Source organism: Liolophura sinensis, chromosome 8 (genome assembly GCF_032854445.1).
Source record: "Liolophura sinensis isolate JHLJ2023 chromosome 8, CUHK_Ljap_v2, whole genome shotgun sequence".
In the NCBI taxonomy this organism is placed as follows: domain Eukaryota; kingdom Metazoa; phylum Mollusca; class Polyplacophora; order Chitonida; family Chitonidae; genus Liolophura; species Liolophura sinensis.
This window is the reverse complement of record NC_088302.1, coordinates 51238336-51343978: the sequence shown is the minus strand read 5'-3', so window position 1 is coordinate 51343978 and position 105643 is coordinate 51238336. Positions and strand designations below refer to the sequence as shown.

Below are 105643 nucleotides of genomic sequence, written 5' to 3'. Positions count from 1 at the left end.
TGTACTAAAGGTGTAGAGTTACTTGGTTTACTGATTTACTATGGCGTACTGCAAGTGTAGAGTTGATTTACTGATTTACTATGGCGTACTAAAGGTGTACAGTTGCTTGATTTACTGATTTACCATGGCGTACTTAAGGCGTAGAGTTGCTTGATTTACTGAATTACTATGGCGTACTAAAGGTGTGGAGTTGCGTGATTTACTGATTTACCATGACGTACTACAGGTGCAGAGTTGCTTGATTTACTGATTTACTATGGCGTTCTACAGGTGTAGGGTTGCTTGATTTACTGATTTACTATGGTGTACTAAAGGTGTAGAGTTACTTGGTTTACTGATTTACTATGGCGCACTACAAGTGTAGAGTTGATTTACTGATTTACTATGACGTATTAAAGGTGTGGAGTTGCTTGATTTACTGATTTACTATGGCGTACTAAAGGTGTAGAGTTGCGTGATTTACTGATTTACCATGGCGTTCTACAGGTGTAGAGTTGCTTGATTTACTGATTTACCATGGCGTACTAAAGGTGCAGAGTTGCTTGATTTACTGATTTACCATGGCGTACTACAGGTGTAGATTTGCTTGATTTACTGATTTACCATGGCGTTTTAAAGGTGTAGAGTTGCTTGATTTATTAAATTTACTATGGTGTACTAAAGGTGTAGAGTTACTTGGTTTACTGATTTACTATGGCGTACTGCAAGTGTAGAGTTGATTTACTGATTTACTATGGCGTACTAAAGGTGTACAGTTGCTTGATTTACTGATTTACCATGGCGTACTTAAGGCGTAGAGTTGCTTGATTTACTGAATTACTATGGCGTACTAAAGGTGTGGAGTTGCGTGATTTACTGATTTACCATGACGTACTACAGGTGCAGAGTTGCTTGATTTACTGATTTACTATGGCGTTCTACAGGTGTAGGGTTGCTTGATTTACTGATTTACTATGGTGTACTAAAGGTGTAGAGTTACTTGGTTTACTGATTTACTATGGCGCACTACAAGTGTAGAGTTGATTTACTGATTTACTATGACGTATTAAAGGTGTGGAGTTGCTTGATTTACTGATTTACTATGGCGTACTAAAGGTGTAGAGTTGCGTGATTTACTGATTTACCATGGCGTTCTACAGGTGTAGAGTTGCTTGATTTACTGATTTACCATGGCGTACTAAAGGCGTAGAGTTGCTTGATTTACTGATTTACTATGGCGTACTAAAGGCGTAGAGTTGCTTGATTTACTGATTTACTATGGCGTACTAAAGGTGCAGAGTTGCTTGATTTACTGATTCATCACTTCATACAAACTTTAACGTAGGTTTTAGTATTACTTCAACCATATGTTGTCCATGTCTTCTTTAAGCAGCTAGAACAGCTCCAACATATAGCCGTGCACACGATAGTGGCATGCACAGACGCATCATATTTATGAACATTCCCGTTACCCTGACATCAGTATGATTTATTTGATTGATTGGTGTTTTACGCCTTACTCGAGAATATTTCACTTAATATGCGACGGCAGCCAACATGATGGTGGGAGTGCATCAGTATGTTCTTTGTATATGTATGTGTGCTTGGAATTTTACGTCGTATTTCACTACAAGGCGAGCCCATGCCGCCACTGGAGTGTCATGCCGAATACAAGAAACATGCCAGTGAAATTATCCCGACACCTGGCCAACCATGTGCTGCGTCCTTACTCTCAACTCCCAGTGTTGAGCGCAAAGCGAGGAAGCATCAAGTTCGACATCTTTGTGAAACTGGGCCCTTGTGTTTCGATTTTTGTACAGGTACATGGCAAGTGAGCCACATTATACAAACTGACTGGGTAATGTAAAGCCTACTAAAGTAATTAAACGAACAATGATTATAGGTGATAGTGCACTGAATAGGGTAACAGGAAATATACACGTCCGTTTGTGGTTATATATGACAGCATGAGCCAGGTAAAGATGAACTGAATAGGGTAAAATTTCCCTAAGAGGATAACAGTTATTAAATAGATGCTATTAGCAAAGTTGTAATGATCATCTAAACCCCGCTTGCTGGTAACTTGATTGTGTGACGGTAACAGGACCTGGATAACGGAGTTCAGGCAAGGGTAACCGGAATGGAGGTAATTGTGAACTGAATTTGGGTAATGCGAACTGGATTACATGGACATGACGCGCAATCAACGGGTGTGAATAGAGTAACATGAAATAAGCAAACCCAAAAATAACCAGGTAATAAGACTGATACAAACCACGTAACGTCCTATAAATAAGACTTCTTCTTATGTGAGCAAATCAAAAGATTAGCTATGAGATCACCACAAATTCTCATCTTGGTGGGGATATTTTGTCAAACTGAGTTTTGTACAGTGTTTCACACTCTACCGTGACTAACAACAGTTGTAAAAGGCAAAGACGAAATTTTGAGTGTTCATTATCTTGTCGCGTTAAAAGCTGAAGTGTCACTATAGCTCACCAGACATTCTAAAACTTTATCATTGGTGCTGTTATTCCTGACAGTGCATTCAGATTCAGCTTACTTATTCGTCCGTTGCTTGACGTATATTTTTCAATTATGCGATGGCGTTCGATTTCTTGCGTGTAGGAAACCGGAGTGCACGGCAAACAGTTATGTACACCTTACCGATTGAAGACAACAGGTTTCCAACGAACGTAAGACACACACCAGTGTTGTTGACCGCTTATCGTCACCACGGCCAAAGTAGTAGCGAGGGCGGGGGAATCTTGAAATTCCTCTCTCCAGGACCGGATCTGGACCGCCACCTCGCGCGCCCTACCTAATCAGTGAAAGGCAAGCGCATCAAACCACTGCATCACACAACCCATTTTCATGTGGCTTCAACAAAAACCCCAACGCTAATTGTTAGTAAAATCTGCAAGTACCTAATGAACAACTCAAACATTTCAACGGAGTTGGCTTAATAGGAGATATATTTAGTTGGCTTTAATTAGGTATACATCAATAAATAAATGATATGGAAATACGTATTATTACAAGAGTGTGAGTACACCACCCGTGATAGGCATATCAGTAGTATGAAGACACATAGTTAACGAAAAGGTAACAAAAACATACACTTCATTAACACCATTTAACAGTCGGCAACCAAACACGTGTAATGATGAGTACTACAGGACGGAGTTTCATATATTCAATACGAATCAAAATCAACAGTTTGTCAAATAACGGTACTTTTAAAGGTATTTTTTGGACGGAACAAAATATTCAGCTGTAAAAAAAGTGTAATGACTTCATCAGATACATAATATTACGTGGCAATATTAAAGTTACACGTATGACTAGGAATAATAGAACAAACCCAAATCAACAGTATAGGAGTATTCACAAAGGTGATAACACTGAAAACATAGCAGCTCTGCTAACAAGTTTGATTTGATTCTGAGGTATATCTATATATGCAATAATACCCACGAGTAAGTATGCATAAGTAAATTCTGAAGAAATACAAATTATATATGTAAAATAACAATTAATGCACACGCATAAAAATGGCTAAATCGTGTGACATATACTGAAAGTAGGCCTTGTATACATACACTAAAAAAAAAAACTGCGTAGTATCCATTATACATCAGTAACACCGATGACTGCATTAGTTAGATAATAGATACTGCACGATAAATGCCGCATTGCGAGTAATAAAATATACTATGCATAATTTTTATTTTGTGGAATACTACTTCTTGTATAAGCCATGGGACTGTAGAAGAAAGTCACGAAAAACTGATAATGTAATTAAGCTGAATTGTCATTACAAACGATGTCCACAAATACTGATTCTTATTATTTTTTTCACATCACTTTCGGGGGTTTTGGAATATGTGAATAAATTTGTTTTCTAGTAATTCAGATTGTTTTAAAAGAATAGAAAGACTTGTTTGGGAAGCACCAGCTAAAACAAATTAAAAAAGAAATATATAAAAACATAAACGAAAATATCTAAGGAAAACAATAAAAAGGAATGACAGTATTTGTGGACAAAGATTGTAATGGCTATACAGTTGAAGCAAATCTGAAAACAATGCTTAGATGATGGAACATAATCTGTATTTGAAACCTGGCCAGCCAAAATGTTTAATCCCAGAATGTAACAATTCAGTGAAAACAAGATTATAGCCATCCTTCACAATACTATCATAGTGTGGAAGTCTTATTTCATACTTATGGTCAATAATACAAGTGAGCTGAATGTGGAAGTAAATGTGGAAGATCTGTAAATGGTGCACTCATAATCATACCTCGTAGCTGTAAATCAATACCATAATATACTGGCAGATACTGAATGTATCATCTTTGTCTCCATGGTATACACCTCTTAGCTTTTTTCTGGTCTTCCACTAGCCAATTTATTACTGTTCTTACTTTCAGTTGCATATACAAATGTGGCCAGACAGGAATATATAAATACAGGTGGCAAATAATTATTCACATCCATAAGATGATATTTCAAGTCTGTGACCACGCATGCATAAAAGCATGGATATCAAAAAGGTGTACACCTCTGAAGCTATAACTAAATAAAAAACCTAATGCATGTAGAAAACAAAATATAGCACTCAACCAAACGAAATATACTAAACAAATTTATCACAGAGAAGAACAGATGACAGTTACCAGAAATGTGTAAATCATAGTTCAGCCACTGCCTTTAGCTGCACAGTTTAACACAACATGGCATTTTGATCACAGACTGCTGATGACTTGAACATTGACCAAGGTTAGAATGTCACATTTGACACTGCTTGACATATTCTGTTGAGACTTCTTACCACTGTTGGACAACTCCAAACATCGATCAAAGTTAGAATATCACCACTGATCTTCTTACTACTGTTGGACAGCCAAAGTTAGAATGTCACCAGGCTTAAATGTATGCACTCATTCATTACCAATATTATTTGTCTGCTTTGTCAACAGTGTAATTATTTAAGGTCTAACAACTGAGAATATCTGTTTTTGTACAAGCTGCAATTGCATAAACCATTTGAAGCATTAGGGTACAAGTAAAGAAATCTTCCTACATGTGCTGACAGTTTTATACTTTACCTTCATCATAAATAACATCTAATAATATTGAATACATAACGACATGTAGTTGTCAACTTGGATTTTTTCACATCAGAGGTGATTTTTACAAACCTGGTCAAATCTGCAGGCATAGATAACATGTTCCAATCCCAATCAGATTGCAAACATAACAAAGTCAGTGTATATATATATATATATATATATATATATATATATATATATATATATATATATGATACAGGTACAAAGAAAAGAGTAAGAGAGCCCACATAACAACTGAAGTCGACGTACATGTAAAACAGGAATTAGTGCATGGCTAAAGGCAATGTACATATATATATTACAGTTACAAAGAAATGGAAAGGAACAGATTTAGCATTTATGTACATCAAATCTACAACTTTGCACTTTGAAGTAAAACATACTGTAAACATGATGAAAATGATGTGATCAACCTGTCCAATTTAATACTGTTTTATTGTTTTAGATCAATAGAGAGGTACTAACTGGATAGCTACTAAACCCAAAAGGTGAGCTTAACACTCATAAAACATCAGGGCGTGCTCTGTGTTCTGTTTGTCATTTTTAGATGCAGGTAACTGTATAATTGCTGACCAGTGATTGCTTGCTCAATTGCAATTTCCCATGTACACTGAGAATAGGAGTATGGTGCCTTCTTAGAGGAAGTTCACTTATATGATCAGATAATATATACATGTAGCTGTAACGAAATCCAAAACATGGTATGTAGTCTTATGTCCTTGAACATAGAGGTATTCTTCTTACAATAAAGACATTACATGAACTGGGGATACATGTAGAAAATTTAGCCATTATCCCGTGCGCTGCCTTAACTCCACAAAACACAAGAAAAACGTGCGTGATTCCATATAGCTGTCTAACTAAAACTGTCAGTCTCAATTCCGTTTGTCAGCTCTAGGATAAAGTTCCAGTCATCACATATTCTATGTACTCTTTGCACAACAAATTTACCACAACAGTAGTGGATCAATGGTTATCCGTTCTAAGTAACCTTTCTATGACAAGTTGAAGTCTGTTTGCATGAGTACATTCACACCCATAATGATGGCCGCTGTCGTGTATGTGAAATATTCTTGAGTATGGCGTAAAACAACAATCAAACAAATAAATAAATCGTGTATACAGGTATTTCTGTTTTAATATGTGTACATGTAAACAGTATGAACAGGATGACTGATGGAATATGTGTATTTGTCTATGTGTTTAAGTGAAGATGATCATCTTTTCCTGTCCCTCCTGTAGCTCCTTTAATCTACAGGAAACCTAGAATATTTTGGCTTGCTTGATATTGCTGACAGTACGCATGGGAACGTCCCTAGGGGAATGGTCTTGTTCACAAGACGGGGGCCGAGCCCAGGGTGGTGATGGAGTGGTACGATCCGTGCCTGGGGGTGGTGGAGACTCCATACAAACATTCTCAACGCCGTCATCTTCCCTTACGGGGTAACTGGATGAGCTGGTTTTCTCAAGGTTTGGCAACAAATGAGGATGCGGCTTCAGAGTTGAACCAGCCAAAATATGCGTTGGAGCTATTTGTATAGGTTGTAGTCTTCCAGCCTGAAAAAGAAGAGACACTATCATCTTTTGGCACATGTCACTCAACGACAGAAGTTAGGACAAACAAATGGTTTGAATATGAGCTATTCAAAATAACCAGTACACATTAGTAACATGAAATTGGATGCCTTGATCATCCATGTTAACTGCAGGCTTTAGGTGATATTATAGTAAGTCAATAGCCTGGTAATTTCCCTAACATCAGCAGTGAAAAAGCCGAGCTTTCTAGGTTTACACCACCTGCTAAATTGCATGTGGCTATTAAAAGCTGTCATTTTCACAAACATCAACTGAAGCAGAAATAAAGATATCACCTTGGAGAATTTCCAAGTACTCCAGGCATTGCTGAAACGCCATGAGAGCAATTACCTTTCTAAGTGGAGCAACAGTTCATGCATTCAAATACATATCCCAATAAACAATGGAAATAATTATCTCCCCTTCCACGTGCAGGATAGGATTAGCCTGTTAACACGCAACTTGGGATGCTAGCTATGTGTAGCTGTACCTTGACATCAGAGACAAGCAAAATTCTCAGGTGACACAATGAACTCAATATCACTGGACCAGTCACAGCATTAACATCTGACTAGCACCTTGTACGTTCACATCAGGACTCATGTTCTCAACACCTGTGTCTGTGGTGAATAAAGGTGTGTTTTGACAAACAATACATGGCTTTAATAATATAAAGTGATTGGTATTTTTTAACACAGATTGTCACATGAATCGAACAGCATGCATGAAGACAGTACAACAACCCACACAGAGTACTGCAGTAACAAGAGAATGAGAGAAATCGGGCCAAACCAGACATGCTAATGAAGAAAATATCCACACAATATCATTCTTTGTGCAGGTAACTCATGAGTGGTATACACAGTGAGTGAAGTGTGTCCCAGTACAATGTATGGTGTTTTCCAGTGTGTTGACATTCATTTACAGACTCGAAGTAAAAACCTACCTAGACCTATTTTCTGTGAGTAATGATTTCCCAGCAGCTTCAGACAAAAAGAGGAACATTCTCATGACAGCACAGGGACAAAACATGAACTTATACAAATGCTCATGAATGAATTTCCCTGAGACAATTTATATATGCACATCAACCTACATTTACAGTCTTGTGGTGAGGAGTTCTGCCATGGCCATGTATGTTTTTCATCATTGTGCCACGTTTACACACCAGTCAGCATTACGCCACAACCATATTTACCATCCATTTCAATGCACAAATATTTTCTACACAATAATCAGGCGTGTTCCATCACATGTGTAACAGAGCTTGGCAATGTCCCATGCTATTATATTAAATGCAATTAGATTCAAAAGCAAAAAGATGTTTCTAAATGCTAGTGCCACTTGTTCACATCAACCTATCTGATCACCTATCTGATCCCAGTTAACAGAAGGAGACTTTGTCACACAAGGAGGGGAGCATTCCCAGGTATACGCATGCTGTATGTCTATTTTGGAAATATTCCTAATATGGGTCCTTGATGCCACTTGATGACAAACTTGATGAAAAATCTATATCAAAGTTTTCTGCATTTCAGGCAAGAGGCCATATCGCAGATTTTGGCAAAAATCCATATTTGCTACATATCAAATCAAATTTTCTGTATTTACCAAGAATAGCTCAAGTTGCCTTTCAGAAAACAGACTTCCACCTGTACTATGTATTGTGTTAAAATTATTCTTACGTTTGAAAAAGTCATAATGACACCTAAATTCTAAATTTTTGGAACTTTAGTACTGATTTGAGCCATAACAGGTAAAAAGATGGATGTTTTGTGATAAATATTTATTTGCACCATTCTAAATTAACAGCAAAAATCTGACTGAATTTACGCAGATAAACTTTTTGCTAAACTCTCCAATAAAGACTCTTCAAATCAAGATATGCAGAAGTTTTTACCCAGCCACTTTCTTAAGAATTTGAAGTGGGGAAAAAAGGCCAAAAGAAAACAAAAAAGACAGTTTTACCTTATCCACAGGGGTTTGTGTTAGTTTTCTGAGAGACATCTGTTGTGTGTCTGTGTGAGATCCTCCATGAGGGTACATTCCACGCCCAGCTCCACCCCCGGACAACCCATCAGGTCCATATCCCTCACCGGTGTCCATCATATCCAAATCTCTGTGGGACAGGCGTGATACGCTCTGCTGGCCACGAGGTGGGGAGAACTTTCCTGATGCCACCGAGTCAGGCTGGAGCACCTATCACATTCAGTACATGTACATATTACACCAGTAATACAGGAACCAGATATTTACTTTATACACAGTCACAGTTATCGGCCACAACTTTTTCAAAGAAAAAATTACGGTATTTTTTAAAACTTTGACATCTGGCCCAATATAGAGCAGAATATGTGTCTACTCTAAAACTGAAGATGTCAACTCACACTGACTAGTTTCTTCTTTTTCTTCTTCTTGCCCAGGGTGTAGATAGCTGTGTTGGTTGAGGAGGGGGTTATGGCAGGTGTCCACTCTCCAGCATAAGAATCACCATATTTCCTGAGGGAAACCAAAAAATATTTGGAATGAATGAATGCTTGGGGTTTTATGTCAGACTTTTCCAGTCATATGGCGTCATTACTTGTGTGTACATATACTGTGTCTCCTTGTGGCAGGGCAAGTTCATGGCGCTAAAGTGCTGCCGCCACTGCAATATCATGCAGAAGACACCAGACACCAGACCAGTCACATTATATTTGACACTGGGCCAACCAGTCCTGTCTCCTTGCTCTAACCTCTCAGTGGTGAGCGCCATTCAAGGCAGCCACAAGTACCATTTTTATAATCTTTCCTATAACCTGACCTGGGTTTGATCCCAGGTCTCCCAATTTCAAGGCAGATGGCTCTAACCATTTGGCCACAGAAGCAGTCCTCAATTACTTGATGTGACAAGGTTGTGTGTAAATTCTCTAAGCTGTTCAACTGCCCACTTTTGTGTAATAATTTATGCTAAATTGGCCCACGCTTTAAAACTACACTTTGCGAAGTGCCGATATCCTTCAATTTTAAAAGAAATACCAGAAATATTGTACAAGCAAGCCCATCAGCACATCAAGTATAAAGCAGGTTATTAACTGGGTACAAAAATGAAAACAAAACCTGTACTATATTGTTTCACAAAGAAGGTATGTTGGATCATGGCTTCTTGTCTGACTCTTTTATTAATACACATTCATCTCCTCACTGCAGACAATCTTACAAGGTTTTCCTTTGCTGATACTGAGCGGCATGTAGTAGAATGGTCGAAAGTGGCCTACCTCATGGATGAGTTGGATACATCAGCATGGTGATGTCTGTGAGGGGCGAGAGAAGCGTCACTGTTCTGCTGACCACACTTCAGAGACCTCAGTGAAACAGGAGTTGCGCCTAGACACTTACTACCAGGCAATGCTAACAGATCTGCAAAGTAACATTTTACAATGCACATTATCACATGCATATAGATACAGCTACCTTATAAAACTTACACACATCCTTTCATGGAAAAATAAGGAGACAGTTGCCTTCATCTGCTTCTATCAGCGGGGTGAATGTCAAGCTGATGCAAGCATAGTTTTGGGGAAATAGGTCAATATTTACATAAATGTATCTGCTTATAGCGGACAATGTAATCTCTTTATATCTTGATTTATTTTTCAAGATCTTTTGTGCTCTCTTAACATTCATTACTACTATGAACCAAAACCCCCCCCAAAAAAACTTTCTATAGAAGAACTGACTGAATACTGAAGCTACTGAATTTTAACTGAAGCAGTGAAAGGTACATGTAAATACTGAGGAGATTTAAACTGCTTTCACAAATTCCAGCCTGAGTGACTGGCCAATGATCTTGCCAGATCAGCAGGATTATAGAGAAATTGCAGCAAAGCCATTTGTACCTTGTCCCACCATGACATATGTATATAACCACAAACGAAGCACCGCTTTCTTATGCTTTAACTTTATTTTAACGTCCATCCACCTCAGTTGATGCAAGTTCTGCCTGGTTTATAGACATCACATCAACTGAGAACTCTACAAAGTGTGTTTAGTTATAAAATACATGATGCATACAAAGTACATACACAATTAGCTTGACAAGATTATTAACACTGCTGTGCTATTAGTGTGTTAGCCCGCAATGAAATGGTTAGGAAGCAATACCTGGAGAAGCTGGGCTGGTTGATCGAGCAAGGCTAGAGTCTGAGGAGAAAAGAGAAGCATATTCTACCGTTACTACTACAACTACTCATACAGTTAAATGTACTAGAAATCTTCAACCTTTTCAACCACTAAAGATCTGTTTTCACAGGAATTTATGCATACAATTATTATGAAAATGACACTAAAATAATTTGCTTATGACATTAGAGATGTAAGCTTCAACAATCTGCGCAAATTATTTCTCTACATCCTGTGGTTTTCTCGGAGTGTTTCAAAACATTGCTCGCAGAGGTGGTTGACAAGGCTGAACAATTTAGGTACATGTGTGAGCTACAGTAACATGCACATGATACAAATCTGGAGTGAATTTGGAAAACACGAACAGGAACCCTGGTCACAATTTATAATGTCACTGTCAACCTAATTTTGTCATATCAAAAATTCTCCCTGTAGCATAACAGTTGAAATATTTAATCAACTGCTTCACTGAAATGTCACACCAAAGATGGCAGACATGACACCTGATCAAGACACAGCTAGTACACACACCTGAAAGGAAACTTGGCCTATGCTCTCACATGCGTGTACAAATTTTGTTAATTTTGTTGTTTGGCTTGACCGGCTCTGGGATTGAACCCAAATCTGCAACTTATGAGGCACTCACCTCAACTACAGTGGTGAAGAAATGGTGAATTTATGCTTCAAGAACACTATATTTATAACGTGAATGTTAACACCTGGCATTTCAGACGCAGACTCATCTGACTTACTGCTTCACTTAACATAACACAGGTAACATTACAGCATGGAATCTCTAATAAGTCATTGGGAACCAACTATAGGCCTTGAGTAAGTCCACACTTCATCAAAGTTTACATGTACATAAAATAGACTCCAAAGAAAATAAAAAGAAAGTTTCAAAGAGATAAAATTCTACGTCTCATTTAATCCATTAGTAGGGAGTAGATTAAGTCAAATGACAGAAGTAAGTAAGAAAGCATTTGTTTTAATCTGGATATTAAGGACGCAATCACAAACGCAATTTTATCTTGATGAGACACATCCTAGCATGTAATAAGTGTAACCAGGGACAACTTTCACCCCAGAATTGGTGGGTTCAGGTTACCATAGTAGTGGCTCCTGGCTCTCCTCTCCCGAGCTATACGTTGGCTGGTGTACACACCCTGCCCCCAGTCCTGCATCCCTACCCTTGGGGTACCATCTGCACCCAGCTGCAGCTGAAAAAGCAAGAGTATCAACATCAAGATCCAAGCATGTTGCAACCAGGCTAACTGAGTGAGTACAAAAACAGGAAGCTCAACAAGTCCTTGAAAAAAAGTAAGAGAAAGTGAAAATTCATTCATTTACCAAATCACCCAGTCACCAGAAGGTAATCATTTCAAGATTTCTTGGTTGATTTTATGAATTGTAATCTGGAACAATCTTTTTCTTTTTTAGTATTTATTTATTATTTTGATTGGGTTTTAGTGATTAACAAGCAAATATTTCATACAATGAAGGCCAGAGTTTGGGCAGAATAAAAAAAAAAAACACAAGCCATAAGTTTAAAACTATTTTGGCAAACTCTTTGTATAACAAATATTGAGATTTGAAATCAGTACTTCTAATGGATGAATATAAATTTAATTTTCCCAAGCACTTCCTTTTCTCACACATGGAGGCCTGATTTCTTCATTCCAAACTGTAAGTCAAAGTTAACAACAACTGAAGTATTCTTCACACTCTAAATTATGCTCACTAATATGCTTTATTATAGAATGGAAGATGAACCTTGGCATCTGAGAGCCTGTCTGCCAAGGACTTGATGGGAGCGGACCCTTCTCGGCTCTTCTTACGGCTTAATACTGTGTTCTTTATTCTCTGTAGTTCGCCCTGGGTTGATGAATCCAGAAACTGAAACCAACCCATCACACTACAATACATGTATGTGTATAAATTCAATGAAGTCAATTAAGTAAGAAGGTGAGAATTTAGCAGAACAGCATATATACACAGGTCACGTCTCTTGTTTGCTTCATAATAGTTTGTACCTTTCAAAAAAAAAAAATAACACTGACTGATAAATTGGCTGATCGATTGATGGTCAGCACCATGATCTAGAATTTTTTACATAAACCATAATGGCAGTCAGATTTGTGGCACTCATTTATTTACTTGATCAGTGTTTCCCACTGTATTCAAGAATATTTCTTTTATGCAAAGGCAGCCAGCATTATGGTGGCAGAAAACTGGACAGGGACTGGTGAAAACCAACGACCATCTGCAGACTGCTGACATACCTTCTTAAGTACGATCTGAGAGGAAGCTGGCATGGGCTAGACCTGAACTCACTGTGACCACATTGAGGAGAGGTTCTTGAGTCAGGGTGCTGTGAAAAAAATTCCCTTGAGGATAAACACTGAACTATTTGTTAAAAACAAGCAACACAACTCACCTTTCCTGATGTTCTCTTTTCTGTTGCTAAATTGGACTGTATTTGTGTGCCACCCTGTGTTTGTGGCTGACTAGATGTGGAAACTGACTTAACACAACTGTTTGATTGCCAGGAGATATCTCTGTCACGGGGAGTAACTACCGTACTGCCAGCACCAGTTTCTGAACGAAAATCGTCAAAGTGTGAAACACTGTCTTTCTTTTTCAGATATTTGGAGTCTGATGTAGCAGGTATAGGAGTCGGCACCCTTTCAGCATATGTACATGGTTCAGTATCATCACACTCCTGCCTCGCACACTCACTGTTTACATGATTATAATCTGTCCTGGGACTCGAGTTATCTATCACTTTTTTATTCCGGAAATCTGAAAATGTTGTGTGATGCCGATTGTCTATCACACATAGTGAAGCTTTGGCATCTTTGTTTGAAGAGTCTGTGGTTAGCCTGCTAAGTTCCCCTCTGTTTCCATCATTTTGAATTGGTTCTTGCTGTTGCCACTCCTCAGTTCTGTGGTCTTGGCACAGATTTCTGTTGCTACCAGTATAACTGCTCACATTCTTTGCTACTATAATATCATTGTCCCCTGTGTCAACAGGCCCACTGTCTTGTATGTTCTTGTACAATGCCGTGTTCTGCTGGGACTTGATGTACTTGCTCTGGATTTGCAGTTTTCCAACACCGTAGCCATTCTCCTGTCCGTCATGTTTACTATTGCTGATCTGATGGGAATCTGTTGAGAATGAGCTTTCCCGTTTGTTGCCAGTACCATTCACCCCTGCATACTTGTGTGTCAGCTTTGTGACAGTGTCAGACCTGCAGGAACAATAACACTCATTAATTACTTGCAGTAAGTGAGATACCCTATTTCAGTAATAAAATCTTCATTTGTCGACAAACCACCAAAAGCCTGACAACTGCTGACATATCCTTTTAAAATTACATTGAACACTCATAGTCGAACAGGGATTCATAGTCCAAGTTTTCTAATAGGTCCAAATTTTTACAACCGGAAACTCAAAACTGAGTTCTATTTTTCTGGACAGATTGACTTAAGAGGTATTTTAAATGCCGACTTTAACCTGGTATTGAGCTTAATTCCACTTTGGCGACCAGGAATTTTGTGAACAAGTATACATGAAATATATATATGTAAAGTTTAATTTCATTTTGGGGTTCGTTTCTGATCATGATTTTACTGTTGGTACGCAAATACTTTTACAAGTATATTATCCTGATCAGAGATTTACATTGCATAATAAACAGTTATTAAACATGGTAATGCATGTTCAGTTGTTGGTTGTTATATTAAAGGAAAGAGAAAAACTACCAAACATTATATTAAAAGTAAACATGTGCAAAATACAGAGATGAGGCTTATCCTGCTCAAACTACAGGTACATAATGAAAGGGTTACAAACCCTGCACGTGTCATCAAAAATAAACAACATATGCAAAAGCAAACAGTGGGCAAATCCTGATCAGAGATGCATGTATAATTATAATACAAAAGTTATAAACAATCCATGTTCAGTAGTCAACTGTTATATTAAACAAAAAAGCACTAGAAAATCTACAGCACTGGTGCACTGTAAGGCTATGTCGTAAGTGCCCAAGGGAGCCTCACCTCAGATCACTGAATAGCTTTGACCTAATTTACATTGCCTGTAAAGCACTTATTCTTTAAGACGGGTCAGAACTTGGAGGTCACATGACCACTCTTTTGTGTCTAAAACAAAATGGCTGCCCAATGTTAAAGCATTGGGGAAAAGGTCACTTTTTGCCAGTTCCCTAGAAACCAGTAAGGCCTAGTTGTACATCATGAATGCTCTTCAGAAATACTCAAGCTATCTGGAAAGTTGAAAATTTCACAAATTCGAAGGATACAAGATTGCTGACAGCGATTCAAGCTGTTTGTCACTAAGGAGATCACATGGTCTCTAGCCTCCGTCTATCAGAATACTTCAGAAAGTGAGGAGCCAAGATCATGTTGTGCTGTATGAAAGTTTAAGTTATAAGCTCTGTCATTATATATGAACTTCCCTGTGTGGATTTGGAAAATGTACAGGTCTGCCCTTTCAAGTGCCTCTACTACTGTTTTCACATCGCAACAATGTATCAGTAAAAGGACACACTTCCTACCCACCAAAGTTTCTTGGCATTATTGGGTTGGTGACTGTCAATGACAGCTCAGGAATTCATGCCAATTACATGATCCCGGACACACTTTTGACCAGAGAAAATTATCCTTGCACCTGACCAACCTTTTTGCTAAATATGGGATGCCCCAAACAGTACATCTCTAGCACCAAAACAAGGGGCTCAAGTGGGGGCCTCAAGCTGGGAAGAACATATTGTTTGACGCCAACTTGAAAAGGGGTCACTCTTGAGGATTTTTTGATGACGTAAGTTTGAGGCAAAACCTTCTGTCTTGAGCCAGTTACTTAAAATTTTACATGAATCAGGTTCAATTTGTCATGATGATTCTTGGCCCACAGAGATATACACCTTTCCATCACCAAACTAATTAAAATCACAGATAGTAAATTCACAGCGTAATTCAGTAATTGATTCAAACAGCTGCCTGCTCCCTATCTAAAACCGATACATATGCAAGCTTTTCACTGTTACACACACAGTATTTTGCCCTGTACGTTGTGGATTTTTTGATACAAACAACATCACATATCATACGCTCAGCAGACACGGCTCTGTGCTTCTACTGAGTTACACAGGTCAACACACAGGTTTAATGAAGCAGCTCGATTCACCTCATTCTGCTGGACTGACCATAAAGTTGCTGACCACAGATGGTTATGTGATTAGTATTTTGTGTTAAGAGGATGCTTGATATCAAATCTTCTGTGATGGCAGTCCGTCTTTGAACACTGTAAGGGGGGAAAAGCAACACGGTTTGAGACCATTTGCTCAACTGTGTCGGCACAATTAGGCCGTCTTTTTTTGGTATCTTGGTCGTGAAAATCACGGCTGATTACTTCTGCTTGTCACCAGTCAAGCCATTGACGATCGAAATCAAACGATACACACATATGATTCGAATACAATTCAGTTTTTAGGCAAATATTTGAGTATTTGTATACGAATAACACAGAATGGAGTTTTTTTTACCCCAGTACTCAGTTTTTGAATGAATTTAACCACTGAATACCAGGGTTCAAAATCGACGTGTAAATCCCTGAACATTGTATTTCGTGGATGGTGTGGTCAAAGTTTTGTTGAACTGCCGTATTTTCAGTTGTGCTGTTTTGCACTCCAACACTTTTTTATATATCTAATAATAACTGAGGGTAAGTGACACCCAAAATGTCTGTATCTAAAGCTGCCTCTTTCTGCACTTTTACTTGTTCATTTCATTATGGTTATTGAAGGTTATCTCAATGATAATATGATGGCTATAGAAAACTGGATCAAGCCCTGAAAAAACACTGCCTTCACTATCAAGCTGACAACCTCCTCTCTTGAATCTGCAGTTCAACACATGGTCAAACTGATCAAGGGCTGATCTGCCTATACAGGTACAGACAGTTTTACGTTCTGTCAACTGTCACCTTTGTCATGAACACCTGGCACTGATGTATTACACAGAACTGGTTAAGTATTTGTCAAACATTCTGACACAAGCCTCACACCAAAACCATGTCAGGAATTACTGTCAACAGGAAAATCTGTGAGTTAAATACTTCAAACTACTTATCCCACATCAGCAATATTCTGCAGCACATGTTACCTGTTTTCTGTATCTGTGATGTCACTCTTCCGCTTTTTGTTGGATAACTGTGAGCTAAAGAGTTTCACAGGCACACGAGAGTTCTTCAACAGGAGACTTTCTGTCTGGAAAGCTGTGTGCTGAAGACAGTCCTCTACACTCAGTCTATCTTCTGGCTCTAGCATAAGAGTTTTCTGAAACATATATATCAGTCACATTGTCAGGAAGGAAAAAAAAAAGAAAGCAGCATGAATATGTTCAAAAATAAAGAAAAGGCAGATTGCACAATGATATGCTCTGTGAGCATTGTCATCTATGGCATGTGAACTGGGGATATTAAAGTACTGACTACACCTTGGGAGAGCTTTATACAGACAGCGAGGTCTACATTCTTGCTGTCCATCAATCCACTTTTCTGTATGAAAGTTAATCCTTAGCCAGCACTTGTTCATTTAAGGCTGTATGAATTTCTGCATTTCACTGAAGAGCAAATCTAATATAGTACTCTTTAAGTCAAGGCATCAACGCGTAAATATAAAAGGATTCACAAGCTTTCGATGCACATGCCGGGATCACTATTAAGTGATACTGCCACTTGACAATGATACTGTCATGTGGATGCTGTCACTTGATAATGATCCTGCCATGTGGATGCTGATCCTGTCATGTGGATGCTGTTGCTAGATAATGATCCTGCCATGTGGATGCTGTCACTTGATAATGATTCTGCCATGTGGATGCTGTCACTTGATAATGATCCTGCCATGTGGATGCTGTCACTTGATAAAGATCCTGTCATGTGGATGCTGTCACTAGATAATGATAATGTCATGTGGATGCTGTCACTTGATAATGATCCTGCCATGTGGATGCTGTCACTTGATAATGATCCTGTCATGTGGATGCTGTCACTTGATAATGACCCTGCTATGTGGATGCTGTCACTTGATAATGATCCTGCCATGTGGATGCTGTCACTTGATAATGATCCTGCCATGTGGATGCTGTCACTTGATAATGATCCTGCCATGTGGATGCTGTCACTTGATAATGATCCTGCCATGTGGATGCTGTCACTTGATAATGATCCTGCCATGTGGATGCTGTCACTTGATAATGATCCTGCCATGTGGATCATGCATCACTTGATCCCGGCATGTGGATCGAAAGCTTGTGAAAACTTTTGCATTGTGTGGGCAAGCCTTGACTTCATTATTATTATTGAACCCATGTACAACTATGAGTCCTAAACAGTATATAATAATACTTTTTATTGATTCTTTCAAAGCAACGTTTCTTATTAAATGTGTATTCTTAATACCTTACTGAAAATCAAAAAGTGTTGAATCCTTCAATTTTTTTGCTACATGAATAAGTTTATTAAATAAAACAGTGATGTAACAGGTGGATCCACACCTGAAGTCAGAGTCAGGATCCTTAGATCCACACATGATTTTAACTGTGGAAAGTTTAGCAAACAAATACCCCAACATTCATGTACAATAAATCTGAAATTTGATCCAAAAATACATGTACACTGAAACAACGATTCAAGAAAATAAGAGAAAAATTGATGACAGCATACACAGTCAGTCTCTTAATAACATGTTACAATGTACTGAGGACAAACTCGCATTTTGATAGATCTTAAACTGATACTACTCAAAACTGGCCTAATAAAATTCCAAAACCAAATAAAGTATATTATCATATTTTAATAAAGCTTCTGTCCATATTCTTTTTACAAATCAAGAGAACAACTCGGAAGAAATGAAGGAATCTCAAGTTCAACTGGATCTTCCTTTTCAACTAGCGGAGCATGTTAATAGGTGAAAGTGTATCTTTGTGACGTCAATGGAAAGAAGGGTGGTTGATAATTAATGAGGGGGCAATGCTGATGTGTTCATTAGGGTTGGCTTGGTGCAAGCTGATCTCACCTGCATGAAGTCAATCAGCACACTTGAGAGAATCCCCTGATAGCGACGCTTCAACAATTGAGGACTGGTCACTGCAGGAAACTGAAACCAGGGGAACTAAACAATAAACAACCATAGCTTGCAACACTGCATCTGCGCTGTGGAAACAATACAATCACAACTTTACCTGTACGTATAAAAACCATAAGTATATTAACACCTGTACTGATTAACATCTAAAACAAAAGTAAATATGAGCTGACAACCATTTCACCTGTGTACCTTATCACACATCTCAGGCCAATCAGACTAAGAAGTGTTGGAATTTATCCAACAAAGATACAGTGATACACACTTTACAAACATATCCAAATTACTCTTTTCGCACCAACAGAAATTTTCAGATCTTTTCTTGTCAAAATTTTGTCAAAAACTGTTTGTATTTTATGATTTGACATTGTTGCATTATCCGATTAAGGAGAATGTCTTTCACAAGAATTCAAAGAAGAAATATCCAGTTTGTACAGTTTAATTATAAAGTAATGATTTATTCACGAACAAACCCTGAGTCCAGAAAATCTCTGGTTTCCGTAGAACATGTCCATCTGTTTAGGCGGTAGTGGCCCCAGAACTTTCTGAATACAGTATAACTGGTCTATCTCACTCTCCCCTGGAAACAAGGGCTGGCCATCACTCAATTCTCCCAGGATACAGCCAATAGACCATATGTCTACAGCCTTGCCATATGCTCCACTGAAACATCACACATGTGCAATACATATTTACCCTAAGTACTCACTATGCACTCCCTAACAATAGAATACACTGTAAACTGCTCTATTGTGCAAAAGTGCACTCTCTTAGATTGCACATTACACCCTCATATCCACAACCTAACCTTCCGTACACTCTTCTACACTGAACATTACACCCTCATATCCACAACCTAATCTTCTGTACACTCTTCTACACTGAACATTACACCCTCATATCCACAACCTAACCTTCCGTACACTCTCCTACACTGTACATCACACCCTCATATCCACAGCATAGCCTTCTGTACACTCTCCTACACTGAACATTACACCCTCATATCCACAGCCTAACCTTCTGTACACTCTCCTACACTGTACATTACACCCTCATATCCACAGCCTAATCTTCTGTACACTCTCCTACACTGTACATCACACCCTCATATCCACAGCATAGCCTTCTGTACACTCTCCTGCACTGCACATTACACCCTCATGTCCACAGCCTAACCTTCTTTCACTCTCCTACACTGTACATTACACCCTCATACCCACAGTCTAACCTTCTGTACACTATCCCATATTGTACACTACACCCCGATAACAGCCCACCCTTTTGTATGCTCTCTTATATACTGTACCTTACACCCTTATGTTCACACCCCACACTTCTGCACACTTTAATATATCGTACATTACACCCTGATATCAACAGCCTACCATCTATGCATTCCCTTACATTACACCAATACCCACAGACCACCCCTCTGTACACTCTCCTACATTGTACATTACACCAGGATATCCACATCCCATCCTTCTATCCAATTTCCTATGTCATATAATTAAACTCTCAAATGCACAGCCCACCATTCAATACACCCTCTTACACTGTACCCTACACCCCGATATCCACAGCCCATCTTTCTATACTCTCTCTTACATCGTACATTACAACTTAACATCCACAGCCCACCATTCTCTACTCTCCTATACTGTATATTACACCCTGATAACCGTAGCCCAACCTTCTATACACTCTCCTGTATTGTACAATACACCCTGAGATCCACTGGCTACTACTATATACACTCTCCTACATTGTAAATTCCCATGATCACAATCTGATACCCACAGCCACCCATGATATACATCTTCCAAAATTCTTCATACTCTCCTATACTATACACTGCACCCTGATAATCACTGCCTAGCCTACTCCACTTGCTCCTGCACTGTACACTTACATCCTGACTGCCTGACCAATAGAAGCTCAATACCCTGTATCCATGTATTACACACAAACATACTCTGTTCTCATTCATCCCTCAACACTGTAAATTCAACATGTCCACAGCCCCTCTATACACTCTGCCACACTCCAGCTTACACTTGGATGCAAAGGTGGACTTACCCTAGGAGTAATTCTGGAGATCTATACCATCTTGTGGCCACATAATCTGTATACACAGCACACTCCCCATTGGTCAGGCTACGGGCAAACCCTGCGAAGTACCAAGCCATACAGGCACATGGATGATATGTAAGAGAAGATGTGACAACATGGGATGATCAATAGACTGGTTCAATACTGGCAGTTTGCTGTAGTGCAAACATTTTATGCAATCTCAAACCAGGCATCTAAATTGTGCTATACTACATAAACAGTCAAACCTGTTCTATGCGGCCATTGAAGGGAGATGTAAAAAGTGGCCGTATACGACAGTTGGCCACACAAGACAGGTTGTGAAGACCAAGCCAAATCACAACTGAATTAAGTTTCAGGAAATCTACACATGTACACAGTACACTTATAAATAATTGTTAAAACACTAATCTGTTCTGCTATATACATTTCATAGAAATACAACAATTGTAGTGAAATAATAACTCAATAATTTCAAGTTTTGTGGGGTAGACCTATGGACCTCACGCATTCAACAGGCGCTTACAGAAAGAGTTTCAGGTCAAGGCACGCATGACAGGAGAACTTTCTTCCCATCACTGTCACACTCTAGAAAGCCATGTGCCAGTTTGACCTATGACATGACTATTCTAACAAATTTTTGGACTGTAAATGGCAGAGTGCTGAGATGCTCGAAAATCCAGTCAATCATATTTGCCATTACCCATAAAACAACGAAAACAACAAAATGTATCAGTGAAGGAAGATTAATTTCTCTGTGTGTTCAGTACAGGCATTATTTTGGTAACGCGAAATGAAAACACAACACCATTTCCCTGCAAAGATAATGGTCAAGCAAGTCAAATAATTTGTTAAAGAAACCATTCATAGCAGGAACCACAGGAGGTCAGATTATATCGGAGTTTGCCTGCTATTTAGGGCATTCATAGCTCAGACCTCAGCATGGAGCTAATCCACTGCAGCAATGGATTTCCAGAGTGTCCGGACTATAGCCAGTTGGGCCTCATTAAAGAATAATAGACTTCACTGCCATTCACCAATAATGATCACACTTCACTTGTCATCACAAAGTGGCGGGTTGTAACTTTTAATCACTATTGATTAAATAAATAGATTAAATTATTGGTCGCCATTTTGAAATTTTCGAATATCCAACGCGCAATCATCATTACTGTTGAAAGTCTTGACTGCTCAGGACAGGCTGATACAGAATTTGGTCGCAAAATATATTATCTGCTGTTGGACAGGTATGACTTTATATTACAGGTTGTTTAACATGGAAAATTGTTTGGCCGCCGCAGAGAGTGGCCGTTTACGGCAGATGGATGCTGTTTACAGGTGGCCGTAGGTACAGGTTTGACTATAAATTTAAAACATATAAAAACACGCCCAGCAAAACATTCCACACAAATGTTATTTTATTTTTTTGAACTACTAAATATAAATATTCAATGCTTACCAAAATCACATAGTTTCAGAACACCGTTTTTGCTAATGAGTAAGTTTTCTGGCTTGATGTCTGAAAGATTAAAATAAATAAATTATTTTTAGGAATTCATTTAACTGATTTGTAAAAATTAATTTGTACAGTTCTATTCTCTAAAAATAAAAATAGTTGAACACACACACTCATACAACAGGGATAATAATACTAAGTTTCCTACAGACATATATGTAGTTGCATTAAACAGGAAAACGTCAGGCAACATTAGGCTGATGCATGTAACTGATGTTCCTCACACAAAGGTACAACGCTGAACAGTGGATTCCGTAACTAAATTTAACAGAAGATGGTACCTTGACAATCCCTACATACAACATGCTGAAGAAAAAGAATGCAGTTGTACATGTAGTTGTTGCTCTTGTATGTACATTTTGCAATATCAAACTGAGATAAAGTCATACTGAGGTTTGTATTACTGCAAAGATAGTGTTTAGATAAGTGTTTATTTGATAATCTGAAGTCTGACCTTCCTATACCACTTATGAACTATGAAGGGGCATCCCTCTAGGAAACAACTGCTCTGTGCCTCATATTGTTGAAGTTTAATTAAATAAATAAAATGTACAAAAAAGGTTGCCAACTTTAACAATGACTGTAGTTCACAGCGCAAACTATATCTCTCATTAGTCAGTTACAACAGCAAAAAGTGAGCACAAGACCAATGACATACATATAGCAAGGATGTAAAAGGTTGCTACAGTGCATGTGGCAATACTTGTTAAAACATGAAACCAATCGTGATACTGTCAGTTCTATACTAAGGTAATTCTTCAACCTTTTCGCATGTTTGCAAGGTGTTCATTTAAGTATATTCTGAGAACATTACTCTGTGTAAACTGACAAAACTATACTTTCCCTGAAGCCCTGAAATTGATCAACCCAACTAACATAGATTTGTCTCAAAAATCGAAGTGAAACGGTGCCTAAATCACGCTGAAAGTTGCTTTTTCATACACGAAAAGGTTAAAGAATTAAGGTAAAAGCATTGCATGAGAGAAAAGTGGCAGCTGTTTGAACAAGGTTTGAAAAACTAGTTTAATTTGACACAAAAGAAGTTTATGTACCTGTATATCCATTATGAAAACTTTACATGTAAGGCTTTTCCAAATTAATCAATTATCAGTACGTGTAGTAATTAACTAACCTCCGAAAAAGGAAGAGCATGATATCCTGATGGTTTTAACCACTAGGCCTAACATGTAATTGCTGTTAAAAAAAGCAATCCACCATCATCTCAGGGGAAATGAAACAGAGTGCAAAATCAATGAAACAAATCACTATCAATTACAAGGAGAGCATTTCACAAGGCAGAAGAGTATCTGGGTAGAACAGAGCAAACTCATGTAGGAAATCTCTTCAATGGTTTCTGCTTTGTGAGCACTTACAGCCAAATTTGTCGGAAGAAGTCCCATTATCAGTTCATAGCACATTACACATTTTAACATTCCAGCCGCATAATCGATCACGGCTACTTCTCATTCAACTGAACCATCTCTCTAAATTAATTATACATGCTAAGCTCTCCATCAGTTCAGGCCTATTTGAGAGCTTCCTGATAAAGAGAACACAAACTCGGTTTGAGCGTTTAATCATATTATTGCTCAAATATAAAAAAATAATACCACAAGTAAATTGTACTGAAATTTGAAGTTGACCATACATGCATGCACATACTACATATCTAAACTCATGGACAGATTTGGACCTAAAGTAGTGTGGTAATTTTTAATTCTAATTTTTATCACTGTAGACATAGTCCTAATATTTTAACATTTCTACAACCATAAAAAAGTTTAATGGGAGCGCTCAAAATATTATTCATTTTTTCCACGTCGATTAAGAGTCCAAAAGATAACATAAGCCAACCTCTTAACATTTCCTTCAGAACTTTTTGTGCTCTATAATGAAATGATACAGGACAGAACTCTGCCTGTAAAAATGTCACTCTTTCTTTACAAAATGTTTTGCTTGAATTCCCACAGATTAAGTAGCAGAGATTTGGCACAAGTGTTTTCTTCAAGAAATTGGCTTGTCCATTTTATGTGCCCAAAAATATCAAATAATTAATGTACCTTAATCTATTAGCCATTTTGTAAATTATGACATATTTCAAGACATTACTACTGTATATCACACTTTGTTTAATTTGCGGAGCACAATTACAGAGGTTACACAGAGCAAAAATGGATATACAGATGTAACATAAAGGTGTCCTCTTAGATGCAAAGGAGTTGTGATTGGTTGGAAACTGAGTGAATTCATCAATCTACAAATTGACATGGACAGAAATGTGCACCTGTATATATTTTCTATCCTGGGAACATAATGAGTGTATGTGACTGTAGGCCATACAAACTTTTCTATTATTTATTTATTTATTTGACTGGTGTTCTATGCAATACTCAAGAATATTTCACTTCAACAGCGGCCAGCATTATGGTGGGAGAAAACCTGGTAGAGCCGTGAACTCTTGTATTAGAAGGACTAGTATTAATACCATTCCGTACTCCTGCACACTACTCTTACTGCCTCCTGTATATATCCACCATAACTCCAATGACCAGAAGTACACATACATACGCCAGAGTTCAATATTGGCAGGTATTGACAGGATGAACAAAGCGTAGAGTACAACAGGCATGCCTATGCCTGCAATACAACACTATGGCTGAGAGGGTGTGTAACTGTACATGTTGCTAATAAACAGGCCATCTAACAAAAGGAGTGTTAATAATCTTGGCATGAAGATACCATGTCAATCTCCGGAAAAGGCCTACAACAAGCATGTGAGACAATGGAGGAAACATAGAAATCTCCTTTTTGAATTTGTATTCTGATTAGAATTTTATATGTGCACTATTAAGGAACATTTCATTGCTCTGATGGTGGAAAGATTCACATTATTTCTGACAACACTCATATACAGGCCATACTGAAGTGTGATACGATTTTCTTTCATTAATCTATCCAAAATGCACTGATCAATAACAACCTTTTTCCTACCAATTTCTTTTGGATATACACTGCTCCCTCGAATTTACAAAGGATCGACTTACCGCGAAATTAATGTAAATTTGGAATATGACAAATAAAAACTGTGATGAGAATCATAATCCTACAATTCCTGGGTAAACAATGAGACATACTCAAGGGAGTCTAGGAACAAAAGTGATTTTAGCTGAATTGCTTCCCTTCACGCTTGTTGGGTGCTATGAAAGGCCTCCACATATGATGCTGCTGTTGACTCCAAGTTGTTTACTTTTATTTTCTTAAACGTAAAGCTTCAATGATGAAATACACCAGTTTCACACTTGTTTAGGTAATTTGGTGACACGACATTTTGTGCATAATTATGAACTCTCCTGGAATATGGCGTTGTCCATTTGGTGCATTTTAATAGTTTACAGTACATTTACGAATGGTGGAGAGAGTTCGTCAGCGCAGAAAAAAAATGTGAATCTCCTCAATGGTTATGTTTCTTTTAAATCGCCATGAGGTTTGTTAGCCTGTCTGAGCAGTGGGAAATTGGTTGAAAAACATTATCAATCTGTTCATCTGTTATGTAAATAAAAACTGAAATATATGTATTGTGGAATAACCTTTTCTTGACCTACGAAGACAGATTTGGTGACATCAGTCCAGCCATGTAACAATGTGTCTCCGCCATCTTTGTTTTCTTGCACATTGTCAAGACAGATTAAAGTTTGTTCTCTTCAAAATATACTATTCCATAAAAAAGTAAAGAATTCTTGGCATACTCTTGCCATGCAGGTCTAAAGTTCACCGTTCTTGAAGATAACAGACTTTCGATTCGTGAATAAAGCAATGGTAAATAACTTTACATGTGATAATGTTCCATTATTTCAAAACTCCATTGTGAGAATGCGAGAATTTTTATAACTCAGTCAACACAAGTACCTGAAATTCTTATGTACATTTTGTATCATACCGTACAACTGTCCTCAGTCATTCTGATTTGATTTTGCGCAGATTCGATTTATAACACAAAACGAATCTTTTGGGTCCGGATGAGCACGTCATTTCGAGGAAGCAGCATATCACATGTATGTGTCACACTGCACAGTTTACAAGATTACGAATCTTTCAATAGAAGGCACATGCACATGTCTATATTCCTGAATTTATCCCCTAATCGATCCTGGCTTTCAAACAGTCAAATTGTCTGTACTTTTACAGTATCTTTTACTGCATCTACTATCAAACGTCATTTCATGAATAGCACATATCAAGGGCATATCTTTGCTTAGAAGCTGTACTAAACCGTGTACCATTTACATGCCATTTTCCACCAAAGTGTCATTTTAACAGCCCTGTATGTATCACTAGTATACCACATACTCACACAATACATTTAATTATTTGGTCAGCATTTTATGCTGTACATGAAAACCACCTGTCAGAAAGGTTTCCCCTCATACAAGGGTATCTAACTACACATAGTTTTCTTACCTCTGTGTATGATATCATTAACATGGCACCAGTGTATGGCCTTACACAGCTGATAGGTAAAGTTACGAGCCTTCTCCACAGGTACGCCATTAGGTAACTCCTCCAGCATCTCTAGCATGTTCTGAGGAATGACAGGAATACAGTCAATTAAGAATACACAGTTAGGCTTATAACTATAATTCTGATCCATTAGACACCTTTAATGTGTACATAATAAATGGTATCATTGAGTATAAACATCTCGCACCCCCTCACATTAACCTGAAACTGGTTTAAGAAAAAAAGGAATCAAACAGAAATTGTATCTTGACAAGTGCTGAATGTAAATCTCTTTGTGATAGTGTCAGCTTCAGCACAAGGCCAATGAAAAAAAGCCAACTCCTTTCTGCTCACCCTTTCAACATATTCAAAGACGAGGTAAAGCTTTCCTCTCCGCCTGAATGCCTCCTTTAACTCCACAATATTCTCCTGCTTGAGAGCCCTCAGCATCTTTAGCTCTCTCAGGGTGGTTCTTCTGGTGTCTTCATTATCTGCCACATCAAGTAAACTCCACAGTGTCACAGACAGACAAATACTTTATAAATACAAACACTTAACTGATGGTTTGACAATCTCCACTCACTTGTGTAGGTTGGTACATGCATATATTTATGTTTAACAAGAACAAATGTAGCACTGAATTTCATAATTTTCACTCATTATGACAAAAGACAGCCTCACAGTTGTAGTCTTGCTTTCCTAAATATATGATGTACATGTGTAAGATTTACTACAGGAGTCATTCATAAATCTCAGACAAGGGAAGCCAGAAATCTTTTTGTTTTTTACTTTACTGTGTTGACATACAAAATACAAGTACATCCAAATGGCTATTCTCCCTGGCTCAGTCTACTACAGTGTTGCTCTCAATACAGCTGACATTGTCACATATTGGAATTAAACAAATTGCCATTTACATGTAATGCAGATGTAACGTAAAGGTATATATTGAAGTTTATTGAATACATACACGTACTTCTTCATATCCTGAGACTTATTTATTTAATTGATGTTTTATCGTCTGAACAGGTAAATCATATTATCTGTGAGGGTTTGTACTTATCAGATCAATCCAATGCAGATTATTCATATAGCCTCAGCATCCAATCACTCAAATACTCCACATCTTTCGTACATGTAAGTCACTCAAGTCCATAATCCTATATTTGGTGAACCTGTGCATGTATACTACATGCAGGCACTTATCTGTTGTGTGAGACCTAATCATTTTACATGCAACATTGTTCAGCTCAATTTCATACATCCAGTAGAAATACATACATACACATCTGCAAACATGCTATCAACCTACCTTCAGAATCTTTAAACTTCTTGATAGCAACAGTCTCTCCTGATTCCTAAAGTATATACAAAACGGGGTTATCAAAATAAACACGGAAATACTTGTAGCTCGGAGAAAGAGTGGTTTTCTAATCTAAATGAAGTTGCAGTGTGTGGAAACAAGTTTTTCTCATACCGCCTACTGTGTAGACTAATTGTTATTTACAAATATTTGTCGAATTTTACTTATTTTTCCAGGTCTTACTTTTTCTCATGTATTTGTTGCTGACACAAGTGAAGGAAGATTTCTTTCATAAAGCAACTGCATGATTTTGGGCAAGAAATAAGCTTTTTCATTTCATTCCGACATATTCCATATAAGACATTAATGTCAAATACGTGTGCATGATAAAACGGTCATTTCTGACCATTTAATCCCACTACACCCAAAAAAAAAAAAAATCATAATTAAAAAAAAACAAAAACAGAAAGACAAAATGTCAGTTTGATTTCTTCATTTCCGCAAATCATACTGTGCTAATTCTGAGCTTAACGTCCATCAGCAAGCATGTTGACCCCTTGGTGACATAACAGACTCACAAAGAATGCACACTCTGTAAATTCATGTATATACTACAGATACCATACAGTCATATGCTAAGTAGGCTTTCAGGTACGTACATGTTCAAAGATATAATTCTTACTTGGGCTAGAATGGGGTCAGCAGCGTAATCATTCTTTAATGGTATTTCTTAGCCAACATGTCTGTACATGCTAAATACCTACAAATTCTCCATACCACGAAGGAAAAGCTAGAATGGCACTTATAAAAACAGCTGGAGATCAAGGATAAAGTACTGAATTTTAAAACTATTTTGTGTAACAGGTCACTCACGCCAGTATTTATGTCGTCACAATGAAAATCTACCCTGAAGGCTTTTGTGAATGACCAGTGTTGCAGGTCAATAGAACTGTTTAGTAATCTGTCCGTGCAGATCCAGTTAATCAGTGTCTAAGTCACTTAAACCTAAGGCTATGTGACAGGTTTATTGCTCCTAAAAAGCAAACGTGTTTAGAGACTGACAGAGATCAGTCACAAATGGCATGGCTTATACCAAAGCTACATTATACACCCATTAGTACCCTCATGACCATGGCATACTTATTCTTACAAAACAACAATATGTGCAGCAGGATACAAAAAGAGAATTGGTAGATAGTAGATGAACCTTATCATTCCATGATAGCCAATCAGGCACCTACATGTAAATGGTGGGGGGAGGGGGGGTTCAGTGCTAGACCCGTTACGTTGCCATGGTTGTTCTGTTTACCTAATGCTATGGGAGCTTAATGTGAAAACAGAACCCTAATGTCTAACAATTAAAGCTGTGTAATGTGCCACTATATCATGCATTCCCTACAATTTCATGACACAACAATTAATGCCTACAATTTATTTTCACAAATGTTATCATAATGCATTTTCCTTTGTTACTAAAGTTAGAAGTATGTTATCTCCACTAAAAATACATGAAGAGTCGCAAAAAAATTTACATGAAATCTTCACCTTCAACAGCCCAAAAATATGTGTCATTCACTTTCATCAAAAGTACAATTATTTCCTTAAATTGAATTCTTTTACATTTCCACATGTACACGTAGGCCATCGGGTGCAATACTAGTGTACACAGGCACTTTTATGTACTAAAGTTGGCAAATTTTTGCCTTCCATGGTATTTCATTACAAACACTGCCACAAGCAAAGTATTTTCACGGACAAAGAAAGGAATTACATGTGTACCTTATGTCGACATCTGAGAACAACTCCATAAGCACCTGAAACATTAAAAAACAATATTTGCCTTCTTGTAGAATGCTTCTCAAAAACATACAACATATATAATTCATCTGCTTTAAGTGAATGTTTTAAAGACGAAAGGATACAAGAAACTCATGTTTTGTATCGGGGGGGGGGGGGGAGGGGAGGATGGGGGGTAAGAATGACTTTTATCTACAGCCTTCCAAAGGTGTAACATGCAGTCGTGACATCAATGGTGACAGCTGTCAAAACAACTTTGTGGGGAGTAGTTTGCCGTAGATGTCAATTCAGAAATGTCACTGACAACATAAGCATAAAACCAAGGGGTACTTTTGCTAGATAAAATACGCAAAAAAAAAAAAAAAGAATTTTTTCCTCCCATTTCTATAGCAGTTTTTTTTTTAGTTTAACAAATAAGCATAATCTGTATTTAGAGTTGTTTTTCATTTATCCTTTAATTGCTATAATATATTTATGTACACATGTACATGTATGCGACATCTTTTATACAGATAAAAATGAGAGGTACAAAATATACAATACAAAGATACATGTGTGTACCAAAAAGAGTTTACAACAAAACTATGTTTCTCAAAAAAAACAAAATCAGAAAGTATACATCCATCTTAATACTATGTATAACAGTTACCTGCATATGATCAGCTGAAGATCATCAAAATATATTTATCTGATCGTTCCTTAATGCCATACCCAATCATTTTTAGCTTTATACGCCGACAGAAAGCTTTATGGATAGAGGAATCAATCTTTGGCAAGTTTAATGATAACCTTTCACACATGTGGCATACAGATATGCCCACCATGCATGTAATAACAAAATATAAGTGATCAATGTCTGACTATGTAAACAGCCACAAGTATTGAGAGCAAGGAAATCTTCAAATTCACTGTCGAAAGCCTGCTTTGAACCCACAACCTACATATATGTGTCGTTGCCACTGAAAGACAAGCACTGCTTTCAAACACTGAAATCATTAAAAAAACAACCTAAATATATGAATATTAAAAATCACGTTTCACAGAAATGCATGTTAAAATGTTTGACCAAAATTTTACATGAAACTTCACTGTTCATAATAAGACACTGTGAATTTGTTAGACCTGGTATACAAATCTGACATGGCAGGCAATATATCAATATGATATAAATATGTAAAGCATTAAGCCTGTTGTCTGGCAGGTGCAGTGTTATGACAGGTGGATGAAAAAAACAATGGATCAATGGATTAAACACCCACTCCGTTAATTAGCTGTTTATTAGCTTTGCAAACACTGGACTACAACCATGGAAACAATTAAATATTTATGTCCAAGATATCCAACCTAATTTTCAACATATTGCCTCAACTCTCGTCTTGTAACACCAGGCCAGATTCAAAATAAGTTCACTGTACCACATGTTATTCCACTTGATTGATAAGAGTTCTTTAATGTAAGAATAAATGCCCACTCACACAGTTAAAGGCAACAAGATTAAAGCCAAAACATACCCAGAATACTGTATTTCATCTAAAGTTCACCATTATTCAAATGACACATTTTATCTGAATTTGACTGATTCATCCCCCTATAGGCACACTTAAGAGTATTTCCTGAAATTTGATTAAATTTCTTATCGGATAAACAAAAAATTTTCTTATCAGAAACACCAAAAATTATCATTTTAAGTCCTATATATTCACCCCAAAGTTGATTTTTATACACCAAACTTTAGGTGAAATACTTTACATAAAATCTGCCAGAACCTAATTAACTTATTAAAAGAGGATACATCCGAATCTGTACGTACGCTTTAAACATTTATGACAAAACTGAAAATAATTAACCTTTTACCTTAATATTAATACTGTTATCTGATTCAGGTTACATATTTTATTTAGAGGGTGGTCTACAGCAACATTTGTTGTATCATTTACTTTCACATTTATGTGCATAAAGGGTGCAAGTCTTATTAGCATTCTACGTCTATACGTCTCAGCAATGCAGAACTTAATTTGTTCAGATTTCGGAGATAAGAAATACATACATCAGACACTCACCTTCACCAACAACCCCTAAAATTTCGTACTTGTTCATCACATATCAATATTACCAGTTGTGGAGTCTTTAGAACCCTACAAACAAAACGAGCAACAAATCTTTACTATCATGACTGAAGGCTAGACGTTCTGAGTCATTGACAATCTGACAGGCACAACAATAATTGAAGAGCTGTAGACTACCAAATTGAAGTGAGTGTTCCTGCAACATCACAAAAACTGCTGATACCGAGGTTAAATTTCAGTACATATATAGCTTGACTTACCGTGTAACAGTCATCAACTCGGCTGAAGTGTTTCTGTAAACTTCCTAAAGCGTTTATGCTGTTCAACTTCGGTAGGCCAACAACAACGGCGTGTGCCCTGGGCGAGTTGTAACACAGTGCGATCAACACCTTCAGTTACGTCCTGCAAAACTTATTCACTTGGACGAAACACATGGCTAAAGATATGAAATATGGATCGCCATTATTTTCCTCAAAATGCCTGGCTATCTATTGCTAAATTTTTCCAGAGAGCCCTCATGACAAGCGTACATTCCACTTCAAAGGACAACAAGCAACTCAAAGCGCCGCCATGAATTTTCCTTGCCAACATACCCACAATGCTTCGAGACCCAAGCTCGCGTGCCGTGACGTCGAGAAGGGGCGTGCCCTGAGCGGATACGCTGCCCAGGTGGCCAAAAAACTCACTCGCCTCAAACCCTTGCTGACTTTGAAGTTCTGGAATCTCCATATTCCTAAAGTATGAAGTTGACTTAAAAGAACAGTCACGAAATGAAAGTATATGGACATGTAGCCTTAATAATAGGCAAAAATTGTTCAATCTTCGCAGTGAGGTAGTACCGGTAGAGCACTTTCAGTAGCCAGATTTACATATATATGGCCATATACAGTGCCATAAAACAGTGAAATATATATACCCGGTATATGTATAGGTTAAGTGAATCACACCTGATCAATATTTCAATTCTGCTAGCTGTGAAGATCAGTACTAGGGTGATGTACACAATATGCTCTGAATAGTTACTATCACGTGGCTTGTGCCAGCAGGAGTGCGAATCAACCAATGAATATGTACAGCCCAACCATATTTCTTGAATAAGTTTTTCTTCACGCTAATTATTTACATATTAGGCCTATATGTATAATTTTTCTTACCCATAGCTTATCTATCTTATATTGAAATTTACATGATAATTAAGAATTAACAATGTCTCATGCAAACAAAACTAGTAAATACTGATAAATTTTTTTAAAAGTTAGCCCATCCCTGATTTTCAGCTTCTCACAAAGGAAATATATTTCTTTATGTAATGATAGGACCTACTGAAAATAAATCAAATACATGAAAAACAGTTGTACATATGACAGAAAATTTGATAAGCTATTTCTCTTATAAATCGATTTTAATGCTGTTTTCTAGACTACTTTATTTACAGGTTCACAAAAAGTACTGGTAAAGGTGGATAAATCAAGGGAAATCACAACACCTTTCTGGTACCTGGAGAGGTCACCACACCTGTCTGGGACAGGTCACCACACCTGTCTGGTACCTGGATATGTCACCACACGTCTGGTACCTTGAAACGTCACCACACCTGCCTGGTACCTGGAGAGGTCACCACACCTGTCTGGTACCTGGATATATGTCACTATACATGTCTGGTACCTGGAGAGGTCACCACACCTATCTGGTACCTGGAGAGATCACTATACCTGTCTGGTACCTTGAAAGGTCACCACACCTGCCTGGTACCTGGAGAAGCTGCCACACCTGTCTAGTAACTGGAGAGACCACCACAACTGTCTGGTACCAGGAGAGGCCAACAAACCCGTCTGGTACTTGGAGAGGTCACTACACCTGTCAAATACCAGGAGAAGTCACCACATCTGTCTGGTACCTGGAGAGGTCACCACACCTGGCAGGTACCAAGAGATGTCACTACACCTGACAGGTACCTGGAGAAGTCACAGCACCTGTGAGGTACATGGAGAAGTCACCACACCTGCCAAGCACCATAAGCCACCACACCTTATGAGTGCCTGGAGAAGTCACTACACCTGTCATGCACCATGAGAAGTCAGTACATCTGTCAGGTACCAGGAGAAGTTACAACAACTGCAAGGTACCAGGAGAATTCACTACACCTGACAGGTACCAGGCGAATTCACTACACCTGAAAGGTGCCAGGAGAAATCACTACACCTGTCTGGTACCAGGAGAAGGCACATCCATCAGATACCTGGAGAAGTCACAACATCTGTCAGGTACCAGGAGAATTCACCAGACCTGAGAGGCACCAGAAGTCACCGCACCTGTCAAGTACAAGGAGAAGTCACAACATCTGTCAAATACCAAAAGTCACCACACCTTATGAGTACCTGGAAAGATCACCACACCTGTCAAGTACCAGGAGAAGTCACTACACCTTGCAGGTACCAGGAGAAATCACATTTGCCATGTTCCTAGAGAAGTCACTACATTTGTCAGGTACCAGGAGAAGTCACAGCATCTGTCAGGTACCAGGAGAAGTCACTACACCTGTCAGGTATAAGAAGTCACTACACTTGACATGTACCAGAAGTCCCTACACCTGACAGGTACCTGGAGAAGTCACAACATCTGTCAGTTACCAGGAGAAGTCACTATACCTGACAGGTACCAGGAGAAGTCAATACAACTGACAGGTACCAGGAGAAGTCACCACACCTGACAGGTACCAGGAGAAATCACTACTCCTGGAGAGGTTACCACACCTGTCAAATACCAGAAGAAGCCACTACACCTGTCAAGTACTAGGAGAAGTCACCACACCAGAAAGGTACCAGGTGAATTCACTACACCTGTATGGTACCTGGAGAGGTCACCACACCTGCCTGGTACCAGGAGAAGTACTCACCCCTGACAGGTACCAGGAGAAGTCACTGTACCTGTCAAGTACCAGGAGAGGTCACTACACCTGACCGGTACCAGGAGAAGTTACCACACCTGACAGGTACTGGGAGAAGTCACTACACCTGAAAGATACCAGGAGAAGTCACTACACCTGTCTGGAACCTGTAGAGGTCACCACATTTGTCAAGTACCAGGAGAGGTCACCACACTGACAGGTACCAGGAGAAGTCACTGCACCTGAAAGATACAAGAAGAAGTCACTGCACCTGTCTGGAACCTGTAGAGGTCACCACACCTGTCAAGTACCAGGAGAGGTCACCACACCTGACAGGTACCAGGAGAAGTCACTGCACCTGGTGTCTGGTTCCAGGATTTGTCCCCACACCTATCTGGTACCTGAAGAGGTCACCACACTTGCCAAGTACCATAAGAGGTCACCACACCTGACAGGCAACAGCAGAAGTCACCTCACCTGTGAAGTACCAGGAGACGTCACCACACCTGTCTGGTTCCTGGAGAGGTCACCACACCTGGCAGGCAGCAGGAGAAGTCACCGCACCTGTCTGGTACCAGGAGAAGTCACCACACCTGTCTGGTACCTGGGGAGGTCACAACATCTGACAGGGATCAGGAGAACTCACACCTGTCAGGTACCTGGAGAAGTCACTACACCTGACAGGTACCAGGAGAACTCACACCTGTCAGATACCTGGAGAAGTCACCCCACCTGTCTGGTACTAGGAGAAGTCACCAGACCTGAGAGGCACCAAAAGTCAATAGTCAAAAGTTAAGCACCAGAAGTCACCACCCCTGACCAGTACCTGCCTAACAACAAGACACCATTTCCACGCAGGCTTGGCATTACTGAAAAACAACCTGACTAGAGCCAGTCTTGTAAATACTGAGTTTTAAATAAACTTCAAGACATACAAAGCCTTGAATAAAGGCATTTGTGGGAAAAGAATGAATTCATTTAAAACATCTGCTGGCATGTAAGGCAAGAAAAACAAAACACAGCTGTCCATTTCTACACATACATATTTTATTTTTACATTGTTAATGACAATAGGTTACAGAGGTATGATGCTGTTAACAATGATAGATTATGAAAATACATCATATTTGTCATCTGGTTTAACAATCTCTGATCACTATGAAGACAATACAATGATATTACAGTAACAGTTAATCCACCCATAGATTATTTCGCTCAAAGTCTTTTGAAAACTATTATTTACACAATGTGTACAAAGCATTAATTGCATGTACTGACATTGGGAGAGCATGGGAGGTTATAGAATTGATATTTAATGCTCAGAAGTCCTCGGAAAACAGTCCTTTTCAGAAACTCTTGTAATATATACTTTATTAAAACTGTTTTAAACACAATTACCTGACTTATGTGTATCTATTTACCATGTTCACAAAGCAAATGAACTTAAAAGTTAAATACATATGGAATGAGTTACAAATTGATCCCATTGGTACTGAAATGAATTATGCCGAAAGGGCAAATAATGGTGTCCCACTTAAACGTAACTGTACCTAAGTAAAGGAAATAAGCCCTGTTACAATGCTGGCATATACTAATATTGAAGTAAATTATCCACTCAAAATGTCTTGCACATGTACATGTGTACACGTAAATGATGTGCCTTCTTTGTTTGACTGGATTTTAAGTCTTGCTGAGGGTTTTCCTACACCAGTATAATATTTGCAATGCTGACATATTGTTATGTCTATGTTGCAACTTGTGTGTGTCACAAGGTTACAACCTGTGTGTCACAAGGTTACAACCTGTGTGTCACAAGGTTACAACCTGTGTGTCACAAGGTTACAACCGTGTCACAAGGTTACAACCTGTGAGTGTCACAAGGTTACAACCTGTGCAGTTCACCAAGTTACAACCTGTGCGTGTCACCAAGTTACAACCTGTGCGTGTCACCAAGTTACAGCATATGTGTGTCACAAGGTTACAACCTGTCAACAAGTTACAACCTATGCGTGTAACCAAGTTACAACCTATGCGTGTAACCAAGTTACAACCTGTGTGTGTCACAAGGTTACAAGCTTTGTGTGTCGTCAAGTTACAACCTGTGCGTGTGGTCAAGTTACAACCTATGTGTCACCATGTTACAACCTGTGTTAATCACAAAGTTATAAACTGTGTTAATCACAAAGTTACAACCTGTGTTAGACACAAAGTTATAACCTGTGTTAGACACAAAGTTACAACCTGTGTTAGACACAAAGCTATAAACTGTGTTAGACACAAAGTTATAACCTGTGTTAAACACAAAGTTACAACCCGTGTTAGACACAAAGTTACAACCCGTGTTAGACACAAAGTTATAATCTGTGTTAGACACAAAGTTACAAACTGTGTTAGACACAAAGTTACAAACTGTGTTAGACACAAAGTTACAAACTGTGTTCCTCATAATAAATGGGATGAAGGGAGGGCTCTCAGCCAGGAAAATGAATCTGTGTAATCTGTGTTTCACCTAATCAGGTGAAGTAATGGCATGGTCAGAACATGTGTGAAATGAGAAAATCTGGAGTAAGTGAAGACATCAACCAACCTGGTGTGTTTCAATAATAGAAAACAACAAATGTGCAATTTCATGAATAGCCTTCGGTCACTAATGCATGAATGCATCTAATTACAGACACAGAAGTAAACCTTCAGGTACAATCAGGTACATGTATGTGCGCAACCAAGGCACATATGAAATGGATCTGTGTATAATTGCAAGACACCTGCAAGTTTTAAACTATCGTCTTGTGAGACAAGTTTTGATTCTACTTTTTTTTTTCAGCAATGTAGGATGCTTAGGAGTTTTGACTTAAAAAAAACAAAAAAAAACAATTAACCCCAGTTAATAAAGCACATTTCAAAAGCACATCCAAAAAACTGAAGATAATGTTAAAAACAAACAACACTTTTTTTTTAAATAACCAGGCATTAGCCCTCATGGCAACTTAAGGAAATCTTAGATTTTAGACAATAAAACATGTGATTCCTTTTATGAATTAAATCTTTTCAAGGCACGTGTAGAAAATATACATTTCATGTAATCCTTTAGTAAAATACCATACATCCATTTCATGCTATCACAGAATTAGTTGCTGAAAATATGCATCTTGTTTGGCACTGAACAATACATCATATTACAGCAAGAGAATGCTTGAAATTCATATTTGATTTTTACCAATCTGATGAAAAGTTACCATACAAGAAAGCGACGCTAATCTAAAATACATGCTTAAACACCATGTACAGTTTTAAGTCAATTGTTTATCTAACACTGTTGTTAACAAATATAAAGCCTGTTTGCATAAAAACTGAGGCAGCAATAGTTCACCTACATATACATGCACTCGTTAAAAGATTACAAGGTTCTTAAAAAATGTACCACATACGTACCTTTTTAGCAATGGCCATGAGATAAGAAAAATATCGCACCAAAACGCATTATTAAAATTAGTACATGAAGATGTGTTCAACTTTTTGTAAACTTTCAAAAATTATAATAAATATTCCGACTGTATATTGTCTCTGATAACCTGTAAATATTGGAAAACACTGGATTTTGGTTAAAGTAAACTTAGCTACATACATTTGTATCATTAGGCGAATCATAAATCTGAACTAATATAGCCTCGTGTTAACCATAAAATTTACACTTTTATAGTTTCCCATTAAAAATTACAGTATTCATATTTTGATACTTTTTGTGTCTCTTTCTAGAACTGCTTAAATCTACTGAAGAGAATCCCCATCAACGCTCATCTATGTCTATGCAGGCCATATACTTGAACTAAAGTGCTGATCAAATCAAGGAAAACACACAGTACTCAGCGCTGTACAAAAATAATAAACCTAAAGGACATGGGTTGAAAAGGCTGTAAATCGTCTGGAACAAGGTTGTCATGTATGCAACAATCAGACACTTGACCTCAACATTCCGGCAACACCTACAGTAATGTGTACGGGGAAAATGATGGGTGTACATTTAATTGGTCTTTAAGACACCAAATTCTGACAAAATTAACATTGGAGAGGCACAGACAAATGGAAAAATATGGCTCTCTGATTTCAAAATGTGTCTAACTCTATGCCTAGCAAGTTTCACAGTCCTTATGTCTACATTACAGCAACACCTTGTGTCGGTGATAGCAGTAAACCACATTTTCATGAATATTACTGTTTTATAACCAAATTTAAATCTCAGGGAAACTGTCCACGGTTGTATATAGCTGACAAGGAAATTCATAAATAAAATGCTTTCCTTTGAACAGATCACTGTTTAAAACTTTATTTATCCATTTACTTAATTGTTGTTTTATGATGTACTGTGTAAAACTTTATTAACACACCACTAAGCACCAAAGACATTCCATTTACTAAGTAATGCTTTACTAAGGCAGATCAAGTTAAAGTGCAACAGATAACTGAAGTTAACACAACATGAACAATTCAAGTTAAAATGCATACTAAGAGACAGTTAAGTTACTCAATACTGGGGTGTTTTTCTTGTACATGTCTATGTAGAACAATTTAAAGTCATTCAAAAGTATATAACACAGTAACTTTGGCAAATCAACAATACCACATAGAAATGAAACACTTCTTTTGCAGTGAGTGGTTATAACTTGTACAGAACACATCTTTTTTCAGTTTTCCTCTAGTCTGTGTCATGCAGGCATTGGCACACTGGAAGTTACTTGAAACTATTACATTTGGTCTCAATAAAAAATCAGAGTGATTTTCGCAATCCAAAATGTTTATTTTTCTGCCTCTAAGTAAAAAGCATTGATGAAATAGTGTACTTAGCTATTTTATATTTAGAAGAATCATAACTTTCATAACAACCACAGACTAAGAGGCTAAATTTAAGTAACCCGGATAGTTGGCAGCTATACACCAATAGGCCAGACCATGATCACATGCCATCAACTGGGCTAGTCATGCCATCAACTGGGCTAGTCATGCCATCAACTGGGCCAACATGGCAACAATGGACCCCTGAAGGCAACAACGAGATCAGTCATGCCCACAATGGAACCCACATGCCAACAACAGGGCCAGTCATGTCAACAATAGAACCCACATACCAACAATGGGACCAGTCATGCCAACAATGGAACCCACATGCCAACAATGAACCCCTCATGGCAACAACGAGATCAGTTATGCCCACAATGGAACCCACATGCCAACAACAGGGCCAGTCATGTCAACAATAGAACCCACATACCAACAACGGGACCAGTCATGCCAACAATGGAACCCACATTGCAACAATGAACCCCTCATGGCAACAGCAGGACCAGTCATGCAATCAATGGGACCCTCATGCCATCAACAGGAGAAGTCTTGCCAACAATGGAACCCACGTGCCAACAACAGGGCCAGTCATGCCAACAATGGAACCCACATGCCAACAATGAACCCCTCATGGCAACAACAGGGCCAGTCATGCCAACAATTGAACACACATGGCAACAATGAACCCCTCATGGCAACAATGAACCCCTCATGGCAACAATGAACCCCTCATGACAACAACGGGACTAGTCATGGCAACAACGGGACCCTCATGCCATCACCGGGACCAGTCATGGCAACAATGGAACCTCCATGGCAATAATTTGGCTCTCATGCCAGCAATGGGACCCTCGTGCCAACAATAGAACTCACATGCCAACACTGGGACCACTCATGCCAACAACGACTCATGCTTATGCTAACAATGTGACCCTCATGCCATCTTCCTTTTAATACACTTAAAAAATTTTAACGTTGAAAAATCTGCAATCAAACTTGACACCTCAAGGGAAAGGATAATTAATTAACAGAGTAAATGTACACCTGCGGGTATAATTGCCAGTGTAAATAACAGCTTTTAAATACTGTAGCAGGGTGTTAGACACTAATATGATTAACTGATCTCTGTAAAGGAGTTGCATGTGTACTTCACTATCTGACCACTGATCTATAGTCATTACCAGTAAGCTGGACGGGTGAACCCTCAGTCAGCAGTAGGTGTAACCCAGTGCCCAAGGGTGATGAGAAAGGCAAAGAGATCTACCTGTCCTGGTTAATCAGCTGATTAGACTGTTTACCCAGGAGGGAGTTGATAATCACCCAATAAACTATGCTGGCTGGTTTTTCAAACAGGGTCTTGTCATGGGACTTCATCATGGAATTTATCCTACCAAAACACAATTTGTTTCATATTTTTTGTGAAGTACTAGCACTGGGGGGTATACTAAAAAAACATATGTTGACATTGAACAAAGAAATTATCAAATGGCCAAAACTGGCTGTTAATATCTGAAAATGTAATTATTAAAAGAGATAAAGTAGAATATGAAAATAATAGTTAAACACAGTCTGTTGTAAACTGGCAACAAAGGCTCAAACAAACTTGCTACACGACTACTTTAGCCTGTACGTGTACACTGTAACTCATCAAATCTGTACATCAGGTTTTTTTCTTCTGGCTATTTCCGTACCACAGTAATTCAATGTGATAATATGGATCAATATGATTAGATCAACACTTCTGATTTGTTCCAGCCTTCAGCTTCTGTAAAACCATGCTCTGTCAACAAGAATATACAAAACGGCAAAAAGCAACAAACATTCCTTTACACTACAGCTTTGAGATTTACACCCTAGCAGGGACAGACAGATTTTTAAAGTGTTTTCATTTAATGGGCCAAAGTATTCGGTCTAAGGTACTCTATTGTTAAGTACATGCTTTCTGTGTGTTTTGAACCATTCTATCTGTTGTTCGGTATTCTATCTGTTGTTCAGTATTCCATCTGTTGTTCAGCATTCCATCTGATGTTCAGTTTTTATTTTGTTGCTTAAGACAGTAGTTAACTGTCACTAGTAACCAACATTTAAAGAACAAATTTTCAAACACACACTTTACCCTGCACAGACACATCTCTGTCAAGTACATGACTTCCATACTATCATACAAAGAAAAACAATAAAAACAAACCAATTATAAACTGATGTGTCATTTTCGTTAAACTTAACTTTAGGATGCAAAGCCTTAGTTTATTAAAAAGAACTATATCTTTATTAGGAAAACAAATAGTTGCTGAAATCAAGTTGTGAAGAATCACTTAGCTGCACACTTATCAAACTAAGACCAGCAAGTTTTACAAGAGGAAAAATGGTTCGTACATTTACTTGAAAAGAAATGAAAAAAACAAAAACCCATAACATACCTGTCTGCATTACATGTGCAAGTTACATGTACAGCAAAAATAATGTTACTAAATTTGCTGACAAATGCTCAGATTTGGTTTCTTCGTGTTATGTGGAAAAGAGATAGTAAATTAAAAATATGGTTTATCATCCACCTTTGATTTTGGTGAACACCAGCTTTTCAGTTTCTTTCTTTCAATCTGTGTGTAGCTGGCTGGGTAACATGTGGCATCTCATGACGGAGACTTGACAGCCCTTGTTCATACGAGGCCAGATATTCATTTACAATTTAACCAAATGTCACAGTGTATAACAGTCATATTTCATCTCCGTGTAACACAGACTTTTACAGTCCTCAAGCTGTGACAGTCCCGTTTCATCTGAGAACAATGCACACAAGACCACGCACCTGTCTTAACAGTCTGTGAGTGGCACTTGTGGCATCATTTCCGCAGCATGGCCTTCTACATATGACAATCCTCACTCTTTCAAAATGAATGAATGAATGAATGAAGGCCAGGGGTTTTACGTCATACTTCTCACTCTTTCAGTTCAGTGTTATACAATTAGTTTCACTCACGAATCATCAAAAATCTTTCAGACAGCAGTATTTCTGCATGTTCTCAGCAATACTTCACCTACACAGGTACTTATTGGAGAATTGCCCCTATCATGTATGAACAGAGCTACAAGCACAGGTATACATGTACATAATAGGGTCCCACAGAGTTTAACTCTGTTACTCCAGTTTGGGCTATATATTCCCTCCTGTCAAAAAAGTCAATTTACACCTGGCATAAAGTATACAAAAAGGAGCATGGAAGCTCTTGCCCTAATTCCACATATAACAAGCCCAGGGTGTGTATTGGGCACAACAGGGTTAAGAATGAGCATCGGGCAAGCTCATCTGTCCTTTGGACACCTAACATACACCTTAACATTTCACTGTTAAGATCCTCAACTGGACATTTAATTTGTCCTCTGAATGTAAATTTATACCTGTTAACAGGTACAAGGGGTCAGATGCTGGAGTCACACACTTGGACATACCAATGTTATACACACAGACTAGACACAGTGCTGGGAAGCGGCTGGAGCTTTTATATACATATACACAGCATTGCATGCTCCTCTCCTCAGAGACACACCCACTTTTCTTACAGACTAGATGTCCAATAATACAGAAACACACAAAGACATTCCAGTGTGTAGTTAACTAGAATAATCGCCACTGTCACTGAGTTTTAATAATTTCATCTCAAGGTTAATGAACGCTGGTCGGCCATCGGCATCCTGATAAAGAAAAAAGAAAATTAATCATACAGCCAAAAAAAAAAAAAAAATCAAAATTTAATACTTACATGTATATGTAGGTATATGAAAAATGAAGGTTGTCATGGCCTTGATACTTACTCTGTTATACAGACATGAGCGTTAGAGTTCAATTCATGCATAAAAATGATTTCATAAAGGTGAGGGGAAAAAGAAGACAAAAATACTTCAAGGTTAATTTCTTCAGAAGCTCAAAAAGACTCCGCTTTTATCAAAAACAATTTAGAACATTAATAGCATAAATATAATCCCAACAGAAAACACCAAAGAAATCATTAAAACATTATCACTGGTGAAATTGTGGGAAAGTCATTCATCTCCAGTGTACCCACCTTATCATATCACTAAAAGATCGTCCTGCAGATCTTTAGTGCACCCACCTTATTCCAGCATCAACCTGTACACGAGATCTTTAACGTACCCACCTTATTCTAGCATCAACTTGTACACGAGATCTTTAGTGTAGGCTACCCACCTTATTCCAGCATCAACCTGTACACAAGATCTTTAGTGCACCTTCCTTTTTCCAGCACCAACACGTACACAAGATCTTTAGTGCACCCACCTTATTTCAGCATCCACCTGTACACAAGATCTTAAGTGCACCTACCCTTATTCCAGCATCAACCTGTACATGAGATCTTTGGTGTATCTACCTTATTCCAGCACCAACCTGTACACAAGATCTTTAGTGCACCCACCTTATTTCAGCATCCACCTGTACACAAGATCTTCAGTGCACCTACCTAATTCCAGCATCAACCTGTACATGAGATCTTTTTTGTATCTACCTTATTCCAGCATCAACCTATACAGAAGATCTTTAGTGTACCTTATTCCAGCACTCCAGCATCACCCTGTACACAGAATCAGGGCAGTCACGCGGCCGTTTCAATCTCTTCCCACGATTCACTACATAATCAACAACGTCAGCATTTGGCATGTTATCATAGGGCATCTCAGCCCCACTGAAGATCTCCCACATCAGCACACCTGCAGTTAAGTAACACACATCATAAGTTTCAAAACTTTTTCAACTAAAAGACTAAGGAACACCTGGTCAAAATTCTTATTGAATGTGTTATTTTTAAATTACCTTAAAATACAGTGTACATGCTTTATATTGTTTCCTCCTCTTAATACAATAATTCTTCAACCTTGTCAACGGACTCTGTAACCAATATTTTGAAACATTCTGAGAGAACTATGGGGTGCAGAGAAATAACTTGCACAGTTTCATGAAGCTTGCATCTTTAATGACACAGACAAATCATTTTTAGCATTATCTTCACAACAACTGTATGCATAAATTCCAATGAAAAGAGCGCTTCAGTGGTTGAAAAGGTTGAAGATTTACAGTAGTATTATGATAGTATTTTAAATGTTTGCAGTATATGTAAAGCCATTATGGATTAAAACAGAAGAAAGCATCTGCTAAATATTTTAATATTGAGGTCTATTTTCAATAATTTGCTACCCATGGGGTCTTTTAAAATTCAACCAAGGTTGAAGAGTATCATGAGTAAATGTATAATATAAAACAGTCTCTAGATTGAATTGGCTATTAAGCTTACCGAATGCCCACACATCAGATTTACTGCTGAACTTGGTATAACTGAGAACCTCTGGGGGTGCCCACTTCACAGGGAACTTCGTGCCATTAGAGCTCACATACTCATCATCCAACACAAATCTGAAACGAACAATACACTCATTTATTTATTTCATTGGTGTTTTGTCTCATACTTAAAAATGTTTTACTCACACAACAACTGTTGTATTAAATGCCTCAACTAGGCAGAGATACAGTTTGGGTCATAAAAATATTAGATGTACCAAGTAAAGCTTTACTGATACCAGATTTCTTAAGGAAAGGATATTCCAAATACCTGAGTGTTAGCATCTATTCAATTCTATATAAAAAATGTTGAAGCACCAAAATTCTTCAGCAGTCAGTTTGAAGTGCTGGTTTTCCTCGCTATAAACTGTGCAGCAGTTTGTTTGAAGTGATGGTTTCCTGACTTTATGCCATGCAGCAGTTAGTTTGAAGTGCTGGTTTTCCTGCCTCTACTGAGTGCATACATTTTTGGGGAAATTCAAAGAAAAGGCTAAACAATTTAATACATTGTACAACAAAAGATTTTCTACTTTCTCTCCCAAGAATGCTAGTACAATTCAAATTCCTGGAGTTCACTTGATTTTTCTGGGGACAAGTCTTGGGCATGTAGAGTATGTGTGATCTATGGTCGCTCTGTTCCTGGCTGCAGCCAACATACCTGGCCAGTCCAAAGTCGGCCACCTTGATGACCCCTTCCTGACCCACAAGACAGTTCCTGGCAGCCAAGTCACGGTGGATCACATTCTTCCTCTCTAGGTATGACATCCCTTTACAGATCTGAAGGCACATATCTAACAGGCGACCAGGCTTGTTTAACATGTTTCTGTGTCGCTTCAGGTAGGAATGCAACGAACCTGTCAAGGAGAAAGAAAAGAAATTTGGAAACCATACTTGAAAGGCCACCAAAGATACATTCGTTTACCCAACTCCTACCTGTTTGAAATGATGTGGACAAAAGGGTAGAAAATAACCAAGGCCCTTAGGACTTGATATGATGAATCTACATCTCAATATCTCTTCTTTGTTTTTTTTTTGTTTTTTTTTTTGCTAGGACCTCACAACTTCACTTCCATGATGGCATTATACAGTTAGCCAACTACCTGTCCACCCATTCATTTCAACAGGTCAAAATAGAAAACTGGTATTATTTAGACACCTTGTTTTCACCACTTTTAACATGGAAGAAATAGGAGAAAATGAAATATGGACACCCTGCTATAAGAAAATGGCTTCAAAAAGGGTCTTTACACCTTCTTTCACATTTCTGGCTAACCCCCTGGATGGCATAATGCTGGACTTCAACTCCCAGCAATATCTTATACCATGAAACTACCAAATCATGATCAGATGGCAGGCATGTGGAATTTGCAGGCATGTTACACTACAACAATAAAGTAACTTAAATGAACGCGCAGATTCCCTTTACTGGCTTTGTAAATACAGATACTTTAAGCAATAATCCAAACCTTTGTTACCTATGCTAGATGTACCAGTGCTTTTTTACTTTGTGAATGACAAACAAAGCGGTGTATAGCGGAAACGTTTTCTCTAAGGTTCAAACCATGGTGCAAAATTCTTTTTATTTCTTGAAATATATTTACCCTTTCTGTGATTCCATCCTTACACCAAAAATAATTTAGTTTTCATTGCTTGAAACATCTGAAAATTGTGCCGCAAAGTTTCTCATGAAATGGAAATAATATTTTGAAGTACACGTGTAAATGCACTTGTTTTCACTTGAAGCCGCACAAAAAATGTTTCCACTCTGTCAAGATTTTTTACAAATGTAATAAAACATACGAATGTAATAAAACATACGATAAAACATGTAAAAGTAATAATTATATAAACATGGAAGTAGGAAGTCATCAAACCCTTTCTGAACTGGTCCCAAAAGGTGTAAATATTTTCTTCACAGCAAAACATGCAAGTCAGCACACACACAACCCGTTTATTTTTCCAACCGAAATGACTGGTTCATAAAACGTTTCTCATTTGTACATGAACTTCTCATTTACCTGGAGTTTATTTAAAGAGCCCAATGTACAACTGGACTGATAAGTTTTCAATGGTTTAGAAAAAGTAACCACACAGCTTTACAATACAATCATTCATTGATATCTCAGTTAATACAGCAGAGACAGCCACGAAGGGCGTGAACTGTAAAATTTCGTTCATAGATTGTCAATCAAATTTGAAGCTTCTTACAGAAGTGATTTGATTGGATGGAATGTTCTTGTCAACTGAGTGATCGACTCAGTTGACCACGCCAACCAAATGTTCTACCCTTGGAACTTGACTTACGAAATGGCAACATGAAAAAATATAAAGTTTTCTTACTGGCCAATGCAGTATTTTGACTGGCAGTTGTTCTCGGTCAGATTATTTAGATCAACAAAGTTTTACTGTACTTTTAAGACAGTTCAAGAGAACATGCGTGTGAAATCTGTCACTTAAGACCATTCACTGGGCTGCACATGGCTGAAATCATAATTATAAAAAATAACAGACAACAGTCCGGACAGCATCAGCTTGATGGGCATGTACCCGTTAAAACTTCCATGCAGACAGGGTGGAGGAATTGGGGGATACACGATCGTATTGTAAGATCTGGAAACTTCAAAGTGCTTCCAATATTGAAAAAGGAGTTGGCAGGATGTACAACTCCATATCAGTATGCCTTGGCTATTTTAAAGTTCTTACAACGTTTCTGTCTCCTACTTTACAGCAAGTGCTTTTAAGTTGTCAATCAAAGTTTATGAGCTGAACTTGTTGAATGTCTTATCTACAGAAATAGGTTGCTTTGTAATGTTCAAATCACGTGTAAATTAAAGTTTCAGTGTTTCAGTTGTCTGGATCCATCCTCCTTCCCGCGCCATCTAATCGCATAATTAGCAAAACACAATCCAGCTACACAGGTTAGAGCATTAAAAGTTATAGTGAAATATTCTAGCAAAATAGGGTCAATAAACAACAGGAATTTATTCCACTACGACAATTCTGACATCAGTCAAAATTTAAAACCTTGACAAAATACTTAGATTTCGGTACTGAAAATCTGAAATTATGACACATTTGTCTCATAATAGCACTTATAAGGTGGTCACCTTGTTAATATCTAGGGCCTAAATAGAAGCTTTAAAACTGAACTTCAAATTTAGACCAGAGAGTTGAAAATTGCCTTGTGGAATTACACATTGCACTAATACAAATGACTGACCGTGGGACATGAATTCTGTGATGATCATGAGCGGCCTCTTCCGTGTGCTCACACCGTACAACTGCACCAGGTTAGGATGCTGTAACTGTCTGTAACATAATTCAATCACCTATATGTACAACACAGAAACCAACAATTACATGTCTTTTCACTACATTCATGATATTCATAAAACAAAAAACTTTTCTGGCTTCTTTGCAGTTTTCAAAAAGACATTTACTTATATTAGAATCTTAAGATAAACATTTTGATTTTACCAAAAATGACAAATAATGAAGTGAAATCTTTGCCAGGGTGAACGGAGTTGCACTAAGAAAGCCTGACAGGCCAGCCAAATTTTTTTTGGCTTGAATAATTTTGGTCATATTATATCTTGGAAAATTTAAAGATTTTAAGATTTGTTTTTCAGTATTCTCTTAAATACCCAAAAATTATTTCCCGCAAACATATTTTTGGAGAAAATCCATGAAAATAAATTGCAGTGAATCATAAGCACTTTACCGTAATGAGTCATGAAAGTGAAATAAGGGGCAATAAGTCATGAAGAACTGGCAGATTATCTCCCTTTTGTCTCGGCTGATTCTAACATCACACGTCACACCATTCTCGTGTGTGTATGCAGCACTTACTTCATTGTCTTGGCCTCATCGATGAAGTTCTCCTCGGACATTGTTCCTTCCCTCATCAGTTTAACAGCCACTTGATGGCTTCGTTTCCAGACCGCTCTGTGCACACTCTGTGGAGAATTCAGTGCATTAAAAATTTAAATATAATGATCTACTTGATCCCAGATTTTGATCGTGACAAAGTTAATCATTTTACCTGACAGATCTATTGATCTAAAAGTGTTTTATGCTTTCTTTGGAAGGCAGCATGATGTTTTTTACTGAAATATTTTACTGACATGTTTACATTGCACAAAACTACTATTCCAACAATAGAAATACTTACGCCAAAATGACCAGATCCCAGAAGATCCAAGATTTCTAGTTCTGATGGATCAACTTCCCATTTGTCTGAAGAACAAAATTTCACATATCCATCAATAATATGCACAACTGCATCATGTCAGGCAAATCAAACAAAACAAGCAGACTGAAAGTCTTCAGCTGAAATCAAATTTAGCTCAGCAGAAAAGAGAAATCCCACTTTGCTAACCTTAACATGCATGTAAAATGCCCCCTGTGTTAGACAAAGCTTTACGTTCATGTAGTAGACCTACACGGAACTCAAGGATTATAGTTACTTCATAAAAACAAAAAATATGAATACAAATGGTAATCTGGAGTGTTTGACTTACCATGGCCTAAACCAGCTGTTGCTGGAAGATTTTTGGTATGTTTTGGCGAATATCGTGTTCTTTGAGCCAAACCTGTGCAAATCGTAAAAAGTTTTGTAACCTGCAAAATTGCTTGACCCTGTACAACAAAACATCAGTCAGAACAGGCTTTCCGTCATATTTATACTGGCATTAAATTTAACCAGAAGGCTGTAAGGTTTCAAGTAACTATGACTTCACACGTGTATTTTAAACTTATATTCACAAATAACTGTCTTTATTTTACATTCCAGTAATACTCTAAATGACAATAAAGCAGTCTCAAATATTGTTTTTTTTTTCTACTGTTGTTCACTAGTACCATATCTAATCATCAGCTTTTTTTCTGGAGGCTTCTAGAAAGCATCATCAGTCTTAAAGGAACTACCAATATATATATTTACTTAATGTGCCAATAAGTGACTGTTGCTCTTCATACACTTACCTCCAGCATTTCTGCTATGGTAAAACACAAGGTCTGGTATGGTGCTAAATAAATGTTTGTCCGCTATAAAGTATTTCCCATCTGATTTCTTGATGTGGTAATGTCTAACTAAAATTCCTCTGCAAATAATACAGAAAATCTGCATGATAAGGAATAAAAAATCTCACACATACACGAAGATTATACTGGGATGTAAATTCTCTGTTGTCTCCACAGTGACAAGTTTAATACTTTTGTAAAGTCTACAAAGGTAGAAAAACAAGCCAAAGCTGTAAATATCTCTGAGCAGCCATAGTGTCATGAGGGTTTACCTGTAATTAGATATTGCCATTAGCCAATGAACAGGAAAGATTCCAGGATATCCCCTTACGTCACTGATCTGGTTTGAATTTCATATAATTACCTCCCACCATAAGTGAAATATTCCTCAGTACCGCGTAAAACACCAATCACAAAAATAAATAAATATTACATGTATGTGAGTGAGTGAGTGAGTGCATGGGGTTTAACGTCATACTTCACAATATTTCAGTCATACGATGACGAAGGAGTCCTTAGAGTGCATGTACATGTAATGTGTCTTCTTGTTGCAGGACAAATTTCCACCCCTCTTTTATCGAGTGCTGCTTCACTGAGACAACTTATCAAAGGCAAGAAAGCCTTCCCACCCGAGCCACTATACTGATACGGGTCAACCAGTCGTTGCACTATCCCCTTAACGCTGAATGACAAGCAAGGAAGCTATAACTTCCCCTTTTAAGGTCTTAGGAGTGACCTGACCCAAGACTGACCCTGGATCTACTGCCCCCTGAAGCAGACGCTCAACCAGCTGACTCATCGGGGCCGGAACTACTGTGTGAGACAGTGAAGGTTTCAGAACTCTTTACATGACCTGCTTGTGACGGGATACCATGGTAATGTTTAATGCCATGACTAAAAAGGGTTTCATGTCATGTTACATGAAGTATAACAGATGACGTTAGACAACAACAAGTGCAAATTAGCTGCAACATCCTCCAATCTGTCGCTACTCCATGTTAAAAGGTACAGTTCTGTAGGATGTCAAATTTCACTGACTGAGATATACAGATCAACTTTAATACAGAGCTTAAAGCTACTGGGCAAGCTTGACTTTATTCTTCAACAAACATCAGTCAGACATGTAAGATAACACCACAAACTTACGGTTCCCCAGTGAAGAGTGAGAGAGTGTAGAGCCCGGGCTGGGACACTGAATCTCGTATAAGGAAGACCCCTATTCTGCCATCTTTCCTCAGTATTTCCTCGCAGCGACTACGTGACATGTCCGACTGGTACCATCTACACAGCAGAACAAAAACCATTTTAGGTCCAAAAAGTCACTCGCTCACAAATGACAGGACACGTTTTGGTTTGTTTCTTAAGTTTTATAGACAGGAATAAGTTGATTTTTAAAATGAAATTTTACAAATTGTAACACACCTTTGCATGTACATGTAAAATAAGACAATAACCATAATATCTTGTTCCTTTTTGATTAAGTAAAATCAATATAATGTGCACATTTAAACAACAAAAATACACACATCTCTGGACATTGTCTGACTGATGAAGAAACACAATATGTAGCTATAAATATTGTTGTAAAAACAGAGGTTATTATCATGGAACCCAACATATCCACTTGATATATAACATCAAAAAAGCAAAGGTTTGGCTCACGCCTATTTTCTTTAGCACTAAAATATTACCATCCATTGACCTGTGAAGTGATCTTTAGATTCCATCTTAACACAAAGAAACCAAATTCTGCTGTACACAACATACATGTTGTCCAAGACAACCATTTTGGGCCAGTTTCATGAAGCATACTTAGTATATTAAGTAGGCCTTGGCTAAGTGCACTTTATATTTCTACAACATACCTTGTGGTGATAGTTCAGGGCTTACTTAACTAACGCGCTTCACGAATCTCGCCCTGGGGACATTTAGAGTATTACTGGCAAACATTTTATCAATGAATCAGTGTGAACCCATACATGTACATGTACTTACTCATGTGTTTGTAAGTCATTTTTTTGCTTGACATAATTTGAGGGTATATATCCAGTCTTCCTGGAAGCAAAAGTAATCATATTAGTACCTGTATATTTAAATAACTGTTTAGTGTATGTTATTTATTTATTTATTTGATTGGTGTTTTACACCATACATAAGAATATTTCAATTATTCACTGAGGCCAGTCAGCATTATGGTCTCCCCAGGCAGAACCCAGGGGAGACCCATGACCATCCACAGGTTGCTGTCAGACCTTCCCACTTACTGCTGGAGAGGAAGCCAGCATGAGCTGGATTTGAACTCACACAAACTGCATTGGTGGGAGGCTCAAGGGTCATTGCGCTGCGATGGCATGCTAGCCCCCTTGGCCACAGTGTGCTGTATGTGTAGTCAAGCATTACAACAAACTAGGTATATCGCCTTGACCATTTAAGGAACAACATGTATGGTAGGGTATAGAGACAGGAATGGTGCACTGCACAATGTCGGCAAAAGCTACATGTACCACACCTGAGTAATTCTTCCTCAGTGTACGTACGTTCCCCAAAGCTTGGGTGCTTGAATGGTTACAAAGTTGGTTATTCTGGAAATGTCAACTCAATCATATATGACACTATTCTTGTTTTCCACTGATATTTTACTTCATTTTTAATGCTTAATTTGAAAATGATCAATCATACAAAGCCAACCCTAAAGACTGTTCACAATGTAAACTGTGTGACGTGCTCATGGAAGAGTGCAGCCTGGATGCTGAATACTTACCCAGTCAGCACATCCTTAGCTAGCCACCAATGCTCATTGGAGTCATCTAATATCTCATACTCTCTGTCCTGTGACAACAACACATTTTGGTACAAACAAAAAGTACATTGTAAACATATCACGCAAATATTTCAGCCAAACCCAATCAGACAGCTGTATGTAACTTCATCAAACTAAATGCTTGCACAGTTTTAGACATCAACACAACCATACCAATGTTGAGAACATATTTCAAAAGCAGTCACATGGTCAAATGAGGTACCATAGGGCCACCCAAATGACCCCAAAAAAAATGCATAAATGTACATGTACTTCTTCGTGTTCAGCTGACATATACTCTGAAGCAGAACAATATTCTTGTAATAAACCATTTGGGTTTTAATAAAACATAAATAAAAAGGAAACAGAGAGACACAGACAGACGGGATTACTTGTAACAGACAAGAACTTACCTTCTTGAGTTGTAAATCTCCTTGTTCTAATCCTGCAAAGTCGTAAATGGCAACAAAGAGCTTAATATCAGATTTGTTGGATGGCTTTGAACTTGGTAACTGAGGGGCAACAGTTGCGGAGCCATTCTCGCCAGGATAGGGAGAGGAGGGTGTTCCCTGTGCCGGCATATCTGCATCTGTCAAAAACAAAAACATCATGACTTTTCTACTCACAAGTAAACATATACAATCAGGAAAGAGAAGTATCTTTAAAGATTGCACAATGAACTGTGATTAAAAAGGTGTTTTGCACTTTTGAAAAGTAGGAGGAAACTGCATCCTTGACAGTACAGAGCTGAGAAATTAATTAATGGCAATTTGGATAACAAACAGTTTTAGATGAGCATCTTCATTCTTAAATGAATTTTCACACACAAAATTGTTTGACATCAGCATAAAGCATGGAATGAAATTTGGTTAAAGTAAATCTACATACTTTTCACATCAATGATGTTAGATTGAGAAAGGCTGTCTGAACAATGAAGGTGTGTGAACAAAACTTGCACAACAAAGCATGGATGTCAAACAACAACAGCTAGCATGTGTCCTCCACTATAGAGTTGCAGGGGGACATACTAAAGTAAACAGTATGGTACAGTAAGTTGCCTGTCCAGTTGTTTCAACAAAAATATCAGGTATTCATCCCTTAGAAAAAAAAATGTTACAATTAAATCAAATGTCGTGTAATTTTCATCAACAGTAGAAAAAGAATACAACAGTAAATAAAGGAAGACTGTTTAAAAAAGGACAAAGACTTAAAAAAATCATCCAGGCATATAGATGACTTGTATACTGTATAGTGGTAATTGCAGGGCAATAGTCAGCAAACAATACAACTTGGCTGATAGCATCTCAGCCTACCGAAAAACACAAATATTAGGCGTCCAATACACAAAGGTAGAAATCAAAGAGTAGGTCTATCACAACCTACTTGTGAATACGACAGTGTAGGCAAACCTGCAATGGAGTGAAGCATCAACATAAATGTCAGACAATATTTATTAATTACTGGTCACTTGAGACAGTGCAGAGCTAAGAATGCCGAGTCTGAGTCATTCTTCAACACTCTCAAAAATGCTAACACTGATTACACAGGTGACGATTATAGAAGTGAATACTCTGATGTTGCCTGAAAAAATTAGGTAAATTCCTTGAGTCTGAAGTGAGCAATAAAACACTGTGTACAGCTTACTTGACTGTTGTTCAGTATCTAAGGTAAGGTGTGTATTACACTGTGTACAGCCTACTGGACTGTTGTTCAGTATCTAAGGTACGGTGTGCATTACACTGTGTACAGCCTACTGGACTGTTGTTCAGTATCTAAGGTAAGGTGTGTATTACACTGTGTACATTCTACTGGACTGTTGTTCAGTATCTAAGGTAAGGTGTGTATTACACTGTGCACAGCCCACTGGACTGTTGTTCAGTATCTAAGGTAAGATATGTAGTACATTGTGCACAGCTTACCTGACTATTTTTGAGTATCTAAGGTGAGGGAGGCCTTACACTGAGGGATATATTACACTGCGTACAGCTTACCTGACTGTTCTTCAGTATCTAAGGTAAGGTGTGTATTACACTGTGTACAGCCTACTGGACTGTTGTTCAGTATCTAAGGTAAGATATGTAGTACATTGTGCACAGCTTACCTGACTATTTTTGAGTATCTAAGGTGAGGGAGGCATTACACTGAGGGATGTATTACACTGCGTACAGCTTACCTGGCTGTTTTTCAGTATCTAAGGTAAAGTGTGTATTACACTGTGTACAGCCTACTGGACTGCTGTTCAGTATCTAAGGTAAGGTGTGTATTACACTGTGTACAGCCTACTGGACTGTTGTTCAGTATCTAAGGTAAGGTGTGTATTACACTGTGTACAGCCTACTGGACAGTTGTTCAGTATCTAAGGTAAGGTGTGTATTACACTGTGTACAGCCTACTGGACTGTTGTTCAGTATCTAAGGTAAGGTGTGTATTACACTGTGTACAGCCTACTGGACTGTTGTTCAGTATCTAAGGTAAGGTGTGTATTACACTGTGTACAGCCTACTGGACTGTTGTTCAGTATCTAAGGTAAGGTGTGTATTACACTGTGTACAGCCCACTGGACTGTTGTTCAGTATCTAAGGTAAGATATGTAGTACATTGTGCACAGCTTACCTGACTATTTTTGAGTATCTAAGGTGAGGGAGGCATTACACTGAGGATGTATTACACTGTGTACAGCTTACCTGACTGTTTTTCAGTATCTAAGGTAAGGTGTGTATTACACTGTGTACATTCTACTGGACTGTTGTTCAGTATCTAAGGTACGGTGTGCATTACACTGTGTACAGCCTACTGGACTGTTGTTCAGTATCTAAGGTAAGATATGTAGTACATTGTGCACAGCTTACCTGACTATTTTTGAGTATCTAAGGTGAGGGAGGCATTACACTGAGGATGTATTACACTGCGTACAGCTTACCTGACTGTTTTTCAGTATCTAAGGTAAGGTGTGTATTACACTGTGTACAGCCCACTGGACTTGTTCAGTATCTAAGGTAAGATATGTAGTACATTGTGCACAGCTTATCTGACTATTTTTGAGTATCTAAGGTGAGGGAGGCATTACACTGAGGGTGTATTACACTGCGTACAGCTTTCCTGACTGCTTTTCAGTATCTAAGGTAAGGTGTGTATTACACTGTGTACAGCCTACTGGACTGTTGTTCAGTATCTAAGGTACGGTGTGCATTACACTGTGTACAGCCTACTGGACTGTTGTTCAGTATCTAAGGTGAGGGAGGCATTACACTGAGGATGTATTACACTGCGTACAGCTTACCTGACTGTTGTTCAGTATCTAAGGTAAGGTGTATGTACACTGTACAGCTTACCTGACTATTTTTCAGTATCTATGGTAAGGGGTGTATTACATTGTGTACAGATTACTTGACTATTTTTCAGTATATAGAGGTGAGGATGTATTACACTGTGTACAGCTTACCTGACTGTTGGTTGTTCAGTAGTTCAGGTGAGGGATGTATTACGATGCATACAGCTTACTTGACTATTTTTTAATATCTAAGGTTTTTTTTTTTTTTTTTTTGATTGGTGTTTTACGCCGTACTCAAGAATATTTCACTTATACGACGGCGGCCAGCATTATGGTGGGTGGAAACCGGGCACAGCCCCGGGGAAACCCACGACCATCCGCAGGTTGCTGGCAGACCTTCCCACTTACGGCCGGAGAGGAAGCCAGCATGAGCTGGACTTGAACTCACAGCGACCGCATTGGTGAGAGGCTCCTGGGTCATTACGCTGCGCTAGCGCGCTAACCGACTGAGCCACGGAGGCCCCCAATATCTAAGGTGAGGAGTGTATTACACTGTGTACAGCTTACCTGACTCCTGGTTGTTCAGTAGTCCAGGTGAGGGATGTACTACACTGTGTGCAGCTTACCTGACTGTTGTTCAGTATTTCACGTGAGGGATGTATTGCACTGTGTACAGCTTACCGGACTATTTATTAATATCTAAGGTGAGGAATGTATAACATTGTGTTTAGCTTATCTCACTGTTATTCAGTATTTCAGGTGAGGGGTGTATAACACTGTGTACAGCTAACCTGACTGTTGTTCAGAAGTTCAGGTGAGGGATGTATTACATTGTATACAGCTTACCTGACTGTTGTTCAGTATTTCAGGCAAGGGATGTATTACATTGTATACAGCTTACCTGACTGTTGTTCAGTATTTCAGGCAAGGGATGTATTACACTGTGTGCAGCTTACCTGACTGTTGCTCAGTGTCTAAAGGTGAGGGATGTATTAACTGTGTGCACATCTTACCTGAATTTCGTTCAGTATCGAAGATAAATTGCGTACAGCCTTCTGCCTCTCTGCCTTCCCTACCACAGCAGCTGAACTTTCCCGTAGCTTTGGTCCAAGCTCCAGTATGATAGTGAGTGTGATAGACACACCCTCTCTTCACACACTCTGGAAACAAAATGCACAAAGATGTTACCACGCACTAAAAGGAGGCTATTAATTCAGATAGAAGATATTTTCATCAGTACCCCAGAACCCTATATGCATGCATTATATTTATTTTCTTATCTGACTGCTATTTTATGCCATACTCAAGAATATTTCACATATATATAATAGCGACTAGCATTATCTATGGTGGGACAAAACCGAGCAGGGCCCGGGTGAAGGCAGCATTATACTGAATGGTGAAAAGCTTGACTGCTGTTCACTACAATATTTGAGAATATTTCATTTAAATGATATTTTTAAGTCAGTGCTATTGGTGGATTAAATCACAAATCTACGGCAAGTTACTGATGAACTTTGCCACACATGCTGTACAGAGGTATATAAACCATACTGGTAAAAGAAAAAAAGTTGTGGTCTTTAACGGATGTAAGACTGTGTAAATGCATGACCCTAGGAGCATCACTGGGCACTTAATGTTACCAAGGGGGCATGAACAGTATTAGGAGCTGGGAATCCACGTGCAGAAATTCCCTGTCCAAGGCTGGGATCATTAAAATAGAGTTCTATACTGTGAGCCCAGGCAGCTACAAATAACATATGTAGGTGTAGAAAGTTTGGTGTCCACTCAGAAGTCATATGCATATGTAATCAGCACAATACTCTGATTAATACTTAAATACAGATTTGAATTAATACCAAACAATGCAGTACATGCATTATTTATTTATTTATCTTATTGGTGGTTTACACTCTATTAAAGAATACAAATTACATAACACCAAATCCTATATTTACATGCACGTCAGAGGAATGTTTGGATTTACTTCAACAAGCAGTCTTAAAACCTTGCAGTCCACAATACTCTTTCTACTGCCGAGCTGCATTTCTACATTTGACATTCTCCTACAAGTCATCTAGGGTCTAGTTAGACTATCACTAAAATAGTGCAGATGGCAATTAGGCAATGTGTGAGTCAAGCAATATAATAAATGTCATTCTGTTTGTATTTGTGGGTATATGTTAAATGGCAAACAGATATAACTGCCTTTGACATTTCTACATTCATGCAACCTGACTTTGACATTTTCAACCCCGCTTTCTAAAATCACTTTGCCACCATCTCATTGTCCTTTCAAGTCCCACAAATCCATGCAATTAAAATAATAAAATCATAAATCATTTTTTTTCATACATGAAGATAAATTTCTGCATGCAGCCTCATGGTACATAATATATATATGTAATGGCTTAAATAATATACCACTCTGATAACATTCAAGCCTTTGATATAATGTTTTAATAGATTACATTGCAAATGAAATAAACATGAATACAACTAGACAATTTATTGCGTGAATTTCGTAAAGACATACATTAAGTTGAAACATATATGCAGACCCATACCTTTGTTTAATGCTTTAATCCACTCATCTTTCTCCAACTTTGTGTTAGCTATTATATACAACACCCTGGTCTCTGGCCCTTCTTTATACACCACCTGAAACACCCCAAAAATACAGTTATACACCTGTATATACAACACACTGGTCTCTGGCCCTTCTTTATACAACACCTGAAACACCCCAAACATACAGTTATACACCTGTATATACAACACCCTGGTCTCTGGCCCTTCCTTATACACCACCTGAAATACCCCCAAAATACAGTTCTACACCTATATATACAACACCCTAGTCTCTGGCCCTTCTTTATACACCACCTGAAATACCCCCCCAAAACATTTATACACCTGTATATACAACACACTGGTCTCTGGCCTTTCTTTATACACAATCTGAAATACCCTCAAAATACAGTTATACATCTGTACATACAACACCCGAAAATACCCCCAAAATACAGTTCTGCACCTGTATATACACCACCTGAAAATACATCCAAAATACAGTTCTACAACTGTACATACACCACCTGAATACACCCCCAAGATACAGTTCTACACCTGTGCATACACCCCCTGAAAATACCCCCAAAATACAGTTCTACACCTGTACATACACCCCCTGAAAATACCCCCAAAACACAGTTTTACACCTGTATATACACCACCTGAAAATACCCCCAAAATACAGTTCTACACCTGTATATACACCACCTGTATATACACCACCTGAAAATACCCCCAAGATACAGTTCTACACCTGTACATACACCACCTAAAAATACCCCCAAAATACACTCACTCATACACCTGTATATACAGCACCCTGGTCTCTGGCCCTTCTTTATACACCACCTGAAATACCCCCAAAATACAGTTCTGCACCTGTATATACAACACAATGGTGTCTGACCCTTCTTCATACACCACCTGAAATACCCCAAAATACACTCATACACCTGTATATACAGCACCCTGGTCTCTGGCCTTTCTTTATACACCACCTGAAATACCCCCTAAATACAGTTCTACACCTATATATACAACACAATGGTGTCTGGCCCTTCTTCATACACCACCAGAAATACCCTAAAAATAGAGTTATACACCTGTATATACAACACAATGGTGTCTGGCCTTTCTTCATACATCACCTTAAATACCACCAAAATACAGTCATACACCTGTAAATACATATGCCCTGGTGCCTGGCCCTTCTTTACACACCAGAAATTAAGTACCCAAAATAACTTTGTTGGGAAAAAGCTTGAACTGGGGGGTGCTAAGCTAATCCTGCATTACAAGTAAGTTCATCGATGTCATTTCGGAATATTCCTAAGCCTTGATGGAAAACATGCATAAACTAGAGAGGTTATTAAGAAATGTAAAATATGCCTTCAAAATGAAAAAGAAAATTGTACACTGTTTAGGCCTATTTTCCTGTAGTTTCCTTAATACTATTATCTTTGTTTTGTAGTACCAAGCCATGTTGTATCCTTTAGATAATTATGTGAACCTAAACTACTGGCAAGAACATGTTGGATAAATTTGTTCTATAACTTGTACATGTTCCAGAACATTTTGAATGGTGTTTTGAGTGGTGTTTTGAGTGGTGTTAATCAAACAGACAGCATCAAATGTAAAAAAATCCCTGTCCAAGGCTGGGATCATTAATATATAGCTCTACAATACTATGAGTTGTGTCATACAGTCAGCACAATTCATATCACCATATACATGCATCTGAATGCTGGTTTTTTTAACTGTTGTTCTTGTCTAACATTGCACTCAAGATGTGTTCACTGTCAAAAACCTAGAGGTTTATTTGAAAAAATGAGCCATTTTTTTCACAACTAACATTAGAGGGTAAAAATATAAGCACAAATATGGCAGATGTACATGTGAATGGGTTATGTGGGTAATTTACAAGCACTTTATTTTTTTCCTGATAAAGCCAATATTTATTGCTGACATAGACAGACCTCTCCAATTAACTGTTCGCATGAATAAACTTGTGTGTCATACGAACATGCATGTGGTAAAAATGCATGTATGGTGAATGAATACACCAAACAATTACATTTTAAACAAGTACACTCCAACAACAACAGATAGAGTGACATGCTAGTATTTCCCTATGATGTTTCTAATAATCACACAGAACAGCAACTTTTATAATGATTCATGCACAAGCAAATCCAGTCCTGTTATATCACCTTACTTCAGCAATATTCATCCTCACCTAAAAAACAAGACAGTTCCTGTAAGAGCTTAATGGACAAAGGTCATCACGTGGCATGACGATTTTGTCCAATAAAAGGCAAAATCATCATAACAAAAAGTCTCTGCTTGAAACAGATTTCCACTTTTTTTAGCAGATATTTAAACATGTTTAAACATTTTGATTCCATGCAAATAACGGGAAAAACAAACTTGATAAAATGTACCACACAAAGCTGACTTTAAACAACACTGCTATTCAATCCGTTAGCAAATAAATGTATATATAAATATATATAAATTCAACTTCTAATGGACAATTACTTCATAAGACACTGAAACTGGCCATGTGTGTTTAATAAAAGAAAACAAAATTACTCAGTATGTCCTTGACCATTACAGCTGTTAATTTATAATATGTCACGTAGCTATCAGACATATCAGAGGATGAAAAAGTGTGTTTCCGTGTACCTAGAGACAGGTGACTGGCTGTGGAAGACTTTGATGTCTGATTTACCTGGAACACGTTATCCTTATTGTCAAGAGCTTTATCCTCAACATCTGCTACCACTTTGATCTGGTTCAGATGCACAAAGCCTTTCTCCTTCAAATTCTGAAATAGATTAAACATACGTTACTCAACTTGCAATGAGAAAAGGTCACACAGATCTAGGACACTCAAAGCTCTACCAGATATTTACAGCAACAAGTACATGAAATATGGGTGGAGGAAACCTGAGGAATTGGAGTAAACCACTGACATTTAGAGAGAAACTAATGAACTTTTCCTTGTGACACACAGATTTTAATAAGCAGAGTAAGCTCAAAGAGTTCATCATATCTGCAGAAGGCAAGTAACATTATATGAACTTCATGTATGGTCACTTGTTGGAACAGTCTTGTATGTGCTGTAGTCTACAATTTGCCACAAAGAGGCATCCATAACAAAAGCATAAAATCTTAAAGATTCCCTCTTCAAGGCAGCAAATGAATGAAAATCATGTGTATCCTACTCATTTAAGATTCTTAAAAACAACCCACCATACTCCATCCCATCAACATTTTGATATGATCGAATTTGCATCTATATGTACTTGAGAATATTTGAGACGTGTCCCGTACAGACTGATATCACTGTACTTAGTTCACCACTCAGTTGACCACCCAGGTCATATAATTTCATCTCTAAAATTAAATAATAAACATTTCACCTGACTCTGACCAAAAATTCTGGTTTTGATTGGTTAGTAAAACTCACAAGAGGAACATGTATATTCACGTATCCTGCAACTGATGTCATACATGCATCTGTTGACTAGGTTATCTCCCTTTGTTTAACTCTGGTGCCCTGAGGCGATTCACCAGCTAGACCATCAGCCTTTTGTACTGAACTGATAGGTCTTTTGCAAGATAGCTTCATGATGCTATTACTATTTGACAGGATATAACATGGTGTCAGTAATTCTGGTATTGGGCTTGGCTTATGCCTCATACAATATCACAATATGAGGGTTACTCACACTATATATTTCCGTATCACTGAGAAACAGCGTAACTATAATACTACAAGTACAAGTAGTGCTCAAGCCAACCCACTTTCAGTTTCATGTACCAACAATGAATTAATACATGTACATCAGTACTTCAAAGAAAGTGTATGTATGTGTGTGTATACAGTATGTATGTATCTGCGGGTTTAAAGTTGTACTTAACAATTTTACAGCCATATGATGACAAAAAGTCATTAGGTGTGTGTACATATATGGTGTCCTCTTGCGGCAGGGTGAGTACTTGCTGCCAAAGTGCTGCTACCACTGAAGTATCATGCTGAAAATACAAGAAATGACATCCCACCCAGTCACCTATTGACACCAATCATGTTTCCTTGCTCTAACCTCACAGTGCAGTGTGCCATGCGAGGCAGCAGCAAGTACCATTTTTAATGTCTTTGGTATGACCTGACCCAGGTTTGATCCCAGGGCCTATCGACTTTTAGGCAGACACTTTAACCATTAGGCCACTAAAGCAGTCTTCAAAGCAAGCGTGTATGTGCTTTAAATGTTTCTAGGGTCCATGTTTCAAGTTTAACATGGGGTGATTAGTCCACATTAAAGATGTCTTAAATCTTAATACCAGTCACACCTTGATGCATTAAAGTAAAAGAAGCTAAAATATGATAAGGATAATCGTACAGACAACTAAAAACTATGTGTAAAAATACTTTCATTTATTTTTTTAGATTTTTTGAAGAGTGTTGAAAGGCATTCGAATATCTGAATTCTATGGTGGGCTTTGTGACACCATACTGACAGTACCTAGAAACTCTGACGTCACATCACCCTTTTTCCTGATGTTCACCAGAAGGAAGGAATTTCTGTGAACATTATTTCAGTAATCTTTTAGTCATAGATAAAAAGAGTTATTCCAACACTGGTGATCAGAGTTGGAAAATCTTCCTGTGACATCAGAGTTCCTAAATTCTAATGGTATGGCCCTTAAAGCCCACATCAGAATTCAAAAGTTTGAGCACCTTTATTTCTCTTCGAAAAAACTTAAAAAAAATATGTGAAAGTATATTTATGCATATTAGTTTTTAAGTGGTCTATGAAGTGATGGCTACTTTGATTTTTAGAAATTTTTTCCTTTATACAAGATGACAGTATATGTCTACATTTGATTAGTCCATAAAACATCAATATCAGACTTAATGCTCACACAGGTAGTTACAAGATCTGGACACTTGTACATTAACAAACAAATACATGTCCATGTCATGCATCAATCCACAAACAAGGCATTATCACTGTGTTTATATGTTTTTATACACTTTTCAACAAATAGTGCAGGGATATAATGGGAACTTAATGCAAAGTAGATTTTAGAATAACTATGCTCACAAATTATGAAGTTAACAGTGCTTCTAATATTGTACTTATCCAAAATGATTATAGATACACACCAACTTCTCCTGCCGTCCATTGCTGAGTCCCATATTTCAAAAACTCTACTGAAGTACTGTACTGAGGATACTTGTTATGTCCAGACTGGACATGTACATGTAAGGTCTACAGCTGACCTTACTGCCAAGTTAGGCTTTAGATTTTGACAAATCCACAGCAGTTCTACACACAAGTACATGTGCCTACTCACACATACACTAGTCTGCATAAAGACTCAATTAATATTTTAATCATTTCACCACACGCACACAAAAGGCGGGGCTATAGCATGCATATGTCTGTCTAAGTAGGCTTGATCAAATGTCTATTTGTTTTATTTCCATGGCATGCATTCATCTGCAAAAATATTTAAAACATTTTTGATATACATGTACGACACATTTACCAGCTGAGTTATCAAAACTTCTCAAAACATTGCCAAGAAGCTCTGAAGCAAAACAGAAATTTAACTGAAATCTATGATTTCTCGCTCAATTTACTATGTTTATGCATGTGAAAATGTGATAATGCTTAGATAAGAACATAGCTGTTTTGCACAGAACACTTTTGGAAGTTAAGATCATTGTGTACAGTCTGTAACTACTGTGTACACAAGTAGGATATTATAACATACAAGTACACATGTCAGGTTGTCACTTAATGAGGGCCTAATAAAGGTCAGAGGGCAAATACACTCCATCATATGACCTGAATGAGGATAAGAGACAAACAAATTAAGCCCTTAATGGTGGTGGTGCACCCCTACGCCTGCTAACTAATTGACAATTTCATCAAATTGCATCTGTTGTTAACAAACACTATTAGATTACATGTACCCCCAAAACAAACTCAGTTCATTTGCAAATCAAATTTCTAAAATATAGATATTATATATATTATAGATCTATTATAAAATACAATGTATCATTGATTTTCTTAGACCTAAAAATGACCTTGTATATTAAACTCACTGACACCTGAAGGAACATAGGATTTAATCATATTAATTGGTAAAACTAGACATATTGGATGTATCAAAATTACTGACACCTGAGGGAACATAGAATTTAATACTATGGTAAAACTAGACATATTGGATGTATCAAAATTACTGACACCTGAGGGAACATAGAATTTAATACTATGGTAAAACTTGAAATATTGGATGTATCAAAATTACTGACACCTGAGGGAACACAGAATTTAATACTATGGTAAAACTTGAAATATTGGATGTATCAAAATTACTGACACCTGAGGGAACATAAAATTTAATACTAAGGTAAAACTTGAAATATTGGATGTATCTAGATTACTGACACCTGAGGGAACACAGAATTTAATACTAAGGTAAAACTTGAAATATTGGATGTATCAAAATTACTGACACCTGAGGGAACATAGAATTTAATACTAAGGTAAAACTTGAAATATTGGATGTATCAAAATTACTGACACCTGAGGGAACATAAAATTTAATACTAAGGTAAAACTTGAAATATTGGATGTATCTAGATTACTGACACCTGAGGGAACATAAAATTTAATACTAAGGTAAAACTTGAAATGTTGGATGTATCAAAATTACTGACACCTGAGGGAACATAGAATTTAATACTAAGGTAAAACTTGAAATATTGGATGTATCAAAATTACTGACACCTGAGGGAACATAAAATTTAATACTAAGGTAAAACTTGAAATATTGGATGTATCTAGATTACTGACACCTGAGGGAACATAAAATTTAATACTAAGGTAAAACTTGAAATGTTGGATGTATCAAAATTACTGACACCTGAGGGAACACAGAATTTAATACTAAGGTAAAACTTGAAATATTGGATGTATCTAGATTACTGACACCTGAGGGAACATAGAATTTAATACTAAGGTAAAACTTGAAATATTGGATGTATCAAAATTACTGACACCTGAGGGAACATAAAATTTAATACTAAGGTAAAACTTGAAATATTGGATGTATCAAAATTACTGACACCTGAGGGAACACAGAATTTAATACTAAGGTAAAACTTGAAATATTGGATGTATCAAAAGTACTGACACCTGAGGGAACATAGAATTTAATACTAAGGTAAAACTTGAAATATTGGATGTATCTAAATTACTGACACCTGAGGGAACACAGAATTTAATACTAAGGTAAAACCTGAAATATTGGATGTATCAAAATTACTGACACCTGAGGGAACATAGAATTTAATACTATGGTAAAACTTGAAATATTGGATGTATCAAAATTACTGACACCTGAGGGAACATAAAATTTAATACTAAGGTAAAACTTGAAATATTGGATGTATCTAGATTACTGACACCTGAGGGAACACAGAATTTAATACTAAGGTAAAACTTGAAATATTGGATGTATCAAAATTACTGACACCTAAGGGAACATAGAATTTAATACTAAGGTAAAACTTGAAATATTGGATGTATCTAAATTGTCGAAAGCAGTTCAATTAAACAGAGCGAGTAACAGGATAAATTAATTTAATTAAACCTGCAAGCAAATTAATCTCAGTCGGCTGAGGCATGGTCTATATTACAGTTCTGAAGAGAGCATGTCTAGAAACCCTCTTCTCCTCTAAAACCTCCCCACTTCCAAATTTCACATGTTTAGGCTCTAAATTACCATCAGTTTTTGTTAACTGACCAGTAACTTTGATACGACTAAAGAATATATTTACTAATTTATTCCCCATTTTGTAAGAGAAAAAATTCAATCAGGGCTATGGCTCTGCTTGAAACTTGTGTCTGATTTGTACCATGGGTGACATTTCTACATATTAAATGTTATCACATAGACATAGCTACATGTATTGCGCTGTGATATGCAAGGACATGGTGAAGTTTACCATCATGATATGCACATGTAATTTACACACTCAGGTGTGTTAGGCACAAGAATACATATACATGTCATTTACACACTCAGGCATGTTTGGCACAAGAATACACATGCACATGTAATTTACACTCTCAGGCATGTTAGGCACAAGAATACACATGTACATGTCATTTACACTCTCAGGCATGTTAGGCTCAAGAATACACATGTATATATAATTTACACTCTCAGGCATGTTAGGCACAAGAATACACATGTACATGTCATTTACACTCTCAGGCATGTTAGGCTCAAGAATACACATGTATATATAATTTACACTCTCAGGCATGTTAGCACGAGAATAAACATGTCCATGTAATTTACACTCTCACTCTCAGAAATTTTGCATACATTTGAGGTGTTGCATAAGCTTCAAATGTCTCAATCAAGGCTCAAATATTCAGAAAATTCCTTTCTCAGTATTTCTGAAAAGTGCTAATTAGCAAACATCTCATGTTTACATTATATCCATTAACTGATATCCTTTCCCATGTAGGTTGGAGTTTCATCAAGATATAAGTTTACAACCAGAAGTACATGACGGTCCTATTAAGTTCACAAATAGAACTAGGTCTCATCATCATTTTGTCAAACCAGCCTGACGAACGGCAAAAACCACTTAAACCACAGCTGACATAGATAAAAGGACAAAAATACCCTTGATGTAACAATGGCACAAAAATGTTAATAAACGGCCTTCAAGAATTCCGCATGTGAATAGCGTCCGACACAGTGAATAGAAAGCGTGATAGGAGTTACTTTGTAGCTTAATATAACTTAAATCTTTCCAAAGACTGAGCCACCAAACAATGACAAAATATGACAGCCACTGATCCTGTCTGCATGTGTTGCAATTACACAATGATAGCTACACCTGTACTTGTCATCTTCATTTGGCACATAAACTTGTGTACATGATATGTGGACTAGGACCAATAAACCTATCACAGCATGCCAGATTTCTTGGACACTCTTGTGCGGACATCACTGGTAGAACATCTCCAATAACTGTGAATTCCAAAATTCAAAATCCAATGATTCCAAAAATAACTAGTTTCATACTGCTTCACAAAAGTTAACATACAGGTCATACACTTATAAAAACCTAGTATTTAATACAATGGAGACAGTAAATTAATATTTCAGCTGATGGCCTAATTAGATTGAACACATCTTTAAAAACATATCAATAGCTGTACAAGTATTGTGTACATATATGTAAATATGTATATATGTAAACTTAACACTTTGGCTCAAAGTCCACAAAACTCTTACAGTAATTTCTAACACATGACTATTAGCTTTAACATGTAGTAGTTCTGGGTGTCTGCATAGTTTAGGTGTGACTAAGTAAATAATGTCTCACAAATGTGAGAGCTCCGGGACAGACTGTCCTCAGCTCAGCACCGAATTTTCACAAGACATCAGTATTATCAGAAAGAACTGTATCTTTAGTTACATGTGGCTTGCCTTTTTTAGAACCTCCACTAATAGCTTGAATGTTTTACCTACACCTGTAAATCTAAATAGAAGCTAACCTACATGACATTTATTACATTATGAAGGTAAATTTCCATTGGATTGGAAAACAGCACCTTCGTATTAACACAGCCAACTGGTTAGGGTACTGGTGTAGCCGCTGCCCTATAACCACAACATGTTCATGAATTCTACAGTCAGTGTCATATTAGACAAGACATAATAACCTTATGCATAAAACTAATGTACGTAACAGGATGTTTTTTTAGTCAATACATCTTTTCCAGCTTTTATTTGTATCCCTAGCATATTTACATCTATGTATAAATATTAAAAATGTGATATACATGTATGTAGGCCCTACATGCAGATACTGAGCTGGTTAACTGTTAAGTTAAAATTCCTTAAAATGACAAATTTTCTGCCTGTTTCTGAAGAAATTCCCACGATACTAACAATCCTATCATGCAATATAAGTTTCTTTTCTGTCATAAACAGAAACTGTTTTGACAGACTGCTTGTTGTTGTACATTTCCTCAGCCTTTAAATACAACATATAAAAACAACTGATGATGATAATTCAACACTTAATTGTGCCAAATACGCAATATTCTCAGTATATTCAGATTATCTATGCTTACATTTGAATAAATTTAGACTATTAGTTTATAGGTGGGTATAAACATAAGTATTCCTGGAGGTTTCCTCTAACCATGTCAGCTAGTGCACGTACCTCCAGTCAGAATACATGTACATATCATGGTTTCACTATAATAACAAAGTGTGAATGTATGATCATGTAGAACAGTCTTTGTAATTGATAGAGAGGTGTACTTGCGCACCAAGTACCTACATATGACTAAGTGTATGCTCTTTGATGTAAGGTTGATGAACAGAGCACAACACACAATATACACATGTACCTGATGTATGCACAGGTGTGTTTATATGAAGACTGGCTTCGGAGAGCCAGGTAAATGTCATCTACATGTATGCAAATGTGTGTACACCAGTACGTATCCATGTACCCGGGAGCACTTTAAATGCGTACTCAATTAAACAAACAAATAATGTCGTGGGAGAACATGTACATGTAGATCAAATCAATCAAGATCAAAGTAAACCCTACTGATTAGGATGCATCAATGAGTAGTCCAAAGTCAAAAAGAGGGCAAACTTGTGACCAATGTAGAGTCTTATCAAAGATTAGCCCACAGACCAAGATCATTATTATTCAAATATGATATACTTATCTGCAAAAAACAACATTTTAGAAAATACATGTACTTACTGCAGACATGTGTATGGAAATAACATCATCACCTAGCTGGAAACAGCGATCCAACATGTCCAATGAAAAAAATCAATGCGTGTGGAAACTACAAAATACACTGTGCTATTTTTTGTAGGGAGCCTTTTTTTGTTGACAAAGCATATGGGAAAATCTGACATTATTAATTTCAAACAACCACTGTCCTTCACAGTTGACTGAATCAGATATTATAGAGCCTTAGGGTCTGAAAAGTTCACCAAAGTTTGGCAGCCATTTAAAGATAATGAATTTATCTGCTGGACAAAATAATATATAGTTTGCAAACACCGGGTTGATATGTACCAACGCAATGACAGGTAGGTTACAAGCCAGTACAGATATATACGTACACAAAAGGGTTTTTCTTAAAATCAGCCGACATCTAACAGGAGTTTGAAGATAACGGACTTGGCAGACCATAACTTACATTATGCCCACGGAGAAACTCAGCCCTCTTCAAACCAGAGCAATTAAAACTTAACCATGCAGACCACTGAATGTTGACATATTATTGCAAGAATTAACATTGACAGTTATTCATCCATATCAAAACACATAAAAGATCACTTAACCTTTATCATTATATTAACATGCAGGAGATTCACATCAAATTGGATTAAAAGAGATTTCTTACATGAGTGATTTCCTAAAATAATGACAAATATACATAAATGTAGTTTTAATTTACTTATCTTATGGGTGTTTCACACCGTACTCAAGAATACTTCACTTACACGACAGCGACCAGCATTATGGTTGGAGGAAACCAAGCAGAGCCTGGGGGAAACACACGACCATCCGCAAGTTGTGCCAGACCTTCCCATGTAAGGATGTTGTTTTAAATCTAAACTAAATAGTGAATGAGAGTGAATATGCGAGAAAAGCTGTGTTCAATAAACCACTACATTTAACATAAATAGATACATGTATATAGACACAGACACAAATAGGCAGCCTGACAATGATAGCATTGAGCATCCAATCCTATCTTATCAGGTACAAAGTGGTGCCTGACATAGGGAATCTTCAAAACACTAGCTGGATTGAAGGAATTTTGAAATGTACCAGTCACCTCAAAAGTTATACACAGGCCGTTATACATATACATGAGGATGACTGTCAATAGAACAATTTTTTTGTCACAAATAGCTTTTTTCAAAAAGAAATGTTGTGATAAACATTACACATCAGTGCTTTGGGCAACAGTATGGTCAGAACAAAGTTAAGTTTGCAGTCACTATAAACACATCAACGGTTAGTTTATATATAGGTGAAACATGCTTGTATATGCACCTGTTAAAATTCCACTATCATGATAAAGCAGAGGTCAGTTTGATTGTAAACTAGAGAGTTAAGATAAACAGCGATAAATTTTAAATTAGTGAAACGCACAGCATTAAGATAAACAGAGATATATTTGTAATTACAGGGAAGGTGACAATGGAAAGAGAACTGTGTCCACAGGCCTTGGTCCACTGTCTTCTCTGACTTTCATTTTAATGGGTTTACAGTGATTGACTCATCACTCTTCTGTTACTATTAGGGCCTCAAGCCTATCAGCCAGCACTGAGAGAGCAGTTTTTCCACACAACATCCACAAAAGTATGGCGTTAACACAGTTAGAATACAACTAGAAATCAATCGGATAAAAAAATGAAAAATATTAATTTCTCAGTGGTATGTGTAGAGAGTGACATAAGGTTACCACTGATACATGTATATGCGTATCTTAAAGGGAGCAGAATAAAGGGATTGTGCAAAGGAGCACGTATACATCATCAAGGCCTTGCAGTACAGTTAATCAAGAGTTAAGCCTTTAATAAATTAATATGGTAGATTAGACTTACAACCCTCCCACCACCCCAACCCTCATCCATACATGTTGTAGGAAGGTTTAACAAGTACATGTCCACCCATTTATAGAAACCTGGGACCAAAATAGAGTAGAACCGACCATATGAAATAGAAGCCTGCACAAATTCACAATAGCTTCAACATCCTGCAGAAAGTCCACATGTTCCTGCTAAATGACACGACATCAAAACTTCAACCAAATGAAAAGCATGTCAACCAACCTATTGAGCTGCCAACCAACCGACTGAGCTGCCAACCAACCTACTGAGCTGCCAACCATCCTTAAGTCACAGCTAAACACAGCCCCAGTGACACATGTACAATATTTAGTTCAAACAACACAGCATGCAGTCTCAGATCAGTCCCAGTCACTGTGCCCCAATCACAGTGTAACACAGTACACAATCAGCTGACAGCAGTCCCAGTCAGTGTGCCATAATCACAATGTAACACAGTACACAATCAGCTGACAGCAGTCCCAGTGTGCCCCAATCACAGTGTAACACAGTACACAATCAGCTGACAGCAGTCGCAGTCAGTGTGCCCCAATCACAGTGTAACACAGTACACAATCAGCTGACAGCAGTCCCAGTCAGTGTGCTTCAATCAGACTATAACACAGCACGCAATCAGCTTAGATCAGTCCCAGCCAGTGTGCATCAGCCAGACTATAACACAGCATGCAATCAGCTTAGATCAGTCCCAGCCAGTGTACCTCAGACAGACTATAACACAACACACAATCAGCTGACACCAATCCCAGCCAATGGGCCTCAGTCAGACTATAACACAGCACACAATCAGCTGAGACCAGTCCCAGCCAGTGTGCATCAGTCAGGCTATAACACAGCACACAATCAGCTGAGACCAGTCCCAGCCAGTGTGCCTCAGTCACACAACAACACAAGCAACACAGCACACAATCAGCTGAGACCAGTCCCAGCCAGTGTGCCTCAGTCAGACAATAACACAGCACATAATCAACTTAGATCAGTCCCAGCCATTGTGCCTCAGTCAAAAAACAACACAGCACACAATCAGCTTAGATCAGTCCCAGCTAGTGTGCCTCAGTCACATAACAACACAGGACACAATCAGATGAGGCTGATCCCAGCCATTGTGTCCCAGTCAGAATACAACACAGCACACAATAAGCTGAGACCAGCCCCAGCCAGTGTGCCTCAGTTAGCTATAACACAGCACACAATCAGCTGAGGCCAGTACTAGCCAGTGTGCCTCAGTTAGCTATAACACAGCACACAATCAGCTGAGGCCAGTACTAGCCACTGTGCATCAGTCAGATTATAACACAGCACACAATAAGCTGAGACCAGCCCCAGCCAGTGTGCCTCAGTAAGCTATAACACAGCACACAACCAGCTGAGGCCAGTACTAGCCAGTGTGCCTCAGTTAGCTATAACACAGCACACAATCAGCTGAGGCCAGTACTAGCCAGTGTGCCTCAGTTAGCTATAACACAGCACACAATCAGCTGAGGCCAGTACTAGCCACTGTGCATCAGTCAGATTATAACACAGCACACAATAAGCTGAGACCAGCCCCAGCCAGTGTGCCTCAGTAAGCTATAACACAGCACACAATCAGCTGAGGCCAGTACTAGCCAGTGTGCCTCAGTTAGCTATAACACAGCACACAATCAGCTGAGGCCAGTACTAGCCACTGTGCATCAGTCAGATTATAACACAGCACACAATAAGCTGAGACCAGCCCCAGCCAGTGTGCCTCAGTAAGCTATAACACAGCACACAATCAGCTGAGGTCAGTACTAGCCAGTGTGCCTCAGTTAGCTATAACACAGCACACAATCAGCTGAGGCCAGTACTAGCCAGTGTGCCTCAGTTAGCTATAACACAGCACACAATTAGCTGAGGCCAGTACTAGCCAGTGTGCATCAGTCAGACCATAAAATAGCACACAATCAGCTGAGACCAGTCCCAGCCAGTGTGCCTGGGTCAGACTATAACACAGCACACAATCAGCTGAGATCAGTCCCAGCCAGTGTGCCTCAGTCAGACTACAACACAACAGACAATACCTTGACAGCAGTCCCAACCAGTGTGAATGTGTCTAAACCATACAATGATTCTCTGAGCATACAACCTGATGAAGTGAGTCCCAGTCCGCACAGCTCAGCCTAGAACACAGAGCCATGTATCACCCTGCTTTCACTCTATGTTTCAGCTCACCCAGCCTTCCTAAAAGGCCTCAGACATGTACACAAGGTTTTTCCTTAAGTCCTAAGCTCAGACAAATGTCACACGCCTCAGCAACAGAAATGGGCCAGCCTACACTGCTGACATTAACTTAGAACCCGCTCAAGCAGTTTGACATGGACATCTATAATTTACACTGGTTGTTGTAAGGCGTGACCGAAACTCAGTGAGTTAACGAGATGTTCAGGTGGTTCACACAGTGGACTAATTGAACTATGTACACCGTCAAGTTTAATGTTTCATCAGTACATAGGAACTCCCATGAAGAATGTTTCTTGGTATGGAATCACCAGGACAAGTCTACATGTACCCCCCACATACCCCAAATAAGCTCATTAAAGCCTATCATAAAACTGAATTAAAACGCTCACAGCAGTATGATGGTGATATCAATAATGCTTGCAAATTTAAGCAGTAGATTGGGTGAGATTAACTCTTCTCCTTTAACCTTTGACCCTTAATATTAATATCAATGTATGCTGTGACATAATTTCTAGAATAAATTCTGGTCTAGACAAGTTACTGCATCACTTTTATGAGGCCCACAAAAGAGACAAGACAAACAGTTTTATTTATATACCTATTGTGAAATCATCCAGTGCATACACTGTATTAATACAGCACCTGCATTTGCAATACTGCAGCAAGGTCAACCCTAGTACATGTATTTGAAGTAATGGGGAACTTATGCCAGTAACTTGAAAGGATAACTTAAATGTGTACATATGACTAGCATTATGCATATTAACCTCTAATTTAGTGATATTTGCACAAACTTTTACACAAATCTTTTTGCACAAAAAGTTACACTTGAAAATTTAGACTTGAATTTGTAACTAAACCAGTCCTTGTCTCAAGCATGATCCTTTTAAATACAAATGATGTAAAAAATATGTATCACAGTGGCATCTAAGGTAAATGTCTGTTTTATAATAACTGCAGTTAAAATTGCAACCCTTTGGCCGAATCAAATTACAACTGGCTTGTTGCAGGCCTATGTGAGTTTGAATGTAAATTAAACTTTCATCAGAACAGTTCACAAAATTCCTGTTTCCCCATAACAAAATTTGAACAACTTGTATTGTAGTTTGCAATGTCATGAAGTTTCACATAAAAAACTTGAACACAGTAGCCGAAAGTATTTCCTTTCAGAATAATTAACTAAGGGAAATAAACATGAAGTGAATCATAGAAAAACAATGACATGTACATTTACACCACATAAAGCCTGCATAGAAGACAGGCATGTACCTTGACAGAAATGATAAATCCATCCGTGCGCCAAAACTTTGGGAGTTTGGTGACAGGTATATCCTTAAAGCTATGATAGAAATCTTCTGCGCTCTCAGGATGATCAGAACTTCTTCAGAACTGTCAGCCTTCGTCACCAGAACAGGCAGAGTATGAAACTGCTGGGTGGGTGGAGGTGACACACGAGCTGAAAACCCCCCTCCTGATAATCTGCACTATCAAACCGCTCTAATTACCACATGGCCCAATAGCTCTGACAAAAACACTGCCCTGGGCGAAAACCTGACTGGCTCACTTGGCCTGTTTTTTTTTTTACCTGGGTGTCACTATGACAACAGATTTATTTATACCTTGTCTCATGTTCGCCAAGGCAGCATTTTTCAGTTCCCATCACGACACAGGAGAAAAGTGGTTTAAAATGATACTAACAAGATCACATGGCGGGTGTCTTCAAAACATGCAGACAGCTCCTCTTGTTTTTATTTTTCTTAAACTACAACCACTGGTTATACGAGTGTGGCAACCGTAAATCATCCAGGCTCAGTGTGTAATGGGCTACACATACATATCAATACAGGATCCCTCAGGGTACAATACGCTCTAATTTTCTCTGACACATACGAGTACTGTGCATCAGGCTTACACTTTCTTTTACATCAATCTTCAAAGATATGGGCTTCATTAGAGACTGAAGCTTGTTTATAACTTCAGAAACTTTCATACTTGAGGTTGATCCATGTTGGAATTTAGTCACTCTGAAGCTTTATGACTGAACCACATCATTTCCACATGCATTGTAGTGATATCACATCAGTAAACACTTACAACTTTCCAAAGAGTAAGGTGAGTTGACTTGTTTCAGTAGTAATTACACTTCATACAAATATACAAACACCACATTACATATGGTCAGGACGTTTGTCCAGTATTAACCGTCCATTACCTGTATAGTACATGTAACTGACCACTATCTGCCCATGCCGTATCTGTCTGATACTTGACCGGTACTTGACCATCACCTGTCCAGTACATGCACCTGTCCACTACCCATGCACTATCTGATCACTACCCGGCCAGTACCTGACCACCACCTGTCCACTACCTATCCAGTACATGTACCACTCCACTATCCATCCAGTATGTGTACCTGTCCACTGCACATCCAGTACTTGTCCACTACTTCTTCATTACCCATCCAGTACCTGACCAATACCAACCTAGTACTTCACAACCCATCCAGTACCTGTTCACTACCCATTCAGTAATGGTGCACTACCTTTTCAGTACCAATCCACTACCATCCAGAACCTGTCCACTACCCACCCAGTACCCACCCAGTAACTGTCCACTACCATTCAGTACTTGTCCACTACCCTTCCAGTACTTGTCCACTACCCATCCTGTACTTGTCCACTACCCATCCAGTACCTGTCCACTACTCACCCAGTACCTGTCCACTATCCTTCCAGTACCTGTTTACAAATAACTAGGTGATATGAAATCAGAATTACCTTATGATTGAAGCACCTGTTTATGCAGCTTGGACATGCAGAGGACTGCACACTCAAGAAGACTGAGTTCCAGGTTAGTGAATGGAAGAGAACAGATATATACATGTATTTCTGACAGTTACACTGTGATGAATGGAACAGATCTCAGATCCTGGGGTGAAGTGCATGGATTGTTAGCAATACTAAGTCTTTGTCCAGAATTTCTTCCACATTAGAGGTACAAAATATTTCTGCTTAAATTTAAATATTATAAAGGATCTGCATACAGGAGAGCTCGAAAAGGACTTTAATGTTACAATATGTATGTATCTAGACAAAAATAACTCCCAAATTTATACATCGAGCACTTGTACATGTGTATAATTAAGTACCTGCACATAAACTACCTAAGGCATCTACATGTATGCACATCATGAGATAAGACAGACCATTTTATAAATATACAACCACAATTTCCACACCTGGTCAAGCTGAAAGTCTGACCTACTTTGATCGATCCAGGGGTATACCTGTACCAAATTATCTGACTGACTTAATTCACTTCTCAACTTCCATCAATGTTTATACTTACCTTGCAAAAGATTCAGTCATACCAATACATTAATTGTAATCAAAATTACCTATTTGTAATTTCATCATGCTAAGGGGGTCATTTAGTATCATGAAGTTTAAGAATAGCTTTTAATTTGGGAATATCTCCATGTAATAATCGCAGGTGTCATGCTATGCTGTGCTGTGCTGGATACTCCCCATGACACATGCCGTCAGCTGTGGGTTATCTCATAGGTCATAATCAGCAAATTATTGGGATATTAAGACAACAGTGACAAAGCTGGTCAACAAGAAAGGCTTTGGACTGGCACATCATCGGTACAGACTGACAGACAGAGAAATGGGCTAAACAAAACATCATCAAGACAAAACTGAATATGGCTATAGAATTAAAGCCTTGAATAGGGTATAAGCCTTGGTATAAGCAATGTTCTAGATCAGCTTCAGAAAGAAAGACACACTTAAGATCTGGATAATAAGACATTCTAATTTTAATAAAATATATTACATGGACCCATGTCCCATATATATATATATATATATATCCCTGCTCAGATTAGTACTGGACCAAAGTCTACTGTCAGGTAACCTGTCAAACCAGTGCACACTGTAAGTCACGAAACAGGAAGATAACATGAAGAGTTTACTACAGCTCAAGGCCCCCTATGTGAGTGCCAATACTTTGTCCTTATGAACTAAATGTTCATGGTGACGTCTTACAGACCCACATGCAGTGTGTGTGCTGTTTGGTAAGAAGTGTTTGTGAGTGACAATGGGACTTCAAGGTGTCCTATCTTTATGTCTGCACACTGGATTTTCAAGGTGGATCCCCCTAAAGGCATTCCCTTCTGATTACTGTGCAGAGTTATCCCCCTGCACAGGTGGACAAAGGCTACAAGTTTGCTGGCACTCACAACATGGTTTGGCCACACACTACAGCCCTCCCTCCAGTAACAGGAGTGAGTGATAGCTTTATAACAAGCCATGTGTGTGGCACACATTTAAATATTAACGAGATCCCATACCGTGAGGTGTAATTAATTAATTGCTGTCATCATTTCTGTAATTTACACAAAGCCAAGACAAAACAGGCTATTCACAAAAGTATTATAAGTGCTGTTGGCCTTAATAACCTGAGAGAAGGCTGTATAATCAGTAAGATTAGCCACAGTCAGACACCTAGGCACCACAGTACACCCACTTGTTACAAAACACTGCTACGTTTAGTTGTACATGTATTCAATAAATTGAGACGTCAGATGATCTTTATTGTACACTGGAAAATGATGCAATGTCTTGTGTGAAATTGTGCAATTACTTTAATTTAGTTACCAGAAACTTTCCATGACCCCTCCCATGTATATTTAAATGTTAAAGAGGATATATACAGAAAATTGGGGGGGGGGGGGAATAAATCAGCACATACCTGATAGAATTTATTCATTTATTTTAGAATAACCCAAATAATTACATCCCACAGGACATCAGCCTCATATGTGCATGTATGATTGTTCAAAATCCGTAATAATACAGGTAAGAGTCTGATATTTACCAAAAGGAAATAATTAAAGCTATTCTCAACAAACACAAAATGTTGATTAGCACATATGGATCTTTCGCCAAAAATCTCTGGCTGAGCCTCTTTAACTAAATTTATGTAATTTAGTCTGAAATGGAGATGTTTGTCAGTTGTATGCCCAAGGTCAGTAGTTTATTACTGGCACCCAAGAAACTGGCCATCATCGTACAAGTGAAATGTTCCGAGTATGGCATTAAACAGTAGTTAGTTAAACGATCAATCTAAAGTAAAGCTGTCTGAATAAACACCTTGCAAACATGTGAAGAGGTCGAAGAATTACAATACCATCAAACCTCCAAGAATAAATACTTTTACATTCTCTTGGCGTTGCTAAAGTATGTGAATTATGCACCCCTCCCGGCCTCTGGCATTGGAAGGTCCAGATTTTGACATCTAAACCTATGTCAATCTTTCTGGGTCTGCCTTCTCACAAGCAAGGCAAGGTAAAGGCACCAACGTTTATGGGCAACCAAATGCTTGGGGCTGAGTTACAGTGTACAGCACTAAATATTGCTATTGTCCATTACGGAAATTAATAGGAGCCTGAGGCCTGCTGGATGATCATGGTCAATTACCCGAGCTTCAGGAATGTTAGAGTCTGCAGGATTAACACTTTAGGCTGTACTAAAGTGTACCATTAATTAAGGCTAACAACTGAAATCATCTGCTCAGTCATGTAAATAATTACTGTATCACAAACTTTATTGTTCATGTGTACTAGTAGCACCAACCTGCAGATGGTCATGGGTTTCCCCCGGGCTCTGCCTGATTTCCTCCCACCATAATGGTATAAGTGAAAGATTCTTGAGTACAACATAAAACACAAATCAATAAATAAATAAATAAGGGAACTGTCCTTGCTACTTAAAACAAAACCACTTCTTATTTCATAGTTTCACTGGAATTTTTAATCCATATATGAAATTCCTCATGAAATTCATTTATGGAGAAATATAAGGTTACATATTCATTTATTTGTTTGGTGTATTACACCATACTTAAGAATACTTCACTTACATGACGGTGGCCAGCATCATGTGGTAATGACAATTTACTAAAATTACAGATACCACCATACAAGTCAAAGTACTTCAATACATGTACAATGAATAGCTAATCTGTTGTTCCTGATATTCCTATGGAACAATTGTGATTTTGATAATGATGTGATAAATGGGAAGAAAAGAGTAAGCTGCGAATAAGTGATTAAGGTTAACTGTAATGCCTCAGAAATTTGATAATGTTCAATATGATTAACAGTTCCTTTCATCTCAAATGTCAGGACACCATTCTTGAAAAGGAAGCTCTGATTTCATTGTATTAATATATAAACTTCCACTCACAGAGTCACATAACAAACAAAGCCAGTACAAATACAAAGGGATGATTATTTATTTATTCCATTGGTGTTTTACGCCGTACTCAAGAATATTTTACTTATACATCGGCAGCCAGCATTATGGTAGGAGGAAACTGGGTAGAGCCCAGAGGAAAACCATGACCATCTGCAGGTTGCAGACTTTCCCAAGTATGGTTGGACAGAAAGCCAGCATGAGCTGGACCTTAACTCACAGTGACTACATTGGTTTCTGGGTCACTGAGCCACGCTGGTCGGATAACCCTCCACTGTAATACAGGATTATGCATCATCATCCAGTGTAATACAGGATCACCACCATTTTCTCACTATACGGTTCTTTTTTGGGAAGACGATGCACATCAAGTTAAGATAAGGCAGAAGTTTCGAAGACATGACCTTGTTTAAATGTCTGAAGGTCATTACTGAATAACATTACCATATATAACAACAGCAACAACAAGTGTAAGTGTACATGCACTTGGCAGTTTCCTCATCAAAATAAATACGCCAATATAAAGAGTTCGCCAATGTTGATAGGAGAATTTCAGGAAAATTCATCATGCTGCACGTGTATATGTAATTACAGCTAAAAGAACATGACTCAGTGATTCTAAATGCAATGTGTGATGTTTGTAAAAAAGCATCTTCTTTCTACAAAGTTATGCTATACTGTGAAATTACTGAGACTGTGTAAATATAATACATAATGAACAGAATTTTTTTTTTCATCAAACATTCATATAAGGTTTCTCAATTTACTTTCTGGCAGTGCTCCTGTGAAAGCACCATATTATCGTAAATACATTCACACAGCCGAGAGAACAAATCCCACCTCTGTCACAAACGCCACAGAATTCTCATAGAAATTCGGAAATTCAACTGAATGCTAGTTAGAGAATCACATACATATACTGACAAACCTTGAATTATCATTCAAAATGTCTTTCTGATACAACTTCCTCGTTCACATATTAGTATAAAGCCAGTGCTCTATGATCATAACCAATGGTAACCAGGAGAGGATTGACCTTAATAGTGCCCTTTATTACAAGATAGGGTGTGGGCTAAATTTTAACAGGTCAGTGTAGCAGTTTCGCCAAAAGGTGACATACTATAATCCCAAGCTGTAAATACATGTACCTGTATCAAGGTATAAATATCTTTGACAGTGTGCTGCAATTGACTGTCCACAAACAAAAAGCCTCATGTCATTTATGAGACAACTTCCTCATTTCCAGAAAAGTCCAATGAAAGTATGGTAGTGAAAAGATTGAAAAAAAAATAAAAAAAAGTACAACAAATTTATTCCACCTTTCTCTTTCTAGCCTGAACATTAACATAATCAAGTAGCAAAGTTTTGCAAGTTCTCAATAGATTACCACAGTGTATTCCAATTAAAATTACCACACATCCAGCACACAGCAATAAAGATGTGTGGCTGGTCTAGAAACATGAAATCTACAAAGTGGGATTATGATGAAACCAATAGCTTGCCTCAGTGAGCAACCATTATAGATTGCTCTCATTTCCAACAATCTGATACTGTCATTTTTACTGGTGAGGTTTACTGCTAAGGTCCAGCTTTGACTTCATTTCATGGATGTGGGTTTCCCCCAAGCTCTGCTCAGTTTCCTTCCACCATAATGCTGGCCGTCATCGCATAAGAGAAATATTCTTGAGTACGTTGTAAAACGCCAATCAAATAATTAAATAAATAAATCATATTCTTTAGTGTTAGGAATATAGGCAACTTTTGAAAAAGCAGCATAAAACAATTAAACTATGAAATAAATACTAGATCACCTACTTAATTGTAATGTATGTGTTGTTTACCTCAGTTTACTTGGTACATATTCTTGTAGGTTTAATAGATATTTGCTGATTAATGACATGCATGTATCAATTATTCCAAAAACCAACACTATCATAGCCACTTACGTCACAAGCTATCAATGTCTTATCAATTTCTTTCACATGTGATTAATAGTACATCGAATTAATGTTACAAGTAATAAACAATATATTGATGCATGTGGGTTACATGATGTACGCTCACAAACAACAAGTGCTCTAAATGATCCAAAATTTCCCCTACAAAAGTATATTTTTAGAGGCAAATAAATGTGACAAAAAATTATTTTTGATGCTGAAACTCACAATAGACTCACAAGTAGAATATCATCCCACAAGCAAACCTCAAAAAGCCCTTCTAAAACCAATAGAACTCTCAGAATCAGGACAATTAGGCAGGTTAGAATATCATCCCACAAGCAAACCTCAAAACACCCTTCTAAAACCAATAGAACCCTCAGAATCAGGAAAATTAGGCAGGTTAGAATATCATCCCACAAGCAAACCTCAAAACGCCCTTCTAAAACCAATAGAACTCTCAGAATCAGGACAATTAGGCAGGTTAGAATATCATCCCACAACCAAACCTCAAAACGACCTTCTAAAACCAATAGAACCCTCAGAATCAGGAAAATTAGGCAGGTTAGAATATCATCCCACAAGCAAACCTCAAAGCGCCCTTCTAAAACCAATAGAACCCTCAGAATCAGGAAAATTAGGCAGGTTAGAATATCATCCCACAAGCAAACCTCAAAGCGCCCTTCTAAAACCAATAGAACTCTCAGAATCAGGAAAATTAGGCAGGTTAGAATATCATCCCACAAGCAAACCTCAAAACGTCCTTCTAAAACCAATAGAACCCTCAGAATCAGGAAAATTAGGCAGGTTAGAATATCATCCCACAAGCAAACCTCAAAGCGCCCTTCTAAAACCAATAGAACTCTCAGAATCAGGAAAATTAGGCAGGTTAGAATATCATCCCACAAGCAAACCTCAAAACGTCCTTCTAAAACCAATAGAACTCTCAGAATCAGGAAAATTAGGCAGGTTAGAATATCATCCCACAAGCAAGCCTCAAAACGCCCTTCTAAAACCAATAGAACTCTCAGAATCAGGAAAATTAGGCAGGTTAGAATATCATCTCACAAGCAAACCTCAAAGCGCCCTTCTAAAACCAATAGAACCCTCAGAATCAGGAAAATTAGGCAGGTTAGAATATCATCCCACAAGCAAACCTCAAAGCGCCCTTCTAAAACCAATAGAACCCTCAGAATCAGGAAAATTAGGCAGGTTAGAATATCATCCCACAAGCAAACCTCAAAGCGCCCTTCTAAAACCAATAGAACTCTCAGAATCAGGACAATTGGGCAGGTTAGAATATCATCCCACAAGCAAACCTCAAAGCGTCCTTCTAAAACCAATAGAACTCTCAGAATCAGGACAATTGGGCAGGTTAGTCATGCACAAAATTTATGGTCATTTACGGTACTTCAGGTGGCGGGAATGTAATCAACATCGGTAAACAATTAAGAGATATATGTAGATTGGTTTTGAAATGAGTGAACCAAGAAACAGTTGTTCGGAAGGACTTTTAAATGTTTCTGAGTTAATATGGTTTAGGGTTATACACTATCCCTAAAGGGCATACAGATTACCATCTGTTAATAGAAAATATATTGACTGAATTATGGGACTTAATTATTCCTCAGTCTATGTCATGAGGAAAAGGGCAAAAAGGGAATGCGTCTGTGTGTACAAGGAAATTCCCTTATTTACTGATAACCATCATTCTGTACACCTACACAAGCAAATACATACATCTGTACTATATATAGTCTAAAAATGAAAACATTTTCCATTAATTTAGACTTCAAATTCTAACTTAAAAGCCCAACATAAATGACACTAATAGCTATGATAGCATAGTACGAAAGATGAGAGAAGGTGTGAATGCTTAAGTTCTCACGAATACTGTATACAAAAGAGATTCATTCGACAAATGAGATGGCTTTTGCTGTACATATCCCACTGTGTTATCCAATCAAACACTGTACATATATGCCTTTCACTCATTATTTGATTTCTTTATTTAATTATTTGAATGGTGTTTTATGCCGTACTCAAGAATATTTCAGCTTACGATGACGGCCAGCTTTATGGTGGGAGGAAAGCAGACATATCCAGGGGGAAATCCACCACCATCTGCAGGTTGCTGGAAAACCTTCCCATGCACGTGTAGGTAGCAATCATAAGCTGAACTCACAGCACCCACAATGGAGAGGCTCCACAAGGATCACTGTGCCGCTAACCACTCTCCTTCAAGATAACATGCTTCACTGCAACATGCGCTTCAATATAACATGGTCACAAATGTACATACAAAATCACCAACACACAGAGTCAGCTTCCTGGTACATATACGTATGTATATAGAGGTGACCCTGATAGTATATTACCTATAATTCCGATAGTATATAGAATTACATATAGGCCCATCAATAGTGTTAGACAGTCCCTTTTTACATGTACATGTACTTCCAAGCTATAACACACACATACAAGCTACACTGATGTATAAACCATATTACAATGTATTTAAACTGTCATACAACCTTAATTAATAACACTAAGTCAAGGTCTATATTCCTACTTTTTAAGTAAATCTAAAACTCAGGTATCTTACTAAAGAACAAAATACAATGATCAAACTGAGTGACATGAATAAATACCATTTTAAGACATGGTGAAGATAGACAAGTTTTTGAACACTGACCAATAAACATACAGCATAACTGACCATAAATGAAAGTAATTATACTTACTTTGAATAACCTGAGGAATTTCTAGAACATTTCTCTTAGAGCAACCACATATACATGTATGTATACCAGTATATCCTTTTCTTCTAAATGACAGAGTCTCAGTTTCAGGAATAAAATCTGAGTACTCTGGGCAGGAAATTGAAGTGACGTGGTATCGCCCAATTAAAACCACATATGAAAACAAGTCTTAACCCAGCTAGCTTAATGATTCACTGACAGGTGGCTGTAAAAAACAAAGGTCTAATTATGGAATGAGAAAAAACTGAGATCATTTACACATCCAAAAATAAAGGCAAAACAGTGTTTAATGATTCTATAATTACATTTGTGACAACTGGAGTTCAACAACATTTCATTAAAAAAATAATAAATCTTTGTGACACGTCCTGAAAGATGTTACCAAAACACATAATTAGCCACCATTCTAATATAATGTACATGAACGTTAAATGATTTTAAGCCATGTACTGGTAAGTGAAAAATTCGATTGAGTAGATTAAATATGTGAACGTAAGGAGCAACTGTCAGCCTATTAAAAAAACAAATAGATTATCATTATATGTTTACATGCATGCATCCATTTAATACACTGTAGTTATTACTGGCAAAAAGTCTTCCGATATATGCAAGAGTATTTCAAAGGAATATCGAAAAAGTTACAATGCTTTTTCAGGACAAAATGAAAAGATTGAAACTGTTGTTTCAAAAATCACAAGCAAAATTTGTATCACCAGACTTAACACAACTGCAGCAGTTTTGACAATTCTTCAGTGCATATTTGATGTCACAATTTGATAATGCAAGGTTCTTTACTACAGGGTGTTGTTCATTGGGGAACTCTTCAGCTATGAACTAATTGTTCTTTTTTTTTTGCATCACAATTATCGGGCTCATAAAACCTATATGGAGTACACAAGAATTGCAATGTCCTAGATTTCACAATACTCAACTACATTTTCAGAGGTTACTTCATCAGTTGTTGACTTGCTAAAGAAGGATTACACATGCCTGATTTTACATATACACTATCTTATAAACAGAAGGATGTCAGGTTTCAGTATTATACCGATGCCCTATATGGAACTTCATAGGTGAAATTCAACCTGTTCCACTTCAGTGAATAAGACAAATAAGTCTTCACCAAAACTACATCCTTGGCTATAAAGTACTCATGATGAGCACACTGTCATACCTAGAATACTTGGTCAGGCCTTTCACTGCTTATTTAGTGTAAACTACATTCACGTATATACACTGATTTATTTGTTTAATGAGTGATTCAAGAACATTTCTCGTCTACAACACTGGCCAGCATTATGGTGGGAGGAAACCAAGCAGAGCCCAGATGAAACCCACAATCATAAGCAGGTTGTTGACAGACCTTCTCACATACGGCCAGAGAAGAGGCCAGCATGAGAGCTGGACTTGAACTCACAGTGATGGCATTGGTCGGAGGCTCCTGGGTCATTGCACCCTGCTGGTGTGCTTACTCACTCCCCCCACCCCCACCCCACCCCACGGCTATGGAGGCCCGCATATACAGTGATTATGTTACCCTACATGTATGTGCTTTTAACTGTGAAATGACAACATTAAACACAGCTTAATGTTAATTCAAGTGCTGATAGGAATCTGACTTGGAATTAGACGTTCACCTGCCTATACACACGTGTAGAGGCTACATGACTCTCATAACAGTGGCTAGGACAATTAGGTACATGTACATGTACAATCTCTTCTAAGGAGCTTAGTTGTAAAGCCTGGTTATTCTGATTGGCAGAATGGCCATTATTTGAATTATCATACGTCCTAACTGTAGAATCTAATGGTTATGTACTCATAAAACACGATAACACATTTCAATAACATTTGCTATCAAATGCATATATATCATATAAATGCGGAAGAATCTGGTCTGAACTCACAGGTACCGTCACACCTGACCAGGTATCTGTCAACCCTCGAACCTGATGCATGTACATGAACTTCACAGCAGACCTGATTAAAACACATGCATTTTATATACTGATAAAGACAAGGCTAACCCTTTGGTCAGGTTTCAGATTTTTCTACAAAGTACTGAAGATGAGCAGCCCACAAAAATTCACTTCACTATGCAAAAATACATGTACATGTACTTCATAGCACAGACCTGATTAAAACTCGCCTTTTCATGTACTAGCTGGTCTGGAAAAGAAGAGAGTACTGAATAAGATTCACAGAATATGTGGCGACCCAGAGAAAACATTTTGTTGTACATGTATGTATCTTACACTTCACAGAGCTAATCTGATACAGATTTGCCTTCTTGTACACATGGGAACACGATGAAGAAACAGGACTTTGACTACATAATACATGACAGACATTGATAAATAATATTAAATCACATATAAAGTTGTGTTTCCATGGACATGCAATTGTGATTGCGATTACTCATCCGTTACTTTTTCCAAGAATGGGACGTACACAAATATGCTGGAGTGTTTCCACAGATTTCATGCAAACCTTAATGTCGAGTGAATGGAACAACTGTGCCATTTTTAACGAATCGGACAAGGACTTATTGCTGGGTGGATAAGCAGAGCAGTAGATCATGCAGGTAAACACAGGGGCCGTGGAAACACTCTGATTGCTGCATCAAGCCATCGCATGAACTAACACAGACACAATCACGTCACTGGAAACACACCATTAGTCTTTCTTAATATTTTGGGCTTAGGTGGTTGAATTTATGGAAACCATAATGAATATAAAATCATGTCCCAATTTTAATTATAAAGTTAAAAATTTAAATTTAATATTCTGGTTAAAAGTGTGCGCCAGGCCTGTTGAAATGCTGGCATGACCTAGCATAAATACCTGCTGCTGACACGTGCAAACGTCTCATCATGACAATTACATATGTTAAACGCTTGCGTTTGGCTTAACTATTTTAATTCCTCTGACAATTTTTAGGTGTGAAAGTCTTTAGTCTTTCACAGAGCAGAAATACATATAGATGTAACTTGCAGAAAAGTTTAAGGTGATTGATGTGCACAACGTCTTACATGTCAGCACGAGTGAGTAAATGTTGTGTCAGGGTATCCGGAAAAAAGGCAAAGACCACAGCTAGACAAAGATATTTTAAGCTCAGGAATGATGTGCCTCAGGACATGTATTCAATTTAAATAATGACTTTTTTTATCACAAAGAAAACATCTTCTTAAGGTGAACTAACATGAACAAGCATAAAGCTGGTTGTGTGCTAAACAGGAGTAATTCCAGTAGAGTAAGATCGTTATTTAAGTGATAATTCAATGTATGAACCTCTTGGAAAAGTCAGGAGCATAATTACTTACAAACAGCACAGTCATCCATTTTCAGCCTACACCAAAATACCATATCCAAATGATGTGGATGTAAGTTTAATATTATTCCTTCATTTGTGTATTTGTTTGGTGTTTTACAACATACTCAAAAATATTTCACTTAAAAGTATGACGGCGACCCGCATTATGGTGAAAGAAAAACAGGCAGAGACCCGGGCCCAGTTTCACAAAGCAGCATGAAACATTTTTTTAACGTACATTTGTTATACGATATTTTGTATGTCAATATTACTACACAACTGTCCTATATGTGCGATTATCGTATATGTACGACATCTTTGTGAAACTGGGTCCAAGGGAAATAAATGATCATCCGCAGACTGCTGGCATACCTTCCCACTTACAGCTGCAGGGGAAGCCAGCCAGATCGAGCCGGGTTTGAACTAATACCCTTTAAGTTTGTAGCTGAAAGAGATGTCTTCAACAGGAATATGTTAATACATAGACTTAAAATTGTGCAACTGTTAAAAAGGTGTTCATATTTCAGTCATCTGTTCATCATAATGATCGATCGCCACGATATGCCTGAAATATAGCCGATGTGGCGTTAAGCCATAATCATTCATTCATAATGATCGAAAAGGGGTGCTCTACACGCATGTTTGATCAGTAAAGCTTTCCCATGTATGTATGTATGTATGTTGTATACATGGACATGTGTACAAATGCTGCTCCAGTTGGCTTCAGCAAAACTGCACAGTAAATTTAAAGCTACTTATTAACTGTTGTCAAGAATTTTGACTTAATAAAGTTATATCTACATGTAATTGCTTTCAACTACAAGATTAATGTCATCAAAAATGTGAACATTTTGTAGAACTGAATGAAAGAAAACCTACTTTTTCAAGTTAATATTTTTGCTCAAAATATCTGTATGTCCTTTAAAGCCACTATAAAGAAAGTTTCAATAAAAAAACGCATGACTCAAATTTTTTGGATAATGTGAGTCTAAAACTGTCTCCATTAACAAGACAACTAAATGTATATGTAGGATTGTTCTAACTGTACATGTTCATGTAATCACAGAATAGACAACTTCACTGAAAATACTTCACAAGATATTAACAATGTGTCTCTTTACATGAATACAGTTTCTCGTTTTCTACCATGCCCTCTGTTACACGGTCTTCTCTCAGTATGCCAAACTGTGCATTATCTCTTCAGGTGATAACAAGGACAAGCCAATAGAAAAAATCCAACAATCAGTTACCATGTCGATTTTCTCATTTTCACAAGATTAGATCTTGCCAAGACTGCACTTCAACGATGTTGTTCATATCATAACCATGTCAATCATCATTTTGAGCAAAGAAGAAGTATTTTCTGATCATGACAAATTGGGAATTGTCAATTTTCCACATTATTCAACATAATACAATGTGATCAAAGAACATTCCTACAATATGCCATAGTAAGCAAACTACACAACCGTTTCAAAGGGATTTTATGTTCATGTACCCTTATAAAGGGCCTTTATAGAATGGACTTTCCTCTCGACAAGGTAAAACTACATGTGTGTTTAATTACTATAATGCAACATTTTCATAAGTATCAACTTTGTAAAGGTCAGTTATATGCATTAAAAAGGAAAAAGCAAATTTGCAGTCAGTAGTGACATCAAACATGACTAATGAAAATTATGGTAAATGGCCTAAAATTCTGTCCATGACTACAAAGCTGGACTACAATTCTGCCTTATTAGAAGAGTTCTGTTGATCTTAAGAAGGTGTTTTCAGGTTTGCTTGGTAGGTTTATGTTGGTTGATATCTGACTGGAAAAATTACTGGTTGATATCTTACTGCAAAATGTAAGTTTCAGCACCAAATGTAATACTTTACGACATTTCTTTGCCTCTTAAAATTTATTTGCCTCTTAAACTTTTTTTAGAAAATTTTAGGCCATTTGTCAATTATTCACACTAAAACAATGTATACATGTATGTTGGCAAAAAGTGGTGATAGTGTCAATGAACATGGGCTTAAATACGTTTTCGCTGGTACACATAAGACTTGTCAACAACATATTTTTACACAGTGTACATATAATATGGCACTTAACCAGACCGTCATCATGTTCTAGTGTATTCAGCCTGAGAGCATTTGGCTCAGATGGTCTAGCAGCATGACGTGGAGTAATTGTCAGTTTAGCTAATAATAACACAGCATAATTCTTATATGTCTTTATGGTGTAATACAAATTAATTTGTGTGACCAAAATCCAAACCCTGGACACACTAGATGACACATTAACAAATATGACAAAATAAGATTACAACTACACTGTGTTTTACAATTAACTGGAATGAATGACTGAAATGAAATATGTATCTACGTGTATGTGCATACAACAGTTATGAAGGTCATGTGAACAACCACTGCCACATCACAACATGACATACCACTAGTACAAACTTCACTGATACACAACTTTCACATACATACATGATGGATCAATGTTATCTAATCATTTGACAAAGGATAAAGCATAACACGAACAGAACTTCGACATCATGAAAATCAATATTTGTCAGACATGTATGTTCCCTGAACATTAAGGCAGCGATCATTGTAGATGTTCCTATATGGTTCATATTGGGTCATTCATGCAGACATCTAGGAACATATGTTTTTATTTCTTCCACACTGAATTTAATAAAGATTGTGATATCTCCATATTGTAAATATCAAATGTAATTAATGAACCAATTAAAAGAGATTTCATAATAAACATGCTTTACATAATGATGTATCCACTTCTCTAACAAAAATATCAAATCATATGTTATGCCAACATCACAAGAGCACAGGTAGAAAGATTTATCAAATAAAATTTTCACAAAACACCAGCTGATTTTAAGCTGTGACCCTGTCAGCAGGAGCTGGATTTAAAATGCAGTTTCACAGATTAAGGATGAGCTAGTGATGTTACATCCGCCAGGAGCCATTATTCTGCTCAGTCAGCTTAAGGCCCAACATTCACAAATACATGTAAAGATACCATGCAAAGATGCTTGACATTAACATGCCTTTGATGGAGGATTAGCCTACCCTATTTCTTCTTAAATTGTGGGACACCTGGTCTGCTCATTTTACCCAATATATATGTAATTCTAGCTGGAATACTGAATTTCTTTTTTCTAACATGGTTAGCCCATCTAATGAATATCATACTCATATCTTTACTTTTCCAAAAGGCTGGTAAAGAAATGTAATATTCTACTGTTAACACTACTAATATCTGTCCCAAATTTTAGAAGAATTATGGAATGTGTGTGTTTTAAAATTATTTTGTGTTTACTGATGTTTCACACATAAGAACTATCAGAATATTTATATGGTTAGATGAGTGAGGTTTACAGATCAACCTGGCATTTAACAGTCATTGACCTATAAAATGTAGCTGAGCCAGCATAGCCTCTGTTCAGTGTGTCCAAACGTGTGGCCTCTTTGTAGATCTACATAGTTTAAACACAACAGTCTGGCAAATACATAATAAACACATTATTAGTTAATCACAAATAAACTATACTGTCCATTCAAAACATGTTATGGATACAGTCAGCTTACCTTCGAAGGTGTGCCATCGAAATAACGCAAAGCATCCGGGTACAGTCCAAACCATCTGTATTTTAAGTTCTGAGCAGTTATTGTTCGTTTGTTTTGGGACTTTTTCTGCATAAATGTCAGTTTGATACAATTTTCACCACCAGCTGCCATGACGAAAGAGTAATCCTCATCCAAATCATGACAATGGCCGATTATTTAAATTCCAGGACTGGACAATTTAAATACATGTACAGTATGCCTATACATCCTAGGAAACAGACCTGTATCCATTCAACATATTGCTTCCCACGGTTAACACCCTACCGCAGCCATGGGCTAAGTTATCTGTTTCAGCAACAAAATCTTGCTTTTCAACATTATTACTGTATTTCCAAACTCTCAAAGGCCGATCTGAAAAAAGAGGAGGAAAATGTAACACCAGCATTACATAAAGAAAAACCAAGACATATCAAGTATTCAGATGTGTATAGCTGAATCTGGACTTTCATGACCATTTCTAATTTAATCATTCAGTTCTTTCATTAGGGTTCAATTCTTATCGTATTTAAATTTAATTTAATCTATTAAACAATGTATCATTTCTGATAACAGACAAAATGCCAACAATTCTAAAAATTATATACTACAATTATATATATTTTTTACTTTCATAGTGCAAATTTATTTTCCCACTAAAAAAAAGTTTTTCTCACCATTCCACTGTGCAATTTTATTTCTAAATCTTTCACTACTTTTACAATCGCATTTGTCATAGGACAATTCTCTTTAAAATTAACATATTGAATATATAAATTGAGGGTTATTTTTTCTTCTTTTAACTTATCATTTCATCACATGCCACAATAACTTAAATATAAGTTATATATACAGTGACATACATGAACAACGGTTGATTTACTTGGATAAAACTAAATCCACCACACAGACAAATCTTCCAAATTAATTTATTTATTTATTTGATTGATGTTTTATGCTGTACTCAAGAATATTTCACTTATACAACAGCGGCCAGCATTATGGTGGAAGGAAACCGGGCTGCCCGAGGGAAACCCACGACCATTCGCAGGTTGCTGACGGACCTTCCCACTTATCCTCCAAATTACCATTTATTCAAAAATTATCACCAGGCTTATTTTACATTCGTCAATAGCTAATTCATTCTCAACATACATAGCAAACAATACGTAAAAATTACTTTCTAACACATAGGTAATTGTAACCGTAACGTATACAATAACTATAAGCCGGTCGAAAACCATGTACGTTGTTGTTGTATCAAACCTAATAACAGTCCCCCAAAAAGTTTTAAAAGTTTATGAAATGATATAAATTTGTCTTAAACTGACACTAGAACTCTTCATTAGCACGTATTAGGTCTTAACACTTGTTACTTTCTCTTTTAACCAAAAAGATCCTCACCAAAGCTTCGTAAACTCTCGTCTGTCCTCCCCTTGGTAACACCAGGAAGCGCCGCGGCCCATCCTTCTGTCAGCAGAGCTCTTCTATTATTAGAGCTCTCCTGTCGTGGAGTCCCGTTCGTATCCAGCAGTGCTTGTGGACGAGTCTTTGCTTCAGTCTCTTCATCAGTGGTAAGCACAAAGATGCACTACGTAATCAGACGACATTGATATGCTATATGTATTCCACAGTTCATCGTCTAACTAGCCGCCGATAATAAGGCAAGCCAATTTGCATTATATCTGATTCTGTCTCTTCTCATCTTAAGGTCCTGGAAGGATTATTCAGTGCTCAATTAATCGTCATATTTTACATCAATCTCACGTACAGTCTTGTATAAGCCAGTTCCGCGTTAATCCCATTCCAGGTAACTTCACATTCGTCCCTTAATTTCAGCTTAGTTTTGCTAAATAGACCTTACAACTAGACCTTACTGGTCGCTAGCGAGGTGGTAAAATGTGACCTTTTCCTCAATGCTTTAATATTGAGCGGCCATTTTGTTTTCGACACGAAAGGCCTCAAACTTCAGATTTCGAATTCAACGAAGGCCCAAGCTGATTCGCACATCATCCATGTTCTGCTTCATTGTGGTATGATGCACATTTCTGACAAAAACCTCGTCAAAATTGAAAACAAATATTCTGCATATGTAGAATAGTGCACTTACCACGTAACTAACAGTTCATTTCACATTAAATTCGCATTCTGTATCCATAAATTTGGGTTAAACTTTGTCAAATCTACTCTTTTTCGGTGCACTGGCCTCCTGTCATAGTTAGGAAGTTGAGGATGCAAAATTGAGGCTCTCGTATCTAGCTTCATGGAAACGTGCCGCCAGATTGGCTGCATTGAAGAAAGAAAAGTTTTGCATGTAACAACACACCAGTACCTCTATTTTGGATCTAATGACACAAATGCAGCCTTTGTTGAAGTAAGTAACTTCCTGAGAAAGTGGCTAAGGGCCAGGGATTCATACACATCGATTTTAGACGTGTTCTGTGGTAAAATTCAGTTAAAAACTGATTCCTGGAGTAAAAAAAAAAATCAATTCTGTGTTTTTCTGGTATAAATACTTAAATTTTTGGATAAAGACTGAATTGTTTTCGAATCATATTCGCGTAGCGTTGGAATTCAGTCGTCAGTGGATGGACCTGTGACAAGCCAAGCAGTCAGCCCTGATTTTCACGACCAAGATGGTCTAGCTAGCCTATTTATGCCAACACGGCTAGAGTAAATGGACTCGAGCTGTGTTGCTTTCCCCACAATGTTCAAAGACAGATCACCAACACAGAAGATTTGAGATCAAGCATCCTATTAACACATAATGTTAATCACATAACCATCTGTCTTCAGCAACTTTATGGCAGAATCAGGTCAATCTGGGTGCCCCATTAAATCTGTATATTGACCTGTGTAACTCAGTAGAAGCACAGAGCGGTGTCCCCTGAGCATATGCTATGTGATGTTGTCACATATTTATGATTTACGGATTCTTTGTATCAAAAAAAAAAAAAAAAACACAGCGCACAGTGCTTAATACTGTGTGTAACAGTAAAAAGCTTGCACTTGTATTGGTTTTAGATAGGGAGCAGGCAGCTGTTTGAATCAATTACTGAATCTATGCTGTTGATATACTCACTGCGATTTAAATTAGTTTAGTGATGGACGGGTGTATATCTCTGTGGGCCAAATAGTCATGGTGATAAATTGAAACTGATTCATGTAGATCCTAAATTTTGTAGTAACCGGGTCAATAGGTTTTGCTTCACACCTACATCATCAAAAAATCCCCAGGAGTGCCCCCTTTTCATGTTGGCATCAAACAGTATGCTCTTCTGAGCTTGAGGCCCCCTTTTGAGCCACTTGAAATGTACTGTTTGGGACATCCCATATTAACCAAAAAGAATGGTGAGGTGTATGGATAATTGTTCTCCGGTCAAAGGTCTGTTGGGGATCATATAATTAACATGATTTTCCAGCTGTCAGTGACAAGTCACCAGCCCTCTGATACCGAAGAAACTTTGGTGGATAGGAACTATATCCTTGTACTGATACCTTGTTGAGATGTGAAAACAATAGTAGAGGCACTTGAAAGGGCAGACCTGTGCATTTTTCCAATCCATACAGGGAAGTTCATATACAAGGACAAGACTTGTATTTCAATCTAAAACTTAATGCAACACAACATGATTTTGGCTGACCTCTCCCTGAAGCATAAGTGTTTACAGGCAATGGAAATTAGGTCAAAGCTAGTCAGTGATCTGAGGAAAGGCTCCCTTGGGTGGTTACAACATAGCCAAGGATAGTGTACTTGTAAAGAGGCTTTTCTAGTAGTTATTTGTTTGTTGGATAACAACCAACCAACTGAACATGGATGGTTTATATCTATTTTATTGCAATGATACATGTCTGATCAGGATAAGCCCAGTCTTTGTTACATACACTGCTCCCTCGAACTTATGCGGATTGATTTACCGCAAAAGCAGAATTAACGCAATCCCCTTTTTTTTTTTTTTACCAGTGTCAAAATATTCACAGGAAAAAGGGCCAAATTTTTGTCATAAGTATGTCTTGAGGCATCACTTTGGCCAGATTTGAGTGATATCAAGTTTTTATTGATGTAAAATGAAGTAAATAAATGGTAAATAAAAACTGTGCTGACAATCGTAATCCTATTGTCTCGGGGTAAACAAAGACACATGCTGAAGTGGGAGTCACAGAACAAACATGATTTCAGCTGAATTACTTCCCTTCACCCTTTATGAAGCTATTAAAGCCCTCCACACATGATGCTGCCATTGCCTCCAAAGTTCGATTGATGAAATTTAACAGTTTAGGTAATTTGGTGGCACGACATTCTGGGCATAATTATGAATTCTTCTGGTATGTGGCACTTTTCGTTTGGTTCATTTAGTTTACAGTACGTTTACTAACACCAAATGGTAAAGAGTTTGTCAGCGTAGAAAAAAAAATGCAAATCTCCTCACAGGTTATATTTCTTTCAAATCGCGATGAGGCTTGCCTGTCTGAGTGGTGGTTGAAAGACATTATCAGTCTGTTCATCAGTTATGTATATAAAAAAGGGAAATATATGTATTTTTGAGTAATCTTTGCTCAGTCTATGATGACTTGGCAAGAATCCTCCCTTGTGTGTATTTTGAGCAACAGATTTGTTGTCACCAGTCCAGCCATGTAACAGTGTATTGTCTAGATCTTTGTTTTATTACACATTGTTAAGACGAACTAAGGCTTGTTTTCTTAAAAATACATTATTCCAGAAAAAAATAAAGAATTTTTGATATACTTTTGTCATGCAGGCCTAAATTTTGCCTTTCTTGAAGATTGCAGACTCTCGATTTGCAGATAAAGCAATCCATTCAGTAATGCTTGGCATGGTATATTACTTTGCCCGTGATAATGTTCCATTACTTCAAGACCTTATTATGAGACATGCCAGAATTGTTATAATTTGTTGTTTTATTAAATCGGGTAACTCAGTCAACACAAAAGACCTGAAATTCTTGTGTACAAATGAAATTAAACTTCCTCTTTCTATATATATTTCATATATACCTTCACGTTTGCCAAATTACCGGTCGCTAAAGTGGAATTAAACTCTGTACCAGGTTAAAGTGGGCATTTAAAATACAAGTAAACTCAGTCTGACAAGAAAAAAAAAGTCAATTCAATTTTGAATTTCCAGTTGTAAGTCTTGGATTTCTATGAATGCCTGAGGGTGTAGAAAATTATTTTTCCTGACAATAGGAAATAGGACGTGAGCTAACAATAACTGACAAAACAGGCGACAATTGTTGCATGACGATAGTAGAAGATGAGGCAGCTTAGAACATTTACTACGTAATGCTGACATGCCCAGTTCGCACTGTTCAACAAAATTCCTCTTACATGTTGACAATACATGACTGATTTATGTCTTCTGTTTAGAGTTAAGGAAAAAAGATGGGTGAGAATCAAGGGGTGAGTGCATACCCCCTTCCACCAATGCAGTATGTGAATATGTATTCAGATGACAACATCAAGAAAGGCAAAGCTCCTCCTCCACCACCTCCAATACAGGTAAGTCTTCTGCACTTTGCTTTCGTGATATGACAACAATCCTCCGCCACCTCCAATACAGGTAAGTCTTCTGCACTTGACATTCGTGATATAACAGCAATCCTCCATCACTTCAAATACAGGTAAGGCTTCTGCACCTCACATTCATGATATAACAGCAATCCTCCATCACCACCAATACAGGTAAGTCTTCTGCACCTTGCTTTCGTGATATGACAACAATCCTCCATCACGTCCAATACAGGTAAGTCTTCTGCAGCAATATAACAGCAATCCTCCATCACCACCAATACAGGTAAGGCTTCTGCACCTCACATTCATGATATAACAGCAATCCTTCATCGCCACCAATACAGGTAAGGCTTCTGCACCTCACATTCATGATATAACAGCAATCCTCCATCACCACCAATACAGGTAAGTCTTCTAGGGTTCATATTTTTGACGTAACAACAATCCTTCATCACCAGCAATACAGATTAGTCTTCTGTCTCTCACATTCGTGATATATAAACAAACCTCCATCACCACCAATACCAGTAAGTCTTCTTCACCTCACATTCATGATATAACAGCAATCCTTCATCACCTCCAATACAGGTAAGTCTTCTTCACCTCACATTCATGATATAACAGCAATCCTTCATCACCTCCAATACAGGTAAGTCTTCTTCACCTCACATTCATGATATAACAGCAATCCTCCATCACCACCAATACAGGTAAGTCTTCTTCACCTCACATTCATGATATAACAGCAATCCTTCATCACCTCCAATACAGGTAAGTCTTCTGCACCTCACATTCATGATATAACAGCAATTTTCCTTCACCTCTAATACAGGTAAGTCTTCTGCACTTCACATTCGTGATATAACAGCAATCCTCCATCACCTTCAGTAGAGGTAAGTCTTCTGCACTTCACATTCGTTATATAGCAGTAATCCTTCATCAGCTCATATACTGGTAAGTCTGCTGTGTCTCATATTTTGTGATATATTAACAATCCTCCTTCACCTCTAATACAGGTAAGTCTTCTGCACTTCACATTCGTTATATAGCATTAATCCTCCATCATCTCCCATACTGGTAGGTCTGCTGTGTCTCATATTTTGTGATATATTAACAATCCTCCTTCACCTCTAATACAGGTAAGTCTTCTGCACCTCACGTTCATGATATGACAGCAATCCTCCATCACCACCAATACAGGTAAGTCTTCTGCACCTCACATTCATGATATAACAGCAATTTTCCTTCACCTCTAATACAGGTAGGTCTTCTGCACTTCACATTCGTTATATAGCATTAATCCTCCATCATCTCCCATACTGGTAGGTCTGCTGTGTCTCATACTTTGTGATATATTAACAATCCTCCTTCACCTCTAATACAGGTAAGTCTTCTGCACCTCACGTTCATGATATAACAGCAATCCTCCATCACCACCAATACAGGTAAGTCTTCTGCACCTCACATTCATGATATAACAGCAATTTTCCTTCACCTCTAATACAGGTAGGTCTTCTGCACTTCACATTCGTTATATAGCATTAATCCTCCATCATCTCCCATACTGGTAGGTCTGCTGTGTCTCATACTTTGTGATATATTAACAATCCTCCATCACTTCTAATACAGGTAACTCTTCTGCACCTCACATTCATGATATAACAGCAATCCTCCATCACCTCCAATACAGGTAAGTCTTCTGCACCTCACATTCGCGATATAGCAATAATCCTCCATCATCTCCCATACAGGTAAGACTTCTTTGTCTCATATTTTGTGATATATTAGCAATCCTCGATCACCTTCAATACAGGTAAGTCATCTGCACTTGACTTTCATGATATAACAGGAGTCCTCTATCACCTCCAATATACGTAAGTCATCTGCACCTCACATTCATGATGTAGCAATATTCCTTCATTACCTCCAATACAGGTAAGTCTTCTGCACTACATATTCGTGATATAACAGCAGTCCTGCATCACCTCCAATACAGGCAAATCTTCTGCACGTCACATTCATAATATAACAACTATCCTCCATCACCTCCAGTACAGGAAAGTACAGCTAACAACTGGTAAGAAAAGCTTCCTCTTTGTCCCATAGCCATAGTGGTGAGAAAACAGTATTACAGTTGGCATTGATCAAGTCCTTGTTCAGCTCAGGAATACTTATGAAATACATGTACATGTGGTTTTTATCTTTGCGTGATGACATTTTCTACTTCCATTTCAATTCAGGACACTTACATGATATTTGGACAGACTTTCAATGCAGAAGATCATATTATTCGGCCGTTGGAGATGCAAGGACTAAGGCGCCTCTATCCACAGAACTATGACCCAAAACGAGAACTCAAAAAAATGAACCATTCACTGTTGGTGAATTTCCTGGACTTGCTGGACATTCTGATTAAATGTCCTGATTCGCCAAAAAGAGCAGAGAAAATTGACGATCTAAATTTACTGTTCATCCACATGCATCATCTCATAAATGAATTTCGACCACATCAGGCACGAGAAAACACTTCGAGTGATGATGGAACTGCAGAAACGACAGCGTCTTGAGACGGCAGACCGGTTTCAGAAACATCTGGACAAGGTGAAAGAGCTTCTACAGGGAGCCATTACAGGTCTACCAGATGATGGAGGGATGAACTCTAAAGTGCTTGTGAAGTCTGAGATACTGCAGGCCACTGAACAGACCCATCATGAGACCCCGCCCCAAGAACCATGTGACGGATTAGACAGAATGATGTGTGACATCATCGACACCATGAACTGCTAGCATCTCTCATAACATTGTCATCATCATATTCTCATTTGTACCATAAAATCTTGTGATATTTATCAGTCAGACATATCTCTCCATGAACAGGATTCATGTAAATATAAATTCTACATTTAAGTGGTATGTACGTATGGGCCAAGGTGAAACCTGTGCCATTCTTCATAGACTAATGTTATGGCACACAAACAGATTTTGAGTTTTCGCTTAGTTGCTTTACGTTGTCTACATCCAATAAACAAATGACATCAGATCTCATCAAGTTTACTTGTTACTAGAATAATTTTTTTTTTGTCGTTATTATGTATTGATTTATTTACTTGATTGATGTTGGCGTATTCAAAAATATTTCACTTGTACAACAGCTGCTAATATAATGGTGGAAGGAAAATGGTGAATGGTGGAGTGACCAGGAAATGGTTATTTAGATATGGGGCCTATGTTACAAAACTTTTCTAGCCCTGTAAAGTCTGTTAGTCAGGTAAGGGTCATTTAGCCCACTACTGGTATCGTGAGCAGGTTGAGTTAAAAAAATTGATACAAAGAAAGAAAGAAACAATTACCATAGCCGGCCTCTCTGCACCAATTTTAGTGGTAGAATCCATTCTTGATTGTTAAATTAGCTTCAAAATATAAATGATTTAAATGAAATTAGGGTGCATAAATGACACAAAAGGAATAATTTCTCCTTTATTTTCGTTTTATCAAAGTTTGCAGACCAAGGGGGATAACTCTCACACTACAAACGGTCGAAGCGAAACATCAACAACAGACGCGTTTTGATGGTTTGTGAGCTTTAAAAACTCTTGTGCGCTGTAAGACGGTGATTTCTTCCTGTTTTCTCAGAATCCATAAGTAAACTTTAAAATTTGGACACACAATACTTTTAAAGCCAACTTTGCTGTCTCCTAGCTACTTCCGGAGCTGGTTATAGATTTTGGGGTACCGGTAACTTCCAAAGCTCAAGACAAAAACTTTTAACCGCTGGTCAAATAATTCCTCTGTGAAACGGATTCGAGAAAACTGCTATCTGATTTTGCCTTTAGACTTTTTGTGAAACAGTCCTCAAACATACCGACGAAAGTGGGAGGCTGGACTAAATTTTATGTGATTGAAACATTAAGAGTGATATTTTGGTGGAGAAGCATTTGTATCCAGATTAGATTACTACGCTTATGTGGTTTGTGAGTGGGTGAAATGGAACTGACCTTGGTTGATTGATGCAATGGTGTTGTGTTGAGTGCTGCATGTGTCCGTGAGGTTTGCACTCCTTGGATGACGGTATTTCATGAGTGGAGAAATGATGAGAATAAACCTGTGTGAAATGGGTACGGTAACTTAATTGCACACTCTTTACAGATGCACATATTTCCTCTGATTCAAACACATCTCAAGACAAGCGACCACCTATTACCCTATACCTGATATACTTCCTTACGGAAAACCATAGCGGAGCCAGCATTTTAGCTCTCTTCAACAGGCCAGGGCCATTAAGCTGACTTGGACTCACCAGAGACTAAATTTCAGAACTGTTTAATAGCTACGCTAAATTTGTGACTAACCAGTAAGACTTTTGGAGCGAGATGAGTGTGTACGAGGATTAGGCATTTATTGACTACCTTGTAAGCCAAATGCCTTGCATGCAGAGTAACGAGTATATAAACCGTGGTTTTTCAGTTGTTTACGCCATAGGTGAGTTGAATTACTACTGTGACAGAGATGAGCCAAGGCCTAATAGAAATCTTACTGCAGACCGGTGTTAACCCTAGAGGTGACAGAAGTCTACTATCCCTACCAATTCTGGATCGGATAATATTGGTGCCTATTGGCCCCGGGGTGATCGCGTTGCCTGGACAGGTGTACAGGAAGAAAAGGGGGGTTATCTTACAGCAGCCAGTCCACAACACTTGTCAGCCGTGGGTATATACGTATAATGCCCGCACGGAGAGCGCCCTGCTGTTTCTCCTCTTACTAGATTATATCAACGGTTTGAATAGTAAAAAGTGGCGGACCCACATAAAGCATGAGTCCAGTGATAATTCCACGGCCTGGTATCATTATACATGCCTCAGGCCATCAGTTACATCCGCATTTGCAAAGTGAGAAAATCTGTGGTATTTCTGGCCTCGGACTCGAGGCCTCCAACCGGCAATAAAACCAACATCTATACGCCCATGTCTGATTTAGCCATATTGATCGACGACGTAGTTGTGAGCCGGGTGGATATTGTTCCGTCCGGCTCCGTATAATTCCGGATTTATACTCATGTTCAATCAATACATACGTACAGTCACCTGGATGTATATGTACGATAGCGTCTGAACAAAGCGTGTTTAATAACAGTGGAATGATTCCATTTTATATAATACAGCCTAAGTAGAGTAACACTTAGGGCCTCTTCGACCAGTGCTAACACGTGTAGTTATAAACCGTAGCTCATCATACCACATATATAATTCCTTTGTAGTTTAACCGTATTCTCAAATTATGAAGCTTTGTGGTTATAGTGCGTCCGCCTTTATCAGTTGGATCGTACCAAAGACCAAAAATGCTTCCATTGGGTATCCTGCACAGCAGAAACCGACACACTGGCGCAACTTCATCTCAGAAAGGCTATCCAACAATTGAAGAAGGAAAAAAGATTCAGTGGAATTTCAAGTTATCAACTGAAAGCCTCTCAGATGCTACCATGATTACAAGACACCAGAACAAGGAGGACTGGTTGGCCTGGAGTCAGTCAAATGTGACTGGGTGTGGGTTTCATGTCTGGTGTCTTTGGCATCATACTTCGAGTCGGTGACGGCAGCACTTTGTTGACATGCATGAACTCGTCCTGAAACAAGAAGACAGAGTACATGTACACACACACCTAATGACTTCTCCTTGTGCAAAATATTCCCCATGCTTTTATTTATATAATTTTTTTTTTAAGTATAATAAATATAAAGTTTAAATGATAAAAGAATCCATCGCACGGATGCCTGGATGGCATGATGCTAAAAAGTTAGCCCAGGCTGTCTGTTGTATTTAATCAGGGCCATGTACGAAAATAAAATCTACCCACTAGAATAGCTATGGACTGCTAGTAAATGGTATCATCGATTTTTACATTTTAACCTCCCAGAAATGGTAACCTTTGTAAACAGTATAGAATTTGCTGTTGACGTAACGATGACCGGTTTTACTGTACACCGAGAGAATTAAAAACGATGCATGTTCTTTGAAATTAAATGTTTGTGAGGAATTGTAATGTAGACAGTAGAGGAATCCTAAGTGGGTACGTCTTGGTATGGTATGTAGCCTTGAGGGTCAAATTCCCGGGCGAGACGTTTTCAGGTGTTAAGAACCCATACGCGGTTAACACGGGGATTTCCTGAAACTACACAGCAGTATTAATAGGGCACTCCAAAATTTTTCTGTGCAGCTCTAGATGCTTAATGGACAATGTTTGGTGAAACAGTGTCTTGAACCCGCGATAAATCGAGCTTTGTAAGGGGATTTGTGCAGTTTAGGAATGGAGTAAAGCTAATGTATATCAGTATGACCGCAAGGGAGCCTACATGTATATTTACGAAAGGCTAAATGTTTGTTGAATGTTTTCTCCATATTGCATGTAGCAGCAGATAAGATGGACGTTGTTGTACACGTATTTTATCACTCTACATGAATTTGGTTGTAATATTTTTTTACAAATAAAGATTACCTTATTAGAAATTTTATCTGATGCTGGAACAATGTCACATTTTCTTTCGTGGTCAGATATACCTCTTGCAGACTGAACTCCTTCAGACTCTACTTGGCAAAAGGTAAAGCATGCATGTCCATATGGCATTGCTAAAGCAGGATGCTTTCTGACAACTCAGGCAAATGCTTCTCTTGTATTGAAGCATTCTAGCCTTCAAGCAACGTGTCACTCTTGTAAACATATTAGTACTGGAAATGTGAGTTCGATCCTAACCCATGACATTCATTTTACACTTGTAGCATTCTAACCTATACATTTTTTACTTTCATACATCAGGAAGAACAACATAAACTTTTGCAAAAACTCTGGGTTTTAACTTTCGTTTTTATATAGTACTAAAATAAGGTTTAATTGAAACATATAGGCCGTGATTATGCCTCGGCAGCAAACCTTAGGCCTACAGATAGCGTGTCTGACTCATAATCACATTAATACGAGCAATCTGAAGGTCTTGAGACGATTCTCACCTTGGGGTGGGGGCATAGATATATATATTTTTTTTACTGGTAAAAGTTCTATCCTAGACCTTTTACACACTGACGTTTTTAACCATATTTGCCTACATGCAGGGATAGGTCTAAAAGTTTTGATTTATTTGTACATAGGTGAAACATTTTGTACATATGTACCAATTTTTGTGGTTGTTCATAGTAAATAAAAAAAATGAAACGAATGTATCAAATATTTTTGCATACTTGTATGTACACAATATGTGTAAACTTTATAGAATTACATACAATTATTTATAGTACATGTGTGAAATTCTTACGTGGAGACATTGTTTTTTTTATACGTATGTCCAAAATAATATGGGTAAATATCTTAAGGTTTATATGACAGGAGGAAATTTTCAGCAAGGGCTGGATTTGAAATATGTACTTCAATAATCAAGAGCTATACAGTGGTACAAACTGAAGCAGTGTTAACCGCCATGCGACCACTCGGCTGTCGTGAAAACCTCTGGTGGATGGCTTACATCAAGTCAAATCAATCAAATCATGACCATCACAGCATTAACAATTATACAAATGTTCACGGGCCAATCAAATCATGACCAACAAAGCATCAACAATTCAACAAATGTTAACCGACCAATCAAATCATGACCAACAAAGCATCAACAATTATGCAAATGTTACCGGGTCAACAAAATCAAGACCAACAAAGCCTCAACAATTATACAAATGTCAACCGACCAGTCAAATCATGACCATGAAAGCATCAACAATTGTACAAATGTTAACGGTCCAATCAAATTATGACCAACAAAGGCTCAACAATTATACAAATGTCAACCGTCCAATCAAATCGTGATCAACAAAGTAACAATTATTATAAAAATGTCAACCAACCAATCAAATCATGAGGAGCAAAGCATCACCAATTATACAAATGTTAACGGGCCAATCAAATCATGACCAACAAAGCCTCAACAATTATTCAAATGTTAACCGACTAATCAAACCATAACCATGACAAAGGCTCAACAGTTACACAAATGAACCACTTTACTTAACTGAGTTTTAATGCGCATGCGTGCATGCGTGCAATCTGGTAAAAAGTGTTTGAAGGCTACAAGAGCATAGAAAATTGAAGCATTCTTTCAGGCTAAAGTACGTCACCTTATTGGGCAACTTTAAACGGTAATACGAAGTAAAGGTATGTGGTAAAGCTCTAAAGTTTGTCACGGCATCATGAGTAATGGGTAACATCTTAAAAG

The 105643-nt window shown here is 37.8% G+C and overlaps 3 protein-coding genes across 4 annotated transcripts; 1 reads left to right on the top strand and 2 right to left on the bottom strand.

The window, feature by feature from the left end:
• Positions 1-5316: 5316 nt before the first annotated feature.
• On the bottom strand, positions 5317-32867 carry LOC135472487 (serine/threonine-protein kinase dst1-like). 2 transcript variants are annotated; one of them, XM_064752010.1, is made up of 19 exons: positions 32553-32867; positions 32287-32361; positions 30209-30243; positions 28439-28484; positions 27481-27617; positions 27088-27208; positions 22573-22632; positions 21102-21192; positions 19493-19682; positions 18951-19031; positions 17035-17207; positions 13289-14102; positions 12625-12747; positions 11960-12071; positions 10834-10872; positions 9948-10089; positions 9078-9189; positions 8659-8889; positions 5317-6672 (listed from the first exon to the last, which is right to left on the bottom strand). In XM_064752010.1, the coding sequence occupies exons 2-19, from the start codon at positions 32321-32323 to the stop codon at positions 6379-6381; spliced, it is 2838 nt and encodes a 945-aa protein (XP_064608080.1). In that variant the 5' UTR covers positions 32324-32361; positions 32553-32867; the 3' UTR covers positions 5317-6378. The 2 variants fall into 2 exon arrangements, with proteins under 2 accessions (XP_064608080.1, XP_064608081.1); XM_064752011.1 differs by lacking the exon at positions 10834-10872.
• Positions 32868-43596: 10729 nt separating this feature from the next.
• Positions 43597-93330, bottom strand: LOC135472257 (tyrosine-protein kinase Btk-like). Its single transcript, XM_064751670.1, has 18 exons — positions 93264-93330; positions 91845-92234; positions 61764-61859; positions 59026-59119; positions 57472-57618; positions 53601-53776; positions 53149-53216; positions 52383-52442; positions 51534-51668; positions 50349-50467; positions 49886-49957; positions 49537-49601; positions 49215-49321; positions 48586-48674; positions 46024-46219; positions 45322-45440; positions 44580-44740; positions 43597-43708 (listed from the first exon to the last, which is right to left on the bottom strand). Exons 2-18 carry the CDS (start codon positions 91992-91994, stop codon positions 43628-43630), a joined length of 1935 nt encoding a protein of 644 aa, XP_064607740.1. The 5' UTR covers positions 91995-92234; positions 93264-93330; the 3' UTR covers positions 43597-43627.
• A 45-nt stretch (positions 93331-93375) lies between these two features.
• On the top strand, positions 93376-100429 carry LOC135473795 (mediator of RNA polymerase II transcription subunit 7-like). Its single transcript, XM_064753690.1, is given in 4 exon segments — positions 93376-93433; positions 97248-97379; positions 99632-99913; positions 99915-100429. Coding segments are annotated over 3 exon segments (663 nt in total). The 5' UTR covers positions 93376-93433; positions 97248-97262; the 3' UTR covers positions 100179-100429.
• The last annotated feature ends 5214 nt before the right edge of the window (positions 100430-105643 follow it).

What these genes read in the sequence shown, in the direction of transcription:
- LOC135472487 (XM_064752010.1), bottom strand. Translation starts at nt 32,323, where the DNA reads ATGAACAAGTACGAAATTTTAGGGGTTGTTGGTGAAG. An exon ending in ACAGGCTCTCAGATGCCAAG is followed by an intron (nt 12,072 to 12,624) that starts GTTCATCTTCCA and finishes TTGCTTTTTCAG; the next exon opens with CTGCAGCTGGGTGCAGATGG. An exon ending in AACCAGCCCAGCTTCTCCAG is followed by an intron (nt 10,090 to 10,833) that starts GTATTGCTTCCT and finishes GTTACTTTGCAG; the next exon opens with ATCTGTTAGCATTGCCTGGT.
- LOC135472257 (XM_064751670.1), bottom strand. Translation starts at nt 91,994, where the DNA reads ATGGCAGCTGGTGGTGAAAATTGTATCAAACTGACATTTATGCAGAAA. An exon ending in AACAGCTGGTTTAGGCCATG is followed by an intron (nt 49,602 to 49,885) that starts GTAAGTCAAACA and finishes TTTGTTCTTCAG; the next exon opens with ACAAATGGGAAGTTGATCCA. An exon ending in GATGAGGCCAAGACAATGAA is followed by an intron (nt 48,675 to 49,214) that starts GTAAGTGCTGCA and finishes ATTATGTTACAG; the next exon opens with ACAGTTACAGCATCCTAACC.